The 135,928-nt window shown below is 41.1% G+C and overlaps 1 protein-coding gene across 2 annotated transcripts; it reads right to left on the bottom strand.

Annotated features, from left to right (window-relative positions):
* Positions 1–34,610: 34,610 nt before the first annotated feature.
* ZNF516 (zinc finger protein 516) lies at positions 34,611–94,650 on the bottom strand. Of its 2 annotated transcripts, none has more exons than XM_035317493.1 (5): positions 92,620–94,650; positions 50,702–52,189; positions 45,334–45,438; positions 44,358–44,425; positions 34,611–37,531 (listed from the first exon to the last, which is right to left on the bottom strand). In XM_035317493.1, the coding sequence occupies exons 1-5, from the start codon at positions 94,523–94,525 to the stop codon at positions 37,472–37,474; spliced, it is 3,627 nt and encodes a 1,208-aa protein (XP_035173384.1). In that variant the 5' UTR covers positions 94,526–94,650; the 3' UTR covers positions 34,611–37,471. The 2 variants fall into 2 exon arrangements, with proteins under 2 accessions (XP_035173384.1, XP_035173385.1); XM_035317494.1 differs by lacking the exon at positions 34,611–37,531 and adding an exon at positions 37,546–38,000.
* Positions 94,651–135,928: the final 41,278 nt, after the last annotated feature.

The following is a 135,928-nucleotide window of genomic DNA, read 5'->3' as shown; positions in this document are numbered from 1 at the left end:
AATAAATAAATAAAATTAAAATAAAACAAAATAAAACAAAATAAAGTGAAACATTAAAAAAAAAAAAAAAAAAAGGATTTCTTCTGGCACCCAGCGCTCATCAGCACTTCCCCGGAGCCCCCGGAGGCGAGGAGGGGCGGCCGGGGGCCGGCGCCGGGTGGCTACGCGCAGCCGAGCGGTGCGGGCGACACCGTGTGGCCGCCTTCAGCAGCGCCCCGCGGGGCTCCGAGGGGCTCGGGGGGGAGACTTTCGCCTCTTCGCTGCATTTCAGGCAGCAGCAGAGGAGAGAGGGAGGCTTACAGGTGCCCCTTGAGGGCAAAGTGGGCGAGTCGGGGAAAAGTTGGCCGTCCTCTCCCCTTGGGTCTGCAGAGAAGCGCCGTTTTGGAAACGAAGCGCTCCAGCGAGCGGGAGGACAATAGCACCGCACAGCGTGCTGTGCCGGTGCCGTTTCTGGGTCAGCGTGCTCGTGGGGAGATGGCTTTATTTAGGCAGAGTAGGTGATGATGAGATATCAGTTGTTGGGCCAACAGAATTACAGCGCATGTGGTTTGGGCCTCCACAAGCCTGTCCTCAATTATTTTTGTTTACTTTGGTGCTGCCCCAAGTCTTTCAGATAGTGTGTCTTCACTCATGTTTTTGTTCTGTCAGGAACAGGCATAAGAACCCAAAAGCCAGGCCTCCTCTGACAGCGCATCCCTGTGCCAAAAAGGCTGAAGCCATTGCAACCGCTGTCAGAAATGAGCTTTCAGCAGGCCCCTGCGAGCCAAGGCAGCGAACTAAAAACAATCCTTCCCTTCCTTGCCCCCCAAAACGCCCATAAACTTTGATCTGCCGGCAGAGAAGGCCCAGCGGTGGAAAGGGAGGGCTGTGGAGTCGTGACCTCAGCTAATGGACCTCCCGCTTTGGAAGCGGTGCAGTACCGCCACCTGCTCTCCCCAGAGGTATTGAATAAACAAACGCGAAATAGTAAAAAGCTTTGTAGCATAGCTGCTCTCGCAGGTAGAGGAGGAGGCTACACACTTCGTGCTCATCAGGGTATGTCAAATTGGAGGTATACATAAACCTAATGTGCCTGACAGTGAGTCTCGGGTTAGCCTTTCCCCCTGCTGAACACCATTGGGACATTTCAGGGTTTTGAACAGGTTTTTTGCACTATTTTAGCTTCTGTAGGATTGCTGAGGTGTCTGTGTGACCTGAAAGATACGACATGAGCTGCACAAGAATATCTTCCCAGAGAACTGGCTGAGTGCCAGGTGGGATAGTCACAAACATCTGAAATGGCACTACTAGGAAAGCAGGTTTAGGACACTTTAACCCACCCACCCACATATCATTTTTATTTATTTATTTATTTATTATACCTTTATTACATACAGATGCTGAAATAAATGGATGTTAAATGAGACGTCTGGGACCTTTAATGCATCCTTGGTACAGAGCTGACAAGAATAAAGGTGGAAGACCACCCAAAATCAGGCAGTATTTTCATTAGGATAAGTCCAGGCTAGGTAGTCAATAGTTGCAGTGGTGGTTGCTGCACCTGTGTTCATGCTCAAATACATTAACACAGATTTTGCCTGCAATGGGAAACCCTCTTGCTAGGTTCATAACCTGTTGCCATTAACCCTGAATGGACCTGGTGGAAGGAGTATACCCAGTCCTTGGATGTCCAGAAGTCACCTCCAGTGGTAGACACCAGAACATTCTCTGCCTCCCGCTGCAACTGGATCAAACAAAGCACATGGTGTCCATCAGACTACTCTATTCCCTCTCTGCTGTTTGACAAGATTTAAGGACAGAAAGGAAGTCGATTTCACTCCAGCGAAATGTATGTTCGGATGACAGATCACAAAACCAGAAACAAGGTCACAAAATTGAAAAATAATGAAGATTATTTATAGGTATGGCCTTTCAGAGCAGAGCTCTTCACTCAAGATGCAATGTCTAGGTATATAATGGGAAAGCCATCTCATCTTCAGTTCAGTGTAGAGAAACTATTGAAGTATCTTCTCAAGAAACATGACTTTCTTCCTGGCTCACCCCTCAATCTAAGGAAATATCTTGAATGTGATCTTAAATCAACAGATACACAGAAAAGAGACCATTCTTAAGCCTACTAGGAGCCACTGCACCTTTCTTCTCCTCCTCCCTGTGGTTCTCTTTAAAGCAAGAACTATCTGGGGCTAGGAATAATGCAACTACAGCTTTATTTCCGTGGCCCCAGGGAAAAGAGACTTCTTTCTTTCTGAGCCAGTTCAGTTTCACCTGAGGTCCTGTTCACTCCTCCTGCAACATAAATGGATTAAGAGGCTTCTCAGACCTCCCTCACAAATAACACTTTTTCAGCTAGTTGCAGTATTTCATAATCATGTGTCTTAAAAATTAATGATTATATATCAAACCTACACATATATAATTTAACATAAATGATAACACCATAGTTAGCAGCCTGCCTCCAGCATATCAAAGAAGCCAAGCATGACACAAAGAGAGTTTTGAACACTCAAGGTTGGAATAGATATCTTAATGTCAAACAGTATATTTGCGGGGGAACTTTTAAAACACCTATGCTATGCGTGTGTTAAAAGCACATTTGTCATTAATCTCTGAAAACTGGTGCCCACTAGACTGTGTTACATCTCCTTTTTCTCCTCAGCCATACAGAAAGATGGTAGAGCTAGGATTGCCTCAGCTCTTTGAAAAGGAATTGGTGAAGGCCAGGAAAAAAGAAGAGTACTACAAATACTGATGTAGCATCGACACCCAATACCTTTGGTATCACACACGTAATCACACTGCAACTGTGATATCAGTACCTCACTGCCCCCATGTTGTTCTCCATTTCAATGGGCAGTGTGGGAAGAAAGACCACAGAATACGTTCCTGTATAAAGGGCTTGCAAAAGTGTTTTTCTCAGTTCACTGAGAAGGTCTCAGAGGAATTGCCCCAGCAGGTTAGTGCCTTCAGAGTGTTAGAGCAACCCTTTCATTTCAGTAACTGTTCCTCTCCTCTCTCTCTATCTGCCTAAATTTGTGTTCTGGGCTTGAAACAATACCACCATGCAAGTGAGTTTTCAGACAATCTGAATGATGAAATCAGCTCCCTATTGATGGATTTGTGGTGAAGAAAATCCTTGATGAGATATGCGCACTTTAGCTCTATCCTTGCCTCAAAGCAGTCAGTTGATAGTGTCCAAATTTATCGCAATGCATCTGTGTCACTTAATGGCTAACAGTGGTCATGCAATCCCATTGCTAAGAAACATCTCTAGGTACTCATCAAAGGAGAGAGACACCTAGCTCTCAGTTTAAAATATATATATATATATTAAAAAAATCCTAAATGTACACAACGCATTGCAAAAAAATTCTAACAAGACATCTAACTCATGACACAGGCTGAACACTAAGTGGGAGAAGATGATTTCAGGAGTTAGTAAAACAGTGGAGAGAATGTTAGAGCAAGGAGCCTTCCAGGAACCTTGCAAGTCTGTTGCTTTATCCCATTCCTACAGAAGGAACCTCAGGTGTGACACCTCCTCTGTCAACACTAAGTGTATACTGTGGACATCTACGTGTAAGGAAGTCCCCCAGCTAAAGAAGCCCATAACCTACAGATAACTGCATCAGTGAAAGCCAACATACTAAACCTAACTGAAGACTAAATGAAGGCTGGATAACAGTTCAGACCACAGAATTACCAATATGCAGTTAATACCTCTTGTATTCTGCACTGGCTTGAGCTTTTATTATTATTATTATTATTATTAGCACATTCAAATACAATGTATTCCAAAAGAGTCAAAAATATGAGCAATTATGCCATCTCAGGACGAAAAGTCATACACCGTGTCTTGCCAGGTACAAATGAAACCGGCATTTAATTTAACAGAATACAAAGGCAATCCTAGTTCTATGGATGAGAAAAGTCTTACCAGTTCTCACTCATCTGAGCATTTGGTTTCATATAATTAAACATTCCAACAGGGAAAAAAAAAAGGGGGGGGGGGGCTTTGTCACATGACAGTTAAGCCCTGACTTAAAACCTTAACCTCAAGTGTGTTCATAGCTGAAAATCCAATCTGGATGACATTTTGTCTTTAACACATGCTATCATAACCTCAAATTAAAGGCAGCACTTACATTGCACCAGGTTAAATCACACACACTTTGGAAACTTTGGCATGTAAAGGAAGCATGGGGCAACATAAAGATGGTGTCAGAACACATTTTCAACCTTCTTTTCTTGATATCTTGAATTTTACTCAGACCTTCAAGGTTATATACTTTTCATGGCTTAATTTCTGTATTTCCCTAAGGCACTGATGCATATTTACCTGCTAACTATAATAACTCCTTTGAAACTAAATAATTTATAATAGGCATATTATGATCCTTTCAGATTTGTTGTGATCTAATCAGCAAGCATATATTTAGGAAATCTAAAATCCTTTCGGGGCTTTTACCTTCAGACAGCCTAATGCACAATGCATAAACACAAATTCATAATAGTTCACATTTTGGTAAGGTGATCCATTCTCCAAAGCCAGCAAATACATATAATAAAGTTAATTGAGCATTAGCCACTTTTCAAACCTTAATTGCACCGCTTGCTTAAAAAAATAAAATAAAATAAAATAAAATAAAATAAAATAAAATAAAATAAAATAAAATAAAATAAAATAAAGAGTTTGAAGAAGTGTTTTTGTATAACAAAGGCATGTTCAAACTGCAGACAAAGAAATGGGATTGGTCAGGTCTAACTGGACTGTCACGTAGGCATGATTTTGAGTTTATACATTTGTCAGAATCTAAATGTGTCTAAATGTGTCCTAAAGAAATGATATTTTTACCCTGTTGATGGCCAGACTGCAGGAGTTTGATCACCATATCATGGACCAAAACAAGTTTCCAGTATTTTAATCATTTTTCATGTGGGTTGTGTGAACTCTCAAGTAACTCTCAGCCTAGTTCAATGCACCTTTATTAGCACAGCAATGTCATGAGACAAGTCACTACTCCACACCATTTCTGCTCAGAAGAGACTTTCTATTGTAGTACTGTACCAGCCTGAAAGCACCTTGCTCCTGTTAAGGGATTAGTGCTGAGAAATAAGTTACAATAGTAGGGAAAGTAGGAGACAAGTTGGAAAATTTGGTAAAGTAGTAATATGGCAGTTCGATATGATGAATGGCTATATTCATTTATTTTGTGTCACAGGATACAGACTTCATACTTCAGTGGATGAACCTGAGATGTGACTAGTGTGAGTCAGAGAAACTTTGCAACTACAATGAGCATGCTTACTACTATTTACAAATAATAATAATAACAAAACTTTTTCTCCCAACATTTCCTAGTAAAAAAATGTCTTCCACCAACATTTCATAATTAATCAAAGTTCATACTGTGTACCACCTTACCTTAAACCTCCACTTGCGAAGATCAGCTATGTTGCCTAGCAGTCGTACCATTTTTTGTATATAAACTTGTAATGACCACTAACTAAAGCTTGAAAATATGAACACTGCAGACTAAGATGCCAGCAGGTAAGTCAAATGAACTCAAATCTTTTAATTCTTTAAAACATCTGTAATCTTTTGAACATTGTCCTCCTTACCACCTTAGCCCAAATCATTCTTTTAAAACTCTTCTTCTCAAAACAAACATGTACACAGCACATTATTTATTATTCTTCTTTAGAAGAATTTCACACACACACACAAAGGCAGTTGATAAGGTAGATACTTCTGATGACACCAACCAAGTTCTTGGTGAACATTTCCCTTATGCAGTGAAGGTTAAATCACTGGATCAGCATGTTGAATTTTAAAAATAAAATAAAATATTTCTAGTGTTTTGATTTCCCAGAACTTTAGTGCAAGTCACATATCTTGCCCATTTAAACCATGCTCCATAAAACAGAAGAAAAACCTGAGGCAACATTCCTTTCTGAAAGCATCTCAGCAGTCACACCATCCCGTACTTCCTCATGAATTAAGCTGTCCCTGGTTGGTTCATCCCTGACACACCATCCTTAACAAGAATAAAGCAGTGTAGGGAAGGTAGGCAGATTTTAATGCTATGTAAAATTATATGATACTCTTCTGGACTATACCAACACCTAAGTTATGGGAGCGTTGTGAAGAAAATAGGAGAAGAAAAGGATGAGGAAGAAAAAGAGGACTGCAGCATGATGGGGTGGGGAGAATAATTTGGAGAAATAAGGAATGCTCCAAAACTTTCACCTATAGCTCCACTCTGATTACCTAGATTTCACATGTAGACATATTGGTTACGGGTGCCTCAGCTTGTGGATGTCTACCTTGAAGTATTTCCTAATACCTCAAGTAAATAAACTATAAATCAGGCAAAAAGCCTATCTCTAGTGATATTACATCATCTTTTGCTTAAAGCAAAGACCTTACTCCTCTTGACAGTGATATTTTTTCCTGTTTTTTGTTTGTTTGTTTGTTTGTTTGTTTGTTTTTCAGTAGGCAGCAATATGGGCCTCATTAAACTCTAATCCACGTGAATTGAAACTTAGATGGACTTTGGATAAATCCTTCAGAGACAAAATAGATAGGTAGATAGACGGAGACATAAAAGCATCTCTTTGTCTGGAACTTGAACTTCCATTATAGACGGATACTTCCAGGCTAAGCGCATAAGCAAATGTCCTCTTTCCCTCATTCTTCTGTGCAGCCGCATGGGACAGGGCATAGCCTAACCCTACTCCAATTTCTCTGTTTTCAACTGCTGAGGGACAGTGAACAGATCAGGAAGCCTGTTATTCCAAATCCGAAATTCCAAGTGCATTACTTGTTCAAATTAAGCCATGTGATACTGTTTTAGTTCATTGATTTGACAACTGTGACATTTAAAACAATGTTTCTGATACAGAAACTGCTGGAAAAGCAAATGAAAAATGTCCCAAAAGCAAACGATTGTGGAAAGTAAGCACAGCTGGGCCTTAATTCTTTAATAAATTGGAATGAATATTCCCAGAACAGATTTTCAGTATTTAACCATGCTTTTAAATTGCAAGACTCCTGAACTTGCATGACACCTGGAAAACATACCATCCTTTCTCTCTCCCCAAAATGAGTATTTTAAGAACTTTTCTTGTCTAAATGAAAAATAAAAAATAATAAAATAAAAATGCCTGTAAATTCAAGCATGATTATTCCTATTTTAAGCATAATGTTTAAAGATACAATATGCAGAATTTTGAAATAATTTAGGCATCCAATGGTACAAATATTTATTTACTGTGATTTCCCAAAATATCAATGCAAGTTAAAAGACACACAAAGGTACCTTTCAAAATGCTATTGATTATCTACTTGCATCTCTAAGAGTCTAGAAAAGCTTTTCAAAATCTATCAGTCACCTTTCCAAGGCCACATGGGGGTCATAGGCAGAGAAGAGCAATAGAAACACCTAAACCACCAATCCTTAGCCCTAGACAAGCTCTTGTAGGATGAGATTTTAGTTCATTCAGCTCTGGATTAATTTTTAATACTTAATGTATCCATGTCTACAGCAACATATAGAGACTTCACAGGAATCGAAGTGTCAGAAGGAAAACAATAGCAAGGAGACACAGATGGGGTGCCCTGGCAAGGCTACTATTTTGCTCCCTGAGGTAATTTGCATGTATTTTCTTACTAATTCAGACTCTATTCCACCCACCTTCTCCACTCCTTTTACTTGTTACATTAGATAATTATTTTTTTTCTCTCTCTCTGTTTTGACCACTTTCCTCTCCATACATCCCCAGAGTTTTTCACCTGCTTCCCTTCATGTGTTTTCATTCCTCCTAGGTGAAAGAAGAGATTGGCACAGAAGCTCAGTTTTCGCACTCTCCCTGCACAATTTGTTGGCCGATCTGTTCTTTCTTCCCCGCTCATCCATGAGGAGTTGAAAAGGGCAGAACCCAAGCAGCACAAAATGGGAGTGAGACTTGTAAAGACAATGAAACAAAATGAATAGACATAGGTAAAATAATCCTAAACCAATGACAGCTCTCTTTATTGTAAAAACTGAGATGATAAAACAGATAGTAAAACTCTTAATTGCCTCTTTACCACACTGTGCAAGGCTGCTGCCGTCAGGGTCCTGCAGTCAAACCATGGCTAGACTGAGCAGATTTTTTAGAGTTTCATTCTTCATCTGCAGATTTCAGGAACAAAAGGATTGTTCCTAGGAGAGGAAGTTAAAATTTAAATTGTGCAATTTCTTCCTTAGGCTGGCATAAATCAAAAGTATCAATTGAGTTAGGCTGGTTGGAAAGAGCTCAAAATCTGGCCTGCAATCTTTAAAAGAAAATGCATTTCTATTGTACATTACCAGAAAATTAATTTTTGTTGCCTCCATAAGATGACCATAGGCTCGGAAGAGAAAATAAGAAGGAACAAAATATTAGATTTATTTCAACGTACTGCACCAGGTCGCATGGTCTCTTCTTGGAGCATCAATCCATCAACAGACTGAAAATAAGATCCTCCAAGGCTGCAACAGTCTCCATCTTTAAAGGAATCCCAAAACTGTGGCCAGAAGCCAAGGTTCTCGACAGCTGACCAGGAAGAAAGGGCAGGCTTCCACCACAAACCTGTCAAACCTGAAACATTTCCATGAAGCATTTCAGGTTAAACTAATTTCCCCTTTCTTTGTTTTGTCCTGGCTCCCCTCTGCTGTAGCGGTGCCAGAAGATTTCTGCAAGCGAAGAACAGGAAAGCTTGAACCAAAACTTTCCAGTTTTAGATGCAGATGATCCGAGAAGCTATGTCAGAATCTGGCCTGAGTGGGGTTCCAGCTCTTCATTTGCCATTTATAATTTTTTCCCCTACATTTATTTCAAAAACACAATCTTTCTCCTCTTTTAGTCTTGGATACATTTCATGAACTGAATCCCGGCTGCCACTCCTGCTGATGCTTGCATCTCTTTTTAAATTAAGGCTAAGAGTAAACTGCAGCATATCTGAGCCAGGCTGGGATGTGAGGGATGAGAGGGATGCTGACACTAGAGAAGTGACAAGACAGAGATTTAGGCTCTATACTCATTTTCGATTTGGGGCAGACCACTCTCTTTGCCCTTTACCAACAGAAGAGGAACAAAATCATCCCTCTCCCTGCCACTCCACAACACAGGATCAGGGGAAGGAGAAGGTATTTGCGTGGAGCATACGTCCACCCTACAGATCCTGGAGCCCACACCACTCTGTCCCGGTAAGAGCTCCCCCGGGAGCACAGGGGCTCCAGGCTGCAGAGCTATGTCTGACAGAGCTGGCAGGCAAACTGGGATGGATTTGAAACATCTCCTCCTAACACAGGAGAAAAACAGATTAAAACAAATGGGCAACAAGATGGCTAATAGTGCTGGTACAGTCCCTGGCAATAGCAGCTGTAATAGAGTCAGCCTTGCAGCGAGCTGTGGAGTGCTGATGTTACTTTATTCTTAGTAATGATCAGTGTTAACTAACATTTGTCTGCTGAGTGCCTACAGGTCCTTGTCAAGGATCAGGCCCTCACCGAGCCTGGCTCTGAATTCAACCCGATAAAAAGCTGCCATCCTCAAAGCTTGAAATTGAAGCACCAGTCAGAAAACAATAAGTGAATTCTGCAGAGAAACAGGTGGACCCCAGGGTAAGAATGAGACAAATGTGTGATGACATGGCCTGAAAGTGGCCAAGCAGTTACATGCAAGAGGATGAGAAATGCAGCTATTTCTGTTAATTTGAAGAGTCCCTTGGACAGTCTATCCAAGTTAAAGTTGCCAGGTCTTTTGATGCTGTTTCAGAGTTCAAGTCCCCCTCCCGGTATACAGCTGTCAGGGAGGCAGGGAGGAGGTGGCCTCTCTCTGGAGGTGATGTGAAGTGAATGTGGGAGCAGCAATGTTGATACCTAAGGCTAGCTCTCGGCACACAGTCCATTTGAACTGCATCTTCTAGAAGCCAAACCCGACTTCTCAGGCAGCTAACAAAGGGGATTCATCTTCTTTGCAAACTGGCTGCTGCCAAATTTCCACTGTAAACTGAGCAACCGGTCGCTTCCACAGGCGTGTGCTCTTCTGAAAATAGGAATGGTTTCACTGTCTGTGCTGACCAGCTCTGTACCGAAATGGGAAGGGCTCCATACATGTAATAGGAGCTCAGAGACCACGGTAATGAGTACAGAATAAAAAATGATAGATAGGTGGATGGACAGATATCTCTTTATCATTTCACTGAGCCATCCAGTTTCCCCGGGCACAGAGTACACCCTGGAGATTTGGTTTTAAGGCAGAGAAAGCTTTACACGATGGATTGAGTGTTGTGTAAATATGTAAATAAAGAATAGCTCTTTAATTTTTTATGAGGAGTGCATTTTAAAGCCTTGCTTTGGCCTCCTTACTCAGGCAAAATTGCCACCTGAGAAAATGCCAGTCATACCTGAACAAACATAAGTACCATCTGCAAATAAAACATCTGTATTTTAAATTAACTTATGAAAAAATATTTGGATAATATTAAGAACGTAAACTTGTACTGAGCATCAGATGAAAAATTCCTGGGGTATGAAGTGCATTAGACTAGGACAACTCCCTTAATAGGCCAAATGCTGCATGCCCACATGCTCAAATCCCAAATAAACAGGCTTTGCACGGGGAAGCCAAGGGGGTTCAGAGGCAAGCAGAGTGTCAGAGCTGCCCTACCACCATGCATGACATGTCTCGAGGCAGTCTGTGCACAGTGGCATGCAGGGGTGACACCGCACAGGGATGAGCTTTTCAACAACAAGAATGGCACCTCAGTATCCTTGCTGGACCCTTGATATGCCTATTGGGCAGGAGTGTCAAGAACCCAGAGATGGGATTTTAGCAAGCAAGCTCCTGAACTGGAAGCTGCAGTGCCCTGCCAAGTTGGAAGGCTAGTCTCTCCACGCACTGCACTGCCTGCCCTGGCTGCACGGAGGTGCCAGCATGCTCCTCCCTGTCCATCTTCCCCCATCCTGGTTTGCCCTTACACACTGAAACCAGGGAGGGAAATGAGCCCCACAAAGCAGTAAGTGACCCCTTGCAAACAATTAATGTGAAGACTAGCTAAGGCAAAGCAATGGACATAACCAGGAACAATCCTGAGCTGGTAGGAGCACTGACAAGATGGTCGTCTTCCAACAGCTCTATTCGCCCTCCAGTGTTTCAGCAAGATGTGAGAAGTTTCAGTGACTGATCACCATCATTCAAAGGAAAAAAAAAAAAAAAAAAAAAAAAAAAGGTTCTGCTCGCATTTGAGAAAAAACCTCAGACCTGTTTTTCTACAAAAAGTGCAAGGGTAAATATCACCCACTAGGAAAGACTCTGCCATTAAAAACATCCTTGTTTTGTTCATACCACCAAAGACACAGTGTTCTGCCTAACTAAAGGTCACAAAACAGCAGAAATTTGAATGCTTCTCTCAACATCCCAAGAATTTTCATACAAAGCCTGTAACCCAACCAGTAAACACATATACATACAGATAGGTGTTTACACACATGCATGTATATAATGAAGGAGGGAATGTTTCTGTTAATAAAGTGACCTTGTTGTGTGGTGCCACTGTTTAAGAAGAGGGATATTAATGAAGCCAGCAGAAGTGCAGCAATGTTTGTTAAGGCAGTGAAAACACCCTTTTCCTCCTTTTTTTTTTTTTTTCAGCTGAACTGAAACCCGCACACATGATCCACACTCTTGCAGTGTTTAGGTGTAAATAACACTTGGTGTGTACAAAGCTCCCCCTTTCATATTCATTACTGTCATTGCTTTGAAAGGGAAAAAGCAGAGGTCATTTATTAGAGGTTACTTTTCATGCAAAACACCCTGTGGTTGCTGTCATTCAGAACTACTTAGTCTACGCCCTCAGTCATCTATTAGCAGGGCTTCAGGTCATAACCTTTAGTGGCATTTGGAATTCCAGAACCTCTGATTAGTGCAGGATTTACATATCCTTCAGTAAAAAATGCTCCGCTATAGAAATGCATGAAGTGTTGTAAATTTGTTTGGCCTTTTGTCTGGAATACATATGAACTCTGCATTCAAAGTAGGATGCATTAAACTATATTTGTTTGTCGTGTTATGGCTCCTCTATTAACGTGGCATCAGTTAACCCATTAAAGACAAACTGCCATTTCAACGTGGACTCCTAATTGAGCACAAAGAGGAGGTGGATGCTGGTGCGATTAATAGGTTCAGGTTACATGAGCAACTGATAGCAATTCTTTAGGCCTGTTACCTTTTTCTCAAAGAAGTAGCCATGCCAGCACCAAGTTTGATTTAATGGTCTCTGTTGGGATCCATACCATGAAATTTTACTGGAAGGTGAGAGAATACTACCGAGTCGTTGCCTCAGCAGATGGTAGTAAAGTGCGACCCATAATGCACTTTTCAGGTTTCAGTAGGACAGAAACATCATTCATTTCCCATACAGGATCAATACAACTTATTTTTTTGTTGCTGGAATTTGGAAATAAAGCCAAATTACACTGTTCTTCTAACAGAAATACCATTACCAAGCATTAGCATGACTAATTGGTTGATTTAGTTCAGCAGCGAGCATTTGTCAAACAATGCTAAGCTAGTTTCCCAGATATTCAAGTACTTGGGGCGTTCTTCTGTATTCTCAGGTATTTGAAGGAAAACATTTTTAAAGGAGAACAACATTCACAGTGCAAGACTAGAATCAGTCATTTGTGCATTTGAGAAGACCCCAAGTGAACTGAAGTTCTCTAAGTCATACACAGTGACAGACCATCTATGTTTTCTTCAGGCAGTGTTATGACTCTCTTATCCGGATGTGAATTCTAATAGTGATAACAAAAGTGGTAGTCTGCTGCAGGGGAGGCTCCTCCATACCATCACAGAGCTTCACCAGGCTGTCCAACTTTTGAGTTGAATTAAATGACACCCAGAAGACTGTTTAGCCTATGGTCTTCCTGCTGAGGTAATTAATTAGGATAAAAGTGAGGGCTAATACACAGCAACCAGAATACCTGTCAGAGATATTTTCCACGTATTTGACTTTTGGTGTTTATATGTCTTTTGCCTTAATTTTCAATTACATATATTTAGGGTCTACCTCTTACACTAAATCAGTGCATGAGCATATAGGCTGGTGGATGACTTTGGCCCACGTTTTCTCTTAATGCACAATGCAATTAAGAGGTGGCATGCTGAACAAAGAAAAAAAAAAAAAAAAAGGTGAAAAGAGATGAGAAGCCAGGAGACAGACAGTCTCAACACATAACAAGACAGTGATTAACGGTTCAAAGCATTACTTTACACCTAGAATTAGTCTCAAAGTCCTGTGTTCAAACAGCAGCCTCAGCCACCTCCCTGCCAAATCCAGCTTTATTTCTGGACAACTTAGTGCTTCATAAATTTAGATGCAAGTGGAAATCCTCATTGTCTTGCAAATATCAGAGAAACACAGTCTGGGATGATGCTCCCTGCATGGGCTGAGCTTTGGCAGACTATCTATGATCAACAAAGAGGGCTTCAACTCTGCAAGCGTATGACATGTCTTAACATATTGCCAGTTGTCCAGTTCTGTAGGTACTCTTTGACCTTCCTGCAGCAAGATGAGAACATTTGAATGGCCTGGTCTGAGTATAAAACTTAACTTTTGATGTCAAGGTTGTACATTGTTTCATGTGAAGGCTGCAGTCCTGGAGGACAGAGGTCAAGTATTTAAATGCATCTTCTGGTTTGACTTAAACTCAGTCATAAAAGGCAGAAAGACTCCACATTTGGATGACTGATGCAATGACTCACTCAGAATCAGCCACCTTCCAGCCCAGCAGAAGGACACATCTCACCTTTAAATTGACAGTGATGGGGAAAGAATATTGACATATTGATTGTGTCTGAGGTGACAGTAAACTTGAGGTGTTTTACTTCAAGAAAGTATTTCAAGGCACTAGAGGGGGTGGAACTGAGGGCATAGATCTGGACATAACCCAGGAAGAAAACATGACCCTTTCAGAGAATGGTTAGGGTTACAGAGGACCTGTAGTGATCATCTGCTCCAACCACCTGCTCAAGCAGGGACACCTAGAGCAGGTTATCCAGGACCATGTCCAGATAGTTTTTGAAGATCTCCAAGGAGGGAGACTCCACATGCTCTCTTTGGCTCTATCTTTCTTACCACTGAAGATCAATACCTTTTCAATCGTCAGATACTTCAGCAATCTTATCTGTAACTAGAAGAAGGTCAAAATACCTATGTAGAAAATGTCATGGTCCTGCAGCATGAGGTCTGACACAGCTACTTTGACTGATGTGGCTTCATAAGTTCCCAGGTTATCAGACTCATCTGGGTGGAATCACATGTGCCCCATCTTATTTTACTTTTCGTATATCCAACTGAACAACCAGAAGAAAGGCAGATAGTCATTCTCTATTCTGCACAATCAGAAAAGGGTATGACAAAGCCAGCAATAACATGCACTCAGGAGCAAAGCTGAGGACATTTCCAATGGGAAACTGAGGTGGAGAATGATCAACCATGGGATATCTCCAGACTGAAAATACCATCAAGGATCTAACCATGTCTCCTATTCATGTTTTGAAAGCATGCAGTGCTTCAGGTTCTCCAACACTGTAGTGAGAATTCATGTGAGGCAGGACACTGCCAGGTGAACATGTTTTCTGGTACACCTTGCAAAGGGAGAGCCTCAAATGCATCATCTCTACCACTCTCATCCAGATGCGGCACTGCCCCTGCACACATGAATACCTAGAGTAAATACATTAAAGTGCATGAGTAGATGTTAAGGATTTTCTGTAGGGACACAGATGAAAGCTGATTTTCTGTGCTTTCACAAGATTTCAGGAAAAAAAAAAAAAAAAAATCATCAGTCATCCCCCAATGACAAAAGAAGCTTCATGCATGGGACAATGCTCATCACCCGCAAAATAAGAGCCCTGGGGGACATATCAAGAGTAGGGAAGGATTAATAATGGGAAACAATGAAAAGTAATAGAGAATAGAGAGCAGGAAGCAGTAAAAGACATGGAGGCATGGGATCAAAGCAGTAAAACCACTTTGAAAGCAAACTCTTTCTCACATGGCTAGTTGAAAAGAACAGATGGCATACGGACACTCCTTGACTTATATAGCTGTTTGTCAGTGTAAGTAAGAAGGCTAGCCTATAGATACCCCTGAGCCTGATGATTTCTGGCTGCCTGTGGCCCATGCATTTATTCAAAGTTCAAATGGACAAAGGGAGCAGCATTCCAAAACAGAGATATTTTTTGGTGATATGAAGAATGCAGACTGGAATGACACCACAAATTCTGTTCCACAGGGGTCATTGATGGAAAAGATGGCTAGCTCCAGTAATTTGTAAGGCAATTTGTTTTCTTGTACTTGTTCAGCAGTTAATCCTCATTCATCAAAGCTTTTGCACTAACTTTAGACCATTGGACACCAACAGGTCTCCAGCCTACCTTTAGTTAGGCTGGAACAATATCTTGCTAAAATGAGCCATAAGAAAACCATCTGTTTACACAAACATCAGAGAATGTTCTGTCATCAGCTCCAGCATGAGAAGACTTAATCCAATGTTGCAGTTATAAATTGTATAAAAAATATGAAACTAATTTAGAAATAATTTCACTAAGATAAACACAGTGATCACTTCCTCAAGTAAATCCTCTACCCTTCAACTATTTTCCTCAAATTCTAGTTATATAAAACTACAAAAATCAGGAGAATATTGGATATAATGTTCATGTTTAAAAGGAAAATGATAAATTCAAGCACCGATTGGTCCCTGATACTGAACATGAAGTGCTGCTGTGGAGGCCAGAACTGCAAAGAGTTGCCTTCAGTTCACTATCATGTCCCATCAGCTACACATTTGTGGTGTACAGGACATCTACTGGGATTTAGTTAGATGAGGTGTTTTTAGCTTCTTATGGAACAGTAATGTGGATCAAATACTCTCATCTAAACAAACAGAAATATATAGAATTAATTACAGCTTAAGCCAACTTTCTACCATAAGTGAAAGTCCTGTGTATATATATACTAATACATATATACCCATATACAGGTGCACAATTTGGTGGATTACTCTGATTACTAGCCTTACAGCTGCAGCATTTGCACTCTGTTTAAGAATGCTGTGACCTTCCCCTGTATAACAGACTATGAATGTAAGAGCAGAAGATGCTTCCATATGTTCTCCCCTGTGCTTTTCCCTCCTCTGCTTCAGCGCTCCCCCACATCCTGACACTTGCTCAGACACAAAGGCCTGATTTTTTCCTACTTCACAGGTTAGCTCAGTTTATTACACTACCATTCCTCAAAATTCACCACCGCTGTCTACGTCTGCACTACCTATGCACTACAGCGCCTTCAAATATAACTCTGCTCTCTGTCTTAGGTGGTTGTGCACTGACCTTATCAACTTGCCACGGAGCAATAATAATAAACAGCAATTTAAACCCTGGATTTATTAAAAAAAAAAAAAAAAAAAATGAAGTGATCAAGCGAGCACAGCATGACCAGGGCTCAGGAAACTTTTTTTTTTTTTCTTTATTTTTCTTTTTTTATGCTTGGCTCTTTCACTGCCTGGGTATTAAGACTTCAGGCAAGTTACTAAGTTTCTCTTCAGTGCTCAGGCATGCCTCTCTTTAAACTTCACAGTCTCAGAGACAAGGACTGGCTTTTACTCCGCATTTGTAAAGCGAGTGACACAGTAAGGTCTTGTCAACAGCTGAGATCTGTAGCTACTATGGTAATACCGCAAGCACTGTTAACATTTTATAATCAAATACCATACTGCAAATGTATTTAGCACCCGATAGATAGCCAAATAACATAATAGGTCCCTGCCACATAATCAAGGTTAGATTTCGCATAAAACAATAACACTAAAATACCTTCTGAAATATTTTCTGAAGCTTCCTGGGGGAGAGAAACCAGCAAATCCAGCCAGAACAATCTATTTACATACTGGGTATGAGCAATTCAGTGCTGCAGGGACTGAGACTGCCTGGTGAAGACTAAGAGAAAACCTCTAGTCTAACATGTTGCCATAAATGACCATCTGAAGGCTTTTCCAGAGAGCAATCCTTGGTAGAGAGCTGAGACAGTGGGTGGCATTTCCAAACCGGGAGATGTCATGGTCTCATCTCGATGGACTCCAGCAACGTGCGGTTGATGGGAGAATGCCCTGGAGTAATTACTGAGTCATTACTGGGTCACATGTGACTGTCCTAAATTCTACCAGTAATAAACTGGTAATGAACCTCAAAAGATATAATGAAGTCATTTTTGCTGTACCCCACACTCCCCGCTGTCCTAGACTGCACGTCATTTGTTCCTTGGCTGGAAACTTTCTATGAACCAGAGTCGTTTTGAAGGTCTGCTACCCACCAAACCTCCTTTTCTACCTAGTGGCAACACACACAGCTACCATATTTGAGCAAATAGACAGATGCTGTGCTGTGCTTATGCCCCCTTGTTTCACTACTCACAAAAGCAAAGCATACTGAGAAAAAAAAATCCAACTCCTACTCAAAAAAACAAACAAACAACAAACAAATAAACAAACAAAACAACAACAAAAAAGGAAGTGTCCCCTTTTGTTTTCCTACCCATCACAATATGAGTTTTACACCCATCACAATATTAGTGACTGGGAGGTGAGGATGGGAGAAGAAGGAGGAGAAGATATTTCAAAAGCTCCTGGCCAAGCTGTCTGGAAGACATCTCATACCTGGGAGGGACAACGTTAATGTATGAACAGCAGTAGCTACTTAATCCCTGCACCCACAGAAAATTGGAAAAGACTCTAAAGACTGAGGCCTTTCTGTTGGTTCCTGTTGAAAGCCCCTGTTTTGGCAACCAACCAAGTGACCCAATGTTGATAGATATCAATTCCTTTTTACCTTGTCCCTCTCACTCCCTCATCACCAGTTTAAACTGGGAACCAGTCAAATGTTTTTCTTAGGCCTGCAAGTCTAACCCTATGTAGTTGGGTAAGGTATGGGTTGTTTTGTTTTGTTTTGTTTCAGTTGAAAATGCCTAGTTATGTGTAACAAATGGACCTTAGAAAGGTGTCTATGTATTAAAGGTAAAACAGAAAAATGAAAGAATGAAGTTTATTATTTTGTACAGTGAAGTGGACACTCTATATGGCTGATTCTTGAGTTAAATGAGTTTTCCAATAAAATCTTTAGTCTTTCATTGAACAATTATTTTAAATACTTTGCCACCAAGAAAGTAAGGCAGCGTAAGTTTTATGAACATATATATTTTTTTCCTTTCACGGAAACATTTGCTTGACTGATCCCTTATAGTTCCAGAAACAAATATGAGTGCATTTGCTTAAAATAACAAAACCACACACAATACTTAACTCATTAGGATGATTTAGCAGTGGTTCAGTATTTCTCTTGGCTGAGTGCTCTGGATGAAATCCCGTGTATACAGTCTTGTATTTTACACCCCTACTTTTACTTCAGGTTATACAGTAATCTCTGTCAGACACCATGCCCCAAGTAGTATAAAAAAGATAGCTGCTTATGGAATGTCCCTGTCAAAAGGGCATGTGCAAAAGAGATTTTTAAAATTAAACTTGTTTAATGCATTATACTTTATGAGTGTTAGAGCAGAGAATTAACTGAGATAGTAAACCCATATTGTCCACCACTTAGAAGATAAACACAGTTGTTGAGCAAAGGCTACATTCACAATGATTTGGCAAAAATTTGTCTCAGTTCTAGAAAATCTACATCAGACTGTCCTCTTTTCATGACTAACACATGTAGAAATAAAATTTCTGAAATAAAAATTTTGTTAAAATAAATCTCATAAAATATATTAGCACAATCTCTATGAGTATTCCTCTATACCAGACTTTTATTGGCTTTCCTGTTTATATGCCAAAATAATCTGTTGTGAGATTTCTCTTTAAATATCTTGAAGTTGTGCACCTCTGGTTGGTGGCACTCATTCTTAGCATTCCTGCAGTATGAAGGCAGTTGCTGATAGCCTTGAGTGTTGCACCCCAAGATTTTCTATCTAAAAGTCACCTAATGCAATAGCATGACCCCATTGTCAGCTACCAACTGCTCAAGACCTACTCACGGTACTAATATGTGACTTTGTCTTAGGAAAGGTGACAGAACCTCATCCTAAAGAGGAACATGTCCCATTCTGCCATCCTTCTCCAGATATGTTTCTTGTTGGCTTCATTAGAACTACAGGGGACCTTCTAATTTTTCTGGTCACATTATATCATCCTTTGATTATTAGCCATTACTCCTCACTTTTGTCTGTTTTGTTATTTGTTGTTGGTGGTTGGTTGGTTGGTTTTGCTATTTCAATAAATAAAATTTAATTTAAAAAATAATTAAAAAATGGCCAAGAATGAGATATGTGTTGAAAATCAATTTATCCTTTTGTCAAAGTAATTTCTAGCTGGGGATGGTAATTTCTTTGTTCAGAGCAGATATAGAACTATTGTCTTGGCCTTCTAAATTGGTACGCCATACCCCATGCTGCCTGCAAGTATCAGTATGGAGCCATGCACAGTAGATGCTGAATATACTATGTAATGGAGGTGTCCCTGTCTAACAAAAACTCTCTCTCTCTCTTTTTTTTTTTTTTTTTTTTTAATGGAAGAGAAATAATGAGACAACCGCACAGTATTTTAGTCCACATTTCTCTATTTCCTTCCCATAAAAGCTCTCAAAGAAATGCAAAGCACCATTGAAGAGTTCAAAGACATACCTCAGAATGTGACTGCACATTCAAGGCATACTGACATATTCAAGACTGGATAGCTCTATTGGAGAAAAAAAGAGAGAGAGAAGAAAGAAAAGGCTCAGCATACAAAACACAATACACAATATCTGGTTCTACTGTGTGAGACTCACTGCATTCATTTTGCTCACTGAGCAAACTGGGTCCCAGAGTATAACACACACAATAAATCTACCCCATTTTTCCATAGGAGCTGATTTCTAGAGAAGCTAAAAATTACTTGGTGTAAATGATGCAGAGGCTGATGCAGCTGAATTTATAAATTAGGTTGAAAAGTTTGACATGCTGAATTAGATTATACCATATAATGCATCACTAAGTAATTGATATGTACATTATGTGCAAAGAAAGCCCCGCTAACTCAAGTGTAACTTTTTTTTCATTATTGTGTAACTCGGCCATCAGTTCATTGCCAGTTGAACAAATTTCCAAAAGGAGATTTAGTCCTTTATTAGCTGAATAAAAAACACAATTTTGTTATATCCTGGTATTCAAAAAATAAAATAAAGAAAAAAGATTTAAAAAAATGAAAATAAATAGAAGTGCATGAGAACATTTAAAGACCCTTTGGGAGATCTTCCCATTTTTAGGGAAGTTTTCCCTACATTCATTCAAGAAATGCAAAAGTCCAGATGAAAGATGTGCAATACCAGCAGCAATCAGAGAGGTGATTAGGAATGGACAGGAATGGGGAATGTACAATTTCCCCAGTTAAAATAAAACAATGTAACATAGCGTTCACAGGGAGCTTCTGGGAGCAGAAGTTTTAAAAATCCTACTGAAAAGACATCTCAGTTTTATACTAGCTGCTGGTACACTTCAAGTCTTCCATTGATGATCTGCATTTATTTCAAGGAGATGAGAGCATTTCCCTCTGCAATTACTAGAATATCTGCCCTGATCCAATGCTGATTACAGCACAGGGTCTTAAATCTCCGTAATCTGTCTGAAATGTTATTAAATATTAGATTTCAGTGTGATTTGTTTTCTTATCACTTTACTTGTAACTTTACTGCCATTCACCGCCAAGAGACCTTGAACTGGAGGCTGCTGCTTTAATCTCAATTTGTTATACTAAAATGCAAAATTAAAGAAAAAAGAAGAAAGTTGAATATTACCAAGGAATGTGATTGATAACATTGTGTCATTTTTGAGTTTTAATATTATAAACTGAATTTTATGATACTCTACCCTAATAGTGACATATTTAACATTTTAAGACTGGATATAATAATTTTATGGGGCAAAATGGGTATTGTTAGAAGATTATACAGTAGTACTTTGTCAAATCCTTGTATATTAAATACCAAAACACTATGATAAAATAATGGTAAGAGTCTGACTTCTTCTCAGAGAAGTAAGATAATCTGTCCTTATCCCTCATCTCTGCTTTAAGATCTCCTAGATGTCTCTGGTCAGCGAGAATTGCAGTGTGCAGCATGTGCCACCATACCTTGGTGCATGGGGGTAATGGACAGTTAGCATTTATGACATCCTGGCTGTTTTAATTTGAAAATGCAAAGTAGGGACATTTTTATATCCTGACAAATTCTACTTTGCTTCCAGGCAATTCCAGTTTGATATATACCCAAAGGACGTATACTAAAGGGAACAGAAATGAGCGTGCTTTCAAATAGCACAGGAGCAACCGGCAATGGATCGTTTTGTCTTTCCTTATGTATTTGACCATTTCACGAAAGAAGCATCCTTTCTTCCATATCACCAGGTTCAGACTTTTCTACGTCCAAGTTATTCTAATGCATTTCTGGCATGCTGCTGATAATGATGCTTGTTGATTTGTATCATATTTTCTTCTGGTGTCCTCCTTCCCCGACCACTGTCTACATTTCTCACATCCCACCCTTAAACTCTGAGGATCTTGAACACAGATCTTGAAAACTCCAAATCTGTGTTTAGAGTGAGCAACCTCACTAGAGTGCAGTACAATAGCAAGCTGATTATAACATAGGTACAGGTCTGTCATGGTCGAGGATGGTGACCTTCTGGCCTCCTGGATTCAGAACAGGGTATTATTCTCTGCAGTCAGCAGTTTGAAACTCAGACCATGTCCAAACCCAAAATAAAGCCAAAGGAATTACAATTCATCAGTAGACATACTGAGGATAGCACAGGATTTGTAAACCTGCAGATTGGGGTGCAAAGTGGGCAATTCCACTGTGCTTTGTCTGCCCAAATCACTATTAGCCATCATCCAAGCAATATTCTTCCTTAAGTCTATCCTTACAGTGCACACAATAAAATGAGGCCATTGAGACTTGTACATGGCTGGCTGTTGCTACTGATTTTAATTCACTAAGTTGCAATGCTGCACAAGTTCAGTTTATGTGGAAAAATCCATAATGGTGGAGGCATGTGTTGACCCTCCTTTCAGGAGAAAATGATAGGATTTCAGATTAGGTTTCCTGTATAGATGAGCAGAGCCTCACAATGAGATAGGTGTCCATAGAAAAGAACAGCACCAGAAATTTTTAAACGTGTATGTAGAGGTTTGAAGTAGAAATGCCACAGATTTTTATTTATATAGGTCTCTTTGGAGATGTAAAGACTGTGAATTCACAAAAATTCAACATTTCAGACCTGTCAAACAAAAAGTGTCAAATAATTGAGGTCTGGGGAAATTTTCAAATCCACTGCAACTATAATAATAATAATAGTTTTATACTTTGTCTGTCCTTAAGTGTGAAAAGACAATCTAGCTACATTTTATGTTCAAAAATGGGTTAATTTTAGAGCTGACCGCTCTAGAAAGCGTTACAGTTTTGCCGAACAATCTCTGCTGCCAGTGATGTAGCACTCCAAGCATGATAATTTATTGCTTAAGTATGTCATCTCCTACTGGTGAGATCCAGGGAGGGAGTTCTTTCCTTAAACCCTCTTCAGCAAATGCAATTTCTTACTAGGTGTGTGCTTTCCTAGCTTGCTCTCAAATTCCCAGCCTTGACGAATACCCAAACACCTCCACTGGCTTTATTCTGCCCCCTCCCTGTTTTTTGTGCACTTAAACACAGAAAGGGAAACACTTCATTTTAGTCTGTCGGAGACTAAAATGATTTTTTTATTTAATTGTATTCTAAGTTCTAGAGAATTACAGGACAGGAAAACTTTAGAGTAAAATTGAGGGAAATTCAAGGATGCTTATCTATAGGAAGATAAATTAGTAGAAGATTCGTTTGTTTGTTGTATCCAGTTTAAACCTACTAGAAACCTTAGCAAATATTAAGGACAAACTTCACCCAGGACAATCTGAGGAGGCTAACATATGTTCTCCCTCCATCCATGGGGGATCCTGGGAAGAAAAGTCACAACTGTCTCCCAGATTCTATACAACTGTCTCCCAAAATCTACCTGCAACATAATTCTTGAGACATTAGCTTGAAAAAAGCATCTATAATTCTGCCTACAACATTATCCCAGGACTCAGTACAGAACAGGAAAAATATTTAACAGATGCCATTTTTTTCAAAGTGAAAGAGAATTCCCTTAAAAATATTTTCAAAACAGAAATGAGCAGCAATAAATATATATATATAAATATAAATCTGTCCACATTTATGGAATGAGATGAGAAATAAAAATAAAAATCCGATCATACTGAAGGAGTATGTACAGTCTTGTAATGCACAGCAAGGAAATTATTCTGGTAAATGTTCTCTGAGTTTTCCTTTTTTTTCCTTTCAGAAAACAAACACCAAAAAAAAGAAAAAAGAAAAAAAAAAAAAAAAGGAAAGAAAATAAAGTAAAAGCAGGGGTGGAAAAATTAAGGGGAAAGAAAGGAGGCACTAGCTACCAGTGCTCTCTCTCATTCTACCTTTGGAGATGCCAGCAAATATAAAGAGATGCAACAGTGAGGGAGTGAATGGTTAGAGCTATTAGGAGCCACGTATTTCGCATCGGGCTGACATCCCAGCAGAGCTTCAACAGCCCACATGGAGCAGCCATTGGCAGGCACGGCTGAGCTTTGCTGTGCTGAAGCCATGGAGCTGCTCCCCAGACCAGCAAGAAGGACAGAGCAGCAGCCCAGAGCCCCTGGATGGGACTGGGGACAGCATCGTGCTGGATTGCACCCTCTCTGCCCGGCATAAGGGCACTGCAGCAAAAGGAAGAGGACTCTATGTGCTAGCACACAGCGGGGTGCTCTGCTAGAAGTGACTCTCTGACACGTGATTGCTGGGACTCAGCTCACTTCTCTACCTTTTTTTTTTTTAAATCCACCTAATACATTAGGTAGACTTCTAGAAAAATAATAATAATAATAATAATAATAATAATAATAAAATCTGTTTGCTTTCCAGCCACATTTCAGCAAAAAGCCCAAACAGCCAAGAGGCTGTCCCTGAGCCCTAGTACCCCAGCAATAATTTCAGGGAACATTTTTATGTTATGAGACAGTTGTGGCACAATGCAGTCATGGTGTTTGGACTTGTCAAAACAAACAAACCATGCTCAGTGAAATTTGTTGCACAAAAGAGCTAAACAAATTACGGGGTAGAGGCAAATGTGGCCACACCATCAGCATTCAAGACCTGAAGGAAAGAGTGGAAACTTTCAGGGTCTGAATGCAAGAGTGGGAAAGCTAATTGAGCACAAATGAAAGGATCTATTACGGCTGAAAGAATAAGTGAGAGTACAGGCAGGACAATACTCTCATTTATGATTCAAATATCCACAGATAGTGTGGAGTACAGCTTTAAATACAATTTACAGCCTTGATTACAAATGACTATGTGCATCAACTTGGAAGGAATGCAAAGACCATGAGCGAGAGAAAGAGCCTGCCTTGTCTGAAAGGAAAGAAAAGGGGATAAGTGAAGGCAGAACTCGGCTGGACAGTCAGAAGCAATTGGAATGTGCAGAATTATGAAATAGCGCTTTTAGAAACCTGAAGATGAACTGATTAGTGGGCAAGAAGGCCCACATTTAAAATAACTGAATTGCCCAGTGATAAGATTATAAAGGGAGATTTATGCTAGATGATCACTGTGAGATCGGGGAAAGGGAATAGCGTTCTATCCCTGTGTCTTCCAAAAGCAAGATATAAAAATATGAATGCGGTAAAAATAATGAGTGCTGGAAATGAAGAGCAAGGACGGGCTCCTATTTTTATGGAAAGCAGCAGCAACTTTTCCCCCCAGCCTACAGGAGACCAAAACTGGTCTCAAACCATGCAAATTATGAATTACTTTTTACCCCAAAGCTGTCTGTATCCTCACTGTGCATTTTTTTAATTCTAAAGCCATGTGACATTAAGTAATTTAACATTACTTCTGTTAAATTGTCAATTTTTTTTTTTCCAAGGATTTTGAAATTCTAAAAATCTTACAAAACCTCTGGCATAATTTGGGCTGTGTAGCAATCAAATTAATAACAGCCTCTCATAGATGGACACTTGCACAAAATGTAGTGCACCTTTAGGTTGCACAGGTTGTATATTCGCATGCTTTCTATCCTATATCCACTTCAAGCTCCCAAGGATATTACATACCACAACAGCTAGCAATATTCAGAAAAAAAGCCATCATCTCACCACAGGTCACAACTTCCCAATTCTGCCAGAGCCTGCTTGAAATCAGAAACTCACAAAAAGGCAACTGGGGGGAGCTACAGCTTGGCTACAAGGAGGTAGGCACAAGCAGAAGCTAACAGCTGGCTCAGTTTGTGACTTGCAGAACATGAGCACCTGAGCACTCAGCCTGGGACTGGCTATACAGTAAGGGTAAGGAATCATTTAACTCCAGGTGGCCCTAAAACACTCTTTCTTCTATGTGGAAACTGCTCAAAGTTGCCTGTGCATTCCTGACTGGTAGGCCTAATTATCAGCAGTGCACCACATGCTTGGGGTAAAACCCCAATTTAAGAAGCCTCAGTTCCCAATGTAATGTGCAGCAGCCCATCAACTAAATAACTTTAAGGAACTATACAATGCAATGTCACAAACAGCTCTTGCTGAAGACACATCAGAATTGTTTTCTAAAACTCACAAGTAGTGAGAAGGATGAAATGTCAGGATATGCCTCTCCTCCCCTAACCGAGAGCCACGTTCTTCATGATTACGTGCATGGGAGGCTATGACTGTGCAATGAGGAAGAAGGAAAGGCAAGGCGTCTGGATGACTAATTCAAGTCTGTGGAGCCCTCATCTGTGAGCCCGAAAAGTAACCACACAAAGGATAAAACCAAGGTCTCCTCTGCTTTCCTCATCATAACCACTCATTGCAGAGCCAAACAATGCTGGGGCGAGTGTGTGTATTTTTACTTCTTTTGTAAGGGCTCAGCTGGCACCTTTCTTAAGCAAGGCAGTAAACATGAATAGCCAAGCATAGTACCATTTCCCCACAATTATTCATTTTTAAGGACATTGTTTTTTAAAAAAAGAAAAGAGAATGAAACTGGATGGCATGTGCTCCCAGTCTCAGATTGGGTGTGGAAGAAAATAATGGCCACACACTGCTATACAATTAGCTCTGTCTTGGAAAGGAATTATACTGATGTTTTTCTAAGCAATGCCAGGTGGTTTATTCACCAAATAATGAGACACTAAATGGATCTAAAGATTCTTGGCAACTGGTTAGTGCTTACCTTGGACTCCCTATTCCTCCCTTCAAGAAATGGTTTGCTTTTCCCAAGAGTTTCCTTAAGTAGCTCCTCAGCTGTGATTAAAGACAAATAACAGTGGACTGAAGGTTGGTTAAGTTATACTTGTTTAATGATACAGTTCAGGGAACTGTGAATGCACATGAGATGTCTCTCATTGATTTAGTAAACAGCTTAAGTTATCAGACAACCTTGTTTTCAAAGTCCATAATTCCCTTAAAAAAATAAAATAAAAACAACACCTGATGTGGTTAAATTGATCTCTGACCAAAAACCTATTAAAAAAAAAATAAATAAAAAATCTATATTTTTAGCAAGAGCAAGAAAAATGTACAGTTATTTTTAACTATGCTGCTGGGGAAAGAAAGGATCCCAAATACAGGAGCACTTCTGGGATCACAAGGCCAGGTTCTCCATAGCTCAGCATAGAGAACCATGGGAGCCAAGCTTCCAGCTGTTTCTGAAGGCAAGCAAGACAAGCAAGACAAACTATATCTCAACAGGCTTATGGCAGCCTCCCTGCTCCATATTGACTGTGAAGCAGATCTGCTCCATGTAACAAGAAGAGGGACTTGAGTAGTCCCAGCTCCAACAATTCCCAAGCCCAAGTGCCAGTCAAGGGCAAAGCTGGGCCAGGTGGTCTGCAGACACTCCTGGGGTTGTCCTATGCACACGGCAAGAGCCCCAGGCCCAGAAACATCAGCTGAAGCCTCCTATTAATCACCAGGAAACTGGATGTATCCCAACCTGGCTGTCCCCTTGTACATCCCACTGCTCTGTCTTTGAAAACTGGAAAGAAAGTGCTCTAGCTCCAAACAAAACTAAGCTGGAAACGGTGCACCTCCTATATGTGTGTACACAAAGCAACATATTGAGTAAACCTGGAGCTGCCAGGGACTGCTGATGTGGGCTGCTTTGTTTTCTTCCTTGCTGCACATTAACACCTGCATTAGGCCCTCATGGAGCAGGGTTGAAGCCAAGGTGGAGTCAAGCACTAGCGCCCAGCAGGACAGTAGCAGCTGAATGTAATGCAGGGGAAAGGTTTCACAGAAATACTTTCATAAATGCCATTTCATAAAGGCCAGCAGATAGCAAATCAATTAGCCAATGAATTTTACTTCTCTTTCTCTTTTAATTTATAGGGCAAGGCACATGATAAAAGAAATTAATGATGTAAAAAAAAAAAAAAAAATGCTGTGAATAATTCTTTGCTTATGGTTTCTCTTACAAATATTTGGTATTTAATATTAGTACTGCTTTGGTCATCTGTGTCCAAAGGCCTCACCCATAGTCATTTCAAGAGATGACTATTCACAGCCAACAATTCAAAATGTCATTTATGTGAATACAAATTTATACCTCTGTAAAATCCTACATCTGCTGAAGAGTAATTTTCTAGAACATTCTGCATAACACTAAACATGCTGAGCATTGCAAGGCTTCTCAAGAAGAGCTAATTACAACATCCCAATTAATATTTGAAGAAAATCTTGAAGCAATGGCTCTGCTGTCATTTAAATATGCGACTACTGTCTTTATAATGTGCAAAGCATTACAACCATTTATATATGCTCCAAGTGATATATCACCAACCTGAACTTAGAGTTTCCTCTTCTTTTGTTCTGGGTTCATAACCTTGCTGTATTATCTTCCATAACTCTATAGCTTGCTAATGCATAATTCAAGCCTCTTATTGACAAAAAGTGGCAGAAAGAAAGAATATTTCAATGACACTTTCTCACGTAGATAGTATTGCTTTTACTTCAACTGTTATCATTTCCATATTAAAGCCAAATCTTTTAAGGTGTATTAAGTATCATTTTCCTTGCTTCCTTGCAGTCGATTCACTGGGACATCTACACCTGTTTACCTCCATCTTCCAAGAATACTGTATTGTAAGGTTTTTTTCTTTTTCTTTTTAAGATGGGTTTCTTGCTAAAAGAACAAACTTTGGTTAAAACATGATGAGTTAATGTATGACATCAGCTGCATGCTGATCTCTTGATTTAACTAGAGCTTGGCTTCAGAGCTGGTGTCACTGTTTCCTCAGATGTGTGTAGGCAGCAGGATCATTGTGTGATCATTCTTCAATCCTTGTTTTAATTCCTTCCCTTTGCAAAATAAGTATGGAGATAGGCATAATTTGAATTTCCATGCATCACTGACTGGACGTCAACTTTGTCGATCTGTCCTCAAATACAGCTATGCAACATGCAAAAATCCCACTTGTGCTGGTGCAGGTGCTTCAAATGCACACAGGAGGGAAGAAGACAGTTTGACCTTTTTCCACATTGAAGAGGGATGGTGAGAATACCAAGGGCTTTTAGTCTCTACCTTGCATTCTTACAACAGTACGAAAAGTGACAAAGACTTGTAGTAAGGCAAAATAATTAGAAACAACCATTAAGAACTCTACATAAATAGTGAAGTATCAAACTGGGCAGGTTAAGATTGGTGAGCTCTTGTGCCTCCACAGACCCTCCGCTCAATATCCTCTTGTTACAGCATCTTTAGGACATATAAAAAGGACATAACACCTTTCTTTACAGATTGCTGTAGGGCAGGGGACAGCTAGAGAGAGCGCCTTTGTGGGGAAAGAGCCTTATCACATCCTTTGTGTATTCCCTGCTGTCTGAGGCTCTACATACTGTGCAAGGACATGTGAGGCTCCTCCACAGCTATCCTAAATGTCTACATTTACCTGAGCTATGAAATACTGCTCTCTTCCATCCAAACTGCCCTTGTAGGCAGCCTGGACTCAGTCCGAAGTCAGACTGCCTACAGCTCCCACCCGCCCTTGTGACAAGCAATGTCCATGACCCAGCCAGCATTATTTGTTTGCTATCTTGGTTGCAGTAAGAGCAGAAGCTAAGGCAGACTAGGTGAAACTAGGTGTGCCAGGGCCCATCCACACGGCTGGTAACGCCTTCAGAGCACGGCATGCATCACCTATGCATTGCGCTTCTCAAAGCAGCAAGACATTTGCCTTGAAGGCAGCTTGAAAGCACTCAAGCAGGTAAGTAAGGTGGGCAGAAGGTGAGTTTGCCCTCAAGCCCAGCTCAAAGTCACTTCTGCATGGCATCCTACATGCACCTAGCATGTAGGATGGCATATACAGCACCTAGCACAGACAGACATCTACCTAAAAGGCCCTTTATCTAATAATGGAAACTGCAGTCTAACAAAGGATATCATTCTGCCAAAAGTAGTAAGAATAATCATCAGAAGGGTCCCCGCAAGGCACCTGTACTCCCTAGAGCCACATTTACCAAACCAGCTCCCGTCCTAATGTGGCCAAGTCAACAGCCAGGTTTACAGCCATGATGCTTCTTCTCATGCCACCAAAGCACTCATCTAATTCCTGCGTGTTCAAATTCCTGAAGCACTACAGCTCTTGCTACAACCAAAATAATTCTCTGAACTTATGAGCTTGTCTTCTTCTAAAAGCTCACAAAGTCTTAATAAAGACTCACTTTCAGCAAAATACTCAGAAAATACAACCCAGGAAGCAAAATTCAAGCGGGTTTAATGGTGTCTCCAGCTGTGTCTTATTTTAAAGTCACTGTTTATTTAACAGAACCAATGCAAAGAAGAAAGAACCCAGTTACCAAATAATTTAGTGTCATGCTCAGAAAAAGTAGCAGTTTAGGACAGCAAGGCTTGCTACTGCTTGAACTATTCCCCTTCTCCTCGCCTCACCTTAAAAGCCACGTAATTTCTCACGTCTTGCGCTCGTGAAGGAGAAAAAATAAAAGTGACTTCAGTAACTTTGCAGGGAATTCCTTAGATGTTCCTAACCCTGGATGCACTAAAACTTCCAGCAACAGTGTAGGAAACGGAGCAGACCATAAACTGTGCTGGAAAGTAAATCATCAGCTTCTCCCGCAGCCAGTGAAAAGCCTATGTCATTTCTGACACTTGCTCACTATCTGTCCTTCCTGCTACCCTGAACGCTGTAACTGGCAAATTGCTTTGTCAAACATCACGTACAGCGCTGAGCAAAGAAAGAGATCTATAAAATCATCCATCAGATTATCCTCAGCAATAACAAATGGCGAATTCACTGGAATTTCCCTTGGGTCTGCTTGGGTTTAACCCTAGTGCTGCGGTCAGCCTAGCTCAGGAAGTTCCCACAGGCTTCCTGCATGCCACTCCTGCCTGTGAATGACCTCCAGATAAACACTAGGGAGCCCTTACGCTTGCAGAGGGTGAAGACAAACTTGCCAAGAGCCTCTCCAGAAATCACTGGCCAGAGTCTCAATTAGTCATCACACATGGGGTCCTCCAGGGAGACCTGGCATGTGTGCCCAGCTCAGGAGTTTGGGGCTGCTGGCTTGGGTCAAAGCAGGGATGGCGAGCAACCAGGGACCAAGCACCTAAGCAAATTTCCACATAATCTCTCCTCCTAATTAGCAAATTTCCACAAGTCCTCCACTGCAAAGGGCCCCAGAGCCTTTCCAGTAAACCTACCACTCCAAGGTACATAAAAAGTACTTAACACTGCATCTGCACCAGGCTTCCTTTAGTCTGACTCCGTAATAATGCACTCCAGGTATGCTCTATTTGAAAAGAAAAATAAAAGAGGAAGAAAACAGTAATTCCCATATTTGCAGCGGGTTTTGGAGGCTTATTTGGAGAACAGCCACAAAACTGCTCTGCCATTTGGCAGTGGGGGGGGAGAGGAAACCCCTGGCAGAGGGGACGAGACTCTCAGCAAGCCCCTGACATGGGTTCCTTGTCGACAGAAAGTTCCCACCACTCCTCTGGAGTTGTCACCTCCTCCATCATGCAAGCAGCCACGTATGGCTGTGCTCTGTGTGGGGGAAGGAGAGGAACGTGTGAAAAAGACAAGGCATGTTCTTGCAGCAGGCAGCTGGCAGGCAGCAGGCAGCAAAGCAGGCACCATTTAACAGTCCTATATCACAACAGTCCCCTAGGCAAGCTGGCTGAAGCAACCTCCCACCCCTGGCTCCCTCCTGGAAGAGCAGACACAGTTTTCCTGCAGAAATCAGCACTGCTCTCCTGAAAACTCATGCTAAAAGCAGGAAATGATGGAGTTTGCAACCTACCGTCACCGAGGGAAATTCCTAGCAGAAGCACGTTTTCTGGAGCACCACTCCAGCACTCTGTTGGCAAGCCACGGGTCTCAGGAACCAGCAGTGGCTCCTTAACTGTCCCAGGCAGGGCACAACATAGCTGTGTCCCAGAAAAGAAAGCTGGATCCTGGCAGTAAAATGAACTGCAGGGCCAGTGCCCCTTTTCTTTTACATCATACCAGAACAAAGAATACTTAGAATATGTATATACATATGTGTGTGTATATATATATATCATACCAGAACAAATAATACTTAGAATATATATACATTATATACATATATAGATATATACACACATTATTTTTTTCCTCTTGGAAAAATCTTCTAAGATCCCTGTAATACTTAGGATCATGATGATGAAATAAGCCACAGATTTTCACTTACAGAAAGGGAACGTGGGCACCTCATATTTTCTAAACTCTTGAAAGTGACTCACCTTTGTAGATAACACTGATGGGAAGAAACAAATCAAGCCATCCATACCAACCTTACATGCACCAGAGCTGAAGTTTATGATGGAAGGGATTTCACAGAGAGAGCCAAGTGTTTGAAGCCATCTTAATATTGGGTATTTTTTCTTAGCTTTGAGCATCCCCAGCTCTTTTATCTAATATACTATGAGGCATCTTTAAATATGCTATGTTAGAGAATGCTATCTGAATGTACCCTCTAGCATCCTCAAAGGATTGCTGCAGTTCAGCATCTGCTTAAAACACTATGCCTTCTTGCCTTTTTCTTTTTTTTCTTTTTTTTTTTCCCTTTTTTATTTGTTCTGCTTGAGGCTAGTCAGAATCTGCTTGTTTCTTGAAAAGAGCAATATGCTTTTCAAACCCCCCTGGGTATTGCACCCTTTAGTCCAGCCTCAACTACTCCTAATTATAGTCCTAACTGTGGTTCACCTACCAGTCAACAGAATAAACATCCAGAAAGGCATTCCATTATTTTGTCATTCAAGCTCATGCCACAAATGTTTTGCAGAATGATTCACAGAGTTTAAATTTTGTGACTATTTTCTGAAGCTCCATGTCCACAACTCTTTTATTTCTCACATTGTTGACTGCAACATTTTTGGCAACTTTTGCACTCAGAAGACTTTGGTGATTCTCCAATGAATCTCTTGTTGCACTCCTGGCTTCTCCTTAGTCCCATCCTCAGTCTTAGCCTTTCTCAGATTTTGCCTTCCATCTGCTTATATGAACTTCTGAGGGTCAAAAGTTAGCCCCGCCCCCTACTTTCACATGCCTTCTCTATTTCTTTTTCCCATAGCCTTGAAGGCGACATCCACCCATGTATTCAAACCTACAAAGCTGGGTCATACTCATCTCTTCATCCCTTACCCCAGGATAAAACCAAATAATCTTGCTTTGTGCCTGCTTCCTACTCCCAACATGTCATCCTTTCCTATCCCTCCCAATAGAAGTGCCCCACATTTTGTCTAGTAATAGGTGATCATTTTGGAAACAGTACTCATTTAGAACACCATAACTGCACAAACAATTTTGTTTGCTTGGTTTTTCTCTCATCTATGCTTTGCCCTTTTCCTCTAGCGAAAGGCAACTTCAGGGAGGATTAGGGTTGGATTTTAATTCCTCTTCCCCTCCCTCAACTCCCCCCCCCCCCAAAAAAAAAAAAAAAAAAAAAGCACAAATGAAGATCAAGAAAATAAATTCAGATGTCACTATAAATAAGATTGTAACAATTACAGCCTACCTCAAGACAGCTAAGGTTGTGAACAGATGGTTAAAATGCCAGCATACCCACAGCCCCACAGAAAGCAGCTAACAGAGTACACCTATGCTTTCAATGATTTTTCAATTGTATTATACCCCTAGCTGTTCCAGAAATAATCATAACTTATAATTAATAAAAAACTAAAGTTGAAGGATTTTTTAATGTATATTAATATATTCTGTTTCCTTTTAGTTTCTCTCTAAACATCGGGGTAAAGCACACACTTGTTTACCTCCATGATGCCAGTGAATCCACGAAAGCTTTGCATCAGAGCATTGGGTTGCACTGAAATATGTGACTGTCAGACAACTTTGTACAACTCAGTGCTTTGCATGAAACTGCTGGCTTAAAGTTCTGGCTTGCAGAGTGAGTGGGAAATTTGATTTGACATAATATGCAACCTTTCCTTCTTTTAACCCAACATACTTTATATAGCAGGAAACTAATAAAGAAATTACCTCTTGCTTCATTCCAGGTCTTCTACCGTGGATTGATTGTTCAAGCAGAAATCCCTAAGCGTGCCAATGAATTCTAGCATTCCTGTTGGACCTGCTGAGGTATAGGCAAAGTAGCTTAACACAGGAGTACAGCAAGGAAAGAGAACGAAAAAACCCTACTGACTTGGTCATGAACCCATTAAATATGAAACCAGGCAAAGAGGAGGATGCATTCCCATTAGAAGGATGTGATTTCATACAGTGGCTGAAAACGTCATGCATACTCTGAAGCATCCAGCATGCCAAACAGATGTGTGCTCCAAGACACACAGCACCAGGAGAAGGCAACATGTTTAGAGGTCATCCTGAACCCGCATGATGTCAAAGCCTGGAAATCACTCAAGTAACAGATTTTTAGATTTTTAACTGACAGTTAATAGCAGAAGAGGTTTTTTTTGTTTTGTTTTTTTTTTCTTTTTTTTCTTTCTTTCTCACAAATGGAAGATGCTACGTTCCCGAGGATGATTGTCTTAACTAGCTGTTTGCATGTAAGCAGTCTTCTAGAGTATGGGGGTGGCAATTTATGCTTAGTGTTTTCACTAAGTGCTGTAAGTGGCTTTCAAATACAAAACTAAAACTGTTTTGGCTCATCCGCTTTCCATTTTGCACTATGTAACGATTTATTCATAATATTTTTGACAGAAAGAACTTCAGGAATGCAAACAGGATTATGACAATGCAGTAGCTGATTATCTCCACAGAAGAAGTTTCTCCAAGTTCGACTTTCAGTCAGCGCAGGACGTATGGGATAGAAAAACATTATTGCAAAGAGGTCTTTTCTTTCACCTGCACTTTAGCTATAATGAAACACACAAAACCAGAGAGAGAGTGAGGGAAAGTGAGAGAGAGAGAGATGGCAGATACACTGAGAATCTACAGTGTAGATAATCAAACCCTTTATTGTCTAAGTTACATTAGACTTGCAACACCATAAAAACCTGTTAAGAAGAAGAAACAGTAGATTGGTAGAGGTAGTAGAAAGTCCCTGTAACAGTCATAAAAGGGCTTTTACAGGAGTGTGTCATGCCAAAAAAACTTATCACGTTGTTTAAAGGAGCTGATCAAAGCCCATTGACTAAATAAATAAGGAACACAACTCAATTTAAATACTAAGGCCTAACTAAAACAACAAATCAATACAATACAACAATAAAGAAGAAAAAAGAAATCATGGGATTCATTTCTGAAAACAGATGGTCTTTAAGGTTGGCTTTCTCCCACCCACTCTTATTTCTTGCTTAATTAAGTGAAAATCTCATTTCTGTGCTATACACAGCATATAATTATTTAAACTGATTTCCCCTACTGTTGTTCTTCGTGTAGCTAAATTATGATTGTAAACTTTGCTGATTAGTACCCTGGTAATGGCAGTGACAGCACTAGCTTCTCTGTCAGATATTTGGAAGAAAAGCTCCAGAAAGAAGCTTTTGGCTCTAAATATTAACTAAGATCTTCTATATCAGCTTGGAAAAAAAATAAAATAAAATAAAAAATAAAAAAATGAAAGAGAAATTACAAATGTACACTACACTTTCGTGCCATTTTGGGTACACAAGAGTTTTTAATAACTAAAACACAAACAAATAGGCTAAGCAACTAGCTTTGTGCATTCCTGAACTCTCACTCATGAAGAATACGATTCAGAAAAGCAACAAAAAAACAAAAACGAACAAACAAAAAAAGAAAGCTAGTGCAAACCCAAAATGATAATCATTAAGCAACACAGCAAAATAGTTCTTTTTTTTTTTCCTCTCTTTTTTTGTTTTTTTGGTGTACAATGGAACGTGTCTATGCGACCTCCCTCAAAACAACTTCACAGAGCAGTTAATTACAGTCACTTTTAAGCATTTGCACAGACATTCCTAACTACACCAAGACTTACAGAGAACTCTGGTATACATCTGGTGTAATAGTATAAGGAAAAACTAGTTAAAAAATACATAAGAAAGTTAATTTGCATTGTTGCAAGTGTTGCAAAGTAATAAAAACTGTCAAGTAATTAAAAACAAGTAACAAGTAGTATCCAGAACCAATTACTGACTAGATTTTTTTTAAAAAGACCCCCCGCCCACCAGAACTGTTAAAACAGCAAGATCAAGCTTTAAGGGTTTTTTTGTTTTGTTTTGTTTTTTTTTAGACAAATCTTTGTCAGAAGCCCTACAAAAACAGCACTATTCCATTATTGTATTAAGTAAACTGTTGCTCTCACCTGTATTAAAGGTTAGCATCATTTCTGTACATGTAAAATTATTGCTTTTTGAAAAATATATTTAGCATGCTAGGTTTTATTGTTTTTATCCATTTCCTGCCTTTACAAAATGTTACAATTAAAAAAAAAAAAAAAAAAAAACTAGTAAAGCTTTTGCAAAAATTTTCACAGAACATTTTCTTTCAAGGCAGCAGTAACTTTTGATAATGCATAAAATTATATGTGCAAAATCTGAAACTCTCAGAAATATTACCATCACACATAGTGTCACAGCAATAAGAAAAGAAAATATTTATATCTGTGGAATACATTTTTAATTGCTTACACTGCATGGTTTAACAACCTGTTATGTGCCACAACCCCACCTCGAAAACTTGCAGTTAAAGAGTTACTGTAGAAGAGGTATATAAAGCTTTTTTTTTCTTTTTTTTTTTTTCCTAACACCACCAGTGATCACCAAGTACAAGACATGACACATTATATGAACATTAACCTGCCACCACAAAAGAAGGTATTCATTTTCTCGAAGCGTCGCCAGGCCCAGGGAGGACCAGTAGCTGGCCTGCTGGACAAAATGCAGGAGCCTACGGTGCCGAAGTACTCCGTGCCACCTTCTCCATTAGAAACATACAGGTCAGCGGCGTTAGACAGCTGAGCGCTTGTTGTATTTTTTTTTTTCTTTTAATTTTTATTTTTTTTAACATGGAGACTTCCTTTGTGATCGGGTCGAAGAAAGTAGCCCTGTTACAAAAAAGGTCCTGAGAGTAAAACACAGAAGCCTGTTTTTCTTAGTGTTCAACTAGCTTTTCTTTTCCAAAGCAGAATAGAAGCTTTTCTGTGGAAGTGTTTCAATTTCCATATTCACATACTATTAATGGTGCGCAGTCAAGAACAAGAGCACTAGAAATGCAAGTGGTCCCCAAACTGTAATGAAACAAACCATTGCAGAGTGACGGTCTTTCTCTTTAGTCCCTTTAATCCTTCATCAAGCATTGCTTTCTCAGCACCGAATGCCACCTTTTCCCCACACCCCCCCTTCTTCCTCTCTCTCTCTTTTTTAATTTGCTTTTCAGCATGACAGGCAGTGGCAGTTTCATTAATTAATACTTCTCCAGCCCTCAAATCCACTGCTGTTTTTCAAATGTATCAAATAGTCATTGTGAGCATCAGGGAGGTTTTTGTTACAGTGCTTAACTTCTTCATGCTGTCCAAATCACATAAAGTTTAATTTTTCCAGTGTCTCAAACTTCTCTTGATTAATATAGATGCCTTGTGCTGCCACAGTGCTTGCCAACTCCACTGTTTATTATAAAGGAAATAAGGAACCATGGGACTGATTAGTACGTCAATTTATATATATCTCGCGGAGCATCTTCATTTATTTTAAAATGATTAACAGCGCGGCGGCGCCCCCCTCCTAGCGGAGCGCAGCGCCGTTCCCAATCCCACACGGTGGTGACAAGCAAGGGGATGCTTCGCAGGGATGCTCCGCTGCCGGCATCGCGGGGGGCTGCTCCACCGGGGCTCTAGGTTCCCTTCCGGAGAGGCAGCGTGTGGGCGACGTCGGCGCTGGTGTGGTCTCTCCCCTGTAAGAAGGAGAGAGGGAAAAGCTCATTCTCACCTCCTCGCCTTATCCTTTTCGTGCCTGCGCCGCTGCTCCCGCTCGCAATGCGTCCGGCGAGCCCTTCTGGCGCTCGTTACCTCAAATTAGCATTATGCGTCTTCGCTTGTTTGGGCCCCTGCAAGGTCTCTGATGGACCACAAGAGCAAGCGACAGTGTCTGATGGAGTAACGCAGAAACAGTTAAGGACATGGAGGGAAGGAGGCCTCCAAAATGAGGAATTTTGTGCTAGCCAAGAGGGATTCAGAGCTAGGCCAGAGTTTCAAAAGGGCTGAAGTTCGAGGTCATAGAGGCCGCTCGGAGAAGGAAAACTGAATTCTTGTGCAGGTCTGCCAAAAGCTAAGAAGGCTTTTTCTTCCCCTTGTCATCTTCCTTTTAGTTTTTTAGCCAATTTTCATGAATAATTACCACGTGGAAAAAATAGAAGGGATATTCTGAAAATCAAGTGAAATTAAAGATAACATCATGAATAAGTGGGAGCCTGCAGCTCCTGAGAAAAGCTTTAAAATGACATTTAGAACATCACTGTCGGAACAATGCAGTTTACAATCCTGATCCTAAAACAACATGGCAAGATTAATCTTACATAAATGCATTATCCTTAAGCTAAAGTCTTGATGAAGTGAAACAGACCATTTTAAATTAATGTAACATAAAATACGGCACCCATGTAAAATCCAAGCAAGTTTCAAGCTGTGCCTATGGCAGCCCTAGAAATAGCTAAAGAAAGCCCAGCTCTGGTTGACATAATGTATTAAGTGCATCTCTTTTGTTAATAGATTTAGAAAATTCCTAATTAAACCTGGCCCGAGATTCATGACATTTACCAGTCAAAGTTTGGTTTAAGTCGGAAAGATTTGCAACAAAATTAAAGAAAAAAAAAGCCGCTGTACAGACCGCAGTATATTTGAAATGTAGGAAACAGTAACTGAATGAGAGATGTGATAAAACTTCCTTAGTTGGATGCTGAATTTCCTGCAGTAAACTAAGAAAGATGCTTTACATTTTTGCACGGCTACATCATGCCTGAGAGACAGAGCCACAATTCCGAGAGGAGGCATTCATCATTAAAACATCTCGTATCGAACCAGCTCCCCGTACACGGGGGAGCACGGCAGGCTTCCTCCCAGCGGGGGGAGGAGGGGAGGGGAGGGCGGGCGTTTCACCCCAGTTTCCCTGGGTAAGAATCGAAAAAAGGGGATAATTCAGGGAGCTTCTTTTGGACAGCTATCCTGTGGGGTGCCGGCAGCGGCGGCTTGCCCTTTGGGTCTGGGTACCACCCCCCCACAAACTATGCAGCATCAAGGGCATGTAAAAGGAGGGAAAATTTTTCTTCTTTCCACCCGACAGAGATCCACACAGGGGGCTGGGGATGCTCCCCTGTTGGCCACCTTAGCATCAGGGAAGTCCTCCTCCTCCGCAGGGAGGCAGGTTTTCCTGCAGTGGTGCTAGCAAGAGGGAGAGATGAAGTCTTCTGCGCTTGGTTGAAACGCAGTGTTAGCAAATGTGAGCGCGTGGTTTCTGCCTGGAGAATACCAGCGAAAGGAGGACAAAGAAAGCCTCCCGGAAATGGCCTCCCCATAGCGGAGGAGTTTGTAGGTGGGTGGAGGCAAAGGATGTTTCCCTGGGCAGGAGGCTTTGTGTCTGCAAAAGCCCACCTAGTGGCTCACCCCATACGCACCCAAGGAAGTAGAAGGTTCCTCCCTGTTTCACCCATTCACAGTGGGACCAAGGGTGGGTTTTCCAGCAGATCAAAAGCTACCACTAAGTCTTGGGTTTTGTGATACGCTAGCATGCACATCAGTTTTTGAACCATCTGATACACAGCTGGATTGAATTCTTCCTGAAGTGAAAAAATTACCATTTTAAAAAGTAAGCTTTCTTCACTTTCAGAATTTTAGAGGGAAAAAAGAAAGCCTTTTTTTTTTTTTTTTTGTAGATGAAACCTATAGCTTCCATGCCAAAAGCTGTTTTCTTTTTGAATTCTAGGGCATTACACCAGTTAACTAGAAAAAGGAAAAATTAGTCTGTGCACATTTTAATATATTGGAGACAGCTGATCACATGACATGCCATTGAAATAAATTGCAATAACTAGTTTGGAGCATGGACACCTTTTCAGTTTGCTGGCAAGGGGAAAATGCGGGGACAAGTCCTACAGCTGCTAATCCTGTCTATAATGCTCCAAAACTGATGGATAGCTAACACATGCATATTACTCGGATTCCAGTACAGCAGCCTCCATGATTCCTTGATTGTTTGCATTATAATCTCCATATGTATGAACGAGACAAATTAGGTTGCCATTTATTTGTTCATTATCTATTATTTTGATTAATGGAATTCTTGTTCTCAGAATAACTATTTAAAAATAACATTTGCAATAATGAGGACTGAACTATTAATCATGATCTTTAGAAGAAACTCAGCAAGGAACTGGGACAAGACGTTTCATACGAACAAATGTCATAAATAGGACCTCTAACAGACAGTGCCAAAATCTCAGATCCAAATAAAAACACCAAGCCAATGGTGTAAATAATGTTTTTTTTTTCTTTTTTGCTCCTCTCCTTCCCCCTCCAGTTGCTTTACTGTGGATGGACTATAAGCACACTGGAGGTAAGGTGTCCCCAGCAAAGGGATCCCAGGCCCCTTTGCAGCACAGATTTTTTCTCGACGCTTTCTTCCAGTCTGTCTATCATCCAAATTCTGATTACTCACGTCATTATCTCAAGGTTGAGCACTGAAAGAAATGGTTTTAAATAGTCATAGCAGAGAAAGCTAAAGCTCATGGACTCCTCAATGAAGGTGTTATGCTTCAGAATCTACTGCACACACCTCTTTTCTGTGAATGACATCCAAAAGCTGTAGTGTCTGTAGTTCTTTCCCAGAAAAGGAGGGCCATTGCCTTCTGGCACGTGGAAAGCTTCAACCAGAGATATCCACGATACCAACAGTTCACTTGTTTTCCCTAGCTGGTAGCATTTGTTTGATTTTCTATGAGTAAAAGGATGCTTTTCTGCAGAGGACGATGGTTTGAGTTTTGGGGGTTTTGCTTGCTTCTTGCTTTTTGCTCTTTAATAAAAAGCAAATCTGTAGAGAGAACTACGGATGTACAGATGTACTAGAGTGTCTTTGGCTCCAGCACTGTAAATATGCTTCATATATATATATATATAGGCTCTTAATTAGACAGAACTCTTGTTGCTAACCAGTAAATTATGCCTTCGAAAAATCCAATTACTTGTCCTTTAAAATTTTTAGAGCATATTTTTTGACATGTCACTGATAAATGCTATTTCTAAAGTGGGCCACATTTTTATGTTTTTAAAAATACAACAGGTGAAGTTAAATATGAGGCATGCATATTAGAAACTGCCACCAGTGCTGTTACCACTTTGCATGAGCAGGCTACAGACCAATCCTTGTGCCACTCAATGCACTTGGGAATTGGGCTACTGGCTGCAACGTCACAGAACCAAGCAGTTCCTCTGAAATGACCCCAAGCTTCCGGAGAGCTTTGCTTCAAGAGCTGCAACCCCTTTGAGATTCACACTGGTGCAGGGGCCCTTCAGAAAGGGAGCCAGCTTTTGTCTTGCTATGTATAAGCGACTGGAGTGTGCTCCCGGAATTCATGCTTACTAAATCAGGTCTTTGGATGCTGCTTAGTGTATTCCAAATTAAGATACATATTCATTGTGGATAAGCAAGCTTAATTATGGATATATTGGGATATTTAGCATTTATAAGAATATTCAGAATATTCAGTATGTTTAATATGGCAGCATTTCAAGAGAATCTGCGTGACTTTGCACAGATTGTATTGACTTGGGGTATATAATAAGCATTTTTGACCTTTAGACAAAGAAGACTAAGAAATATTCTAGAGTTCAAGAGAAATTCATTTGATGGTTTTTTTAAGCATTCAGGTAGAAGAGAACACAGAAAATAATGTTATTAAAGAATTATAAACAAAATGTAGAAAATAAGGTATTTATTTCATTGGTGTTAATGCTAAAGTATGAAAAGCATGAAATGCAGCCTAATGCTAATATTATCAAAATCGTATGTGTGTGGAATTCTTTACACACTCCTATAGGGGGCCTACTTTGCAGTGCTGCTGCACACCTGCATCTCCTGTTAGCAGTTCATTACCCTAAAGTAGGTTTCCTATTTGGACACCTAAATATAGATTTAGCTGGCTCATTTTTGAAAACGCCTGGCTGCAGACCCTATTTTTAACATGCGGAATTAAAATTATTCCATGAGAAAACTGCTATATAATGCAGCACCGTTGTAAGCCACTATGCTGGGGAATTTTAAAAGCCCTACGTAACCTTCTTTTATAAAGGAAACCTTTAGAGATGATCTTCCATGACTACTGACGGGAATGGGGGAACTGCAAAATACTAATGTTAATATTTTCACTCTCTAGCAGACTACTCCAGGGAAGATATTTTACCTGTGAGGAGGAAACATTATGTAAAGTGAATCGTTTCCACTTAACATTCAAAAAAAAAAAAAAATCATTCTAAAGCTACTGTACGTGCTAACTATTGTTTCTTGCTCGGAGCATGTGCATGGCACTTCTATAACTTGAACTGACTTTACACTGTAAACTCTCAAGAATAGATCTGTCCCCAATTAAAATGAAATGAAGACACAGAGTGACAATGTTTAAAGTGGGAAATAGTAATGTTTCCAGAACGCTGCAGGCATTGTTCTTGGCGCGAGAGCTACTCTCTGTGCTTCTAAAAGTCCCTGCAGCTGCAGGTAGAAATGAACGTATTCCCTTGCTAAAACCCAGGGACCGTGCAGGTGGAGGCTTCTGGGGGAGTGCAAAGCCTGCTTGCGACGAGAACAAGGAAAACAGCAGACAACTGAATAATCCTAACTGACACAGACAGCGACAAACTGAGACACAGGCAGATACTGAAGAACAAACAAGACAAAAGAAAGGAAGATATCTCCTGGAAAAGCGATCATACTACAGCTTCTGTGGGAGAAATAGTGACTGGGAAGAGACAAAGCGATTCATGAGCCTAACCTCTGCCCAGTACCCTGCTGTATTGAAAGAAGCTGTAATTTAATCAAATACTTTGAAGACAGATTGACATGGACTGTTGTCTGCAACAGCAAACTACGTTTGCTGTGGAAGAAGTTAGTCAATAAATTGTGGTGTGGCAGTAGTTTACAAAGACAAGATTATGAGTAAATTTATTGTGCAGTAATACAACCCAAATTACAAAAAGAGTCCAGCTGAGCTGCCACAGCTCTTTTTGGATAGATATGACCACTTAAGAAGTTTGTGGAAATGTATTTCCACCTTTGACCTTATATTGTCTTCAGAGCAAAAAAGGCAAAAACCAACCAACCAAAACAAAAAACAGAACACTGCCTTCAGAATTCCATTTCGGCTACATATGAGATAAACCGTGAGCATGAAAAGATGAAAGAGAATTTTCAAGGTGCTTAGGTTTATTAAATCTAGATCATTAAAATGATGAGAACCAAAGAATAATTGAGCTAGTTTGCAGAGCTGCAGTTTTTCTCCCCGGCATATACTTTTCCTAAGAGGGATGTCCTTGCACAATTTTGTTAGGTAAACATCAAAGAGAACATTTTCATCTAGTTCTCCCATTAGAGCAGAATTTTGCTGCTGCTGTCCTCAAAACCAAAAGAAACACTACCCAGAACAACATGAAGTGATACATCATCTTGAAAACTTTATGAGGAGAGTTGTTGGCCACTCCTACAACCTAACTGCAGGTCAGATAATTCCTGTGGCAGAGGATGAACTCCCAGAGTAGCCTCCAGGGCAGAAAGAATCAAGCACAACAGAGAAGATGCCAAGGGTCTCCACAAAGGGTGCAGCACGTGAACTACGCAACGTGGCGAGGATGCTTATTGAATAAGTAGAAACAGCTCCTAAACCTCATGAAGGTGGGACTGAGACTGAGCTGCATTCTTTAAGCACAGCAAAATTCATCTGCAATTGCAGATATGGGAGGGCAGTAAGTAAAACTTTTTTGTGGTAAAAATTATACTAAAATTGTGGACAAAAGAAGAAGGAGTGAATGATGCTGGAGGAAGCTCAAAAATGAAAGAAAATCGCCCCTGAGAAGACATGCCCTGAAACCCACCTGCCAAGCTTGAAGATGGAGTAGGAAGGTCCACCTTCCTAGGTGTGACAGTGGTCTCCAAAGATACAGGATATATGAAATTTCAGTTTAATGGTTTTCAACATAACAGCTGTGTCACTTATAATTCAGAGTGCTGAGAAGCATTTGTTAAGACAGGAAACACTAGTCTAGAAAGAGGAAAGCGCACTAACTTGCCAAGTCCACAGGAACTGGAAGATGAGCCTTTCAGAGACTAGATACTGGACATTATGGTATGAAGACTCTTCAGAAAAATACAGACTAAGCGTTAATTGCATTGCTGCAGCAGAAAACATATTATTTGTATAAGCAAACTATTTGTAGGAATTCTTTAAATACCATCTCACTGCTACATATCATTGTGCATTAGTGTTATCTATCCCACCCACTCCCCAGTAAGTCAGTAACACGTTTAATTAAACACTAACTACCTGGTCTACAATTAACTGACTCTCTATATAACAGACTTTGATAAAATGCTTAAAAAATTTAAGAGCTAAATATCAAGCAACACCATTATTATTTATACATGTTATAAAACAGTCAGTGCTTTACTGATGAGTATCACTGTGCAACTTTTCCCCAGCTACCACATTAAAAACCAAACATCCAATTAATTGTAAAACATACTTGTTTTGGGGCATCTGCGGAGGTGGTGTGAACTTCAGTACCTCGGAGTCCATTAGACTCAAACACCACTGTGGGAACAAGGGGGCTTGTTAACAGATGAACATTCAAGCTTCGTTAGTGTGTGTACATTATTTGAGACCATTACAGATTAACCACGTTCAAAAAAAGACACCAGCTACTAGCCTGTGGCCGGAAAATACCAATTTACCGTAACACTTACTGTAAGAGAGTGTGCTAATGGCAGCCTAGGGCCACTGCCCTTTTTAATTCAGACTTCAGCGCTGAAGAAAGCAATCACTGACAACATTAATTATCAGTCTATGTGTAAAGGGACCCTCTTCTTGCATTACTTACCATTTGGCCTCTGTCATTTTGCATCAGACTGGCTTATGTATTCATCATTCACACTTTTCAGAAAGAGCCCGCTAGTCTCACTGTCTTGTGCAATGCTCAGGAGGTAACGACACTGGTGGCTTTCGCCTCCCCCAGTCTCAACAACAGACTGTGCCAGGTTAAAAACGGCTGGTAGGGATTTCTGATTTTAGGACTGACTGACCGGTCTGAGGACAATCTCATTTCCCGCAAAAACGGTCCTGTCAACAGCAATGATGAGGCAAAACAAAGCCTTATGTTCTGCTGAAAGGGGTACTTTGATTTCAATTTGTGCTGGTGGCAACAGAATTCATTAGCATATTCATTTCTGAGTACCCTACTCTCTAATTAAAATAAAACATTTGCAAACAGACTTATCTTAAATGCATTGCAATTTTATGGAGTTCGGGCGGGGATCAGGTAAGCAATATCCGGAGAACAAGAGCAGTAGTCGTAAAAATAAAAAACCTGTGTATTAGATTTAGGCATCAGAATTACTCAGGTTAACGTGGTACGTGAAACGTAATTCTTGGCATTTTGTCAGCCGGATCTGAAAGAAGGCAAGCAGGAAAGGGAGAAAGCAAGAGCAAGTGTGAAAATATACCTGTGTGGGACCTCTGATGAGTCCTGAGGTGACTGGGTTGGTTAAAGCATTTTCCACATTCCCTGCAGACGCAGTCTCCTTGGCGTGTTTGTGTCCTAAGCATCCCTGTAGTTGATAGGGAGGAAGGGAGGGAGAGAGGGAGAAAGGGAGGGGGTGGTGGGGAGAGGAGAGAGGAAAGTTGAGAAGAAAACATTATGCCAGAAGAAAACATCATTAGTATGTCTAATGTGTCATTATGTGAGGCTACCTTCAGGCCCTGGATGACAACTGTCAGCCTTCATCTAGGCACTGGCTGACAGGCCAGGCACACACAGGACTGCAAGAATGCATAAATTACATTGAATTAAAAAATGCTCCCCGTGATGTGCCCGCACCAGGACTGGCATGTCAGGTGTGCGCTTTTCAGAGCAGCTGGATCCACTTTTCAGCCATCACCCAGCTTTGTCAAGCAGTACATCAGGCAAATCAAAGTGACTCCAGCGTGGCGGAGACAAGTCACATGGATAATAGGAAGTGAGTAGGACCAGAGCCCGACTGTCCCCCCCGGGCGGCAATACCTCAGAGACAAATGCAGAGTGAGTGGAGCCATCACAAACTGATCAAACCTTTAGCCCCTGCCTACCTGCCTGCCGGTGCTGCTTTGACCCTGGAGCTCGGAGGCACAGACGAAAGACATCTGTGAATGAAAGTGTCATTCCGGACATTTTGAGCTAGTCGTGGCGCAGCAGCCCTCCTCCAGCCCTCGGTAAACATGTTTTCTAGGCCATTAGCATTTGTGGAAAACCGCTCAAACCTCTCCTTTTTCTCCAAAGGTCAGTTTACAGTATCTGACTTAAAGGGCTGGTCTTTGTCTTTTTGCTGCTGATCAAAAAAGACACATTTGACTTTTATTGGGCTTTTTTTTAAAAAAAATAATAATATGGCTGAACATCATCTTTTCTATTTTGGTAAAACGCCCTCCTCAGAAGGGAAGAGTTGATGTTTTCATTTGCCACTGGAGTACTTTGGCTTTTAAAGAAATTCTCAGGGGGTTGTCAGCGGAAGTGAAGTTTCAGCTTTTTTTTTTTTTTTTTCCCCTCCTATTATAGCATTTTAAATGAATAAAATTGTGCACAAAAAAGTGTCAGGGAAAAAAAATATTGAAAATCAAGTGCAGGGTGCCAGAGGGCTCATCTAAAATACAGACTGCTGTACCTCAAAGTGAATGGAAAAGGAGATGGGCTACCACTTCCTCTCTGCTTGTATGGCACCAAGTATCCGATGATGGTTTTTACCACCATGTAGATTGTCAAGAAAAGTCTGGTTGAAAAAAAAAAAAAAAGAGTAAAAAAAAATCCAATGATGGTTTTTACCACCATGTATACTTTCAAAAAAAAACTGGTTGAAAAAAAAAAAAAAAAAAAAGGAAAAAAAATACACCCTAAAATCCTACAGCTGATTTCTCATTTCATAACAGCACCTCCTGTAGATGGCAGCACAGCCTATATTATATAACTGAATACTCGCCTCCAACAAGCTCCTGGCACTCCAATGCAAGATTATGATTTAGGGCCAAATCCAGATCTCACACACACACACAATCACATCAGGTTCAATGAGAGTTTCACAGTAATGAGATGGATTTGCCTCATGAGGTAGCAAAGGTTAAAGCGGATTTCCTGGTATGTTACCAACATTTCCCCCCCCACCATCGGCCAGAGCTACAGCTGCAAGCTCGAGACCAAAGCTAAATATAGTGCACAGAGGGACCAGAAGCAGCCCTTGCTGGACCGCTGCCCCAAGAAACAGCCTGTAGAGACAGCCTGGGCTCTGCTGCCAGGAGAGCCCAGGAGGCTGCCAGGAGAGCCCAGGCCCAGGGGAAGCCCTGAATCCCTCCATACCCCAGGCCTCCTTTCTGGGAAAGATGAATACACTCTTCTCCAACTCCCTTTTGTGATGCTGTGCATCCTGGGAGCCAGGAAATTGCTTTTCTGCTACCAAATACTGCCAGATCCATCCTATCCTGTTGTTTTCAACAACACAAACAATCACCACAAGAGGCCAGATGCCTTCAGATATAGTGAGGCTTATTTTCTACTCTGTCCACACATGCTGCATGTATACCCTAAGCAAGCACAGCTCACTCAGCATCACAGGACATCGCTCCTCCAGCCAGGGAAATGGTACATGTCAGCCCCAAGAGGACAGGGGAGATGGGGCAGCCTCGAGCCAGGCTCTAGAGAGACTTGTGTTAATGGCAGGCTCTGAACCAAGCCCCAAAGTTGTCCCAGCAGTCATCGTAGGCCCGATCTCATGGCCTGTGTGGAAGTGCTGTTCCCACCCGCATCTTGTGCTTTGGGGAGGGAAGGCTGAGAATCGCTGTGGTAAGCTAAAAGCATACAAATGCTGAGGAGAACAGGTTAGCACTTTCATCCAACCCATCCCTGGCACTGACGTTATGGCAGTTATTTAAAAAAATAGGTGGATAAAGAGTGGATAGCTTCCAGGTATGTTTGCCATTGTTGTATTTCTGAAGGAGCATATAAGGCTTTTGATTCCTCTGAGCTTTGTGCTATGGGCATCACTGTTGCAAGGTAATGCCCCCCTGAGCCATCACTCAGGACACAGGAGGGTGAACAAAAGAGGGTGGATGACTGCAGGTGCTGGCAAATCCACGAAGCTGGAGGTGACCACCTGAATGGGGGTTCCTGTGAAAACAGCATTCAAAGTTGGCCTCAAAGGAGCCCCAGGGAAAGAGCGCATCTGCTGCCATAACCTATCCTTTCCTAATACCACAATTCATGTAAATACCATGAGTAAAATAAATAACTACTATATGTAACGATGCAATTTTCCCTGCAAGCATTTGGGAAGTTTGGGCAGTGCGAAATGAACCTAGCCTAAGTGCAGAAAGCTTTGTGCTTGCAGCTGCATCACAACAGCACGTACGGCTTTCCAAGGGCATGCTGGAATAAACACAAATGTAAAAGGAATGACCCCAGATATAAACCCAGCTGCTATAAAGGAAGTTAAACCCTGCACAACCACGCACTAAAATATTCTAATATGGTCCAAGATGCGGGTATATTAGCACCAAACACCCAAGTAAAGTTTATCAGGAACACTCAAGTGGGAAAAAGCATGTGACAAATAGCATATCTAAGTGGGATTTCTGGTTGTCATTTATGTCATGATTGCCCTATTCACATTGCCATATGAAGACTTAATTGTATGATGCATACTGACAGAGGGCTCAGTCTAGGACCATGTGTTATTTCAGACAAGGTTCATTTAGCTTCCTCTATTTGCAGTCGGTAGGATCTTGTTCCTTTTTGCCTGCAGCAGCTTTTTATTTTAGTGCTATGAAAAACAGCCATCATGCCAATTGGTTCAAAGAACCATCAACAACCTGGAAGTTGTTTATAAAATGAAGACAAGCTACATAAAAAAAAAAAGTTTCAAGTTCTGAAAACTTGATTGCTATAAAACACTTAGAATGAAAGAAGAGATTTCAAAGTGGAGATAGGCACTAAATAACTTCCAGTTAAAGTGTCTCTGGAAATCACTGCCCAGCAAAAACATTTTGGCAATAAAATCTCTCTTTAAAAACAAAACAGGTAAACGGAGACCTCTTTGGAAATCCTGCCCCTATTTTATTGTGCCCTAGTGTTCTACATGGGTTTTCTGGTGTCTGCATTCACTTGAGTCAGCTTCTAGTTCATGGCTTTTCATGTTTCTCTCTATTCCTCTAAACAGGGCTAGGAGCTCACTGGATCAATAAGATTTCACTGTGCAGGTTGACATGTTAGAGTCTTAAGTAACATCAGGGAGTTCACCCACAGTAAGGTACCCCAAAGTTGATGGTGGAACAATTAACTGGTATTTATTCCTGTACCCAAGAACAGGAACACTGACCCTGTGTATTTAGCAACCGGGAAAGTCATTCTCTGCTTCCTTAACAAAACCCAAAAGCTTCATGCTAGTTACAATAATTACACAGCCTCTAACTACCTGAATGCTCTGTTCAGGTGAATGCTGAATGATCTGTTCAGTAGTAATAAAAGTCATCTCTTATGCAGCATTAGTATTTACCTGATTAAAAGCAACAACAGAGTGGCTGAAAGGTACACCTCATGAGCTGTTTCAGACAGATTTTGCCTCTGTCTTCTCCAAAAGACCTTCCACAAAGACCTGACTCAACATCATGGCTCCTTTCATGCCTCACAGCTGCCAGAGCAATCGACTTGCATACACCTTCTGGGACCTAGACCACAACTGTTGGCTTCTGAATGTCCTGTGTTTCATCCACCTTACAAAATGGGGTCACAGGCTCCATTTCACACACTTCTTTGATGAAACAGAGAGCATTATGTCAGGTGAGCATACTAGCCATTTCCAGTTGTAGTAGTAAAGGTGTGAAACAAGTACTTTTTGTATGTGAAAGTCAGTTCTTGCACAGCTTCTACTAACAGAAGTGCTTAAAAAAATGGGATGGTTTACAAAGGGCAAAAGCAGGGACTCTGGTTCCCGTTCTCCACCCCCATGTACCCACCTCAAGAGCAATCAATCAGTGTGATTTTCAGTTTCGACTGAGGCAAACTAATTTTGGCAGATAGTCAGAAGAGCATAGTTTCAAATGCAAATGCACAGGTTTTTTATCCTCTTCCTCCCCCCTCCCCACCTTTTTTTTTTTTTTTTCTCAAATGTGGCAGTACTTTTTTAGTCCCTAAACCTTTAATTGATTATTTGAAAAACAGCCTTTATAGCTTATGTGAATTAGCAGGCACATATTCAGCTATACCTCTTTTTAATTATAAACATACAAATAGATCAAAAGTATCGTTTGAAAAATACTATAGTATTTTTGATACGGACAAGGAGATCTTAAGACTTTTGTCAAGAAAGACAAAGGACGCTGACAAGTGATTACCTCTCTGTTGTTAGAAGACTCGTTTGCTAAAAAAAATGAACAAAACCTCCAAAGTAACATCACAGATAAGCCCCAGAGGATGTTTATTTTGCCCGAAGCAAAAAGATTATGATGTTTGCCAGCACCAGCGTATCAGTGGGATCATAGTGTGACAGCACATCTGTGTAACTCTAGCCTGCTTGAAGGGAGGGGATGAAGCAACAGGAATACTCCAGGTGGAACCAACTACATTTAACCTGTGACAGAAATGTCACACAGTGCATGAGGAGGGATGCTGCAATGTTAAAGACCGGTAAACAAGTCTATTCAAGCCTATCCAGAAATGATAGAACAATGAATTTATAATCCCAACAGCTAAAAGGAGAAAGAGGAAACTGCAAAACAACGTGCTGTGGCTCAAAATGAAAAAGGACCAAGCAAGCCACATCCCCAGCTGTGGAAGGGCTTATGAAATCTTACCTGTGTGATCCAGGACGGGGCTGTTGGCACCACAGGTTTGGTACAATGAAGCGAGGTCCTTTGGAATGTATGTTTTAAAGATATTTAAAATGTCCAAACGTTTCTCATGCCCGTCTGATCCCAGATCCTGTTTGCTGGAGTGTAAAGCCGAAGAAATTCCTGCTGCACTAGGCTGGGGCTGCATCAGTGGACTTGCTCGTGCCACAGCTGTGCAGTTTGCCAATGTCCTCATCTCGTTCCCAGCCTTTATGTGAGACTCCCTCTGAGGCACCGATGGCTCTTCGTGTTTCGTGTACTGCTCGCTTTTGCACAGGGGATGATACTGTGGTGGTGGGTTGAATTTGGCCTTCACGGAATCGGATGTACAGTGCTTACCTGAAGGGACAAAACCAGTACTTCCTTGGGGAACCACATACTTTTCCACCTGTTTACTGTTGCTGGACTGCGTGTTAGGCCTGGATATGACTGTCTGAGTAGGCGTTACACTTCTGCTATAGGCTCCCATTTGCATAAGTTTGGAATTTGCTTCATATTTATTTTTCAGCGGAGGCTGTTGTGCTGCTATGCTGTATTGCTCCTGGGAATGGTTTAATTTGGGCTGTCTGTACCCATCAAGACCTGATAAGCGTGGACCACAGTGGCCAAATGCATGGCTGTCCTTTGACTGATGCATACTCCCAGACTTTGCAGTCGTCCCAACAGGAAGAGAGCTGCTTTTGGACCCTGGCAATGCACTTGGCACTTGAGTGCGCGTAAATCTGGCAACCGGCAAAGGCTGGCATTCCTTACCACCGAGAACGGGAGGGGGTCCGGTACGCCCACTCCTTGCCAGAAAAACCAGGTTGTTTTTAATACTCTTGAATCCATTCTGTTGAACCCAAGGGGGAACCATCGAGTTACAGCTGACTTTGTGCAAAACTCTTTTGTGCATCCACAGGACTTCGGGGTAGTAGGTCTTGTGACTGCAGAAAGGACATGGGTAGATAATTAAAGCAGCCTGCAAGGATGTATTCGAATTTTTATTGCATGAATTATCCCTTGTTGATTTTTCACTCAAATCAAGCGGAGCTGCCTCGTGAGCTTCAGCACCTTTTTCTATTCGAGGATGCTCCCTGTGTAAGTCTAGCAAATTTTCTCTAGAGCGACTAGCTTGCACTTCAAGTGATGTTTTCAAGTCCATGACCATGTTTGAAGATGTCTGGCTCGCACCCGAAACTAAGCCAGCAAAGTGACTGGAGCAAGAAAGCCCTTGGCTGTGGTGAAATGCTGGCATCTTTATGTCTACAGAACCTTTCAGATCGTGGTATTTTGAAAAGGGCTCCTTGATGACACTCTCCAGTGCTGACACCAAAGCTGGAATCTCTGGCTTAGATTCATTGGCCTCGTTTTCTCTGGCATTGCGGCTTCCCAGCTTCGGAATTTCCTCCACCTGAGATGTTGCCATAGGTGTTTCCTCTTCAGAAAAATTGCAGTGGTATGGCTTTTCATCTGAATGGGACAAACAAAAAATGTAATTGTCATTTTGTGCAAAAAGAAGCACAACAGATGAAACAAAATTCAAGAATACAGTAAAATAGAAAAAAAAAGCAAACTTTGGTATTAGTATTGTAATGATATACTACAAACTAAATGTACTGTATAAGCAAGAAAATTACGGAATAAGACACAACAGTTCAATTTATTTTTAAAGATCACTGTAAAGTCTGGATAAACTCTCAAATGTTCGTGACATTTTGAAGAAAGAACAATTCAATAATATACCCATGTTAAAATTCTGGGGCTGTGAGAAACATAAACAAATATGAAGCCATTTAATGCTTTAACAAAAGCAAAGATAATGGAGCCAGATAAGATTGACCTAGTTAAAGGTCTGTCAGCGTTTCCATTACAAGCCCCTTTTTTTTTTTTCCAAAGGGTTTATAACTCAGCAATAAAAATTGGCTCCACATTGAAACGAAGCATATAAGCAGATACAGCATACAGAATAATTTGCTCACTTAAGAGAGACTTTTGCAGTGGCCCAATATAAAAGATGAGTTATGAAGAACATAAATTTTGAATTTTTTGTCCATTAGTTTAAAGCAGATACATTTTTATTTTAACATATGTTTATGTTTGAGTCAAACTTTAGGTAAATTTTACGACTGCTCAATCCACTGAGAGATAAGAAATTCAACATTTTCAGCCACTGAGATTACAGAATTCAAAGCAGACTCTCAGTTCTTCCCAGTTTCTTCTTTGCTTCTCAGCTCTCCAGAGCAAATTTGTCTAACACATGTCCTGGAAAGGGAACATACTGGGCAGTAATTAAAGCAGTTTAGGGGGGAACAGAAGAGTATGATTTGTTTTGCTTGGAGCACGGCTACCTCCACCCGCTCTCACAACGCTCCTCTCACAGAGCTGCTGATAAAGTCGTTGAATCCCTCCAAATCAGTTCACAAATCAATTCCAGAGAGATTTTCATCACAGCAGTAATGCTTACTTCACTGAATCCATTTAACATGTAACTGAATTGAATCATCTGACAAACTTTCAGTTTCAATTAACATGCAGTTAATGAGCCACTGCCAGGCAAGTGTAAGGAGCCTATGCTCCATCTAAAATGTCACCAGTCCAAAGCGATCACCATATCCGGAGGAGTGGTGAGAATGGGAAAGGAGTGAACTGCTCTATCGCTGCATATCCTCTCCCATCAACTCAGAAAAGGCAGTGCTTCAGAAAATCAAGTGCTGTTCCTTAGCAGGACACAGTGCCACCGGCATTCTTCTAAAAGGCACAATGGAAGTACGGCTTCAGCTGGAGTCTCACTGCAAATAAAGTCCCTTTAACCTCATCTTCAATTCAAGCAATAAATAAATTGATAAATAAATCATAAGCTTTTGTTTAATTTGAGGTAATTAGGTTAAAAATAACCCATAGATTTGTAGTCCTGCAGGGCTGAGTGTTCACTCTGCTAAGATCATTTTCCTTTCAAACTCTCTAGAGGGATAAAGTCAGGAAAAAAAAAATATAAGGAAAAAAAAAAAAAAACTTGTTTTTCCTGTGTTTCAGGGGGGCAAAGCTTTGGGAAAGCACATGCCCAGCACTACTGGCTAAATTTACAGTTTGAAACAAAGACACTGCATGCAGCAGTGAAATCTGACACTGCACATCTGTGTTATTTTCAAAGCACATCTGTCAAAGCCCAAAATATTTGTGCTCTTAAATAAGATTTTAAGGCTTCCCTTTACGATCACAAGGAGCGGGTCCTTTGATCATCGTAGTAAATAATGAAGGAAAGCAAAAACAAATCATTCAATCGCAGCAGTAACTCCGTGGGGGCTGAACCAACCTCCTGGCTAAGCCGAGCCTGGCACAGGGAGCAGGGGAGGTGGTGAGCACCCCAAACCCCGCTCTCAGGCCTGGTCCCTGTGGCCACGATGATGGAGCCCTTCCACAGGGGCCAGCAGCTCCTGGGGAGCTCTGCCTACCCCTGGCACCCTTTGGGGGTCCCTGGCTTCACCAAAACCCACACAGAGTTCTGTTTCAGCCGAACTGACTGAGGCGGGCTGATGATGAGGCAGGGAGGCAGTTCGGTTTGGGCCTGGACTTGAGGGGAGGAGGAGGAGGAGGAGGAGGAGGAGGAGGAAGCAGCAGAAGACAGAGTAACTGTAGGTATATAGCCTGGGAGATGGCTACGGTTCTTTTAGCCCCTCAGGGTACTGCAGTCGTCAAAGCAAAAGGGATTTTCCTGGTGGAAACTGCAGCACAGAATAAATATGAAAACGCAGGGAGGCAGTGATGAGGTAACTCTGGGCACTGCCTGTAATCACCACAGAGCTGAAGTCGGATGCTGCCAGTGTAACATATGAGAATTTGTAAGGTTAGTACAAAACACAGTTCCTAACGCCTCGTAGTAGTTTCCTGCTCCATTCAGTTCCTCTGATGTTCTCCACAAGCAGTACCAAACATACCAGGAATAATTTTAAGAGCTTACTTCAGGAGCCTCAATAGCACTATTAATTGCTCAAGCTGTACTTCTAGCAATAAATAAAAATGAAAAATAAAAATACACACTAAACAAACACACCCTTACCTGTCTTCCCCAAGCTCAGCACACACTTTCCACATACAGGCCAAACCACACTTTTCCCCAACAGCACAAACACAGCCTAAACTTCTCCCTAACACCGCTCCTGCCCTCCCCAGGACCTGACACCACAGACACCCATCAGGCCAAAAGGCTGCCCCATAGCCCTTTGTATCCCCCTGGTGTGCTGGGCAGCCCCAGCTGGGTGCCAGCAGGCAGCAAAAGCCAAGAGGAGAAAGAGGATGACAGCAAAAGGAAGAGGAGCAAGCACACAACCCAGTGGTATCGTCAGAGCCTTCTTAGAAAAATAGATTAAATTTATTTCTGCCTGCTCCCAGCCGCTTGCCCCAGCTGAAAAGGGGTACCAACAATCCTTTTAAATCACTGGTATAAAATATTGCTCTAACCAGTGCAGTGCAGGCATTACTGTCACCAGAAACTTTCGAGATTTTATTATGGCCAGGTCAAAGCAAAAAGCCATGAATGGGATGCCTTTTGCGCGATCTCCAGGGACTATAACTCACGCTCCCCATTGAAAGACTTCTTGGCAAAGCAATCTCTCACTGTCTTCCCTTCAGTCCCTGTCATCTTCTCATTTTTGTCTCAATTCCTTTGTTTCTTCCCCAAAACTCCAGTTTACCTTTTATACTTGAGAATGAGAAAGGTCCTTTCACCACAGCCCTGAAGTGTTACAGGTTTTGTGTGTCGCAGACACCTGGCCAACAGTTGAAGTGGAGGAATTTTGTGAGGTGCTCAGGAAGGAGCTGGCTGCTGATGCCACCTCATGCCTCCTGCTTGGACTCGGCTTCAGGTATCAGTGTTCTTAAATTAGATTTTAAGGCTTCTCTTTGGGATTTTTTTGGACATACCTTCAGAAACCCAAGGAAAGCAAAGCAGGACAACACACAACACTCAACTATATGGGAAGCCGAGGGCTAGAAATACAAGAACACTTGGGGTTTCAAACACTTCTTTAGAAATGTATTTAACTGCTACCCCTTAGTTATGTACCTTACACAGGCAGATGGAAACAGCTCCCCTTCCCCATACACAATCCCCTTCTCTCCTCCTCCCTCTCACATGCACAAACTCCACTTATTTCCTCCCAGCTCTGCTCTCCACAAACCCAAAATTCAGAACGGGCCGCACAGCTGTTTTAATTCATGAGGCTTCCTATAAAGTAAACCAGGCTACAAGCCTGAGGACAATGAAACCGTGATTTCTATTGAGAAGAGCAGAACTGTCGAGAAATTGGCCCCTTTTCTGGCTAGCACTGCAACACTAGGAGTTGAAGGGAAAGGAGCAGATGTGGCGTGTTTGATTTTCAGTAAACATTTGATAGTGATTTGCACTTTTGAATGCTCTGGCTTGATTTGAAAACTGACTGAATATAAATTACGATCAAAGCAAAGGACAACATTGGAAGAAGGTGCAATATTGCAAAGATCTATATTAGGTCCTATTTCACTTGGTATTTTCCTTAATGATCCAAAAGAGACTCTAGACACCACGCTAACTTAGGTCTCCAGGAAATATCTCATTTGGAGGAGCTGCAAAAATAATGGGGAGAAGGAAGTAATGCACAGGGACTTACAAAGAATAGAAACACAGTCTGAAAATAATCAAATTGGATTCATTCTGGGGAAAAAAAAAAAAAAAAAAAAGGCAAGCTAAGACAAGTGAAGGGAAATGATCCAAAACCCCATGCAGTGGGAGGACAAAATCTGGGAAGGAGCAATGCTGAATATAACAGATGTTACTGTTACAGTAGACAACAAGTTAAATATGAGTGTACTAGGTGAGGTTCTTCAGCTTAGCTTTCACAAATAAAAGCATGTTTTTTATATATATATATATATATATAAAAGCTAAAGCTAAAACTACTCCTCTAAAAAAGAGGCATGATGGCCATACCAGTTGCATCGTTATATATGCATTAACCCTAATGTAAACACCAGTCATGGGCAATATGCAAAAGCCTGCAATAAGTACCACACAATGACATGGCAGGGAAAAAAGGCAAAAAGCAGTTCTGCAGCACAGATTTGAGGCATTTTACCCTGTGAAAGGAAGGTCCAACCAAAATACTCCACGCACCCTGAATATCTTTGCTGATCTGCAAATATGGACAAGTTTGAAGGAGTTTTAAAGAATCGTGTCAGAAAAGTAACCAACTACAAAATAGAGATGAAGAGTTAAACATCCCCAGCCTCGCGGGTGGAAGACAGCAAGGTGATAGGCCAAAGCCTGCAGGCCCCTGAGGAGTGCCAGGTTCCCAAAGAGAATTATGTCATCCTGAGCACTGGAGTGTATCACAACAATAAGATAATCGCACACAGGAAAACTCACAATGAACAGAAAAAAAACAACAACAACAAAAAAAAACAATTATGTGTATTGTCAAGGGAAGAGGTGGAACAGCATGTGGAATGTGAAACTTCCACAGACAAAAAGCTGCTCATGCATGATAAAATTCAATCCTGTTCATGGGGAGACAGAAAGCATGACTTACTCCTGCCCTTCGCTCTACCCACACAGCAACCCCAAACCCCTCGTAAGCTAAATCCACATATTACAGCTGCATTGTAGATGAATGCCAAAACCAGCCTTTTCATACTAAAATCCCTACGTGGTTAGCCAAGGAAAGAACTTATGGAGAATTCACTGGTGAGTCCCTGATCCTGTTTAACAGTGGGTTGATCCTCTGAGCATGGGTCGGGCTGTTCAAAGAGACCTGTTACCTGTTTCGCAGAGGATGATTTGTCTTACGCTGATGATGACCTCTCTTCAAGTTCATGTCCTCTACACACTATGCATCAACTCCTCCGCTTTCTGCCCCAGCTGCATCACACAGCAGAACCCCAACACAGTGCTAAATAGGATGCGAGGCAAGAGACAACTCCTGCATATCTCTCAGCTTTCCCTACAGCACAAGGCCACTTGCTGCAATGAGATACTGGGAAGAAAAAGTTATTTTGCTTTGATATGAGAGCCAGCTTCTCATCTGCAAAGCTCACCTCACTTTATATGTTGTTAGACGTTTTTAGGTGCAGCTGCAACAGCTCCTCAATAATTCACAAAAACAGATGAACACGATTAGATTGGAATACTCAATACTGCATGACGGGGCATGCTAGCAGATAAGAGGGTAATAGTGAAGGGCAGAAAGCACATGATCAACTAATATCCCTGCTTCCTCTTGAACTAATTTTAGAACAACAGGGAGTGGTTTTGGCTAAGGCCTGAGGTTTTCAACAAGGCATAATCCCAACGTAGCCCTTGAGATTCAGATGTTGACCAAGAGAGGTGGTTTATCAGTCTGATAACTCACTTCACCCCACAGTGATTTCACTGCAGCTATGCCAGGGGGGAAAGTAGAGTAACACAGCCTTGAACCAGAGCCCAGCAGCACACAGAAGAAATGAGTCCCAGACTCTCCAAGAAGTCCTGAGTTTCCCAGCCATCTGCTCACTAATGAGAAATTTGTTTCTGTTTAATAGCACACTGTTTTCCTTATTGCTTTTCTTTTCCTTTTTGTGGCTAGATGTTGTGGACTTACCTTTTTCCTTCTAATCTATTAGTATGTATTTGTAACAGCTTACACATCCTTAGCAAATGAACCCAGATAACGGGAATGGTTGATTTCTCTTAATAATGAGATACCATTTTTAGCATACTGATCATACTAGATGCCCTTTGGTTTAGCTTGTATTCATGGTCTCCATTCTCCCTTCACATACCTAAATCTTAGAGTTTCTAAGATGAACTCTCATTTATTTTTTAATCTTGTGGCCAACAATTTCAGGACAAGGATGCATGATGGTGACTGCCAACTTTCAACCAAATAATTCCTAAGGATGGATGCAGACAACAACAAAAAAGCATCATCTCACAAGTACAGATAGAAGAACTGCAGTTTTGCATTACTAGGCTGGGGAGTGGGGCCAGAGAGGGGAAATTACTATGTAAGGAAATTTTAAGCCTTTTTGGAACCTTACAGTAACATATTTTTTTTTTCACTCTTTTCTTCCCAAACAGCACTATCACGGTTTCCATATTGACTAAATAACTAACACTTGGAGCCCTAAGCTCAACATGTATTATAACTGTTAAGTTTCTTGCACATTTGTTTTCAGGCTTCCCTGTTCCCTCTCTGTTCCAAGAACAACAGCATTTGGAGTCATTCCAAAGGCCAGCTTGTTTTATTTTACTATTTTTACACTCTACAACTTCTAATTTTACCTGCACGTCACTTTTTATCCTTGCTGTCCAACACCTAAAATATCACACTGCCCGAGTTCTCATGAAACCATGTCCCCAGCATGCAAACAGCCAAAGGGTCCTTTATACTGCTCACTTCTTCACAGCAGAACTGTGAGACATTCCACGAGATGAATGAGAAAAATGCCAGCCCAAACCGCCCCTCATAACACTCTTGATTCTCCATTTGACTAATCTCTCCTGCATTGTCTGGGAGGACACCTGCTGCTTGTGAAAACAAAACCCACTGAGCTCTTACAATCTGGGCAGCAGAAAACAGGAATAGGCAACCATCAGACTAATTCAATAAAGTTTGTTCAGTCCCAGACTTCACATGTTGATTTTTTAAATTATTTTAGGTCGTTATTATTATTATCAGTGATACTGACTGCATTAGTTTTGCATTTTGGGAAGAATGTGAAAGGCCACTGAGCTTATCAGAAAAATAACAAAAAAAATTTAGTTGATTAAATTTGAAACTTAACCTTTTAATATGAGTGAAATCTGAGTCTGAGAACAATTACGGTAAAGCACACAAAAGATCCCTTCTACAAGGTATTCCCTAGCTCAGTAAAATTACAAATTCCTTTGCACAGCAGAAATGCTTTAGAGTTATGTCACACTTCAAGGATCACTTTTTTTTTTTTTCCTTTTCTTTTTTGAAGGGGCTTGAAACCATCTTCCATGCACACAGCTACAGATGCAAATGTCAGCAAGTTTACTGCAACTTCAAGCACTATCAGAGAATATGCACCAACAAAGTAACTGAGGAATTAAGTGGGAAAGGGTATCAGGTCCAAAGTTTGCAGCACACGTTGTTAGGTACTGGAGGCACAGGGGAAAAAAAAAAAAAAAAAAGGCATGAAAGTTTACAGTGAACTTTTTCTTTCCAGCTACTCGTATACAATTTTTCATCAAAGAATATTTGGCTCTGTTATCACGGTACTGATGCTACAAGCCTTCCAAAGGACAACTGATTGCAAGAGCAGCTCCACGTGCAAATTACTCCACTCTTCCCTTGCATAATATCTTCCTATCACCCTCAGCTTCACACAGGTGCTCATCCAGCGCTACAAGCTTCGCCCTGAAGCCCAAACATAAACTAAACTCTCTTCTAGTGGCAGGTACTGTTGGGACCTGTCTCCCAGCTATCACCCTTACAAGGGTCAACACGGGCTTCTACCTGAGTATGAGGGAGAGAAAGCATCTGCAGCAGAGCGCATAGCAAAGTAAAAGTGTGCGCGTATGTGGGTAAAATGGCTGCTGCTGGCAGCATGCCACAGAGACACTACGTTTTCAGTGTTTATCACGTCGCTCCATACATCCTCACTGGGACTTTTGTAAGGTATTGGATACATAGCGCAAAGGAATTTGGGGCAATAGCAGAGCTAATGATGACTTACAACCCTTTCCCTCTGTGTTTCTCAAAAGGAGGTGCACAAGGGTAATCTCTGCCCAGCAGTAAGGGAGAAGTCCCACTAAACAACCTGTATGTATCTGCAGGCAAGGCTGCAGCCTTTGTTATCAGAGTATTTCCAAGTGCCTTTTTCACCCTTCATCCACACCAGCTTGACACAGAGGTAGTTTTTACACTTCAGAAGGCAGCCTGTCCTTTAAATGCAGAGCCATGGGGAGGCTTCAAAGAGCTGCCAAGCCTCACACAACAAGGCTGCAACTCACATCACTGCTGCACCCTTCTCACATCCCCAGCAGAGCCCCAGGACATGCCATGTGCATGTGGCCATTTCGACTGTCACCAGAGGCTGGAATACAGCAGGGCAGCTGGCACTGTGCTGCTGGTGCCACCTGCAAGCCCCTGAGCAGGGCACTGTGCTCCACAGCCCCACTTTGCCCTGCGAGCACCCAGTGCATCCCATCTCCCCATCACCCATCGGGCTGCTGCAGCTACAGCCAGGCAAAGCACGGCACTGGGAAATGGAAGTGAATGGTCTACATCACACAAAGCCTTCTCGCCTCTGCCTCCATGCCACAAACCTTCAAACTGGCTTTTCTTCCTGGAGGAAACTTCACACCCAAATGCACGCACAGGAAAACATCCGTCAGTCCCACATGCAGAAGGGCAAACCAGGGACTAAACCAGAGTGACAGCACCACATGGGTTTAATAAGTACAGAAGTACAGGTACCTTCACAGTCATTTCACCTGGATCTTGAGGGAGTGGTAAGCACTTAGCTACACATTTTGAGTAAAAGGGAGAGAGAGAAATGAATACTTAACACAGGACCGGTGCAAAACACTTGCAGGGACAGCACGCCAAAAATGAAAACTGTACAATTTGGCATTACCTTCCATGTTGCTGATCATAATGTACTTAAAGAAAATTATGGGATATAAAACCCTTGGAATGCTCTGCAAAATTAGGAAGTGATTAGGCCAGATGATACCAATTTGACTGTAACACAGCTTTGTCGTAATTCCAGGCTTAATAGCAATGCTGTATGAACTGGTCCAAAACCTAAGTGCAGTACTTCCAGGGTGCACTGTTAGCTGCTGGGCATTTCATTGTGTGTGGCCCTGCTTGTTAACTTTGGTGCAGGTAGAAGGGGAAAAAAAAGGGGGAATAAGACTATTAACACAGCAGGATACATAATTAAATTTGAGAGGGTTAGATTTGGGTGGGGGTGTTTTTTTTTTTATTATTATTATTTAAGGCAACGAAAGAAGCCCAAATGGCTTTGATGCAACAAAACTACTTGCAGAGGAGATGGAAAATTATGACTCGGATTTTTTTTTTTTTTCTTTTTTAAGCAAGTGGCAGCCTGCCTGTACAGCCACTCCAAACACAGAATGACACAGCTGTAAATCTTTCTCGAGATTTTCCCTTTCGTTCCAACAGTCAGACATGCCACAATGTCTGCTCCAGAGCGTCTTCTTGACCACCACCTGTTCCTCTTCCTTCAAGTGTATTAAGGAAAAAGGCCTTCTAGGCCAGGACTGTGGGCTGGCAGCTACACCATACAGCTTAACGTTCCTCAGCCAATATTTCATTTCTCCTATCATTTGTTAAGCATGGCTAACATATTGCCATACATCATAAAACTTGTTACTAGAGCTGCTCAGCCTAAAAGCAGAGGGTACAGCTGTGCTGCAGGCCTGCCTGCTGCAGAAGTGCCTCAGCTGCAGCCAACAAGCCCAATGTGGTAACCGAGGTAGCACAGCTACGGAAATACAGAGCTCCCTCCACATGAGCTAACTTACCTTGTTTCTCGTACTAAAGGCCATGCTACCATGCTGGTTCCCATGTTCAGAGACTTAAAGGAAGTCAGGGATCTCTACTCTGCACGTCAGTCATGTCAAATGCAGTGGTACATCACTGAAAGGTGAACTTAGACTGTTATTTTGAAAGTATTACAAATATTTAAAGACGCTATAGTTGTACAGTATTTGGTTAGAAAATCTGTTTCTTCATGTTACTATTTCTTTCAGGCTATCAGAGGAAAAAGGACTTCGGAGCCAGGCTGCTGGAGCCAGACTTTCCCCACCACCATGGTGGGAAGGACATGGCAGGGCAGACGAGCATGGGACATGCAGAGTTTCCTCCAGTGAGGCTCAGCGGCAGGAAGGCTCCAAGCTATTGATGGATTGATCAAAAGTTGTTTTTAACAGTTCTGCTGTGGATGAACCAAGGGAACCTGAGCTACCTGGGAGGATGTGGCCGCAAAGGCAGTCAGTGATGCATGGCTTGCAGTGACTGCAACACCCTTCACTGGGAACAGGGTTCAAGCCACCAAACGTGTCATACACATGCCATAAAACCCGGAGCTTTGTGCCAAAGGCCTTGAAAACAGGCTCGAGGCCCTGCCTGCTGGACCCAGCTGCCTCTGCTGAGCCTCCAGCACGCCAATGGTGGCATTTGCTCTAGTTGACCTCATATGGCAGCAATATTCACAGTCTGGTTAATTGCTAGGTAAGTAGCATTTCCTTTCCCTTTCCCTTTCCATCCAGTATCCTCCCTTGCTCTTTTGTGCAGGAACAGAGGAAATGGTCACAATAACTATGGGAGGCATTTCCAACAAAGTAGACGGCCTTTCAGAGCAGGCTTGAAACAACTCTGTGACAGCCTTGTGGAGATCACTAAAGACATCAGTCATTTACTGGCAACTTCCATAATCCCCCTGAAGAGCTAATAGACAAAAAACCCTGCAACCTACCGCCATGAACAAGAACGCAGAAAAGGCACTTGTTTGTGGCTGAGCAGTGCTCTTAAAGGAATTTGGGGTTTTATTTTTTTTTTTTGCTGGCACTTTTCCTTTTATACCGAGAGGTAAATTTTAGAGCTCATCGAAGCACCAAAATCCTTGGCTGACTTAAAGTCTTGCTTTTTAAAGTCTTTATAATTTGCAAAATGAGTAACAAAACATAATTCTTCAGATGTAATCTAAAAGAGGCAAGAAATTCCAGCATCTATTCATCTCTGCTGTGTATGCTTCCCATTTTAAGAAAGAGGAAGCCCTCTGTTTGGGAAGGAAGTCAGATGAGAATCATCCCACGGTGCATAATGTAGATCAGAAAGGTCAGGAGACAAGGGGATGTCTTAAAGATGTATTGAAAAAAAAAAGAAGAACTGTCTGTAAATGTGTTTTATTCAATCTTTCAAATAATAGAAACATTGTTATGGTAAAGGAGGAAGTGGTGAGAAATCAAATCCATTAGAAAAAAAAAAGGAATAGCAACACATCGAATTTAAAATAAGCTTCATAGACATCTAGCTAGTAATTCTGCACCTGTGAGTCATGATTATTTATAACACACGCTCATTTTAATAAATAAAGGTTTGTGTTCAAATGATAAAATGTTAAATACTGGAATTAACTATTGCATATAGTGCATAGGAAGCTTCTCAACTTTTCTAATTAGTACCAAGGCTTATGCTTTAAATGCAGAAGCAAAAGAAATGCTGAAAAACACTGCCACAGGCTGGCTTAATTTGGAATTTCTCCTTCTCTAAAGGATTAGGAAAAGGTGCATGCATACACACTACCAGAAGGGTGGGAAGTACTACAGCTTTCCTACCTTTCCCCAGCCCTTGTGCTGTTACATACGTTACAAGAGAGCAGGAAAGTACATTCAAGGGCAATTTGCAATCTTGGTTTGATAGAAAAGAGCTTCTTTATGAGCATCTGCAGCAGACTGCAAACACCATTTTGGGTGAGAGGCCTTGTTAACCTCAGTGCTGCCTTTCGCCTCCATATTGAGAGCAAGCATGAAAAATCCCTGCGCCTGCCACAGGATTAACAAAAGAGATTTTAAAATTTTGATCATCAGATATTGAAATGAGGTGAAATATTGAAATAAAAAGACACTTGCCATCTCAGTGCAAAACCCTTCTCCTCTGACTTGAAAAACTGGAGTGATGCAGGAATATCCCACTGAGAACAGGGAAAAAGATGCATTGTTTCTTGAGTGAGAGCTGGGGCCTGGTCAATTTTTGCAGAAGCAGTACTGACACCTCTCCTCCTGAGGAGCTTCGGTGTTAATTATTCCCCACTGTTCAGGTCTTCACAGGGAACTGATCTTTTTGTAACCTCAGGAGGGCCACCTGCTCTCCCAGCAGCATATGGTGGGTCAGAGGAACTCCAGCAGGGTTAACCAGTGTACTGGGGAGGGGTGAGGGGAACAGGGGTAACCAAACCACCTCCCAGCCCCAATGCCTGACGGGGTACCAGCTGCAGGCTTTGTTGTTACACACATAAAACTCCACCAAAAAAAGAAAAAAAAAAATGATTAAGTTATCAAAAAAGAGCTCCTCAGATCACCCACATCACTTACCTACCATTTATTCATATCCTCCTGTTACAAAAGACCAGACACTCCCTATCCCAGCCCTTTGACTCCTTAGAACTGCTTCCAGTCAACAGAAATAAAACTCGCCTGAAGAATAGTGGGCTTAAGAAATCCATCTGGTTAATTCAGATTCTCAAATAGCAGAAAACCATACTGAGAAACAGATGCTTGATCGGCCAGGTATTTCCAAAGAGAGGTAAACAATTGCATGGCTGCCTCCCCCCCCCCCCAACATCACACTAAGAGATACTACCATAATTACTGTAGCAAAGATATAGTTTAGACTGATGCCAGAAAAATGAAGTGTTTGGTAAATCCTCCTCAGAGTCATTCACTAAGACATATTTAATCCACAGGTTAGTTCAGCTGCTACACACAAGGTTCAGGTGGTTAACTGTGCCTTTGTGGCACAGACGTTGCATCAAACTGACTTCAAATTTCATTTCCTGACTCAAAAGAGGAAAATAGCGACCCAAAGCAGTCACAAGAGAGGTGATGTGGTTAATGGCGTTACCTACCCACACCAAATGAGACACACAGTTAAATCATTACAACTCTGGTGGACTTCACCGTGGCGCACTCCCTCTGCATGAAGTTAAAATGCTGCGCTATGCGTTTATCTTTATTTGCAGCACCTCGCATTTCACTAACATACTACAGTAGCTCCCACATCGCGAAGACAGCTGAAGAGGATTTATATTCAAAAGGACCAAAAAAAAAAAAAATAATACTGTTGTCAGTGTCATTCCAGGGCCCGGCCGCCGCCAGGTGGCGCCGCCGCCCAGCGGATGAGTCCCGCCGCCGCCTCGGCGAGGCCTAGCGCTGAGGCCTTCCCAGTAAAGTGCTCTCGTGTGTGTTGGGCCTTGGCCTCCTGCTCCAAAATAGTACCAAGCAGCACCAAAAGTACCCCCAACAAAACAAACACGGGTGACAGCACTCCCAGAACATGGCCACCACCCCCTCCTCACCGCTAACCCAGTGCCTGAGGAGATCTGCCCCCAAAACACAGCTTGGTGACCCCAGGCACCACGAGCTGTCCATGACCTCTATTGGGTCCTCTGCCCAGAAAACAAAGGAAATCAAGCATAACAAGGGATTTATCCCACAGAATTGTCCAGCAGAGACAGCACAGACCTACAAGGTGCAACTTTCAGCAAGGTTCCTCCCCACAGCACCTTCTGCACCTCCATGCGGAGGTTGAGCTACATGGACAGAGGTGGCTGGACTAAGGGTATGTGTGTGTAGCCCAGCACCAGCAGACAGGTGATATGGAAGTTCCTTGCTCTCCTGAAATGGGAGAGACCAGCTGGACCGAGAACAGGCAGCCAACAGCTCTGAGAGCTTCCCATGACACCTTCCACCAACCAACAACTTGGGAAAATCATCCTCTCTCTACCCTGAGGAACTCTCTGAACAGAGCTTCCCAGCTGTCCACTGACAATACATATCTTTATATCTCTGTGCCATGGGACTCAAGTCATTTTATGATAAAGTGTGTAGCACTGTGGGGTGGAGGTTGTGCGTCTCCATACTTCAAAACAGCAGAAGATGCTGCTTCTGTGTGGCTACAGAAGACAGCACTATTCCGACACGTTCAACAACAACAAGTAAAACTCACCTGGGTTAACATGATTGCAAACACCACAAACAGAAAGAGAATAAAAGCCTTCTTGTAGATGAAGACATGTCTGGTCCAGTGATTTGGGGTGTGATTAAAGAAGCAGTGAAGACAGGAAGTACAGAACCTTGATGGTCTTTCTTACATAATATGCTATATTATACTGTCCTCCCCTCCTCCCCCATTTTTAAAAAATAAACCACAACTCCCTTGAAATAAATAGCCCCAATAGGCTAATACAGGTTACTTAGTAGGAAACAACATATTCACAGATGGTAGAAAAGCATCTGTTTTAGGAACAAAATTTAAAAAAATCAGATACAGAGGTTTTGACTTTTGTCCATTGCTCCTGCTATGTAGAAAGATCTCAGTCAAAACATGCTGAAGTCTGTGCAGTCAGCAGCAGAATGAGGTAATGCCAATCTGTATGTTTCTTTTCAGAGTCAGTCTTGATGTATGGTAATCAGCCCACATGCATCTCTCTGTATGAAAGTATCGCCTGAACTTTTCTATCAGACACTCAGGAAAATATAAAATTGTGGGGGAAGAAAATAAAGACCTCACAAGTGTAAAACTTTTGCCTGCAGAGTGCTAATTGAGAGAGCATTCGTACAGATTAAAAAGGTAAAGTGCTGCAAGAGGGGGAGAAGCTTCACTTACAAACAATTAACACGAAAGTATAACAACAAGCAGTAACACATAAATGAAAACGTATATATGAAGATAGCATCCAGTATTTGCCACAAGGTCATTTCTGACTGCTGTTTTAGTTAGATGAAGACAAGCTAAGATGCAGCAGCAACACATTATTAAATTGAAAATATTTGCAGAGGGCATGTAAAAAAAAATCCTTCAAATTTTGCCAAATCTAACAACAACAAAAAATACGCTTTTATGTTTGGAATTCAACTTCAAGCCTAAAACAAAGACCAGGAATAGGATAAATGGAGACAGCTCTTTATTCTCAGCAGAAATAAATAAATAAATAAATGATTTAGGGAGAACGGTCTCTTATTCAAAGGCCTAGGTTTGTTAATGCAATTAAGGATTTGGGGTAGTCCTTTTTTAAAAAATATATATATATATATATTGTTTTAGCATTAAAGCATACTTCATATGCTTTAATTAATAGGGCATAGCTTTCAGACGAATGAGTATATGTCATTATATTCTAAAAAGTTGGAAATGATACCTGTCGCTAGGCATCCAAGTGCACTTTGTACTTTGATTGGCATCTATTTTCCATTTTAGCTTATTGAAGAAAGAGCAAACCAAGTGCTCTTCCTAATTAATGCTGCACTTTGCCATTTGAGTATTCAGGAACTGAGAGGAACAGCAGCGAATACTAAACATACAGTTTAAGGATGTTTTATGAAAGTTTAACAAAAAGAGGTGCTTCCAAGCTGAGCTCTAAAAAAGCAAACAAACAAAAACAGACGAACAACAACAAAAAAAAACCTTTAAACACGTAGGTTTAATTTATATAATAATTCTTTCATTATTTCAGAATGAGTGTTTCCCTCCAAAAGTCAGAATATAAATGAGCACTAAGCTTACAAGGGACTTTCCAAGGCTGTCTTACATATTTGTTGATGAAATACTGACTTTCCCAAGGTCAGCGCCTACAATTCACAGACATACACGTTTGTTTGTTTGTGAGAGAGAGGGAGAGAAAGAGAGGAAGAGTCTTTAAAGCTTTTTTTTTTTTGTCTACTGTTTAAGAACCCTTAAAGATTCTACACTAAGAGGTAACTCTTTCCACCTTGTTTGGGGTTTGCAAACAGGTTTCCACTGGGGAGGGGATAATTAGCACAGGCTCTATATTTAATTGGATGATATTTCAGACTGTGAAACTGTGAAACCCACCCTCCACAGCAGCCATGCAGAATTCAGCACAAGTGCCTTCTGCAGAGTAGGAAGCTGAGTCAACCTTTGAATCTCTTTTGAGCTCCCATGAAAAGGCTTTCCTCTAATGTTTTCCTCCCTTGTCCTTCCTGTTTGAATTTTCCTATCTATCTTTCTGTATTATCCAGCCTGTGGAAAAGCTAGCCACAGCTTGTTTTGCCTTAGTCAAAACCATAAAGGTGCTTTTGGAGGTTTTGCCTCTATATCCTTCCACCACCTTGAGAATACATCCTTCTCAGCAATCATCTTTCTCCCTTATTTTGTTGTGTTCCACTCTGTGCTCCATAAGAAAAATGTATCACAGAGGATGGATGGTTTTGCAGTTAAAGGCATTGAAAGGCATTCCAAGTTACAATTTTCAGTTTTACCACATACTTTCTTACCATAAATGACCATAAGATAGTTCTTCAGTCCCTCTGAGATTAAAGTCATCTGTCCTCTAGAACAGGAGTACTGTCATTCAGAAGTAAGAGTATCTCTTAGCTCCAGCTAAGTTAGATTTGTCCTCTGACTAAACTCTCCATGTGAAAGTCTCTAACCAAGTTCAGTTGTGGTTCCTTGCCCATCTGACCTGGTCAGGACAGGAAACTTAAGTTGGTGCATTGCCAGTTTTCAAAGATGCAATGCAGTGAGAACAGCCATACTAATTGTAACTTCTCAGCAAATCCAGTCTTCATTACAGCTGGGTATTTACATCAGAGCCCGTAGACTGGTTATTCCTTCTTTTCACTCATGTTAACTAGCTGCAGTGAAGCTCGAGGTAAGTACGTAAGACAAAATAGTCCCAGTCATTACGAAAAAGAAGTTTAAAATAAACAGCACTTTACATGCTCATTGCCTTTTTCCTCTCCCCAACATCTCTCCACACCACTTTTCATTTTTTTTCCAACTTCTTTTTCAGTGCTTTGTATTTTGCTTATGGTAAGTAGAAAAACTTCCTTTAGGCAATAACTCTTTCCTAAAAAAATTCAATCTCTCTCCACCTAAACATAAAATTCAGACTTCAGTTACACTACCAGGAATTTTACATGGCTGAATTTTACTGGCACTTGCACTGTGCTAAATACTTTCTTGTTGTTTAGTGTTGGACATCAAAGTGAAGTAAAGTTTTATCCTGGAAATCTTCTCAGCAGAAACAAAGCAGTTAAAACCAAGGAGTACTTTTAACATTGTGGTAAAATAAAATCCCTTGTTTTCAAACAAGTCTAAAGTGCAAGTATCTGGTCAGCTCTTCTAAAACAAACAAACAAACAAACAAACAAAAAAACTCTGTATTGTTTACCTTAAAATTCATCATTACTGCAATGTTGTACTCCTGTATTTACACTGCGCAGTGCCCTTAAAAATTGAGCTGATTTTTTTTATGCATATCCTATTTCAGTTTGAAATTGATCCCCTTCCTGTTATTGGTCACAAGCTTAACCTGTAGTGTTAAGAATATATAACTTTTTTTTAAAAAAAATAAAAATAAAAAAATGTTTCTGTGTCATCTAATTATCCAGGTTACTATCTGAGTCATCTTGTTACTAGGTAGAAGAGAGAAAAACAACAAAGCAATACTTTGTGTAATGACATTACTGAATCACAAGAAATTAATTATTTTCTGTGGAAAGCAGTGGTTTAAAAGTTGTAATATTGCCCTTATAAAAACAGTATTTTTAAAAATGCATATTGGAAACTTAAGACTCATTTTAAGGAGCTTTCATGAAATTGTTCTAACCTTCATTGCAACAATGAAAAGAAATGTAATGTATGAGCATAAACTCAGTTAAGGTTGCTTCCAAATTACAGACTGACATGCTTAATAATTCAAGGGGAGTTGTGAAGAGCATGTCTGTTTTTCTGCCAGTCTTCTCAACCCCAAATCCTTCCTGATTTTGTTTTCTGCATCCCTCATCCTCTATGCAAGAGACGGCTGCACCTTCCAATGGAGAGCCACCACTGAGTAAGTCTCACCTCTCTTTCAAACACCCTTGGAGGTTTTCCACTCCTCCAAACCTAGAAACATGCTATCAACAGCCTCTCCTGCTGTGAGTGCTTTGTGGAGAGTTGGGTGCCAACCCCCATCTTTTATCAAGCTCCTTCCCGCATCTAAGAGGATCTAAGAAATCCCTTATTTGGTGTGGTCTGTCCTCTAAGACATGGAGATTGGGGGGGGCCGGGGGGGGGGGGGGTGATAATGGGTCAATACAGTCTAAAGATAGATCAGCCTTCCCTAACAACTTAATAGCTTGTTACAGGGAGATGTAGCACTTAGTAAGGCAAACAACAACCCAGCTCCTGAGAGGTGCTGGCTCCCAGTTGCTGGGAGTGGCGCTCCCCAGCTTGGCCAAACAAACAAAAAAGAGAACCACAAATTGTGTGCATCATTTTACTATTCAGTGCTAAGCCAATCTTAGAGCTGATGACAATATCTGCATAGCCCAGATGCAAAACTCTCGTTTAGCAGGTGATGCTAGTCAGAGACGGAAAGGATAAATCATCTCTGCCTACTCAGTCACTGCGCTGGTACTCCAACAGGCTGGCCAGCAGTTTGCTGGAATCGGATGCCAGCTCCACCACATCTCCTCCTCATCCATTTAAAAGCTGTTGGTTGGTCTGACAGCTCTTGCTTGCCCTTTCCCTTGCTGAACTGTGGCACTGGCTCATCTGCTTGGCAGCCTGTCTTCACCCAGCCTTAACCTATGTGCCTACAGAGCACTGCCAAAGAGCCCTGACACCGCGCTACAGCCTCAGGATACATGGTTTGGAAGAATGCAAAAGCTCGACCTGCTTAATTAGCTAATTCCTCAGAAGGAGTTCATTCCAGGGAACATCTGCTCTTCCAGGGAACTAAGTTTTATTGGAAAGAGGCAAAACGGTGCCAAATCCACAGTATCCATAGTACTGACATTTTTACATAAAACTCGTGTGACAGGTACAATAAAGGCCTTTGTCTTAAAACAATCTTGTCGTAGCCCATCAGCACAAGACCCCAGAGAAGCCCCACCTCTCCTGTCAGAGGCTGCTAAATCAGCACCCTTGATGCATGCCATTTTCAGATTAGTAAAATCTGCAGGTTTATGTTTTTCAGGGAAAAAGTGATAAAGGATAGGTTATTGCAGGCGTATCTTAATTTATATATATATAGTTTAAGAAAAATGTTAGTATTGCTAGGACACTGCAGGGGTCGGATTCCAATCCATTTCCATATTAAATAAAATAAAAATAAAATAAAAATAATAATAATAAAAAAAAGGCCTGATAACAAATAACCAAAATTGCTATGTTGCTTCCCCTGTGAGCAAAACAAGCCAGGAATAGAAACATACGAGCCACTGCCCCAAGTGCTACAATAGTACTTGGAGGCGCATCAGACTGTGCTGAGCAGCCAAGCATCCCTGAAGCACTATACCTTGGATTACAAATTATAATTCAGAAATCTCCCAGTGACCCCATTATCAGCATAGCACAGAGAAGCAGACTGGAACGCGGTATAGGATGGCAATGACTATTCAGGGAGCTTTAATCAGAAGGAATTTAACTGAACAAACAGCCGTGGCTCCCAGAGAAGGGCTGAGTACTTTCAAAAAAAAAAAAAAAAAAAAAAAAAAAAAAACTGAAAGTAGTTGACCGTATGCTTTAGAACAATAAGATAGAATTATTACACTAAAACCCTTTAATTAATGCATGCAACAGAAGCTGTGATTTTAAAACCCTAATCTCCCTGTCATTTCAGTTTTTAAGAAATAGTAAGAAGCACCCATCTGCTCAAGCTGCCACAGGAGGCCCAAAGTTCTGTTCTCACACCAATTTTGCGCCGGATGTCTCAATAAATTTACTGCTTATTTACATCAGCCAAAATGGAGGAGAAAGCTGCTGATCTCATAAGTTTGCCCTCCTGCAAAAATGACTAAAATGCATTTTGCTGTTGCACACGCCACTTTTTCACCCCTAAGAGCAGGGGCTTGTCTCCCCCCTCCCCAAAAGAAAACCCATAGGGCATTTTGAAAATCCTGACAGATGTTTAATTACAGAGGCACTAGCAGGCATTATTTTGATAAGGTCAAACACAGAACAACTCTAGCTGACGACCAAATGGCTTAAGTGTCTGCTGTACTCCTAGCGAAGCAAAAACTTTGCTAATCCACATTTTGCTAATTCAAACACCTAATAATTCACATACAAGCAAAAAACGGCCTGTAGTGTAACACTTCTGAATAACCATTTAATAGCAGGAATCGTAGTGCTATCTCATGTTACTAGGGGACATATTACAAAATACACCAAAGAGGAGTAAGCACCGTGTTATGAAATATCAAACCAAACTCTTAGTCTCAAAATCTAAGAACAAAGTACCTTTTGTAATGCATTTTTTCCCCTGCACTTATTAATTCATGAAGTTCATTCATTTAAATAGGTCCTTTAGTCACTGATGTAAATGAACAGGGTTCCACAGTACGTCAGTGGGTTTTGTGGCAGGGACAGAATAGAGATGGCACTGCCTTCTCCACTGTTATTTCCAGTTGCTTCTTAGAAATTTCTCTTAGAAAATTCCCTGGAAGTTCTCACGCTAGGTTCCAATTCAAAAGCTTTCTTTTATTCAGAAAGCTAGAAAATCCTATTTTGAGTTATTAAAAAAAAAAAAAAAAAGACAAAATATAGACACCTGGACGTGTGACTAAAATTTCTTGGATTTGACTCTGAATGAGGCAGGACCTGCCCCTTCTTTGCTGAGTCAAATTCAGTAGCAACTAGCCTTTATACATTATTCACCTTCACAGCTGAAAGCGAGGCATAGGCGCTTTGCAGTGTTTTTGCATTGTGTACCAAGCATGCACAAACATGCAATATTTTACTAACAGATTTAAGCATGCCTCAAAGCACATTGTTCTGACAGCGCCTGGGTCTCCGTCATCACTCTCGTAACTATCAATGATTCTGGTTAATTTTACAATCGCAAGAGGTACAAGCCTCCATCTGGTTAGTCTACATATTACTGCGGAGCTGGAATCACACTGATCAACAAAATATGTTAGCCTGTAAGGCTCTGTTAAGGTGGACCGGTGAGTGGAGAACAGCCATACTTTGAATTGCACTGACGACCCACCACGACTACAGTGGCTTGCTGCGGAGAGGCGAGTGGCACTGCAGGACTCCCTGGGAGGGAAAGGCAGCTGGAGCAGGATTTAGGTGTGCTGGCTGAATTTCTCAGCCGCACATCACGTTTCATCTCCTGCATGTCTACAGTGTGCACAGCGAAACCCCACCCCATCTTTTTCCCTGGAAAAAAGGCAGAAGCTGAGGGAAGAGATTTCCTAGTTTAATGCCTATGACTGAAGCGACCTCGTAAGCACATGAGGCAGGGCTTCCAAATGCTTTTTGTTCCCTGCTTGTGCAAACGCCAAGGGCAACAGCACCCTCGCCCACAACAGGGCAGCGGCATAGCTGTTACTACAACACATGCCACCACCATCCTCGTTACCCGTCCCTCACAGAGAAGGATGTCTCACCAAGCAGGCAAGGATCAGACTGAGAGACCAGCCATAGTGTCACTGTGGGGTACCCCAAGTCCTAAGGGCACATCCATGCCAGGAGCCAAAGTCAGATACCACAGGACTATCAGTATGGATGGAGATACCCAGACAAGGCTGCCATTTGTGTTTTTACAGTCAAAACCTCCTCCCTCTACAGAAGACCAGGTTAAAGTGACACCTGACTGACAGTTGTATCTGCACCGGGGGTCATTGCCACCAGCCACGGGGTATCGACTCTGTAAAACCTAACAGACCATGCTGCTGGCAGGGCCTGCAAGGCAGGTCGCACCAAGGCCTCCTGTGAAAGAGGTGTTTCCTACTCATTCTCCAGCTGGGGTTTACTTTTGGCTCTTGCCATGGTCTGGGACTTTCCCCCACTCACTTCTCTCTTCCTGTACAGGCCCCATTGTTGATTCCTCCCAAGTCTGGCTGAATTTTACTCCTATCTTCTGAACACGCCCTTTAAGTGAACTCCCGGTGAACATATTCAAATGCAGTAATAAGTGTGTATCTGTACCTACAGCACATTCTCAAACCAATTAGCAAACACCCAAGTTGCTGTTTGTAAGCACTGTACTCTATACGCAAAAGAAATGCAAAACTGAGCATTTTCTAATCCTCAACTTCAGAAAACACTTTTCCAGTAGGACACAGAGTAAACAGATGTAAATACACTTAAAACTTCATCTTATTCTGCAGTGTTATATTTGCATCTAAGGCTCTTCACAGCACAACCCATGTAATGTGTGATTATAGAGTGAAAGTCCCTTATGCATACAGGTAGGAAGCAAAATCGCTCAACCCTCTGTCTCAGTCCATTTTTTGCATTCATCTACCACAGAAACAGGCCATGAGCAAAAGGGGAAAAAATAAAAAATAAAAAAAATATCTCTCTACTTTTGTTGAAGACAACCCCCCATAGATAACTCCTTGGCTGACACCATCAGCCATAGTAGAGGATCTCCCAACCATGTTTTATTTCATTTACCTAATATCATTCTAAGTATGTAAAACAAGAATCCTGTTATGATCCTGCTGAAGTCACTGGTGAAAGAACTGCTAATCTCAAAGGAAGAACTGGTCTGAAGAGTATGAATAGATAAGTAAATTCAGAGCCTCTCTCAGCTCTGGACAGCTGCAGTTTTTAAAAACCCAATGGCTCCATAGCATAAGCAATGAAAACCAGGTTATAAAACTCAGAAAAAGGAATTAATAAAAATGACCAGGGCTCACCCGTAGCCTGTCAATCACTGTATCATTTACAGTTCATACAACAGTAAAAAGGCATGGATGTTGTCAGTGCTGTACATTGGCTACTCTGAGATCTATCATGAATAATTGATAGAGGTTATCCATTTGAGTCCCAGCCTATTATTCAAAACTCTAAAACTGCCGTTCACCAACAGCAAAGAGCACTCCAGATGAAGGATGGAGGGGTACTATGGGGAACTATTTTCAACGATGCAAGCGGTGATGAGGTAATGAAGATTATCTGAAAACAAAAGCTGGATTTTTCTGAGACCCAACGCACTACCCTATGATACAGGGAACAGTGTTCCATGTCTACCTACTTTGCACAGATGACTGTTAAGAAGAAAATACACCAACTAAATCTGAACTTGAGGCTTCAGTCTTAAATCTCTTAAAAGCTTGGTTGTTGGAGTTGAAGTCTGAGAAGTGCATTTGACTCACATTCCCTTACATATTTTTGCATTGAGCCCCTAGTGTGTGTCTTCCTGATAAAGTGACTTTGACCCACAATCAAAGAATAAAGAGCCTTACCATTACAGGGCAATGTTTTGATGATACCTTTTAAATAAGTAATAAATAGGAAGAGCTATATTTACAAACTAAAAGGGATGCCCAAGGAACTAAAACGTGCAAAATGACATACACTGTATGAAACCTGACATAGCTGTTATCCAAGTAACTTACTCCACTGATGGCATTAATTCCAATGTAGGCAAATGGCAGCACACCTTTGAAACTAGGAGCAAGGTTAATATGTCAAATAGGAATCTGTTAACCACTAACATACCTATTAACTTGCAAAATATGATAATTTACAGTTCACTGTGACTGCACTGAAGAATCACCATCTTGGACTCTTGATACATACTACAGGGTACAAAACAGCTAATATTTTCATCTCAAATTTAAGAAGGTCAAGCTCACTGAGCCTTCTTTGTTTGCTTTATAATGTCAGAATAATCCTTTACTACAATGACCGCCTGAGACATTGAATGGGAGTGTCTAAAAACAGCAGCTCTGTTTAATTATTACAGCAGCAGCTAATCAGCTGTTTGAACAAGTCATAATGTAGTTACATCCTTTGACGAGCAACACCTGGAACACCTTCCTTATCTTCATACATCCCAGAACACAGTAGAAATGCAACATTTTTTCCCATTAAATATGAAAGGCAGGTAGTAGAAAGAAAGATTCCTCCACAAATTCAGGGACATCAGAGCCTGCTCTTAATTCCCTTTGCTGAAACACAAGGCCCTGTCTAGACACCAGCCTTAAGGCTCTCTCTTTGCATATACGGAAGGGTAGAGTATATTGAAAGTGCAAGGATTGTCAAAAAACCTGTTTGGGCTTTAGCAAATTAGTATTATGTATTGTGTAGACAGCAAAATTTCCAGGTTTATGTCCAACAGAAGGAAGAAAAAAAAAAAAAAAAAAAAAAAAAAAAAAAAACCATACTCCAGTCCTTTCAAAGAACTCAGCCTTTCCATACCAATAGCCATCCTTCCAATTCAGCCTATTAGGAAGTCAGGCCTGAAGAAGGCTTTGTTCAAGCCTCCATTTTTTTTTGTAGCAGGAGACAGATTCTGTTTATTTTGACTGAGTTTTGGAACCTCCATAATTTGGTCTTTTGGATTTCCAAACTCTCTAACACTGGTATCATACTTGACATCTTACAACCATCCACTCATCATTCTCATCAGCTCTGTGGTGCCACTTTTTGACCAGAAACAAATTAACATTTTGCCTTAATGAAACAACAGCTCCTCTTTTCTTACATTTCACCTATATAGCAAAACACAATCCCACTCCCATTTCACTTTAGAATATTTTTCTCATGCCAAGCTCTGGTGTGTAGTGGTCAGGCCCCCATGACTGCCAACACCTTCAACGTGGACAGTCAGTGGTTACTTTTGATGAAGCAAGCCCTCATTACTCCACTCCTGAGGCTTACGGGTACAGACAGTGAGGAAAGAGGGTGACACGGGTCTGAAACTGAAGAGACCAAGCAGTTTTCATCAAGAAATCTGCAGTTGAATTGTCTGAGTGGGTGGTATGGTGGAAGGGTGGTGAGAGAGGAGACAGAGGGGGAAACAGATTTGATTACACACAAAGAATGTATCGCTAACATAACTCTGCAGCTTCCACATCATTCCTTAGCTAGCTCCAAGGTCAAAAGACCAGTACAATATTTGATGTGGATAGACAAACAGCAACATTTAGTAAATCAATTATGAGGATTAGCTTTGCCTTACATCTGAGCAAAACACAAGATCTAAAGCCCAAATGAACTTCATAATGTAAGAAAAAGCTAATTGCACTTTAAAGAAACCCTGATAAAATTACTACACAATCAGAAGGCAGTCATTTATTAATACATAATGATAGTGTATTTTTGTTCTTTTTAGTTAAGCTTAGATCTGAAACATGAGCCTTATATGGAAAGAAGCTTTGATGACAGTCATTTATTTGGGAAAGCTTTTCCAGCCTTTTTGTTTCACACAAATGATTTAAATGTTTAAAGCATTTAAAGAATTTCATATCTAAGTATTAATAAAGAGATGTTGTCTTTTCCATCTTTTATGTTTTTATTAAGCTTTTAATAAAAATGCAGCTGCTGACTTATGAGCAACTCAAAACTTATATACAAGCAGGCAGCCATTTCCACAATCTGCCAAGTAGCACATTTCCATAAATAACAAAGAATACAGGGTCATGATATCAGCTGTTCAGAAATTTTTACAAAGTCACAATGCCTCTAATTTTGCAGTAACCATTTGCTGGATTGTTTTATTTATGGCTTGAAATTGAATTTAGAAATGCATTTACTAAGATATCACTGAACTTTAAATGTTCCCAATTTAACAGCTTTCTCTCCACTGCCTACTTACTACATTTCCACATGCCTTTGTCCACAGTGAGTACAGAGGATGGTAACAGGCCACAAGCTTGGTGGGCACTGGTTCGCAAGTGTCCAGATCTGCTTTCATGCATTTGTATGTACACACTGCATCCACATTGGGTACCTGGCTCTTCAGACACACAACATTAATTAATTGCATGGTACATCACCTTTAGATAACTAGACACAGCTGTATGTTTGAAAATAGTAACACACAGTGGGAAATCCTGCTGGAAGATTTTGTTCATAAACAATTTCATGGTTCTCAGATATACCATTATCTACTCCTTACATCTCTGTTTTGATCACCATTAGAAGTTTTGTTTTTACTTTTTCCCTTGGGGACATTGCCAAGCATTCCACTTAAAAACAATTTAGTGGCATTGTCACTCTGCTTCTAATAGAAAAAAAATTAGAGATAATTCTGTGAAATGCAAACTATTTCCTTTAAAAGAACCAAGGAAAAAGAAAAAACAAATAGTATTTTTAACTGACACGGCTGATGGACAGTAAGGGGTTATTAAAATTTTCTTTTAAATAGCATGTGAAATAATGCAATTCAATCTTCATTTTCTCTGGCAACAAATCCCACTCCCTGCCCACAAAGCTGATAATTTTTCCATGAGGAGACAGGAAGCTGCCCAAGCATTAAAAAAATGAATAAATAATAATAAAAAAGTATCTGGTCAATTTGTCTTCTTCCATATATATAAAAGTGTCAAAATCCATTCTAAGCTAACATAGCTTGTAAATCTCTTACCTCATGATTCAGGTGACTAGAAAAATTCCATGTTACATTTGTTCATAATTACGAGACTATTCTTGTTATTTCCTATCTGAAAATACAAACAAGTCAGTTCTCAGACACCTTGTAAAAATTTTGTTGCATTGGAGGGCAATGTTTTAGTTTCAAGTTCAGCATAATCAGGTGATTTCTCTCTTGATGGCTTCTGGAGTACAGATACAGAAGTGCTGTGATAATACACATAACTCCAGAAAACAGAGAAGAGATCTGCCCTTTAATTTTGATTCACAATCTACTTTTTTTTTTTTTTCCTTTTTTCCTTCCTTTTTTATTATTATTTTTTTAAACTGCTACTAACACTAACTGTATTTCTGGCCTTCTGCATCAAGTGAACTCCAAGCTACTGGATGATTTCCTAAGTGGGATTACCTGTGTTTCTTCAGTCCCTACTAGCCACTTTCAGTTGCACCTGTGACAATTTAACTGAGCTGGCTATCAGTGATGAGCAACCAAATGTGAGGAAATAGCAGATAGATTTAAGTTGTCTCAGAAGTAAAGCATGTGGAGAAAACATAACTTTGGGATGGGGTTAATTTTTCATATGAAATTCGTAAGAACTTCTAATTCCTGAAAAAGAACAGAAAATCTAAGCTATCCTAAAAACTTCCTCCTTTTGTTGAAAGAGTGTTGTTTTTCAATTCAACTTTTGCTGAGGTACAGTCACAATGCATAATATATTTAACTCCTGAGTAAGGAAATAATGGGAAAATGGTTTCCCTTCCATTCTCAGGAGAAGCCTTTTGGGGGTAGGGGGAGTGGGGGAGTCAGAACAGCACCACAGCTTAAAGTAAAGAGAGGCGTAATTAAGCTTTTATACAACATCTGTATGACATTTGCACATGCACTCACTTCCAGTGAAGAGACAGACTTCAAAACTAATGGAGAACATCCCAACTCCCCGCATGCAGGATGAATTCCGTAGCCTTCCCAGCTCCGCTTTCAGGATTGTAAAATAGGAGGATCAGCAAAAAAGCCTAATTTGTCTTAAATGGCTTTCACTGTTGTTTTTGGCCAGGTAGTGTTACAAAGTACTTAAACAGGTCTATCATACTGGTCCATGTACTACGAGACTTACGTACGTCGAGACTACTGGAAAACAATTGCTACAGAATAAGCCTCATCATCCTCTGCTTGTTCTACACAGTAATTGGTTCCAGGGTCAACACTGCCATGCTGCGACAAAAGACTATAGCTTAAGGGTAAGGAATAAACAGCAGTAGTTATGGAAGTTCTGGTACTACATAACTGTCACTGAAATTAAAGGAAAAACAGAAAATAAAATATTCTGTATTAGCAAAATTGATTATGAATCCAGCATTCAACCTTAGCTGTCCACAGACTAATGTCACTGAAGGAAATAAATGCTGCTAAAAACAAAACAAAACAAAACTGAAGTATCTGAAACAAGCAAGTAACACTGCTGATACATTATGATTTTGAAGCTGGTTTGACAAACACAGTACTTGCCATCAGTGCTAACTTATTTGTGTGAAAATACAGGCAAATAAAGGTATTTGGAATTACAGTATCACTTGTAAAATAACCATTATTAGGGGTAAGGCATCTTTGTTCAAAGGACCACATGGGATTGCTCGACTGAATCTAAACATCTGGGGCAAGTTATGTATCTGGCTTTAGTGCCTTTGAAATGACATGCTACATTTAAGCCAAGAGGTCTAGCCACATCACTTTTAACAGTCATGTTTTCAAAGTCCATTACTTTATCATTTTTAATCTTCCCACTCAATGACACTTTCAATTAAAAAAATGCTTATTCTATTTCCCCACACACCAGGAAAATGAAACAGATGGAGAACTGCAAATGTCTTCTTTCAAAGTGTTTTCCCAAACCTAGCGATTACCACACGACACTCAAGCACTCAGATGAAAAGGTACAAAATAATACAGGCACCCTTACGATTCACAACGTGAAACACTGAGTTATAGAACATATCAAAATGCAATCCTTCATTTATACATTTCACTGTTACCACTTTTCTTTTACTTTCTGCTGCTCTCGACCTAAGAGAAGCTTTTATCTGTTTTTCTTTCACCTGTTTTACCTCCTCACCCTGTCTTGAGCACTGGGATTGCTCCTGCAGGGTTGTGGCAGCTGCTCTGCTAAACCTCCCGTGCTAAACCTCCCACCCAACACAGCCAGGATTATGCTTGTCCGCAGCCTTCCCTGCTACTCCACTTTCTCTGTGTGCACTCAATAATTTCCTTCCTTTAAACAACCCTAATTTTTTACCTGCCAACAGTGTCTTCACAGCCTAATTCCTCCCAGTGTGCCAACCTCTCCAGCACGTGCTGGTCCAGGGCCGGGCTGTCCTTGTGGCCCTCCTTCCATCAGCAAGTTAATGCCGTGACACCACTTACGCAAACATAAAACACTTACCTTACCTTACCTCCAGCTTACTTCCTTATGCCATTGATTCACTTTTTTTTTTTTTTTAAATGCTCTACTTAAGGCTCACATTTGCTGCAATTCCTCTGCAAACCTACAGCTAATGGCTGACAAGAGCAACTGAAATGGTTAATGTGGGATTTTCTGTAAGAGAGTGAAAAGCAAATGCTCTGCTGTGCCCATGACCACTCCATCAGGCTCAGCCAGGTGCTTCCCACGAGGTCTCCTACATTCCTCAGTTTTACTGTCCAGCCTAAATTCAAACCCACCTCTTTGATGCAAACTCTTTTGCTCCTTTTGAGAAACCCCAAAGCACTTCTCACGTGGTCCACAACTGTGTGCCCTCCACAGCTAGCTGGATCGAGGGAAATGCTCCCAAACAGGTCCTACCTACACTGTCACAACAGCAAGCAGTGTTCTGCCATAAAGCTGCATCCCTCCAGGTGCTGCCAGGACACCCGGCTCCTTGCGACTCCCACTGAAGCCTAACATACGCAGGCAGCGCTGCGGAGATAAGGTGGGAAATAGCACTCCTGTCTTGCTCATGCTTCAAACTGTCAACAAAAGAAATTTAGATTGGTTATCTTACAGTGTGTATGTTGTGTGGTACTTCTGATACTGTAAATCAGACCAAATATATTCACATTAGAAAACAAATTCCCAGATAGGACAATTATTGCAGACGACCGCATTTGGGGCTTGTACTTTTGCATACCCTCTGTTACCTGCCACTACCGTGATCCCTGGAGGACAACTGTTTGAAAATATTAATGAGCTCCCAGAATAAGCTGTTTATAATACTTGGATGCATCCCTACCAGCAACACACCAGCCTTTTCCCACATACATATTAGTCTATAGATGTTATACACAAAAGACATTTCCTGAATTTTTGCTTTGCCTTTCTCAGACCGTTTTCAGCCTGATAGAGTTTTTAATTACATTACATTTTGGAGCCATTGCAGACTTCACCTCCCTAGGTATCATAGCTCCTTCCTTTTGGCTTCTGCAGGTCTCAAAAGAAAGTTGCAAAACTGGACTTTGAGTAAATACTCTACAAAGAGTACCTCCCATGATGCATTGGTTAAGTGAATTAAGTATTTCAACTTACTGAATATACCCTAAGAGATTTTAATTCTTGCTCTAATACAACCAACCAAGAAAGGTCAGTCTAGCAGAAAATTTTACTGCACGTAAAAATTTCATTATGCATTAATAACATCTAATTTCTGAGTGTTAATATTAGGCACTTGCACGCTGATAACATCAGAGATAAATAAACTAACAACTCAATTTGCAAAATAAAGTGATTATGTTTGAATTATAACTAATATGCCATGTCTGTGTGTATAAATTAATGCAAACAAAAACCAACACCCCATATTTCCCACACGAATAACAGTACTCAGGCTCCCTTGTCAAACGTATTTAGCACGACTGTAGCAAATACGTGATTCTCACTGACGTGCACCCATTTTGTTGTCCCAGAGTGATCCAAGTAAAAATTAACTTTTTCCTGTGACAACTTTACTCACTGTTCCGTGTTTAACAACTTTTTCTAAGGCTGCTCCAGGCTTCAGATGTACTTAAGGTTAAGTCATTTCTGGGAACCTGGTGTGCGTGTGGATACAGTCATGTATAAGGACAAGAAACTTCTGCAAAGTATTAGAAGGGGGTTAGAATTAATGTGTTCCATGTGCAATGTAAGCTGTACTTCCTGAATGCTCTTTTAAGGAAAGAGAAAGATCTCCTTGCTTCATTATCTAGTAAAAAAAGGCTTCACTACCTACTGAGTATAAGCTAAGTCACAGAAAATGGAACATACCTTTGTCCGCTGATGCTACACACTTGACAAAACATGTAAAAGGCCAAGCCAAAATGCAGCATCTGCTCCATGCACCTTGGGGTACAGAGAGGATGGGAAGAGATGACGCCATTTACACCCCCCTATGATCCTGATTCTTATGATACATCGCACTCTTTCACCATCATGACATTTGCTCACAACTGCTATTGTTAAAACACACATAAATGTTCCAAGGAGGGGAAAAAAAGTTATGTTTAGACTCGAGGTTCATGTTTCTGAAAGAACCTGTGTATTTTCCTTGTGGCTGTGTTTTTTCCCCCAAAATATTTAGTTTTTGCTGACAGCAGCTTGCCTCAAATGCTATTTAAGCAGTAAGACATCACAAGACATATGCTATTCTGAGATAACACACACCTCTAAAGTACTGTTAGGTGTAGCTGATGCCTTCAACTGCCTGATGAATTTGTTATCTCAAAGAAACACAAGGTTTGGGAGTGTCTTGTATTACAGATTAAATCCAAATTTAGTATTAAAGTTTGTGGGTTTAATTTTATTTTATTTTTTAAGTGTTCTTCTATCCCTTTAGAAAAAAAAGGGAGATCTTCTCTGGAGTAACCACCCCTAACTTACGGCTCCTAACAAAACTAAAATACAGCTGTGATATGACAACCAAATCATTTTAATGGCTGTTTGTTTTTCTGTTACTTGAAGTAACAGAGATAAGGAAGTAATATTTGAAGTTTGAGGCAACCAACCTGGGGAACAAATTTCTAAAAAGTAGGAGGGCAAATCTTCCCCAACACGCCCTGTAAAGAATATATGATCCTGGCAAAGAAGAGCATCTCATGCTCTACATCAATGATGAGTAAGCAGCCATACCCAAGTTGCAATAACCATCAACTGAGTAAGTACTTTTCTCTCACATGAACATTTTCTCAGTAGAGATTTTGCACTTTAAATGGATGAAGTGTTGGAGTTTTGTTGTTAGCATCGCTAAACCAGAACTTAATCCATTAACAGAGTATCCATGAAAGACAATTAAGAGACTTGCTCCTCCCCTATGTCTTATCCCCTATGTGTAAAGTTTGCATGCTAGAGTAGATTTCAGAATATGTAATTTGCACTAGCATTGATTACCGAAAAGAAACATTTCCCTATTTTTCCTCTAACCTCAAGCCATTAGGTGCCAACTGGTTCAACAAAGCAGATAATAATGACTCCGACCTGACTGCTCGGATGCTGAAAATCAGGGCAGTAGTTATTAGTTCTGCTGGATCGGTGCCAAAGTGTTCTGCAATGTGCCAGTTCAAACCATGCTGTATACAAAGAAGAAAAATTCTCCATGAAAATAAGTTCTCTACACTTTGACAAATCCATTCTAAGCACTGAAAATAATGTCTAGAAACAGGTCACAAAATATGTCACAGTGGTAGTCACAGACCAAGTGTAAGAAGAATCCTAAAGTCTCATACAAAGACTAGTTCCTACTCACTGAAAATAATCAGGATAATTACAAATTGAAAGACTTCCTCCACAGTCTCCATGAAATTCACTATATGCTTTTCCTCTCTCACCAAATTCATGTTTGCCACTGATAAATCTTACAGGCAATCAAGAACAAAATGAAAATAATAATAATAATAAAATAATAATAATAAAGTTATTGATGCGCTCTCTCTCTCTCTCTCTCTCAAGGGTCCCCTTGACTGCAGCTAAGTTGCTCTTCACTTTTACCAGTATGACTGATGCCACGGCCAGGTCCATTCAGGTTCATCCAGTGACTGAATGAGACTGCTGGTGTAAAACAAACAAATCCACCCTATTCACAGAGGCACACTGATAGCATCCACTGCCAAACCTAGTATCTTATGGAAGAAAACCTGACTCTCAGCTTAAGACGGATCAAGAGCAAACTGTGAACCATAACGTGAAGAGCAGCAAAAAGATCTAACATCAAAGCTATCTACACAAATCCCCTGTTAGAGACCATTTACAGATCACCAGAATCCCACTCAATACAGCCCCGGTGCTACCAAAATATTTGGAAATTGGATTAAAACCATTACCATTGTAATTTGCATCATTCAAATCTTGTTTTACTAGCAGGGGGAGAGGAGTCCTGCTCACTAATCAGAAACCACTAAAAAATAAAAGCACTATACAAAATGGTTTTATGACTATAAATGTCACAGAGTAATATTTCATGTGCTATAGCTTGATGTAGTAGAAACAATCCAATACTAAGAACTACCAGAATTGCTACACTGGCTTTTAAAGGGCAGCAAGGTTAGGGTAGGCATAAAGGATTCTGAGGAAGCTGCATAACTTACTGAGCAGCTGCATTCAAAAGTAGAAGTCTTATTTGCAGATGTTCATAGTACTTGCTGAAGAAGGGCTAAAAGCCTGCTATGAAAACTGGACCCACTGTGCAGATGAATTAAACATAAAGGGAGATATTTCTGAATGCACAAACTAAAGCCAACGTTGCTCATAGCTTTCCACACCCCTGATTTTTTTTTTTAAAAAAATTATTATTATTATTTTTATACATGCTAGCAATGGATGTTGGAATGGATGTTGGCAGTTCAGAAAGGATTCAGCAGACACCAGCAGTCCTTAAAGCAGCTGTTGTGACACTTCCGAAAGCTACTGTAGAAGTATGAATAACTAATCTTGCTTTGGGCATCTTACACAAGCTTCAGGGCAAAGTATATCCTACTATCACCTACCTTTAAGAAACCACACTCACCTCCTTGCTTCATGACAGATAAAGGCTGGGTATACTTATCTCCCTCTTAGCATCTTGGTACAAATTTGTTTCCAAGTTGAGCCACGTTTTGGTTGCTCATATCACATACCCACAGCTAGGGTAAACTGCCTAAACAATATGCTGGTCTAATTGTGTCAGTTGTTACAATGTATGGCAGCCTGCACAAAAGGAACACTAACAAACTAAAGACAGTGGAAGTATCCTTGACATGCTGCATCAAAATACCACACACAATATTCTTCAGGACTTATCCAACAAGACCCCCACTGAAACATTTGAAAAGAACAAAAACAGTCCAACAGCTGGATTAGTAAATTCAAAATGTGGCAAAAGAAATTCACCCTCAGCAACAGCAACATTTCTGGCAGGAGATGTGGTGCATTTACTGAGGGATCGTCTCAAGCTCAGCCAGCAAGCCTCAGTTCTGACTTGAACTGACTGTGTTATCTGTTCCCAATCACCCTGCCCCGCTGCACGAGGAACTTCAATTAGTGTTCAGCACTTGTGCTGGCCACCCACATTACATCAGACTGAGTAAAACAGGACCTAGTTACAAGGAACACAGTGGAAATTACCCAAGATGCCTACAGGGCAATCGTTAAATGTTCTTTAGTTAGTAATGATGTCAGGGTAATACATAGCATTAAAGGGTGCAGACTGCATTATCCCAAGGCACTTCTGCCCTGTTCCAATCAATCACTTTTTGCATGAGCTTCTTGGGAGCACACTTCCCTCCATGAGCCTAAAATAATGGGATAAACAACTTCACATTTATGAAGTACCTATGCCAAGGAAGGTTTTTAACCACATCTCTAGATGTCCTATGGCTCTTCTCTCTTTCTCTCTCCATGACACATACTTCAGTGATTCTGGCTGTCTGAAATGTTCTGGCCATCCTTTTCCTTGAGATGATCAGCATAATTTCTATTTTATTCTCTTCCCTCAGTTCTTCTTCCAATTCACATTGTCCCCCAGTTAAAGATGACAAATGAAAGCTATTGCTGATGGCAGCACCACAGAAGATATTCACACACAGATTTCCACTGCGGTCCCAAGGAATGTACTAGAGTCCAAAGGGAGAAAGGAAAGGCAATAAAGTGCTGCTGTGGAGATACACACAGGCCCGTACTGATCAAAAATCATGCTTAAACCTGCAGTGCTTTGCAAAGAGATTTCAGATCATAAGATCCACCATACCACATGTGCCTTTCTTACATGCATCAGAACTGCCTACCTGCGTTACAGCAAGGTAGATACAAAAAAGTTTCTGAATGGTATTATTAGGCACTGTGAAACTATGTAGGTGATGATTTAGCCCTGATCCACCCAATTTGTTCTAAGGAACAGCCTGAACTTTGCTAAATCCCACACCATACCCAATGAATCTTACTTCTGCAAGCACAGGGTGCTTGCCTCTGCCTGACTTCCCCGATGATCTGAATCATCAACCTGCTGTACTTGAAAGTCCCAGCATTAACAACCCAAACAATTAGTTTGGGTTGGAAAGTTGAGGAAGTTTTAGATTACAACAACCACTCCCTGGCAATGCCAAAATTAACTGGGCACAGTGCATAATCACAGCGAAATTTTACCTTCATGGTATGGATCTAATAGAAGCCACTGACGCTGTTCTGTCATGAAACTGTTTAATTTCTAGGGCAGTAGTTACCAGTTGTCCACCACAGGGACACTCTCCAATTTGTTGTACATTTATTCTGCAGAATAGATTTGCTAAATAACTTCAGCATACTTAAGACTGTACACACAGAATATCTTCATTTGGAGTAAAATGTCATAACAGGACTGCCTTCGGTGGCATGAAACTGATTTAGAGTAAGCGGGAGTCTGGTATGAGAAGTATCTGAAGTGTAATTATTTGATTAAGATATATAGCAAAAGCATTTGACTTTTCAATAGTAGAGAGGATTTCCCTTGTATACAGAAGATTCTTTTTTCATATATGCAGAATAAATCAAAAGCCTTGCAAGATTATGCACTGTCTTTTGTTTTCTACATGGAAATCCTCCTGCAGTCACCTACCTGAGCCCTGGTGCCATAAGCTTCTCCAGCTTCAGCCCAGGATGCCCAACACCTTGGCACTGCTTTGTAAGGTTCATACCCCAATGCTGTCCCACATTCCTCCCAGTCTTGCCTCCTCTTTCAAACCTCCACCAAAGCACAGCTCCCTTCAGCATGGTCGCCCCACTCAAAAGCTGACCTGCTCTTCTCTGCCTCTTTTCAACCTCTTTTCTCTCCTTGCTGCACCTCACTCCCATCCCTCATCTCACCCTTCCATTGAGCTCATCTTCTCCTGAGCAAGTCCCACCAAACCACTGGCAATTTCTGATGCAAGAAAAATGTGGCTACATGCTGGGTTTTTGTTTTTGTTTTGGTATTCTGTGCTTTCCAGCCATTTACGTCCATCTTGTCTTTTCAGACTAGGAACTCCTTGAACCTGTAACTGTATTTGTACATTTGTACAGGGCTTCGCACAATGGCTTTTCTTTGCAATCAGTCCCTTCTTGCGTTAGCCAGCGTAATAAAAACAGCATGTGTTGAGAAAGAATGAATCAGTTTCTCCTTAAAGCATTTCAAAAATCTGGAGGAGTCTGACAGCAGAGGGGAAAAAAAAAAAAAAAAAAAAGGAAAGAAGAGGCAGATAGAAAACAAAATGGAGGTGATTTCCACTGAAAGCAGCATCCAGTCTAAGGTGTAACCTTAGACTCCTTTCACTTGCTTCCCTCCTTGGTAAGCTCAGACTAGAACAAGCAGCATTCTGCTCCTTTATTGCTATATAACATTCCTGTTTTTGGTAGTGATTTTCTTCTCCTCCTAGATTAATTAAAAAAAAAATATAAAATCCTGCCCAATTATTAAATGGTGCTTTAATGCAAAAAGAAGTAGCTTTATGATATTCTCTTCCTTTCCCAAGATCTAGACGTCAGTATCAAGGACCTGCTCTGTTACTTTTTGTTTGCTGAGCACCAAATGGTATTTGAGTTGTTTTCACTTCTTTTCTTTATCTCCCCACCTGTAAAAGGCAAAATTATACTTCCTTCTTCATTTCAGGACTGAAATAGTTTATAGTGCCTAGTGTATGAAACTCTAACACCCCAATTGCTAAATGCACCATGACAATGTAGGTTACCATGTTAAGCCTTAAAAATATTAACCACAGAATGCACAAATATGTACATGCACACAGGCTGAACTATTTATTTAGCACAACAAGTAATACATTTTAGGTGAGAAAATGTTACATATATATATATATATATATATATTTCTCCTTCCACTTCTATCGATGTACAATCTCCCTCAGCCATAACCATGGGATTCTTCTAACTAAAAAAATCAAAATCATAAAAGAGCCCTCAAACTGGGAAATGCTAAGCAACAACTTGCAGGTGGCTCAAAATTTTCAGATTCATCTGAGTGGAAATTCAGGTACAGTTTGCTAGTGGCCTGAATGCCAAATAAAAATGAAGACTCATCTGGGCCAGGGAGACCTCAAAAATATTCAGTCTGCTCTTTACAGACAGTCTGTGCTCTGGGGCACCATGTGGCTGTCATACGAAGCACATTTACATCATGCATATGACAACTTTGTATGGCAAGTATCACACACTACTCCACCTATGTGACACATGAAAATGATTACTTTTCTACCCCCCTTCCAATAAGACAGAAAGCAGTTTGTAACCAGCCAGCTTCCCCCTGGCAACTGATAAGCTGGGTCTGCAAACACTGCTCTCATGCCTGAGAAATCATTATGTTACTCTACATACACAGCAGAGACAAATTACTGATGTGTTAAGAGTAAAGAAGTGGCTGCCCTAGAGGCTCTCGATCCCATTTCACATGCAAGGTGCATTTCTTGCTTTTCTCCCAGTAAGCCCTATCACTGTTCCCCAGCTCTAGTCACCCTGAGCCTCAACATCTGCTGGCCATAAGAGACTACGGAGGTACTTAGCCAGCTGCTAATACACTGGGCAAGCCACCTACCACCCCACATGTCAAGAGGGTTACTTAGATTATTAGGAGTTAAATGCACAAAGACGTACATTCAGCTGGAACAAGATCAGAACATTCAATACCTGGTAGTATTGAGCCCCTTTTGTAGCCTTGCATAACAAAGCAAAACGTCAAATGTGGGGGGGAGTGGGGGATATGAAAGTAAAAAAGATATACATGTATTATTTAAAATAATCTTACGAGTAACACAAGATTTTCCTGACCACAGTCTGAGCAAAAATAATACCATAGCAGGCATGTCAGGAAGAGGAACTGAGAGCACGGTTTGCCCACCTCTGCTGTGGGTGGCTGCTGTCTGGAGCACTGGAGCTCTGCTCTCACCAGAAAAGGTTCACCAGCAAGAATAACTAAAATGAGCCACAGCAGAGGAGAGCAAACCACAGCACTTCTAGGACAAAACAGACTTGAAGGCCACATCAGAACGTCTGATTTTAACGGGAGCGTACACAAGGGTGGAATTTGGCCTATATTCTGTAGACCTTGTTTCTGTTAGTACGGGATGAAAAGAACGCCTCTCGAGTTAAAACAGAAATTTGCGTAAGAGTAAAACTAATCCTACAGCTTGCTGGACAGAAGGGCAACGGTGCCCTTGGAAACTATGTAAGAGCAGTCTCTGTAAACGTGATACCCGAAAGAGAAAACTGAGAAACTTAAGTCTTGAATCTTGACCTACTGCAAACAAACAAAAAAACCACCGCCTTTCTTTTTAATTAAAAAGTCTTCGTCACTTTCTAAATATAAAATGCTGCAGCCACCCTCACCTAATCAATGCAAACATCCCTTTTCCAAGTTGCTCCTTTATTTAGGCCTATCAGTTTGCTGCTTCTTTAATGTTCAGCAAAATAGGTAAGAACCCATTTGGCACCCAAAGAAACAAGTTTCCTGATGTTGGCTAGAGACAGTAGTTAATCCAGTCACCTTAATTCCTGTGAGAGAAATTGCTGTGCAACTTAAACTCTCACCTTTCACTCATGAGACAAAGGCGGAACTTGAACTGAGGTAAGAACTGGGACAGAGAAAGAGATGAGACAGGTCCTCTTGTTAAAAATAAAGCGCTGAATAGGGAAAGCATAGAAGAACAACCTTACTGTTTGAATATCATGTGAAAAGTGTTCCAGTGTTTTCAGCCTGTCTCCAGAGAGATGGTTTTCTATCACAGCGGTTTCCATAAGGGCACTGGTACATTACACTGGTAAAACGTGGCAGCACCATTTAACCCCAGACGAAGCTGCAGCTTTGTAACTACGTTGTGTGTCAACTGCATGGAGGTGTTTCAGGCATCAACTGAAGGATTATCACACAAAGCAAGTACACTCCCATAAACAACTATTTTAAAGGACCCAAATCCAACAAACAGTAGATGAAAAGGCATATTTTGAAATTTTTTAATGTGTAAGTAATCACAGTGAAAATATTTCTCAACTTGTCAGTAGGACTTTTTGGTGTTGTGCAATGGAGAAAAAAAGCATTAACAAAGAAAGGGGAGTGGAGATGATTTCCTAGTTTAATTTAAATTTCTGTTCTACTGTGCATCCAATTCATCCATGGAAGACTTGATCCAAGTTGTAGCCAAATCAAGTTTAGGACCCTTCTTTTAAGTTTTAAGGACAAACAAGTGGGTTTCATCCCCTCCCATCCTCCCAGTTTCAGTCCTTTGGCTCTCTCTTCCCTCTAAGCTTGCACTTTGCAAGCCACATTGCCAAGCAGCACCGGCCCCAACTACAGCTGTTGTACAACCCTGAAAATTTTATGAAAGAAGCTTAATGACACACAATATACCCAAGACTGCTTTACTACTTTATGAAAAATGTGTAGTTAATACATGATCCTGGCAAACGTTGCTTTACAGTTGCAGGGTCTGTAGCCACTGGAGAAGTCACATTATATAAAATCCACCCAAAAAACATAGCTAAGTATATCCACCCTCTTCAACAATGGTGCAGATTACTTCATCAGAGATGAAAATGAGTTAAATTCTACAGATAACGTTATTCTTCAGAAAAAAATAAGGAACAAAAACAGGAGGAATATATTAATGCTTACCAAGCAAAACAAAGAAACAAAAAACCACAAAAGGCTGGTAAAGGAAAGAATGGTTAATCTCACATATCTAAGAGTGTGCTATAAAACAAATAATGGTGAACAACAAAAATCAGAAGAAGAAAAAAGAAATGATGCAAAAGTGTTTGATAGTGTTCTTTCAAATATTTACTTTGCTGCTATTTGGAGAATAATTTGTTCCATTTAATAGCGTTGGGCTCAAAGGACCGCTTTAACCCAGAGAGATTAATTACAGCCCTTGGAGTTATAAACACAAGTTTGGGAAGCAAAGCAGAAGGGAGAGGAGAGAAACGACTCTCATGCTGGCGATTAACGAGTTTATGCACTTTGGAGCAACACCATGCAAGCTGCACCCTTACCACACCTGCACGCTAAAGGCAAGATAAGGTGCTGGGTGTCCATATATTGGGGCAAAATAGCTCCTTAGATGTGCAGGGAGGACACCCCGTCCCTAAGGTATCGGCAGAGGTGACTGTTGCTACAGGTAACTAAGATACTTCTCAGGAGTCCTTTGTTGAACCAAGTTTACCTGTACCTTCTGAACATGTCCTCAGATCTCATTTTTATTACTTACACCAGCAACAACGAAATCATCACACTGAGACAAGGAGCGATGCACCTCCTGCCCACTCCTTTTGCTCACTGTATGGGGACAGGGACCACAGGTCCCAGCAGCCCTGAGAGAACAGGGCCAGCCAGCAGCCATCTTACCTAATGAGGGGTCAGCTGCTCCCTCCTCCGAGCTCTCCTCGGCCCCTTCCTCCCCCAAGCCAGAGGTGGCAGAGTCCTCTGGGGCAGATGCAGAGCCAGGAGTGCTGGGCCCGCTGACGGAGCCTGAGTCCCCTTCCTCACTGCTGGAACCATAGCGGTCAGGCTGGGCGGCCGTCCCACCCTCGCGACAGCTCCTCCGTTCCTTGCGGTGCACCCGGGAGTGCAGCACCATTTGGTGGTAGGTGCGGAAGACCTTGCCGCACTCGAAGCACTCGGTGGACTTGTTCTGGGTGGCCCGCCTGCCCTGCCGCGAGGAGGGACGGTAGTCCAGGTCGCCGTGGGCGAGCGGGCAGCTCTCCCCTGTCGGGGCACTGCTCATCTTCTCCGGGCGCCCACTGGGGCAGCTCTTCTTCTTGGGGTTGCTGGAGGAGCTGGGCAACTCCTGCTCCCGCTTGCGCTTCTCCTGGTTGACGAGGATGTACTCCCTCTTATCCTTGTCGTAAGTCACGTCCGCGTCCGCCAGGGCCTCATCCCACCCCACATACTTCACATACTCGGAGGGCTCTGCTACTTTTCCTTTGGTGGCCAGCTGCCAAGCTTGGTAGCTACTGACTGGATCCAGCTCGGCTACTCTTTTTCCAGTCTGTCCCCTTGTAACTCTATCCAGCCCTACAGATGGCCTTAGATTGAGACACTGCAAGAAAAACTGCTTTGTTACTGAGGGGCTCAGGCTCCCGTCAATTAAGCCCTCAGCTTTATCCCCGGCACTGCTCCGCTGAGCCCGGTAGTGAACAGCATTATGCGCTTTTAGGCTTTCCATGTTTGTAAACAGATTTCCACACTTGGTGCAGACTTCGTACAAAGACAGGCCCGTCACAATCGTTTCTTCCTGTATCACGTCATTGATAGTGGCTATGAGCTCCAGCTCATTTTTCAGTTTGTTTTTGTTCCCAGTCTTCGGGCCGTGCGACTTCATGTGGTTTTTGAGAAACCAGGGCTCTTTGAATCTTCTGCCACAAATGTGGCAGCCGTGATCAAACGAGCCCCTGTGCTTTTTCATGTGAGCTTTCAGGAACCAGGTCTGACTGAAGGCCTGGCCGCAAACTTCGCAAGGAAACTCGCCGGCGCTCAGCTCGCTCTTGCAGTTCTCAGTGTAGGCCTCCCCATTCGGGACCTGAGCAGTTATATGGTCCTTCTCTACATGGTTTAACAATGTCTCCTCCCTCAGGGTCATGTAGTTACACAACCTGCACTTGAAAGGTTTGTGGACCTGGTGCAGGTGCTGCTCCAGGTCCTTCTTCCTTTCGAATTTGCTTTTGCAGAAGGTGCATGGATAAGCGGTGAGCTTGCCATCCTCCTCGGTGGGCGCCGCCTCCGCAACTTCCTTCTTGCTGCTTCTCAACAAGATCTTGCTGCTGTCTACCTGAGCAGTGCCATTCAAGATCTTGTTGCAGGCAGATGTACTTTTGGTGGGACTGGTGCAGCCGCCAAGACCCTCCGAAACACCCATCTCACCCAGCTGTGCCTCTCCCATCTCCACCTCATGTCCCTGACTTAAAGTGCCTGTCCTGTGACTACGGATGTGGATCTTCAGGTTGCCCTTTTGGGAAGCTCTGTGATCACAGTAAGGACATTTGTAGGGCTTCTCACCTGTGTGCTTTCTCATGTGCTGCGATAAGGAGCTCTGAAAAGGGAAACTTTTACCGCAGATGCAGCAGCTGTGGCACATGGTCTTGTCAGCATCCATGTCGTTCTTGCTCAGCTTGCCTGGGCTGGAGGATCTCCGTAACTCCATTTCTGCCTCTCTGCCACGATCCATCTGTATTAATGCAGCATTGGGTGAGAGGGGCAGGAGGACAGAAACATGTCCGGCAGCAGAGGAGGGCTGGACCGCGTTTTCAATCATACGGTTCTGCAGGGAGATGTTTTATAGCTTCATCCTCAGGGTGACATTTCTCCTTGCAGCTGCTCAAGAGAGTCCAAAGCACCGATTTATCTCTGTGTGTTCTGTAAGTGGATTGGATAGATCACCTGAAACAAGAATAAAATCATGTAAACATACAAAAATCATGTAAGTAGGCTCTTTAAATATATTTAAACCTATTAATATTTTGACTTCAACAGTTTCTGTCACTCACACCAACATTGAGAAACATACTATACTAAAATTTATTTCACCAAAAAGTCGCAGCTTCTCTTTTCACTGATATTCTAGACTTCAATGGCAAGTATTCAAAGGATCATTAATAAACAAAATCCAAAAAGGAGCAACCGTGAAAAAAGAATTCATTTCATACACTTACATCACATCGTCTTAAAGAAACATGAACTTTAAAAATATTTTTGTTTTAAAACCAAGCAAAAGCAACTAAAAATACACCTTACATGAGGAAAACATTTCTTGAGGGGGTTATTACACTTTAAATCTGTGGCTTTACCATCATGTGTAATTTCATGTAAAATACTTACTTGCCAAAGATAAAAGGCTTTGCTAGAGACTTTAGCAAATATCATATTCCTGCTGGCAACTGCATTACTTTGCGTCTCAGACAGTTCTGCTCTGCTTGATGTGGCATGCACAGAGCAGGCGCAGAGACTGCATACGCTCACTACTTTGATTAAAGAGAAAACAAGAATGAAGAGTCTGACAAAACATTCTGTATAACTAGAAGTTATCTCCTGATGGACAACAAGGAAGAAAACTCCAAGCGCAATATTCAATCTCCATCTTAAAGTAAACTGATAATGTGCTTAGGTATCAACTCATCTTAAAAGCGGGTGATTTATGTCAGCAAGACATACAGGAAACCACAAGAATACCCACCTCAATGAAGAAGAATCTTAACCATAAACAAACAAAGTGAGAAGCAACTGTGATTAACAAACCAGATTAATAAAAGTTTAAAAGTATTTGTATCTTGCCACAATAAATTACAGGGGTCATCATCTATGCCTCAGCAATGCAAGATACAACGCACCAGCAATTCTCCACCTTGCACATGCCAAAAATCAATGGTTAGATTTTAATAGATGGCTTCTTTTCCAATTACCACAACTGTAAAACAGAAATCTCCCCCCTTTCCTATGCTCATTAAGTACTACAAACAGCACACAACTAGATCAAACAATACTGCATTCTCTAATAAACAGAACTGAGCTATTACTGCCTTTAGAAAACATCGTAAGATTTAGCTAAAAATACGCAGAACCATAACAAGACTGTATATTCACACATCCATCACTCGATATCTATGACTCAAAAAATAAAGAGCTGCAGATCTGAAGTTGCAAATACTGAAGTTTCTCATTGTATTCACCTGTGTCTCTCCAATATGTAAATGAGTAAGTAGAGTTCAACCACATCACCAGCATAAGTGTAACAAAAAGCAAGGTAAAACTGATACAATGTTCATCTCAGTTACACCTTATAGAATAATTTCATTATGTTTACGTTAATCTAGACCTCTTATTTGCTACAAAACCATTCATTTCTGGGTTTGATTTTCCGCATATCTAGTATCTGTACAGCACATTAAGAACTATCTACAGCATCTACCCAAACAACCTTTTTCTCAGAGAGCTGATAGTAATGTCTAAAACAGATGTATTAGAAATGCAATCTCATTTCTTGAATGAAGCATTTGTATATCTTGACTGTATGACTAATATATTAGCCTTTGGGAGGTGAAAAATAAAAATAAAAAAATCACATCAGATCACAAATTCAGAAGTCCTTATAAGCATGAAGTTACAAACAAGAGTATCTAAATTAATCCCTGAAATTTGTTACTTAAGACCAAGTTAAGGGGCAGCCTCACAACAAACGTCCTGCGTGGCAGCCACTAGAAGTTATTGCCGTACCAGACGGTACAAATATGCAAAACAGCAAATAAAAAATGCCCTTTCTACTGCATATTGATGGATGAAACAACTCGAAGTAACATCTTCATTTATTTGACCCGTAATCCAAGTCTGCCAAGTAGCAACACACATTGTCTCATAATCAAAGACTTGACCTAAAATTCATTAAACAATAAAAAGAAACAGCAATACAGCAATTTTTATTTATTTATTTTTCCATTTAACGCTACAGCATACTTGAACAAGCAGCAGTTGCTTCTGAAATGTTCTGCACCATTGTAGAGCAGGGAAAAAATAAAATAAAAAAAGCCGGTAAGCCTTGGGGACAGATCGTTCTGGGTGTTTTAGATAGTGTTTTCTACATTCTGCATTTTCTGTACTTTACACCAGTGAGAACACTGCTTAACTGTAAGCTCGTACAGTACTTTTAAACAAAAAATATAGGTCCCTTTTTAATTCAACTTTCTATAGTGTTTCCTGTCCAAGTTCAAAAGAGTTTTAAGAGCCAAACTTAGACGAGAATGTTACAAGCAGCAGTTCAGGCACATATAAATCCCAAGCTTTAGAGTCCCTTTGTTTACTTGGCTACAGCTTTCCTATGCTTAGTCCTGACACATTTCACTTTAATTATTCATAGCATTTTCATTAATGAAGCTGCGTTACGAAAACGAGGATATGAAGAAAGCATTACTTATGAGAGAGATCCAGCCACTCACGGGAGGAGATTCCCCATGCCCTATATTCAATTAGGCCTGAGGGTGAAAAATAAGTCAGTGCTAAAAAATAAATAAATAAACACCAAATAATTTCATTAATCTAAAATAGTTAATAGAAACCTATCATCTTCACTATCATATTCCGAGAAAAATGGTTCAGCTTTGTTACTTTAGCTTGGCCTGTGCCCTGCAATTTATAACTTAAGGAGTTGAAATAAAGTGTTCCTGGTTTTGGACTGTTTGAATTCATACGTATTTAAAACCAGCAGAATTTCAAGTCTGATCTTCCACAGATAGAAATTCCTGGGGGAGGATGAATGTTCACCAAATCCAAGTCTTCTTTACGCAGTACGTGTAGGCCTGCTTTAGGCTTTGGCAAATTGACTGACAGCCATCCAGGAGCAGCTCACAACTCCCTCCTTGCATCCTCTGAGTGCCACTTAGAAGTAATTCTCCTAGAGGGGCTCTTCGCACAACAACAAAGCTCGCGTTCATTGGAAGGGAAACAAGCAGCAAATACTAAATAAAAATGACCACTTTGAACACTGCTTCCGTTCCGGAGACTGAGCATACAAAACAAGGAAAACAACAACAAAATTCTAACAATTTTAGCTTAGTAACTTCCACTTTAGTTATCAGACAATTCTTTCAACATCAAAAGTGGCACAAGAGATGGCAGATACCACCTAGTAAACCAAACCACACTGTTTAGTCCTTTGCAGCAAGTAAATTTTGCCATGTCTTTTTTTTGTTTCTTTCTGGCTGACTGCAATGATAAAGATATTTGGACATAATTATGAATTTGGAAGTATTCTGAAATACTACTCTTTCAGCACACATGGAATCCTGCCACCTCCAGCTACCCTAAGGCTACTAAAAATGCATGAAGTAATTTCAGGTGGTAACTGGTAACTTTTCCTCACTGTGGTCCAAGTTCAGCCTGCAGTTCCTCAGCTCTGGGTTGTCACACACAATTCAGAGCAGAGTTGCATCAAGCCTGCAGATTTCTCCCAGGCTGCCAAGGTATGGAGATCCCTACAGGCACAAGCTGTAAGGAAATGTAAATCGATTCTATTTCAAACATGTAGGCACCAGAACGTCTAACAAGCTCCGATTTTAAAAAACAACCTTGTGAAGAGTTTTTGGCTTGAGGGAAAAGGCATTTGGCCAAAGCCAACCTGCTGCCACCAGGGAGCCCCAGTATCACCTACAGCTTCCCCAGGAAACCCTTCCAGCACTGCAGCAGGTACACTCAGCTGTATTGCCCTTGTGGCTGATGCCAGACCTTCACATTACTTGTAAAGTGAGGCACACAGGTAAAAGTGCAGGGAGCAATGGTTTAAATAAAATGGGAGCACTCTGCAATACCTGATACTCTACTCTTTATGCCACTTGCACATGCTGGAAGAGGACGAGATAGGCTGTGCCCCCGCCACTCAGGAAAAAAATACAACACAAAAGATACCACACTGAAAAAGTAACTGCAAATTCATTTCTGTCATATAAATATCTTGTTCAGCGTAGACAGAGGAAAACCTAGAATAAAATTATTCCTGTTCCAACATTCAGAAAACTACAAACTCTTTTTTCCCTCAATTTAACTTGACTTTAAAAAATATATTGCATTGGCTGGAGTGGCAGGATGAGAGGTAATAAATAGGTAATAAGCAAGAATATACAATTCAGCAAGCATCACGGAACTTTTCAAATAGCAACATGGGTATTTTGAAATCAAATGCTTTCAGATCGGGTGTAAATATTTCAAGTCACATCTGAAAGATAAATGCACTGTAGAAATATCGCTCTTCTCATCTCCAAGAGGCTTGGATATGCACTCCAATCACTCCATCATGCTCCTCTGCCAAAAGGAACAGTGACTTAAAAAAAAAAAAAAAAAAACACACACATCATTGTGAGGTGTGATCTCGTGGAAGAAAAATTCTTGCTAGATGATGCAATCATATTGCAGGCAGACATGTAGGTGAATTTGAGAAAGTTGTATCTTTCAAAGAACAGCAGCCTAGAGACCAACTCTCTCCAGATTTGAGGAAGCTCAGATTGCCCCCAAGTCAGAAAGACTTTGCTGTTCACAGTAAGGCACTAGAAGACAGCTAAGTGGAGAAAAAGAGCAAATGAAAGGTTTAACAACTGCCTTGCAAGCCTTCTAACTCACTGAATTGCAGATACCTTTCTCCCCCTCCACGTCTTCTCCTCAAGCTGCAGACCCATTGCTCTCCACACACGTGGAGCTTACTGTACCTGAGTGCCCTCTTCTCCTCTCCTTGTGGGGGAACCTGGCTCCTTCTCAACAGCCAGAGTCACTGGTCCACAGCCCTGATCAAAAACCTGATCCTGACATCCCAGTTTATGTTCCCATCCTACTGAGATGACTCTTATGGACCCTATCACTTGTCTATAGACCCTTTACTGCTTTGAGCTGATAATTATACTATAATTATACCTTTTATACTCTACCAGAAGGTAGAAGAGCAAGTATATCTTGAAATAATCAGACCACCCTTAAATTTACAGAAAATCCCAATGTCCACTGACCTACAGAATAAACTTGTCATTAGGTAAACACTACATAGCTCTGAACTGATTTTTTGAGAGTAATCCAGACTAATACAGAAAAAAAAAAAAAAAAAAAAAGTTATCAGAAAATCCAGAGCCAGTTCGGGAAGAAGATTCTCTAATTTTCAAATGTACTCAATTATTACACACAGTCATCTTAACAACAGACCTCCTGAAGTTTGTTGTTTAAGCCTGTCAAAACTGACATGAGGACTGGAAAGGGAAAATAAAAGGCTCCTGGAAAAATGCAGAATTTCTAAGTTTATTTCACCTGATGTTTTAGAAAATCCCTAAGCAGCATTTTGCAATACTTTTTGTTTAATTGTTTTAAAGCAGCCTTCCTCTGGAGCTGAGGAAGCTGCTCCCATTTGAGAAGTTTGCCATTTGAACAGTGAAACATTATTTTGAGCTTCTCTGACTACATTATATGTTTTTGTGCCTTTCTCCCTCCATGAGCTAATGACATTTTGCAGCAGGATCCAGACCGGCAGCAAGGGCTGTGAAAGCAGAGTCCAGCCTTTCTGAACCGATGCCGCACCCTTAGCAGGGGAACAAATCCACTGGAATAGAGATAAAAAACACCAAGGCTGAAAAAGCTCGAGGTAGGCATCTGCAGGGAGGTGACCTCTCTCGAAACCAAGCCAGCAAGACAATAGGAACAGCATAACCCAGTTTTTTGGTTGGTCCTACAGAAGCAGTTCAGGAGCGCGGGGGGCAGGGGAGGGATTGCTCTGCGCTGCTCCGGGGTTTGTGGAGAAACACAGAGCTGTAACCCACTCAGTACATATTTTGTGTTTTAGTGTACTGTGCGTGTTTGTCTTCTGGAGACAAAGCAATGTGCTTTATTAGTTACACTGTAGTATTACGAGCAAGGAATTAAAATATATCATTAACATCCAGGACAAGCTTTATCTTGCTAACAAAACAAAGGGGCCATTCTCTGAACAAATTGAGGGGGAAAATCCCATAATGACAATGAAGAGTTCCTCTCCCTAAAAACGGCGCTGTACAAGATTAACAATTACGGGCTTATATCCTACAGACTGGGTTTGCGAATAGCTGCATGAAGTGATGCATTCACTATTGGGAGAGTAAGTACCATTGATGACAAGGCCTTGGGGCTTCTGCTGTTCTCAGACCAATCAATAATCCATTATGAACAAACTACATTTCCACTCTAATATGAAGAAATGAATAAAAGGGAACCAGTATCAGCAGTACTTTAATGGAACGAAAACAACGACGCAGAAATCACAAAATGCCACCATCACAAGGCTTAATCTAGGGGTGATATGTAACACTGACACAGCCACCCACAATAACCCTTTATTTTAAAGCAGTTGTAGAAGACCACCACATTCTAGTCCAAAATAAAAAGCTTATTTTAAAGGAAGGTTCTTTCAAGACTACTTACTCTGGCTGCAGGACAAAACAAAAAAGCAACATTAATCTTGCAAGGCAAGGAGGAGAAAATGAACCAACTTCATTCAAGTATCTATCAGTTTGTTTCAAACTATTTTCTAATGCAACGTAAATAAGAACTTCTAATTAGAAATAACTGTCCAAATGTGACTGGTCAACCATAACAAGACTTTATTGCAGCAGCTGCGTTACCATCCAGACAAGAAGCCCTTAAATTGTTGTTCTCCCATTGTTATGGTCACATTCAATAATACAATAAAGAAGGGCTCCATTTAAATAGCAAAACCATAGCAAACTTCAGCATCCTCAAATTCCTACGTAGATATCTCAACACAGCACCAGAAGGTAGGGAGAGGTGAAAAGCTCCCCCCAAAAATGTCAAAGAATTAAAAAAAAAAAAAAGTAAAAACGAAGGAAAAAAGTTACTGATTTTTGATGGGGTAACAGTAAATTAGATCCAAAGGAAACACTGAGACCAATATTATTAATGTATAAGGCAGTCTATGTCCTTTTTCTGAAATATAAAGACTAGTAGTTAAAGTTGACCTTGCAGGGTAGGGGGCTGGGGGGAATGAATACACAATGTGATTATTGATCAGCCCTAGAAAAGCCAAGAACTGAACTAGTGCAGATGTGATTTTTTCTTTTCCTAGGGTCATTAATGATATATGTTGGAAAGTCAAAAGCTTTTATTTCAACATGCTGCAATACCATTGCTAATTCTGAATATGAGCCTCATTTCAAATTAGAGCAAATCTTAACAAAATAAAAATTAAAATTAAAGAACCCATTGTACTTTAGTTTAACAATAATGTTCTCTTATTTGGCCACATACAGCCAAGTGAGTTACTTCAGCATCTTAGCATTTTCAAGTACCAAAAATTAAAAAGTTGAAGAAACATTCACAATTCTGACAGCATCATAATAAACACAATTTCCAAATACAAGCAAAGTCACCTCAATACTGTATATTACCTCCTTATTCAAATCGATGGCATTGATGCTGTCCATTCATGCACGTCCATGGAGATGCACACATGTATGTGTAGCACAGTACTTTCCCAGCATCCAACAGTGCTTTTATATTTAATGATCTTGTTAGGGTTTCCACCGCAAACCAATTTGCAGGGAGTTGCAACATGGCCATTTTAAATCTGCAGCATGGAGGCTGATTTCCAACTGTATAGGCAGGGCATTTTCCTGCCAATATGCTCAATTATGTTCTGCCTAGTTTCTATCTTAAAACGGGGGTTAAAAAAAAAATAAAAAAATCTGCTTTTATTTGCAGCATCATGACAATAAAATATTTACTTTTATTATATTTGCATTCTCTGCAGAAGAATGGGGACTGGATCCTCAGCTGGCATAACCTGCTGGTACACCACACACACACACACCTTGCTCCCTCTTTCATCTGCTCCATCAATGCAAGCCCCATACAAACCACATCCCCGGCTGCTGTAAGCACACACGGTACCATGAGATCAATTTATATCAAATGAGAAGCCATACCATTAGCTAAAATTGGAATGCCTTCATGCTGTGTAAATCAAGTCCTGAATGCAAGAAAAACATGTGTGTAATTAAAAGTAAACATGCTGAATTGTGGATTTCCTACCCCAGCAAAAGTACATGAAGAACCTTGTCCTAAGTGCCCCAGTTCCTCCCTCTCACAATTACACCAACAAGGAACAAACTTCAGTGCTTTAGAACACGCATACAACACTGGAATGGTTTATCCATAGCAGACCTTGAATGCAAAAAAGCTGTGTTTTTAATACACAGCAAATTTATTAGCTACAGCTAGGTGTTCAGCAGGTCAATGGGAGGTAAAGATTATTTCTACGGTACATGGCTATGAAATAGGCTGTGTGGAGAATTAAGAAATTCAAGGTAATAAATCGGTTTCTCTTATACCTAATATATCCTACTGCTCAAATTACTACAGTAAAATCATTACCTTATAAATATAAGTGTTGCCAAGCGTTAACCTGTTAACAGATTTAGAATTACAGCACTGTTATTTGATTAACTATTAAAGCCTTAGTGTAATAAAAAAATAATAATTCTGAACACCAGTAAGTTGTTTGCTTACTTTTTCCCCCTGCAGAGTATTATCTCTTTTCAAAGTCCCATTTTCAAGAGAGCTTAAAAAAATAGGGGGGGGGGGGAGGAACCCCCACAAAAACACAAAAGTACAGAGAAATGGGGGGGCAGGGAAAGGAGGAGAACTGTGCCCTGAAATACAAGGAGGGATAATTACATGCAGTAAGCCATAAAAGCATTCTGTTAAACATTACCTTCGGAGGTAGCACAGCTTAGCACTGAAAAGTGACACAAAGCTCACAAAACACACAACACTGAAAACTCATTTTCAGTTGTTGGGTTACTTTTTCTTTTTTTATATATAGACAGTATTTTCCTGTAAGCTCTTGCAAAGCACTAAACAGAATGGACTAGCTCTATTTTAGGAAGCTTTCTTAAATGTTTAAGAACTTAAGCAGGTAATTAAGACGTTCAATCACAGTTTTTCCATTCTCTGCAACTTTTCTGAATGTCAAGCACGCAGACTATGCCCATGCCAGGACACAGACACTGCATCAGAGATCCCAAACCAATGAAGCTGGAGTCTGGCTCGTACCAGCAGAGACTCAGAACCCAGTGCATTACTGAAACTGCACACAGCTTTGACTCAGCAAAACCACCCCCAATGCAGAACAGGACAGAACTGAAGGCAAATCTGCCTTCAGATATCCAGTGCCTTGGAAATATTTTGATTTCATTTTCTTTTCACTAGCATACACAGTACCACTGAAGATCACTTAATCCACAATTTGTGATGATGATCTTATTTAATACTTGGTAATAAGCCAAGTATTAAATAAGCCAAGATTGCTGGTAGTTTAACTGAGAGCTCACAAGTTTCTAAGTCCACCAGCAGTTTTAAAGACCAGAAGATGTCTGCTGTTGTTTCACTACTCCATAAATTCATTTTAGAGAGTTTTCTGTAGTTCTCATTGTTAAGATCTACTTCCATTATGTATGTGATAAATCCAGCTGTGAAATACACTGGGCCTTGCACTGGCCTGTCACTGTCAGCACAGGAAAGGAAACAGGTACAGCTAGCATAACAAAAGCGATGCTACCATAAAACATGAGTTGACTTACACAGCAGGGTAACTATTTTTCCCCTCTTTTTACTATTTCATTTTTTAAACATAAAGGGAAGAAAGCAACAGCCCCGTATACCAAATGGATACAAAGCACAAGATGACTTTTTCTGGATTTCAAAGCTCCCAGTCAGGAGAAGAGAAACTGAACCCAAAATCAAATCTTTCAGCTGTCAGTTGGCCAGGCTTATTTTGGTCTGAAGTGCTGAACTATCTCTGTGGAACATCACTGCAATGTATCACACAGAGACAAACAGATTCCACGCGTCGCTTATAAATATGATTTCAAGGCCCATTTTACCAACCCTGTTAACTTTGCTCTCATTACTGCACAATGTAAGGCATGCTTCAGATTTTGGCAGGACAGTACATTGTGGATATCATAAGATAAACCCTGACAACTCTGTTCAGGGCTACTCCACCTTCCTTACGTAAATAGGTATAGATACCTTCCCTTACCTTGCCATTTAATCAAAGACAATGAATCACTGGGCCAATCCCTCACATACATATACGTGTGTAATTTCCCCAAAAATCCAGACAGATAATGACTTACCCAAGTGACTCCACGTTGCATACTCCATGAAAGAAAAGGGCCCAGACGGACATCCATCCCCCAAACCAACCATGAGCTTGTTGCTAGCCTTCTCTGGCCAGCTTTTTCAGCAGCAGTGTGAACAGGAAGGCAGACCACTGCCCCAACATCAGAGAAAAGCCAAGGAACAAAAACCACCCCTAACTCAGCATTTGCACACAAAGGTTGCACGAGACTTCCTGAGGAACTACAAGGGAAAGAAAAAAAAAAAAAAGAAAACAACAACAAACAAAACAACCCTCAAACAACCAAAACCAAAAATCTGAAATTATCACTCAAAATATAGCAAGCAAATAAGCCTGTAGGGAAGAAAAAAAAAAAAAAAAAAAAAAAAAGGTCTACTGCACAGGCTGTTACTAGTTTGCTTACTTTTAGATACACTACAACTTCCAAGACAGATCTATCGACTGCTAAAACAAACATGAACTGCACACACCCAAAGGCACACAAAACATGAATTTGTTTGCATCTCTAGATATTATAGTTAGACTTTATCCTTTCAAACAACTGTGGCTACTTAACACACAGCCACAAATAGCCTCCGTGACAGAGAAGTCAACCCAATGTTATCCCTACGCATGGTTCACTTCACCTTCCACCTCAGTGTGTGCCCACACCATCTCACCTTCACACACACCAAACTTTGGTGGCACTGACCTCCTTAATTCCCCTCTCCCACCCAGCTCCACCCAGCCTTCGTCACCTTCAATGCCTCCAAGCCTGAGCTATCCACATGCGCTGCCTGCCTGGCCTGGCTGTCAAATCCCTTCTGGATCATCTGCATTCATCTTCCACGCTCTTTACCTCTCCCAAGCCACCACCATCCTGTTGACATAGTTTAAAGGTCATTTTTCCCCACCTCTCTCTTTCTGTCTGCTCAGCCTTCAGCCTCTGCTTTCTCAGTTCTCCTTAACACTTCTGCTTCTTCCTGAAGTACCTCCTTCTCCTCTGCTCTCTCTCAAACCTGTTCGGGCCCTTTATGACTAATTCTTCCATTTGGGCTTTCCCTCTCTTACACAGTTTCAGCCCTGGCTCACTGGCTATCCATTTGCAAGTGCATTTCAGCCTCCGTAGTCAGGGCCTCCAGGCACACAGCCTCCTTCCTTTTGCTTTCTTTTGCCTTTCCCCTTCTTCCTTCCTTTCCCCTTTCACAAACTCCTCTCTGTGCATGCTGTCCCCCAGCGAATGCCCTGCAAGCCATTTCAAACTCAGTATTTAAAAACTCACTGAACGTCTTCCCTCCCCCCCCCCCCATTACTGTTCAGGAGTCCACTCCCCACATTCATCGTTGCCTTGCTCTACCTCTTCTGAACATATGGGGCCTCTGGAATGCTTCTTGTCCCTTCTGTCCCCTTCCCTAGCAGATGCCCATTCTCCAGGCATTTCAGTTACTACAGCAGAGTCTCCAGCCACCTAGCTCATAACTTGTTCCCCTCTGGTCTATTCAAGTAACACTGCTAGTAACAGCATCACACCCTCCCAAATATCAAAGGATGCCAAAAGCCAGGTCAAATGTCTTGTGTCATTCATCTCAAGTTCAAGTGTCATTCATCTTCTTCAGGGACCTCCACAGTTCTACCCTATTTTCTTTTGCATGGGCAGTGATTCATTTTCCCTAATGTATCTTTTGTATCCTTTCCCCTTGTACGACTTCGTGTTTCAACGCAGAATTTAGAACCAGTTTTCCCATTATTTTTTATTCGTCCTTAAAAACATTTTCCATAAATGATTCAAAATTATTTTCCAAAATGAAATCCATCACTCGGTGTTATTTCCCCTAATGCGTAATACATACAGTATATATTACATGTTTTAATTGGTGTGTATATTCCTCAAGGCAGGGACTTGAAATCTTTTATACATACTCTTTTATACACTTTTATACAGTGCCAAGTGTTCTTACTTCAAATAATTTCTAAGAGCAAATCATCACTATAAAGTCAAGCTTCATCTTTCAAAGAGTCAATGTCTCTCTTTCATCAACAGGCACAGCTAAAAGCAGAGAAGGAAGGATTCGTTCCCATGACCCCCAAAAGTAAACTAATCCCCTTTGTTGCCTACCCAGAATTCATCTCTTATTGAGCCTCCATTGACCATCAGGTACTAAAGAAACAAGCAAAGCATAAATCAAGAGTCACTGCTCTTAGTTCTTCCCTCCATGCTTACACGGCTCACTCTGCCAAAATCTGTGGCTCTTCTCCGGCTCTCCTAAGGCACCCAGGCTGATGTGAAAGAACTGATGTTTTCCTGAAGCACTCTAATAGCCCTCTCTCGCAGGGAGCTCAAACCTCTCGCTTAATTGCCTGAGACGTAAGTTTCCAACCAGTATCACCCATTTACATGGTAACAGTAACAACAAGCAAGAAGAATAATAACAAACACCTTTCCAGTGCCCTGTACCACCAAAGTGCCCTGTACCACTTTTCTCTCCACTTCTTCAATTCACAAGCAACTAGAGGAAAAGGTGGGTTTTGCAGGACACCAAATTAAAGCCTGTGATGCCCAGCGGTGAGTCTCACATCAGCGACGTATTCTTCTTACAGGTGTTAGTCTGCTTCTATGACTGGGACTACGGCTCTGATCTAAAAGCTTTCCAAAACAAGTTTACTCCAGCATGTACACGCTGATTCATATTACGCATTTCACTGTTCTGCAAGTACAAATACTCCTGTACTCTTTCGGGCAAAGCTTAGATGCATCGATTTTCCATCCAAGAAGCACGGTGTAACTGTGACTCTTCAACTCCAAGAGTAGAATTTGAGCCATGCTGCTAAATCCTTAAACCTGTTACACAACAAATAAGCGTGGATTACTGCATGACTGACTCATTGCGGGATGTTTGGGGATTCTGTTCCTAACACACAAATGCAGTTTGTCTTAGCCACATACGCACAGACCATCCTCCTACTTTCTGCTACATATCTTTTGATCGCTTCCACTTCTCTGCGTGTCACCTTTATTACTCACCTATTCCTTCTTAATATAGATGCACGCCTTAGAGAGTGCTAAATAATTATGATGTAACAGCACAGTATTTTACTTGCTCTGTGTATAAATGACTGCTTGCACTACAGTTACTTGACACTTCTTACTATCAGAACAAACCATTTATAGCTATACATAATCTTTAGTACTCCATGGCTACTTTACTTTCAGTGCTGAACACAGAGCATACAAATAAAAAGGGAGCAATCTCCACTGAAATGAAGAGGTTTTTATATCAGTAGAAATACCAAGAGAAACTACAGAGAATGCCTGCCTGAAAGCACATTTTTAGGTAGATGTAATCTAATTTTGGCAAGTCTACAATAGTCAGCTACAATGTTTGCTAATACTTTGTAGTGGATTTTGGATTTTAGCAGGTTTATATAAGCACTCCCGTATTTACTTCCTTAGGTAATGGGTACTTTTATCAAAGTCACTGCTTATAATCTGAAGAGAAGATTTCCTTGCAAGAAAAAACTTTTTTTTTTTTTTTCCGAAAAAAAAGTTAGTCTTAAAACTTAACTAATGATAGAAAGCAAAACAAAAATTCTTGATGGAAAAATATACACACTATTATTACTACTATGTACAGAGTCACAAGCATAGTGCCTTAGGTAGTATCATTTATTTTCTAAACATAAAGAAGCTTCTTTCTTAATGACATGTATCAGGTTTTTAATCAGGCAGGGCAATTCGTTCTGACATAAGCATGACGCTTAAAATACAGCTTTACTACTACATGCTATATTTCATTCCTCATTCTATTACACTTCTCTACTGATAGGCTTTTGAGTACCTCCTGAACTTCCCACGTGTGATTAATTCAATTAACAAATGAAGCCAAGGTGTCACTTAAAATCACTATCCAGAAAACAAGGCACGCGCTTAAAACCTGCACATAAAGTACAGTAGAGATTATGATTACAGTACTGCCAACTCAAAGCACTAAACCTCATGAGTCAAGCACTCAAATATCATGGGATACCCAAAGACTTAGCAGTGTTTTTTTTTTTTTTTTTAATATAATATAGCTGGGGATTCATTTATTTGCCTTTTGAGCTGTTACAGTACACTCAGTCAAGTCTCAAGCTTCTTCCAACAACAGTGAAGCATAGGAATTTACTTCCGTGTTTTGGATGCTTACATCTTTTGCTTTGCAGTCACCAGGCTGCAGAAAAAGCGCCTCTGGGAAACGATCCCCATCCCTTCTATTGACAAAATCATAAGTAGAAACATGACAACTGAAGTAGACAGACATGGTATCCCCTTCTCCATCCATTTCACCCTTAAAACTCTCCTCAGAGGGCTACAGCAGCTCTCCTATAAGCATCTAATGCTGGGTGACAGAATAATCCCTCCATGTATTCATTCAGTTGAGGTCAGAGGTACAAAGCATACACAGCTCCCACTTACTTCATAAAATTTGTGTCAAAAAAAGCCTAAGAATACAAACTATTTTATTTTTGTTTAGGGAAAAAGAAGAAAAAAAAGTACTTGATTAAGGTATTGAACGTAAGTTCAATGTAAGTTCATATTTTCTTCCTTAATGCTTGCGACTAGACAACAAAATTAAGAACAGTGAAGATAAAATACAGTGTTAAAAATACCTCAATTTGAAGAGTTTGTATAACCAAAAAAAGTTAAAGATACTAAATGACAGACATCCAATGCCACATTCCCAGACACTTCTGCAGGACATATGTCCTTTGTCATATCTGCCAGGTGCCTTGCAGTGCAAACACAGCACAGACATAGCAAAACCTAATATACCTTGCTCTCCTCTCAGAATCTCTCTCATGAACTATAACCTGGAATATAAGTAGAAGAGATGGTGATAATACCATCAAAAGATAGGATGGCACTAAGGGAATGGTTGAATCCCACAGTGTCTTACTGGCTTTGTCATTTGCAAAACTTGTTTCTCATAGGTACAGCTAGTGCCTCGTAGGTATTCTTGTAGGTATCTGCTAGTGCCACAAACAGCGAGAGGGAAAGGACTGGGTTGTTTTGACCCAAATTACTACGTATCCTGTGAAACAGAAGTCAGCAGGCCAACTCACTGAGATGCACCAATGATGTTAGAAAAGGCTTGGACTAGCATCTATTTCATCATTTTATTCACTAGCAATATCAACAATTTCAAACTTGTGCAGATGAGGTTGCTAACTATAGACCCGAGGTACAAATGAGTGCTGATTTCATGCTGCTACCTTTGTGCCTCCGAGGTGACTGTGTGGCCAGAGGCCCAGCTTACGGAGCAGTGTCTGGCTAGCCCAAAAGCTGCTCCAGCCCTTCAGCAGCTGCTTGCAACAGCCAGCTACTTCAGGTCTACAGCCAACAAGTAGCAGCCCCCTAGCTGCACCCATTATCTCACTCAAATGTGCCTACAAAAGGCCTCTCACAGGGACACATTCAAGGGGTGGCCCTGGGGCAGCACGGTACCTCTTGCACGAGGGAAGTCTTCTCCGGGATCCTCTTCCTGACAGTTTTATATAGCTCTTTTATTCCATGAGGACCTCTCACCTCAGGGCTAGCAAGAAAAATCACCCGCTCACAGGAGGTTTAGGCACACTCAAAGCTGTTTTTGTTACCAGCTATGAGTCAAACTCCCATCTGAGTCACATGGGTGTCAATCCGGATTTACTGCACTGACTTCAGCAGAGTCACTGCACGCTTAGGCCCACATGAGAAAGGAGATGTCAGCCCTTCACTTTTAAGTACCAGGCTGCCATTTTATCTTCCTCACACTTCTGGAATTACTTCCTTTCGCATCAGCAGAGGGCAAATCAACTTATTTTTAAACCCAGACCAAGTCCACTAGGTGTAGATCAGCTGGAAAGCAAGACACCTAAGGTTTTAAGAAAGCTCTCTACTTGCTTAGCATCACCACCACCTGACTGATTCAAACGATGAATAGAAGGAAATAACAACCTCATGCAAGAGAAGCCTATCGAGGGCTAAGAAACCAAAAAGGCATAGACACATCCTTTAGCTTCATAAGTCACTGCACTGAAAACTGGTCAAAAGTGGGAGAGTACCCCAGGAGGGCTTGTCACCAAAGGCTTGTCCCATTTCTCGTGCTCCTTCCCCAAGCATCTGTCAAAGAGCACTGCGTAGTGGGTTTAGGTGGCAAAGTTTTGGTAGCAGGGGGCCATAGGGGCGGCTTCTGTGAGAAGGATCAGGAAGCTGCCCCATGTTTGGTAAGGGCCCCACTGCTGACCAGAGCTGAGCCAGTAAGTGATGTTGTTTGCACCTCTGTGAGAGCATATTTAAGACAGAGAAAAAAAAACACTGCGCCACACAGCTGCTGGGAGAGTGAGAGGAGTGAGGAACAGCCTTGCAGGCGCCAAGGTCAGTGAAGAAGGAGGGGGAGAGGTGCTCCAGGCACCGGAGCAGAAGTCCCCTGCGGCCTGTGGTGAGGACCATGGTGAAACAGGATGTCCCCCTGCAGCCCATGGAGTACCACGGTGGAGCAGGGTTCCACGCTGCAGCCCGTGGAGGAGACCACGGTGGAGCAGGTGGCCCTGCACCGACGGAGACTGCGGCCTGTGGAAGACCCCTGCCGGAGCAGATTCTGGGCCGGACCTGCAGCCCGTGGAGAGGAGCCCACGCAGGAGCAGGTGACCTGGCAGGAGCTGCTGCCCGTGGGGGACCCAGGTTGGAGCAGTTTGCTCCTGAGGGATGGACCCCGTGGTACGGAGCCATATCTGGAGCAGTTCTTGAAGAGCTGCTGCCTGTGGGCAGCCCACGCCGGATCAGTTCGGCAAGGACTGCATCCCATGGGAGCAAGGACTGCATCCCATCCCCCACAGCACAGGGGACTAGAGTGACCGAGAAGGAACAGCGGCAAAGAATTGCTGTAGACTGACCATAACCCCCATTCCCCCATTCCTCTGCGCTGCTCCAGGGGAGGAGGTGGAAGAGGGTGGGATGGGGGGGAAGGTGCTTTTGGTTTCTTTCCTTTGTTTCTCACTTCTCTAGCTTGTTAGTAATAGGCAATAAATCTCACTGTCTCCCTATGCTGAGTCTGTTTTGCCCATCACAATAATTACTGTGAGTTCTCCTCGTCCTTATCTCAACCCTTGAGCCCCTTTCATTGTATTTTCTCCCTGTTCCTCTTTGAGGAGGGGGAGTGAGAGAGCAGTTGTGGTGGAGCTCGGTCACCCACCCAAGTAAAACCATCACACACTGTCAAAAGGAGGATGCTGCAGAACATGAACCTTCATGCAGAGCCAGTTTGGACCTCTGATGTTCTCATGGCTATTAATACCAAATCTTAACCCATCTGCTGCTGCACAAGAAAAAGCTGTAGGACTCCCTGTGCTCAGATCTTACAGCCCAGCCACCTCCAGTTTAAGGGTGGGGAAGTTGCTTTTATGTGACCGCAGAATTTCAGGCCAAGCCTTATCTTTTGCGAGTTGCAAAACAACAAGCGCTGCAGCCACCCAGCACATGCCGAGCATCTCCAGCGGCACAGTGGAAACACACCTACCCAAGGTGAAGCTGACTCCATTCCCCTCCTTTTTACGAACATATGTGAGAGGTCAACAGTGTCCAGGAAAGCTGACACCACCACTTCCAACCTGGGAAGACAAACATCACTGGTTCCCCAGAACATAAAAAGCTGTTCTGAAAAGCAAGCACACCTCCTCCCACCATGAATGCTACCTGGTGTGTGTCTGTGTCACAGCTTCCCATCACACATCAGCACCAACCGCTTCGTTGCTGCAAGCCAGATAGCACTGCAGCTACATAAAAGAGACAAACTAGTTGTGTCTCAGTCAGATGGACTCGGTGACAAACCCAAGCCAAGTGTCTTCTAGCTGAAGGGGAGGAGCAAAAATCAAGGAAAAAAACATACATAATCAAATCACATGGATTTTGTTTGCTTAAGCAATATAATTTGAAAAGATGTAAATTTTATAGGGCTTCAATACCCAACACCATCCAATTTCTTCAGTGAATGCTGTACTGCTAGGAAGAAACAGAGGACACTATTAGTGTATTTACGAACACACAGCAACCTCCAGAGCTTTCACTGCAAGACCAGAAGTTTCTGTTTGATACAGTGAAACTCATCTGTAGAGATTTTGTGGCCTACAAGCATTTGATTTCACTTTCCAGCAATAATACAGCCATCATATTAGAAATACCATCATATGAAATTTTAATTATTTTCTAAGAGTCACTTGGTAGCTGTTAATGAAGGCAAACTGGTAGGGAAATCCTGCCAAAAGAAAGTAATGACCAGATGTGTATCAGTGCCACAAGGTCTAATTTAACTGAATAACAACTTTAAATCATTAAAAAAAAAAAAGAGTCAGACACATCTATTGCCTACATGCATCTGAGCAGTCATTTTAAAGCATTTCTCCTAACCAAGAATACACACAAAAACAGATATACACTTGAAAAAGTAGTTCAGGAACCATGAAATATATGGAAATAAAACTGAATAATAAAAACAGTAATAATTTTATAGTCTCCCCATTTAAATCTCGAATTGTACTCGGTAACTTCTATTAACCTCTCTTTACAGCTTTTTCAGAGTTTATAATGCTTCCTGCAACCTAAAATACAACAAACTGTAGAGATGTCATAAAGTTACAGACATGCACTTTAATTACCATAAATTAATAATGTTTGTCATCTCTATTAGCATTGTAAATGAAAGCAACACATGCAAATTTGGGGATTTGCTTGCAATAGTTTATACACTTTACTGCCACACCTATGTGTTAGCAGCTCATTACGGCAGTGAGTTATGCCAATACTGAGCTGTTGCTAGGCTATGTGATACTGCATTACAGCTCCTTGGATTGCAAAAACATCGATCTATATTCCAGCTTAGTTTTAACTGCACAGCGGGTGACTTCAAGAAAAGACTCGCTTTTCTTATTGATATTATTAGATTAATGGCATTCGCAAACCTAAAGTGAACTATGCTTCCATATGCATTAAATAATTGGAAAGTGCAACTGAAAGAGCAGTTTGTATCACCTTACATTTCCTTATAAGGTCTCTGCAACCCAAAAATATTTAAACTACTACCATAGCCCTTTGTGACATAAACATACTGAATGCCAAAGCACAAAACCACAACATATCTTCAGCACAGCGCAGAAATACAGAAATTAAAAGCTACTTCATTTGTAAATGCTTCCTTATTAGAAGAATGTTTATTGCTTCACTGGTTCATATTCCCATGTCTCCAGCCTATTGTTCAAATAAGCGAAACAACATCTACGCATTTTATAATTAAGTTATCTCCACGTTATTGTTATTGTTCTTCACTAGTGAAAGCCCTAAAGGAAGAAATGCAGCTGTTCAGGCATTGAAGGCACTCCTCATTTAAAGTACCTCACAAAACAAGGGAGAACAAAGACTGAAGCCAAAAGTTGGTCTCATTCATTCAGCACAATAAAATCTTTCCAGGGAGATTCTCCACAATGATGAAATACAAACACGCACAAAACTAGAGTTCTTCACCCAACAATTCTAGCACCCACAGGCCAATTTCCTCAGAGCATTATAATTATTTTTACCAAATCACTTATATGAAGAAACGTAACCAACAACTGATAAACTATGTACAAGGTTTTAATTATTCTGTTAGTGCCTTCGCATCAAGTTTGTTCTAACATTTTTTCAGCTGGCCAAGAAAAGCAAATACTTGTCAAGGTCAGGAAGAAATAGTTGGTTCTTGCTTCATCTCAATTCCAGTTCTGGGCAACAACAAGAGAAAAAAAAAACAAACAAAAAAAAAAAACAGCCGTTTAAACAGGAAACTGGCTTGATAGTACTGAATTCAGCTTTTCCATGAATGGAGAAGCAACACGCAGCAAATCTGCTTGCTGCTGATGCTCATTTATTCACTGAAGGGAAAAAAAAACAAAACAAAAAAAAAAAACAATGACAAACACAAACAACACACAGGATCAATCCATACCTCAGATTCGGTCTCTAGAGTAGATCTGCAGGGACTTGCTGGTTTAATAAAGCTGTTCTTCAATGAAGCATATGAGATTTAGATTGCAGAGTAAGTAAGTTGCTTTCCTAAAAATACAGTGTTTGTTTCTAATACGAACTGGCTCTCATATACAAAGCATGTCTAAGACTGACAGTAATCAAGGGCATGTGCTGCCAGTTCACCATTCATACAAACTAGTGGAGCTAGAGAAATTGCAAGCACTCTGTGGCTTTATTTTGGCTGATCTAGAACTTAGCTGCTATACTAGCGTGTTTTTTGTTTGTTTTAAATACATTTCATTGGAATACAAACCCATTTTATGGCATACATTGATCATATCTGTTACTAAGATTAACAGAGCACGCACCATCATGAGGACAGTTCGTGAAAATTTGAGCCTCTATAGCAGTGATTCACAAAAACAACAACAACAAAAAACAACCCACTTTTTCTAAAAACGGCATCATCACTAGAACACAAGAGCAGCCACACGAGATGATGCCCCTGGCTGTAGAAGGCGCAGAGTAATACAGAAGCAGGCTACAGCATCCTTGTTTGAAAAGTTGTCTTTCTAACTTCATGCTCTTAGTAGCTCTCTTATGCCATAAGGCGTATGTCGTAACCTCTTCATTACTTAGTCTGAGATGTAATGTTTTACTCTGATAACATCTCGGTACAGTGAGTTCCCTAGATCAAATGTCTTTGAGAGGTCAGCTCATTCTTGCATCCAGCCACACGAAGACATTTCTTTCTTCTACATATTTTGTGACCTAGCCTGATATTTTTTACTTAAGCATCACTCTTACTTAAGCATTTTACTTAAGCATTCACAAACTATTATTATGCAAGTTCACCATAGAATATTGGTAAAATAAAGTTTCACCTCAGCCTGATCCTTTTTATTAAGGAAAACTTGCTTTCTTTCTCCATTGGACGTGAAAGAGATATCGTCAGTTTTATAATACAGCATATTTCATATATTTACATGTATTCAGGTGTACAACAATTAAACAAAAAATGAGAACCATAAACTGAAAATTTCAGAGTAGCCAAAGAGAGTTAGGCACCTAATTTCGGAGGTTCCCTTGGAAATACCAGCTGTGTTTTTATTTATCTTCTCATATGCTTTTTTTTTTTTTATTAGGAGTAATCAGCCAGTTTAGTGTAACGCACTTAAGAAAGCACACGTAGAAAGGAAAAAAAAGTCTCTCTGGCACAGAGAAGGAATGAAAAAAGGAGGGGGAGGGGTATTATAGAGCAAGTTTTTGAAGGAAGTAACATTTTGTCCATCTTTTAGTGTAGAAAGTTTTAGCACACTTTTAATTGCTACTTGAAAATGCCCCATTTTGTCTGAAGAGCAAGCCAAAAAACACCTGATACCATTAAACTTCCAGATAATACCTAGAATGTCTGTTTTAAAGGACAGACAGTGTTCAAAATTTCATAGCAACAGAGCATTTTATATCGTCTGAGGAAATCTAGGATGTTCTGAACCTCATGGTTTGTCCACACGCTAAGGCAGTATTACAGGATCTATTTTAAAAGTGCTATTTTATGAATATACTTTTCTAAAAGATGCAGTCATACCATTTCCACATGTTCTGTTGTATACTGCCTGAATACAAATATCTGATGCACATAAATTACAGTGTCCTGAAGTGCCCTGCATTAGCTAAAGCCTCACCCATCTCCTCATTCCATATAAAACCATTTACTGCTCTGAATGGTCAAGTCAGCATTTCATAACTGTAACTCTAAATTAAGGCTTTTGTGTTGTTATTCTCCAGGAAAACTTGCACCTACATTTTACAATTAGAGAAAAAATATCAGAACACGTCTTTGCAAAGGTTTATGAATGAATCCATTGTGACAATGACGAAACATGCAGAAAGCCAAAATCTCTTCTATTTCCACATTGCTCTTTTTCCCTTCTACAGAAACAAAAGTTGACCTTAAAATGATTTTCCTTTCTGAAACGGAATGCAGAGAGTGGGCTGTGCTGTAAATGCAGGCTTTTCAGACATTTTTTAAAAGCTATTAGAGAACTGAACAAAAAAGAAACTTAAGTCATTAACTGAAACTTTACACAAGCCCCAGTTCTGCAAACACTTAGGCAACTGAGTAGCTTCACACACATAAATAATCTGATTAAGTCCAGTGGGGCTGCTTGTATTTTCAAAGCTACTCATACATATTAAGTGTTAGTAGAATCATGTCACAGTAAATTTAACAAAACCTGAAATCAGAAATTTCAGTGTGATACTTACAGACTTCTTCCAGAAGGCAGTATTAGAACACTTTATCAAATTCTATTCATCTGCTCTAACACGGTATTTAAAGTTATTTAACATTAAAGCTGAAGTTTTCAAAATGATGTGCAAATATTTTCTGAACAGTTAATTGGCTCTGGAGATATTAACTAGGTTACTAATTTAGGCAAACACTTTTCAAGTCTCAGGTATCTCTATAAACCGTCATGTTTAAGTGCTTAACAAGGAGAGCCTGCTTTTCAAAGTGCTTATTACTGCAGTTCCTGTTGACTGCAATGGGATTTCTAAATACTCAGCTTTTCTGAATAAGGGAATACTTAATACCAGGACACAGGACTGCCAATTTAGACATCTTTAATTAGGTCATCCAGATTTTACAGTTTTTGTCTGAATAAGTAATTTGAGCATTGTTCTAGAGATGGTAAACCAACACACATGAAAAACGAGGAATTGTCACAGTGAAATAAAAAGCACACTCCCTTTCAGAGAACTGTATGAAAGGATGCCAACAGAAGACCAGAGCTTTGATCTTCTTTTTAAACAATTGCTAACACAGCGGATACAGTGGCAAAAATAAACTTAACCCTCAAAATATATTCAACCAACGTGACAAGATGCCCGTGCTTTCCCAACAAGCATTAAGTAGAGGATGACCTCACCTGAGAAGTCCTTTAATCCTTCCAGCAGTACTTTGTCTAAGCACATAGCAAAAACCTCTCCATCATACTTCTCCCTGTATCTGTGCATGGCATTCTCTACAACTTGGAAGCAATAAGCTGCAGTTCATTTTTCAAATGTAAAATCAATACTATTAAGTGGGAATGTTTTGTGTTATTTTTTCCTTTTGTATGAATGCTTGTAACCATTATTGAAACATTTTTCTTCTGCTATCTTGCATAATGTCAGTGTTCACTCTTTCAAGTTTTTCCTTTGTTTTTGCTGTATCTCCACTTTTAGAACCTGCTTCCAAACTCATTTGGGAGGCATTTAGTCACAGCAGCGTTGTAAAATCATTTCTTTGGGATGCTCACTCAGTGCTGTGTTAAACAAACACACAGCACACCAAATATATAAAAATCAACACTTTCCAATACTTTTATTGATTTTTCTTCCCCTCAATTTTAGGGTATCAGTGAGTTGGCTCCCAAATGAAACCGAAGCTGGAAAGCTGTCAGGAAACTCTTTGTAATCTTGCAAGTTACAAAGTGCTGAGAATGTTTATGGTTTAATTTACAAATGTTACCTGCTACCAATACTTCAGTCTTTTCCATACTTGTTTTCCCATGTAACACACCCAGGACTGAAAGACCAATAGAGGTTTGATAACCACCAAATTGTCCATCTATATTATTGATCAGCAGCATTTTGCATTTGCAATAGTTTGAATGAGTAACAATCCTTTGGCAGCACCACCACCATGCTGACAGAATGAGAAACCAGCTGGCATTCGTGCAACATCATGTCACTAGATACCATGTCCATCAAAAGCTGACAGTTTGGCAGATCAGGCACTCTCTGCCATAATGTCATAATGACTTCAATTCATCTCTCCACAGCACCGAAAGGCTGTGATTTCATCAGCTATCCAAGTTTCTCTTCTTCAAGAAGAAGACTGTGTCTTTTACATTCCTGACAGCTCTACCTATTTCCTTCAAGCATCCTAGCAGGCATAATGAGAACACCAAGAAACACAAAGCTGTTACCACTTCCCTTGTAATCTATACAAATAACCACCTGCTGATGGAGGAAAGTAAGGGCAGCTGTGGGCATTTAGGAATGACCTGAAGAACAAGTGTGTGTCACTCCATGAAGTCAACAAGACACAGTCAGCAAATAAGAGATACTCATGTGTTTCCTCACAGTTATTCAGATGTTGCAACGGAGGCAACTATCACATCATTCTACAGTTGAAATTGCTGTCTGAGTTTTGGCAGAAAAATGTTAGGAGGTCTGATTTCACTGCACCATTACTTTGTATCTCCTCTTCCTTTGCCACCTCCCAACTCTCTAAAATTCTCTCTGCTTGCCAAGAAAATTATTTCAAGTGTTTTACATGGTCTTGAATAACATAATTTGAATCTTTTTTCTTTAAAACTGAATGAGTGGGGGGAAAAAAAAAAAAAAAAAAAACATTTTTTTCTGAAAGAGAACAGAGACTCAGAATTGAGAAATCAAACACAGGTTTCTGTACGTAATTTCTGTTTTCAACAGGAAACATTATCTTCTTGTAAAGCATGGCAGCTAAACCTACACTTCTGGTAAAGTGTAGGTAGAAAAACCCAGCCACCTGACGGTGAAGACAGGGGGTGAGGAGGAATTGTTTCCATCAGAAGACTTCAAAGCTCTCCTGAACTTGAACAAAACCACCTGAACACATCCAGCAGAGATGAACCATCACTTCCACACCACACCCCTGCCTTTTCCGCCTTTCCAGGAGCTATGGCATGAAGTTCCCCATATCACCGCTTTCTCCTCTGCCCCCCAGCTGTGAGCTGCTGTGACAAACTAAGACACAACATAGTGAGGGACAGTGGCTCTCTTACATGGGATTTGGTTGCCCGAGGAGCCTGACCTGCTGGGCTTGCAAGGATGGATAAGAAATCCTTGTAGTATGACGCACACAAGCCATAGACACAATTTAAGGACAGCCTGCACCAAATATACTAATTTTGAGTCACTTCCAATGCCTTCTAGGTTGTACCACTGCACAGAGTAAAAAATTCCTATACACAGAGTAAAAAAAAAAAAAAAAAAAAAAAAGCCACACACTTATGTTCAATTTATATTTAAAAACACCCACCAATTTCTCAGCCACCTAATAGCTTTTAGGAATGAAGTAACAAGAAACAATTCTAAAGGAAAGTTTATATAAACTACCTAGCATACACCAATCCAAGTGATTGTTATATAAATGCAGAGTAATTACATTTTAATCCTGTCTTAAAAGACAGATCTTGCTAATCTGAAGAGGTAGGCAAACTCCTTTTGTTATGCTGTAATACAGCTCCAAATTATTGAATTGGTAAGATAATGAACCTTATGAGCTGGCTCATACACACAAATGCCCTGCTACACTGGAGGATGCCTCACCTGCCCATGCCACCGGAGTCCCAGTGTCAGTAACCAGAGGAAGAGTAACAAGCACAGGACAACCCAGTCTGACTGCACCCTGGTAATTGCATCAACTTGGCCTTACCACACTTGAGCATACTTGCTAGTTGCTACATCCCAGCCAAATCCTCTCCTCCTCCCCCTTGTGAAGTTACATAGGACACCTCGTGTGTTAATGAAATCTCTCAGGAGATCCAGTCTTCACAGGCACGGGTGTCAAAACCACAAAAGAAACAATGTGGATAGATTAGGAAAAACAAACAAACAAAAACCTCTTCATATTGATTCAGCTATTTCATACCATCTCTTTCCTGAAAGAATGACTAGAACGAGCTGAAGAACCAATGCAGCCCTGGCCCTCTGTGAAGGTCATCTGTCTGCCAACAGCCATAAGGTGTCATTTCTGTGCTCAAGTGCATACACCATAGTGGTTAGAAAAAATACAAACAGACAAACAAAAACCACACATTTCTACTTTTGACTGGGCAAGAGGGTGTATTTTTTTATTCTCTGAAGATGACCTTGGCATTTTAACTTTACTTCCAATCCCAGAACATTTTCTCCTTTTACATGAGGAGTATTTCCTGTTCATACATGTCTCTAGATATTGAAAAAGTGATCCAGTGAGTACATCAGCCTTGCTTATGAGCTCAGCATTTGCATATTCCTACTGAGACCACACAGCTAATGTAGACTCCCCCATCAATGAAAAAGTAGCAAGGTTTGGGTAAAACAATTGTACGTGACACTGCAGCGAGCACTTCTTTGCAAATGTTAAACCACCATTTTGGATTAACCAAAACCTTTTGTATTAGCAAATACGTTTTCCTTCACCTGGAACTGTCTAAAACAAACGTCATTAAAACAAATAGACTGCCCAGAGGTAAACCCAACATTGATACATCGTTTCCTAACATTTATGCTGTTTTCAGGAAGAAGAATTGTTGCTCTTCTTAAGAAAGTAATTCTCCCTGATTTCTTTGTCTTGGAGTCTTCCAACTGCACACCAGAGAAGAGTCTTATCTGCAGTGACTCCTGCAGTGACTCCCTCTAAGAGCATATGCAAGCTGGCAATGTCAAAACATGCTTCCTAAAACAATACCAGAGGGAAATTTTTGGCCAAAAGACATCCGTACAGGGGTTGCAGCACAAGAGCTCAGGGAGGGGAATGGAGTGGCTTGACAGCAATATGATTCCCTGCTCAACCCCTTGTGCTGCCACAATGGGACACGAGGAGCAAGGGGAAAAATCTTACCCAGGTGGTTAGCAGGGAGATCATTTAAATCATTGCTTGTCTCATTTACTCATGTCAACAATTTAGCTTTCCTGAATCTTTTTCTCCCCCACTTTCTCCTCATTTCCTTTAGAAAAACAGACATCAAAACTCACTCCTGCCTGCGACTTGGTTTCCCAACTCCACAGATGTTGCAGGAGCCCATTCCCAGCCCGCAGGTCCCCAGCCCAGACCTGAGCCCCGACAAGCATCATGTACATAACCATGCCTTTAACTTGGATAGGCATAAACTGTTCCAGCAGCTGCCGTCTTGAAGCTGACAGTGCCTCTGAGGATAATTGCAATGCTATCATTTGGGCTGCCTGAGACTCTTCTGACCGAGCATAAATTACAGGTGACTTGGGGAAGAGCACCAAGCGCCTGAGTGCCCTGAAAAAACACAGCCAGCGGGGAGCTGCAAAAGTTCAGACACTTCATAGATCTGGAAACTACATCTGAGCTAAGCGTAGCACTCGGGGGGCACTGTAGACTTGTGGCATTTCCAGGAGGATTCTCAATCTGTAAAATAATGACTGGGTTATGTTGATATGCAAACATAGCATCTCCATACAGTAAGCAAACCATTTCCCCTGCAATATACCTGGATTTGTATCCTTGTTAAGAACATGTCAAAGACAGACAGAGTTTCTCCTTTTAAGTAAACAAAGTAATTATTTGAGTTCTAAAATTAGGCAACAGTGAATTGTTAATTGCCTCTGAAACTAACCCCCCGGATGTACAGACTGACCCACACAACCAACTCTTTGCCATCAGTTCACTAGGTTTCCAAGTGGCCACTAGCATCTGCCTTGATGGATCAGCTTGCCAGATCAAGGACGGGTGTTAAATTACAAGCTTCGTACTCATGGCAAGTATGTTGATTTAAAAAAAAAAAAAAAAAGTAGATCCATTTTGATATTGGCAGCACAGCAACCAGCAACCCCACAGAAAAACTTCAAAACATATTTAAATGTTGAGCTTACTCTAATATTAGTTTAAAATACCAAATCAATAACATCCTTTAATGTTTAACCAAACAGCTACATTTGTCCCTGTTTAAACTCTGCCAACACTGGAAATGAACTAGAGATTAATTTGGTTCAATGAATTTGGCTTTTAACCTAGACAATAAAATTTACTTGTATAAAAGCTCAAATCCCAACTGCAATGTAAGGATGCCTTAGGGTATACTCTGGTTATTGCCAGAGCCACACATCCACCTTTATAGCTGTAAAATAAATCTTGTGACCTTTTTTCCATGTGTGTAAGCATAGTATATGCCTATATTCCAAACAATGAACGTGAAAGGGTTAATAATATGCTCCTTGCTAATGTATAACCTCAGAAGTATAGAGGATTAGTAACAACCTACTTCCGCAAAACCAGAAGGGAGGGGAGGGAGGGGGGATCTTTTGCTCTTTACCAAGATAAGAAAAGCAGAAATACTGAAAAACTGCTGGATTCTTAAGTGACAATTAAGTTGCATTCCTGCCTTTGCCCTCAAATGTATCACACACTGCTATTCTGTCAAGAAAGTGTATTTGCTTAAACAATACTTAGCCAGGCATCTTTTGGCATATTTGAGGAAATAAAGAAAACAGAACCTCTATATCAGCCTAAAGATGTCATAACAACAATAACATTGCCTTCATTTTCCCCTCACTTACCAAGCCATGTGCCACTCTTCCTTTAACAATGGACCTGTAGTTTAAACAAAGACATTCACGGGACTCACATGTGCATGTCCCGTACATGCAGAGCACCAACTTAGCCAGACTTGCACCCCCGAAATCTCCACTTCAGTGGGTAGTGATGGCAATTCACCACAGCGAATCGAGTCCACCAGGATGAACAGGAGGCAGGGGGACAAAAACGCATCACAATGTGCTGTCACAAAGATGAAGTATTCTACATGATGCTGCGCTACCAAGGAGGCATTTTTACCTACAGGGCTATAGGTACTATGTTTGCCTGGTTTAAAATAGGTTGCCAGCATCAATAACAGAAGTGAAAACAACAATTTCACGTTTTTCAAATCATTACCTGGTACCACTAGCACTTGGTTTTATCTCCAAAAGAAATGCCACGCTTAGAATGAGTAATAACACCCGTCAGTGGGGCCAGACTGGGAAACCATTGCTAACACTGGTAAACTCTTATTCATGAGAAAGTGTCTCTGAGGTCAGCGAGACTCCTCAGATGAGTAATAAGCGCTCACTGATGTCAGGAAAGATTATTCAGTGAGGGCTTTGAAGATTTTATTTTGCAGCAGCGCATGTGTGTGTCTGTGTGCACACATACAGGAGCGTATGAGACTACACAAAAGCAATGAATTCATCACCAGCCTACACGGCAGGTTGGGTTACAGAGAAAAGCAGTCAGAAAATTAGACAAACGACCCTGTTCTGTGACCCAGAGGGAGTCGGTGTAGGCTGTACCTACCTGTGCTAGGACTAAACATGACTCAGGGAGAACAAGGGTTGAAGTAAAGCACAGAGGCACGGGAGATACTCCATTAGCGTCTCTCCCTCTGTTAGCTGATTTTCCTTCCATCCTGCTACACTTTCTATGCCACAGCGCATATTTAGCACGCTGAATACCACCCTCTGGTCTCACATACGCTGACGTAGGTTTAATTTAATGTGACTGAAGCCAGGGGAGAAACCCCAGTGAAATTCAAAGTGTTAGTCTCCAGGGGCCAAAATGATACAAGTTCCTAACGCAAAGGAATTTGTATCATTTTCTAACCAGCACTCCCAAGAAGCTACAAAGCCATTTACATGTCCATGGGATACGGCACCACTTTACTCCCAGCTGCACTGCACTGCTCAGAAAACACATAAATGTGAGCTTTGTATCTGTGCATATTCACTGTGCCATACAGCTCTTACTAATAAGCTGCATGACCAAAACCAAAGTGTTGACACTGCTGTTTGAAAAAGCAGAGCATCTTTGCACTGAAGGGAAAGTTGCATAAATGATACTTTACCCCATGGCAAGCACTGCACCCATACGATGATATCCATGCTACGTGTCATGCCAAATTTTCTCCTTCCCGGCTACTCTCATCTTACGTGATTTTTCTCTGTCATTGTGTCACTACTGGTATCCCACTGGTACAGGGTGGGCTAGCATACAGATGAACCACCTTTGTTTTTCCTGGTCCCTAACCTCTGGGACAACCCGGGCATTCTGGCATTACCCCCATTTCTGGTCACCCGCAGAGTTTTCCTGGAAGCTTTGGGAAGGGCTGGATGCGTCCCATGGTCCCTGCACGGACACCAGCCGGGTTTTTGGAGGATAGGAAAAATGCAGACAGTGTTTCCAGAGCATGAACACACAGACAGCAGAGTTCAGTACCAGAAAGACTGTTGGCAAATTATTGTCACATATTATGGATACGCATTCAAATGCCAGCTGGGGATCAAATGCTGAAGTTGGCTTCTCCTTTCTGTAGTAAAACGCACAGTAAATTTAATTCTAATAACTTATTATTGTGAAGAGGGCTATGATAATTAACTGACATTTATTAGCATTTAACTTGACAGCAGATATGCTTTGAAGAATTTTAATGACCCGTTAATGGATCCATACAACCACATGTACACAAATAAGATACAATCGAGTCCAGGGACTGATTCTTACTGTGTGTTTGTACATATCCCGGGAACAACAGAAACAGATAATCACTGCTACTGGGTGCCACCGTATGACAATAGTTATAATTATAATGCCCTGATAAATCATCATCTTTTGTAAGCCTAAACCACTGAGTTTGTGTCAGATAAAAACAAATGCCTGGCATGTTTCCACACACCTTTACCTGATCGTCATGCTGTGGTTTGATTTATAGGATGACTGTTAGCAAGAAGAACTATCAAAACTAGAGAAGAAACTGCCGTGCGTCTTCATTTTAACCCTTTTAAAATGCTCAAAACACGAGGTTATTACTCCTTTCTAACAGATCAGAAATTTATATCCAGCACATTCTTTGTAAAAGTAATCAGAGTTGAAGTCATAGCAGTAAAGGCCACATCTAGAAAATGTGCACTTTCATCAGATTCATGAGTATTCACAAAAAATACAAGGTATGAACAACAGACTTCAATACATATATATCTTTTTAATGGCTGATTTTGCTGGCACACGTTTCACAAACCTAGCTAGTTCCAACAAATTCTCTTCATTCTCAGGAATTTCTTGGTTTCTTTTCTTTAGGAAGTTTGCTGCCAGCGCCAAATATCGATTAGGCTTGGGTGCCTGTCAGCAGCCCGCCCGCTGCCCTGCCAGCCAACACCCCACGTTCCTAGCATAGCCCTATTCTTCTTGTGGTCCCCTTGCAACACTCTTGTCCTCATCCTGAACACAAACCTGCTCTGCTTCATATTCCTCCCCCCAAAAACCTCACATGCTCAGCATGCCATGTCCACCCACTCATCCCAAGTCCCCGCCACGTTCAGGTTCTGAATGTCGGCACCAGATCAAGTTCAGAAGTGTGCAGTGGTCAGGAGACAGGGATCACAGAGCAAAGCAGATCTGGGGGACAGAGAGTCAGGAGAAGGATCGACAATGAGCAGTGCAATGGGAACCATGTCCTAAGTCCCTTAAAGTAGCTGTGCAAAAGAAAACTCCAGCTACTTCTCGCACAGGCAGGCAGACATGCTCGGCCAACCACCTCCTCTTCTGCTTAAGATCTCCTCTCCTCACCCCCCTACAATTATTTGCACTGTAACTCTTCCCAGGACCCCTGGTGACAGAGCAGGACCACCCAGTGTTAGGCACTGCACACCAGACATCTCCTACACGGCTCTTCACATGCCCTGCCTCCTTCCCATGCTGCTGCGGGATGGTGGAGGCAACCAGGCAGGCCAGTGCCAAGGGAAATAAAGAAGATTTCAGTCAGACCATTTTAAGTCATCCCAGGCAGTGACATCCAGTGACTCTGGACTAGAGGAGCTCCAGTCGTCACCTTATCCTCTCTGCTTACAAAGGAAAAACATCACCAAGGGGCAGTGATACTTTTACTACTGTAACACAAATAAACCCAGATTCCTGCTATGGAGATTTCTGAGGAAACAATACCGAAACTCATCTACAGAAACCAAGTGTCCCTAGGCATGGGAAAAAGTGGTTCTCCACAATTCCAGTCTTCCTGGACATCCATGGATCCTCCTGAAACACCCTTCCCTCTACCTTTTCTCCCCCCCTTATTTCTGTACAGTCTTGTTGTATACCCCTTTTCCTTCAAGGTTGTATTCAGCTCCTCACAGCCTGGTTTTCTGTTTTCCTTAGGCTCTTAGAGCAGATGCTGCCCATACCACCTCCAGTTTCTCTACAGAGACTAACATTGATGCCAGTTATGAAATGGCTGAGAGATCTTTACAAGTCAACCAGCAAATCCTCGCACAGCTCTGCTGTCCCAAATGCAAGGTATAACCTTGTGGGTAGAATCCCCAAAGAAGTAATTTTGTGCTTCTATTACACTGCAATGTTCGCTGAGTAGCTGTAAGACTCCATGAGAAAACTAAGTTACACCAGTTAAAACCCATCAGACTCCCATGTCATGCAAGTAAAGCAGGGTTGACGGTATAACGAACATTTTTATAACTCTCCAAAATCACTTCTCATACATATTTTTTTTTCCACATTCATGTACCCCTATGCCTACACAGATATCTTATTTTTTTAAACAGGTTACTGAGAAAATTAAAACCGAAAACTTCAGTTTGGATATTAGAATGACAAAGTGGGATCTCAGCCCTACTGTTCTCTTCTCCAAAGCGTAAAGTATACTCAACAAAGCAGACTGAAATGGTTTTGTAAGAACAATATCAATCTGTTTCATGTCTAGCATCTTCTTTGCTGTCAGACTTGCACTTCTGATAACCATGTCCTTTTTTTCTTAAATGTTGAAAAGTGTTTAAGACAGAGTGTGTCCTCCATGGGTAGCACAAAGGGCAGAGACTCTCCTGACTCTCCATGTTTTCTTCCTTGTGTAGGGGAAATACCAGCCCAGATGGTCACGTTCCCAACCCTATGAGCAGGAATGCTGGAAGGTCCCTGCATGCTGCAGAGTAAACTGTGCTGGTCTGCACAAGGACTTGGAAGACAGAGGCCTTGAAGCAAACTTCAAACTTCTTGACCCTGCCGTTGCCCTGGACCCCTCATCCTTGACCATGTCCACTACGCTTTCTCTCCAATCTCCCATCCTCTGGGAGCACAATACTCTCACACAGACCCAGAAGAGTCATATTAAGAGAATAACCATCGGCCTTTCTCTCCAGGCCAGAGATGCAATCCTTGGCGAGTCACACCATCAATCTTCTCTAATGCCCAAGATCTAGCTATAAAGTTATGGAAGTCTTCTTCATCTGTCATTTGACTGCATTTCACTCAGCAAGTATTGAAAAGCCAATAAATGTAACTAGGTTATTTCAAGCTTAACACCAGGACACTGTAGAAAAGGGTGTGAAGGCCGCAGAACTTCCCAAGCTAGATAGCATTGATAAGATTAATATCTAACATCACAGCTCTCATTTTTTAGGAAGTCTCTGAGGGGATGCTCTGTGCCATCTCAGAATGGCTGAGGCTGGCAGGGACCTCTGGACGCCATCTGGTCCAGCCCTCTGATCAAGCAGGGCCACAGCAAAGTCACCCAGGACCATGTCCTGACAGCTTTTGAGTAACTCCAAGGAGGGACCAATCTTATTCTTAGCGCTGTTCAAAAAGGAGGAAAGGGTAGTGATCAGTACAGGGTGTCCAAAACTTAACTATCCCACAATAGCGCCTCATCCTCCTATATCACATACATTATCATGACTTAGAAAGTGCCCTAGGTTCTCCACTGAAGCAGCAACAGACATAACAACAAACAATTCATTTATGAAATTTACTTTTTTTTTTTTTTTTTTCAGATCTAGCTCTTAGTAGCCTGCAAGCTTCACCAGTTGCCGTAGTGTCTTCGCTTTGTTTTTCAGACCCTAAACAAGCCAAGCCACCACTTTACAATACCCAGGCACCTTAGAAACTCACTTCAGAACACCAAAACCTGGGCGCAGAACACCAAAATCTGGACATACTCCAGAAGACACTTTTGAGCTCCAGATGCTTGACCTTTAAACATGTGAAACTAAAATGAAACATTAGCAATCCTAGCCATTTGCACTGCTTACTATTGTGATAGAAATACATGGCAACCTATAATCCCTAATCAACCTAGAAAATAAATGACTGATAAACCAATCTGCTTGTAACCCCATTAACAGATTCTGGCTTCAGTATCAACAGGGTAATTTGCTAAGACTATTTTTAATCCCAACTGCTAAACCATTAATCCCACAATTTCCACATAGTATTTTCCCCTCTAAATTTACCCAAGGTTACCAAAACTTTTGCAGTTCATGAAAAAAGTAGATAAGTAACATTTGCAAATACACACGTACCGGCATTGGAGCACTGAGACACTCCGATTACCAGCTTTATCCCTTTAAAGCCATTACTTTCTAATTGGAAGGAGTCATTCAGAAGCAAAGCTGTGTGCCTGGCATGTCACTTGACACCTGGTATGTACCACTCACGATAACACGAACTCTCTAATATGCTCGCTACAAGGAGAAGAAGTGAATTATTTCCTCCTATCATCAATACCCATTGCTCTTTCTACTAAAATCAGTTCAGATTTAATGGGATGAGGGTTAACAACATAAACTGTAATGTTTTCTCAAACCGGCATTAGAAGATCTTCCAAGTATCATTATTAATGTCAATATAAATTATGCATTGAAGATCACAGCATTCATTACAGAGGTAAAATTCAGCTGGGGGAAAAGTAAGAAAAGACAAACAGAGCAAGCCTAATTGAAGTATGTATTTATAGATTTCTTGCAGCATTTCTCAGCATTGATGAAAACAGTTTTCTAAAATGCTATTAAAATAAGCTTTCTCAGAGTTGTTAAAAACAGTATCAAGAAAGTATTGTGTTAATCAGCTAAAGGTACAGTTATACACAGGATGTCACAAAGGAGCTGACGTGGTAATTTACAAGACTGGTAGTTTATTCAAGGATATATCAACGTGATAGCACAACAATCCGGAAGACAGACCCTTGGTTTCATGCAAGCAGCTACATACTGGAAGAAAAGCTACATTTAATGTTGGAAGGGTAGTGTTTAATGCTCTTTTCAACTTCTGTAAATTACAATGTTAGACATTTCTAATTGTTATAAATTAGTATTCAAACACGACGTTTAATCTGGAAGAAGCCTAGTAGTTTTTTTGGTACTATTATAAATGCTTCACACAAACAAGTGAATAACCCTGTTGAAATATTTTTGTATTCCAAGGTTAAAAGAAGTGGCTTTAGGAGACAGATGGTGAGCAACTGGTATCTCACCAAGGAGCACCAATGAGTTTTGGAAGTTCTCACATGACACACCACGTGTGACTAACTGCATATCTCAGTGCTTCCCAGTAGAGCCCCAACTCCTGAAGCCCCAATGATGTCCATACCTATGACTGCACAGAGAAAGAAAGTTTGAAAAGACAACCATTAGGGGCTTGAAATCCAAAGGGAAAATAAATGACCTCATTTCCCTAATTGCACAGTTTAAGTCAGTCCTTCAGCTGCCTGATTCGTGGTTTTATCATACTTGTGGCTGCCAATACTGGTACCAGCACACCAATGTGGATGCCTCACAGTCTACTGCATGGGAAGACAGAGCACATCTACTAAAATTGGCAAATAACCAACTTCTGTGAGACTGTATGGGGGGGTGGGGGTGGGGGGGGTAGGTGGGGGGAAGGAAAAAAAACAGTCTTTCCAAGCACATCCTCAGCTATCAAAGGAGCAGCTCTAGTTTCAGCCAGCAGAGTAACACTTCGCCCCGCGATTCTTTACAGCATGTCACGCCACGGGCTATTGTTCGTAACTCTTCCTGCAAATCATTTCAACATTCAGAGCTCAACTATTTCTTAAGAAGTTATTTCAGGAGGAAAAAAAATAAAAAAATCGCTTACTCATGAACCTGGTATCATTATAACAATGAGACAAAATAGCAAAAGACATAGTTACATTGCACAACTTTAAATGCATCATTTATTGTACTAGATCTGAGACAAAGAACAGACTAAACGCTAAAACAAGTCAGAGCATAAATGCAACTTGTTGCCAGTTCACACAATATAGGTTAAATACTACCACATGGTGACTGAACACACACTGCCCTTAAAAAAAAAAAAAAAAAGGATAATTTCTTTCCCCAGCCTATTGATAATGAATAAACATTATTTTAAAACTAGACTACAGTTGTGACTAAAACACTTGTGAGCACCTCTGTTTCTACCAGTCTATTTCCTGAAAATGAATGCCACTTCACTGATCACCATCTTGCTAAAAATAAAATAAAAATACTACTAAGGCAGCTTTATCACTGCAACAAAGCAACACTAGCGTTTCCGCACAGCATAAAAATAGCAGCAAGCCACCTCACTGTTCTTCCTTTATTCTACCTGCTTGAAAAGAAAAGCATGTGTGTCTTTGGAATACATTAAATCTCACTGACATATGATCTGATTTTCAGCAAAACGCTCCAAACCGGAAGTGCCCGATGCACAGAGCTCTCATTTTCTCTGCACCCCTCTGTAATGTACTGAAACATACAGTTTTGTTAGACTCCCAACCAAAAAACAAACAAACAAAAAAAAAAAAAAAGCAAAAATGTATGAAATAACACGCAGTGGAGATGGAGCAGATGCTCTTGGGTTTGAAAATTGTCTGCCTACCCCGGTTGCTGAGTATTTGTTTTTATCATTTCAGTGTAAACTAGACATGTCAGGATGCTAAAAATAGCCACAAATTGTAATTACATGTGCTTTGTAGTTTCTATTTTACTTTGAAAAGAAGATTAGAAGCTAGATCATTTTAGAAACTGTCCTTAAAGATTTGGGGAGCCACAAAATTATCCTGCTTTGCAATTTGGAGTAGACTGCTGGAACACATTTCCTCCAAGACGTAAATATGACAGCCATAGCATGGGGAGGCAAGCTCCCAACACCGGATGGCGAGACAGTAAGCAAGAAATTTGGAGAAGAGCAGACAAAGAAAAAAGTAATTTCTTAGAGATTCTAAGAGTGCCCTGATTACTGATGTAATGCTATAAGCTTTAATTAGGAGCTAAGTGCTGTGTGCTAAATTCATCCCCACACACAGCCCTGTAAATTCAGCCCAACTCTACTAAAGTTACCTTGGCTTTACGACAGTTGTGCAACAGCAATGCCTGGCCTATGGCTTCCACCACCACCTATAATGCAGCATGGATTTTGTGGAACAAGTGATAAGCTACACAGTATCCTGCTGATACAAACTGAACTCCTTTCCAAAAGCAATCATTTCAATGAACGATTAGCAAAAGGGAATTTTAAATAGTCATCCAAATGTAAGAAACCGTGAATCCCCAGTAAAAGCCTCTGTGCTTCCATACCGTAAGGTTTACAGCAGCTCAGCGCACCGTCTTCATTAACAAACCTGAACATGTGACTTCATCACCACATAAACAGCCTCCTTCCCAGTGCCCCTGCACCACATGCTATTCACAGCGTTAGCACACGACTCAGGAGCAGTAAACAAACTTATTATCTCACAGCAGCCAAGTGCTACTGCTATAAAATACCTGCTAGAACTTATTAGGCAATAAATAGTTTGGCTGCAACTTAAGAGATACAAGCACTGTCCATCCGTGCACTAATTTAATCTCTGAACATATGCTTAATTCCCTGAGTCTGTTTGCATAAGAAGTGTTGCCGTAATACAGTTTCTGGAATGCAAAGAGAAACTGCTAACATGAAACATGTAACAGCGTTGATGCGGCTCTACAGATAACCAAGATGTAAACAACATCAAAAAATGAATAATCAACATTGAGCAATCATTGCATCAAAAAAAAAAAAAAAACAACAAAAAAAAACAACACAAAGCTCAACAGCTTCAAATAGTAAAGCAGGTTCAGCAGATCAAGAGACAGAACATTTGCTGACTAACAGTTGGGTAATGAAAGTAAACATTTGCAATGAAGTCATCATCCTAATGAAAGCTATGGCAATGGTAACTACCTGGACCATAACCCACTAGCATGTTTTAACGCAGGCTCGCTACCATAATATTTACTAGGATCGCTTCTGCTGGGAAAGGAGAGGAAGTCTCACTTACTTCTCATGTACAAGTTACAAACAAGAAAGCTGCTATTCGTTATGTCCTAACTCCAAAGCACTGTGCGGATGACGCCCCCCCTGAGTTACTGTGCAGTTACAGTGGGTAACCAAAAATCAGAATTTTGCCTTAAGTGACTGAGTCATAACAGCTTTAGCCTAGCACTGAAATGTATAAACATTCGCAGCATGTAAGATGTCTGCTTTCAAAAAAGCAATGTTGCTCCAAGGTTCAAATATTTATGTTGCAGATATCTAATCAAATAAATGTGACTTTTTTCTTGGCTGCTTTTTTGCAATGCAGTGATTAATTATCCAGATGAAGTTTATGGCTACAGAGAAAAAGAATAATAAGAAAAAAGGACCACCAAAGTAAGTTTTAGCTGATTAAGCATTGATATCCTTAAGGATTTCAGGCTCTGCTATTGAAATACAGAAACTGTAATTCTACCCTGAGAAACCCTCATACAACTCCCAGTAGTCAAAGGGAGTGGCAAGCCTGCTCATTAGGGGACAGCACTGCGCCCAAAAGCAGCAAGTCAATTTATGGGAAGGTTGTACACGCACTTACCCAACCAAGAAACACCAAACACATAATCAGGAAAAACAGCAGTCCATTTCCTCAACTTCTCTTTCTGAGCAGAAATCTAGTGCCCATTCAGGCTTAAAAGGTGTGTATCTACAAAGTCATACTTGTGTCTCAAAAATTTAAGCCGGCACATTTTATTTGTAAATTTAGCGAGCTCAGACAAGTTACTTCCTGTAAAATGCAATCACTTTGTATTTCAGCTTTCTATTTTGATGACTTTAAGAAACAAGACAGTCAAACCCAGCTTTCCAGTTTGAGTATTCATATGCAGACTTTGTCACTGGTCTCACAAAGGCTTACACATTTGCTCTTTCTGCAGACAGACAGTATGTGCTCCCAAAGAAGTCACAGAAGTACTTGGCTAAGAATGAATTTAAGCACTTTCAGAAGAGTGGTCTTTCAAAGTTGTTACTGATTTGACTAGATTTGGACCGTGCTAAATATAGAATCCGCCCTTCGCTAGATAGGATCTCAATATAAAACCCACCAGGCAGTATCACAGGTAACAACAGGTAGCTGTTGAAGTCACTTGCACGTAAAGCCCTTTAAAACAAACCCAAATAAGTAGACCACCCAAAGTTTGCAGCAGTTCGTGACTATATCATTCATCCAGCTACGCTGTTCTGGGCTGTCTCCTATGGCATAAGCTACGCAAGTACCCACATCAAGGTGCATTTTAAAGCGTATTCATATTTTCAGTCAGTTGAAGAAAACATCCCTGCTTCCTAAGCTGATGTGTAAAACATCCAGACATGAACATCTGTGTGTGCTAAAATGAAGGGTGACTGCACCCAAGGGCAGTTGGACAGGCAGAGGTTCAGAGGATGGCACAACCCTTTTTGCCTCTCCAATTGGTACTTTTGTACTGATAATTGGCATTATTACACCTCAGTGACAGCGCGATACTATGACCAACTATAAAAACATACGATGAGCCTAATTTTTAAAGCAAAGACATTAGTCACTGTCACAGGAAAACTTTAACCTCCAAAAGTTAAATGTCACCTCCTCGCTCCATCCCAGCCAGCAACACTGTTACTGAGGTCACTGGCAAGTAACAATAGGTAGCTTTCATCTTAGTGATGTAAACTGTTTTCTTTTCTCTGATGTGCAGAGAAATAGGTGCACATATTTACGGAGGGTCTGTATGCAGCTCTGAATGCATATTGTTTTAGTCGCAGCCAGCAACTGAGGAGGTCATGCTGCGCCTAGATAGGAGCCATGTTCACAAACACCACCCCCTTCTTTAAGCATGTTTTGGATAACCTGTTACATCATTCTTTGCTTTAAAACAATGTTATTCCCACTGCTGCTTAATATAATATTTCCTTTTTTTTTTTTTTTTTTTTTTTTTTTTCCTCTTCCCCTCTCCTCCTTTTGTATTATCCCTACATATTCAACTAACAGTTTGGGGGCGGTGGTAAATAATGCCCTATTGTTCACGCAGGCCACACAATACTAACTAGGTACCCCTCCTACGTCACTGGGCTTTAAAGGTACTGGAGGCTTGACAATGAGGCCCAGACAAGAATTATCAGAGAGATCTGAGCAGTATTTTACAGCAGGCACTGTTAAGGGCGTGCACGGTGCCCGTCACACGAAGCCAACCAGCCCTCCACAAAATCACTTGGTGACACGGAGCTCATTCGCGATGGCTATGGAGGTTACTCCTATGAAAATGAAGATGTCCCCTTGAACAATCCAACCGTAGGGCTCCTTAGGCCACAGGTGCTCCCACACAACTTCGGCCACCAGCTTCATGGGGCAGAAAGCTTCCTAAAATCAGTGATCATCCCTGGCAGGTCCAGGTGTGCAGGGAGGGGACAGTCAATGTTGGGTTTGTAGAGACAGAGTCAAAGGATGCATTGGTGGAAAACAAAGTGGCAGCACTCACCATTCTTCCATGCCACCCACCACACCTCATTGCAGGAGCAGGACTCCCCAAACACTCCCCATCTTGATGAAAACGTTGCTCCAAACGCTGCTCTTCCCCCAAAATACCCAAGACCTCTTGCAATACAGTTATTCCTGACCTGCTGCCCCCCAGCAGCAGGAAGCCTGAGGAGCTTGGGGGGCTGCATGGGGGAAGCACAGCTGCAATCCCCGACTCCAAATGCATGCATGTGCACACACCTGCCTCAGTGCAGCACCCACATCCCCGCACACACACACCTGCACCTAAAATCCTGCCTTTTTTGGGGGGGGGGGAGAGGGGGGCAACCAAAGGGTGGTTGCCAAGCCGAGTTAATGAAAAACCCTCTCGCTGCTAACTCATTTAGCGCAGCGAGCGTGAAATACAGTCAGTGGCGCAGCGCCAAAGTGCGGGGGGGACCCTCGCTGCGGGCACGGGGGGGGGGGTGCTTAAGGGGTGCACCTCCATTTTTTTCCCCCCAAAAAAAATATTATTATATATATATAATATTTTTTTTTTTTTATATATAAATTTAAAAAAAAATACAATTTCCCCCCCCCCCTCCCGTTTGCAGGGAGCCTGGATGCAAATAACGAGGCCGGGTGGAAGATGCGCCGGGGGCTGAAGGCAGCTCCTCTCCTCACCTCGCCACGCCCCCC

This window comes from Oxyura jamaicensis, chromosome 2 (assembly GCF_011077185.1).
Source record: "Oxyura jamaicensis isolate SHBP4307 breed ruddy duck chromosome 2, BPBGC_Ojam_1.0, whole genome shotgun sequence".
Lineage (NCBI taxonomy): Eukaryota > Metazoa > Chordata > Aves > Anseriformes > Anatidae > Oxyura > Oxyura jamaicensis.
Note: the sequence above shows the minus strand (reverse complement) of the source record. Positions and strands in the feature narration are given on the sequence as shown.

Bases quoted from the DNA above. Each gene is read 5' to 3' on its own strand.
- ZNF516 (XM_035317493.1), bottom strand. From the start codon at position 94,525: ATGATTGAAAACGCGGTCCAGCCCTCCTCTGCTGCCGGACATGTTTCT. The intron at 52,190-92,619 runs GTAAGATGGCTG...TGTCCCATTCAG, and splicing joins AGCAGCTGACCCCTCATTAG to ATGAAAAGCCATACCACTGC. The intron at 44,426-45,333 runs GTATATTTTCAC...TTGTTCCCACAG, and splicing joins TCATCAGAGGTCCCACACAG to TGGTGTTTGAGTCTAATGGA.